Below are 120923 nucleotides of genomic sequence, written 5' to 3'. Positions count from 1 at the left end.
TCCTTTATACAGCGACTAGTAATTATTAGTACCAGTGTTTCTGGTGGCGCAATGAGCCACAAACTAATATAAGATAGTGAAAGGGATTGGAGTTGGTCACAGTTGCTAAACCAGCAGAGCCAGACAGAAGCCGTGTGCTTACAGGACCTGTGAGGTCATCAACGTGGCTCTGAGCTCCGCCCCTGATCACATGATGGTGAAGTCATCGCAGATCCTTAACAAGCAGAGCAGACACATGAAGGTGACGTCATCACAGGTGCTAAACCAGCAGCATATATTTATATTCCACACCACCTCTGCTGGAGCCAACCCAAACAACCAATCACTGTGAATCAGCCAACCCAAATAACCTATCACTGTGAATCAGCCAACCCAAACAACCAATTACTGTGAATCAGCTAACCCAAACAACCAATCACTGTCAATCAGTTAACCCAAACAACCAATCAGGTTGCGAATTGAGCAGAGGTGGTGTGGAATTTAATAATATGCAAACCAGCAGAGCCGGACAGCAGTCGTGTGGAGCCCTGGTGACTGATCACATGAAATACCTCATTTAGTGCACAGGGATGAAGGGATATAAATGCATCCTCTCACCATGCAGGTAACGGACTACCAAATGGACACAGGTGTAATTCGCTCCTCCATTTGGTAGTCAGCTACCTGCATGGTGAGAGGATGCATCTATATGCACTCCTCACTCAGTAAGTAATGGCCGTTTTCTGTGATTGTTTTTAATTTTTTTTTATATTTCCCCTTCTGTGATACATTTATATTAGTGTAGGGACCCATCACAACGCAAGGAACCGTGAAGTGGTAAGTGGGCTCATGTATCTTGGCCAAAATCCAACCAATGCCTTGCATTTATTATCTATCATTCACATGCAGCGTGGCATTAAGACTCCAGGGGGAGCCCAGGGTGGCAGTACCAATGTGGTTCACTGATGGATATGCAGGGCAACCCGCCGAATTATCATGGCGTCATTAATAGGTTGCTGGTCTGCATGGTGAACTACATATATCAGAATGGTCTGGCACTTTGTATCCACTATGTGTGGGAGTATATGCCAAGCAGCCACCCCCCTCTATATCAAGAGGCAGTGTGAGTGGCTGTCTCATCGGTGTCCTGCACAGGTGTAATTCGCTCCTCCATTGGGTAGTCAGCTACCTGCATGGTGGGAAGATGCATTTATATGCACTGCTCACTCAGTAAGTAATGGCCGTTTTCTGTGATTGCATATATCTATATTACACTCAAGTTCGGCACTATGGAGCAATTCCAGCAACCTCATTGGTTCTGGTTCACAATTCCAGCAACCTCATTGGTTGTTTGGCTTGTCTGATTCAACCTGATTGGTTGTTAGTGCCGAACTAAAAGTGTAATATAGATATATGCTAGCCGCACAGCAGCCGTGTGCTTACAGGACCTGTGATGTCAGTCATGTGATCAGAGGTGGAGCATGTAACTCACCTACTTGGGATGATGGACCTGTGATGACATTACAATCATGTAATCAGGGGCAGAGCATGTAACTCACTCACTCACTCACAGACAGGTGGTAGTTAGTATTTTTGATAAACCCTTTGCGCTGCAGGGCGTACATTTCCGCAGGGAGCCATGCGGGTTTAATGGCAGCCAGGGGCAGAGTCAATGAGAGAAAACAGAGTTCATGAACGCAAATGGACTTAATTGAAGCTTCAGGGTTAGACAATGAAGATATATATACTGACTACTATGATGAAGATAAATCGTCAGGTTCTAGCGATTCAGATGATGAAACTGACGTTGGCCTTGATTTCATTAACGACACACCTACAACTACCCTTGGTAACCACATTGTAGACGGCTGCCGTAGAACAGACCGTAATCAAATTTGTGAAAAAGAATAAACGATATAGAGATAATAAGGAAGATTGTACATGACGAAACATCAAATGAATTTTCTGGCCAGCACCTCTCATGGCTTTTTCAGCAGAACAGAAGTGGTCACTGCTGGTGGATTGGTTGGCTTGTTGTTTATCATCATTGTCAAGGTGACTTTGCCTATGACACAGTGAAAAAAAAATAAAAAATTCTAGCTGAGAATTAAGCGATTCACAGATTCACCTAACCAACTTTATACCCTATGAGAACACAATGGGGTATTTTTTTTGGATGGGTAGATCACAAAAAATGCAAATGCACGAGTGGTTCCAAGAAACTTCTACACCTGTCACTGTGGCATAGAGCATAAAAAACATCCTTTAGACTTCGATCATTCCAGTGCTTTCCCTTGTAAACAATTTTTTTTTCTTTTTAGAGAAATGATCCTTCCTCTTTAGGGTAAACTTTCGTGGAGTTGAGCAGCTTTTAGGAATTATGCATTTAGGGTTTTTTTTTCTTTTGCCATAGGGGAAAACGTGTTATCACACTCCCTTTTAAGATTAGAGAATGCATACTTTTCAGCCACCACTCGGCACAATAATTCTATTTAAGTACCTCACAGTAAATACTGGTTGCACACAGAGGGAGCCTCTGACACCTTCAACTCTCACGGTTTTGCTTTTTCCCTTAATTTTCTTAAAATGGTTAAAACTGTAACGACTGGTTAAGGCTTCTTTCACATGAGCGCATATCGGCCAGCCATTTCACGGCCGGCCGATATGTGCGGTGATCTGATGCATTGGATTCCAATGTATCAGATCACATGGGCGTATTTGCGAGATGTAAAAACGCCCAGCCTTTTTACGTTGAGCCCAAAGCATAGTTCTGGAACTATGTTTGGGCCGGAATACGTCGGGCCGCTGCGGAGCCCATGGCAGTGAAAATAGGTGGGAGGGAGTTTAGCAGTGTGGCTGCTAAACTACCTCCCTCTGTTCTCCTCTCCTCCCCGATCAGTCTCTGCAATGGGAGGGGGTGGGGCAGGGGTGGAGCTAAATGCAGATCCACCCCGCCTTCTCCCATTGATGGCTATGGACAAGAGGCGGGACATGGGCAGAGCTAAGCAGCCACCTTGTCCCTGCCCCTTGTTCATAGTCATCAATGGGAGAAGGCGGGGCCAAGTGGCACTTGGCTCCACCCCACCCTCTCCTATTGCACAGACGGAGTGGGGAGGAAGATAGGTAAGCCTGCGATGGGGAGGGAAGGCAAATGGCCGATGGCCTAGTGAGGTCGGCGCATTTGCGTCGGCCTCACCAGGCCATATGAATGGGCGCACAAACGTTTGATTTGTGCACCCGTTCACCAGTTTTTTCGCCCCCAATGTAGCTTAAAACGGCCAGCCGATATACGCTCGTGTGAAAGAAGCCTGAGTCTGAGGATAGATATAATTCTGCCAGGATTCACTTCCAGGTGAACTGTCTCACTGAACTTCAATATAGAAGAAAACTCTAAGGAACCAACTTTGTGACTTTGCACATCTGATATGATCTCTTCACTTTGTAACAATTATGTCATATGTTTCGAGTGATTAAACAAACATACACTAACATTCCGACAGATTCACCCTGTTCCTTGATTTTTTTTTCAATTTGTGAAATGAAAAATTGAATAAATGTTTAATAAAAGCAGAATATAAACACTTCAGATAACATCTAAATTGCAAATGAGTATATCAGAAAACATTTTCAACTCTATAGTCCATCAAACTCTGGCGTGTGATTTAGGTGTTCTCTTAATCTGTAACTAGGACGCCATTAGTGGACCTACCAATTCTTATGTTCTCTGGCAAATGGCAATCAAGCTATAAGATGATGGGCTGGGAGCACAGGTCCCTCTGCTGGACATTAAACCCTCATTATACTCTCATGGGGCCAGTTCCTGACATTTTGGTCCAAAACATGCAGACTCCTAGTCTGCTGAAGGTGCCCCTCACACAAATGGAGTAGATATCGGTCCTAATATTGGGTTTATCCCCTTCTACAGCTATCCCTGTTTAGGTGTCCTTGTACAATGGCCTTTGTCCTGGTCTCTGTTCCATGTTCTTGATACTGTTCTGTTGGGAGAGGGACCGCAAACCTTTGGATTTGTATGGATGTGCCATAGTGGGGAAGCAGGTCTACCTGTACAACCTGATTGTACACTAGCAATATACAAAACTAGAGAAGAATCAAATCAGCAAGAATAAAGAGAGATTTGTCTGTGGCCACCACCTACAAAACCCATTCCCTTACTAGGGATGTCTAGCAGTTTCCTCTGCAGTGCAAATGTATCTGCTTTCACTTTCATTTGCACCAAAAGCAGGTAAAATTGAGTCACACTTACACTTTCTAACTTGACAGATTAGTATAGAAAGATTATTTTTTAAGTCAAGCTTCTGACAAGAAGCACTCCTCCAACCACCTCCATCAGGGTGAACACCCACAGGCGACATGATATTCTTGCGATGCGAGTGTGAGTGAAAACGCATGATAATGAAACCAATGGTTTCATTCTCGTTAGCGATGTTTTCACTATAACCTCTCATCGCAAAGAAGAATCTGCGATATCACCCATGGTTTTTAATTGGGCCGGCAGCAGCAGCAGCGCTAGTCCCATTGAAAATGTAGGGAGTACATTGCGCTCTCCTGACACAGCTATGGCAAGGAATTCCTTCATGCCTGTGAGGACCGCAGGGATGAAGGAATGTTCTGTCACAGCTGTGGCAGAGGTCCACGATGCTATCCTATCGCTTTCAATGGAGCTGGCGCTGCTGCAGCCCCATTGAAAACAATGGAATGCAGGCTACCACCACGGCAATGATTTTTGAGGAAGGGCTTGAAATAGAAGCCCTTTCCTGAAAATCATGCCTAGCCCTCTCCAGCCCTGGCAGTAGTTTTCTGGGTTCTGGAGGTCGAGGATCTGATTGGCTCAGCACTGTGGCCAGAGGCACCGCTCAGCCGTCATTCAATGACGGCTTGGCACTGCCTCTGGCCACAGCGCTCAGCCATTCAGAGGTAGGGCTTTCTGGAGGCAGGGATTTGTCAATCCCTGGCCTCCAGAAGACGACTGCCGGGGCCGGAGAGAAGAGCCTTTTTTTTTTTTTTTACAACTAGCCATGAATTTCTGAAAAATTTTCTCCAAAAATCATTGCCATGGTGGTAGCCTTCATTCCATTGCTTTTAATGGGGCTGCAACAGCGCCGGCCCCATTGAAAGCAATGGAATAGCATTGTGGACCTCTATCACAGCTGTGACAGGGCATTCCTTTATCCCCGCAGGAATGACAGAATCCCCTGCCATAGCTGTGTCAGGAGAGCGCAATGTACTCCCTATGTTTTCAATGGGGGTAGCGCTGCTGCTGCTGGCCCCATTGAAAACACTTGCGATGCGAGGTTACAGTAAAAACATCGCTAAGGAGAATGAAACCATTGAAAATTATTGGTTTTATTATCATGCGTTTTCACTCACTCTCACATTACAAGGATATTGTATCGCTAGTGGGTGTTAACCCTTAGGCTTCTGTTACATGAGTGCTAGCGCTCATATCTTCCTAACAATTGCTGGGCTGAATACTTGCAAGAACAGATACATTTAGGCAATCAGTGCTATTACATGAGTGTTACATAGTAACATTGTCTTCATTTAGCCTAGCATACTATGTTCATCTAGTTCAGCCTGTTTCAACCCCCTTATTGATCCAGGAGGAAGGCAAAAACCCCAAAGGGGCAGAAGCCAATTAGCCCATTTAGGGGAAAATTCCTTCCCGACTCCATTATGGCAATCAGAAAAATCCCTGGATCAACCTTTGGTAGTTCCTACCTGAATATAAGATCCTGAACAACCACCCCGCTGGTCACCCAATGTCTATATCCTGTACTATCCTTCTGCTCAAGACAGACATCTAGTCCCCTCTTAAACTCCTCAATGGATTTTGCAATCACCATGTCCTCAGGCTGAGTTTCACAGTCTCACTGCTCCTATAGTAAAGAACCCCCTTCTGCATTGGTGATGAAACCCGCTTTCCTCTAGATGTAGAGGATGCTGTCTTGTTACCAATGCAGTCCTGGGTAAAAACAGATCATGGGAGAGATCCTTGTATTGCCACCTAATGTATTTATACAGTTATGTGATCGACCCTTAGCCGTCTTTTTTCCAGGGTGAATACTCCTAATTTTGATAGCCTTTCCAGGTATTCCCGTCCTCTCATTCAATTGATTAATTTAGTTGCCCTTCTTTGTACCCCCCCCCCCCCCCCCCCAAGAACTGCAACAGCCTTCCTGAGCACCGGTGTCCAGAACTGTACACAGTATTCCATGTGGTGCCTGACAGGTGCCTTATATAGTGGGAGAATAATTTTCCCTTGCCTCTACACCTCTTTTAATGCACCCCAAGACTCTATTGGCTTTTGCAGCAGCTGACTGGCATTGGTTGCGCCAGGTCAATCTACAATCCACTAGTCCCCCAGGTCTTTTTCCATATCACTTTTCCCTAGCTGTACCCCATTTAGTGTATATTGGTGACATCCGTTTCTCCTGCCCATGTGCATAACCTTACATTTATCTACACTGAACTTCATTTGCCATTTTTCTGACCAAGCCCCAGCCTATCTAGGTCCTTTTGTAGACGCACATTGTCCTCCATTGTTTTAATGGTCTTATATAATTTTGTATGATCTGCAAATAGTAAAACATCAATATGTAGTCCTATCAAGTCGTTGATAAATATATTGAACAGAATGGGGTCTAGTACTGAACCCTGTGGCCCTCCACTAGCGACGGTGGTCCAATCAGAGTACGAACCATTTATTACCACCCTCTGCTTTCTATCTGAGACAGTTTTTTACACAGATACACAGGTTTTCACCCAGTCCGAGCTGCCTCATTTTATATATCAGCCTATTATGCGGCACAGTGTCAAATGCTTTAGAGAAAACCAGATACACAAGATGAATAGACTCCTAGGTCCAGCCTAGAACTTACTTAATCGTAGAAGCTGATCAGATTGGTCTGACATGAGCGATCCCTCATGAACCCGTGCTGATGAGTTATACTGTTGTTTTCCTTGAGATGTTCTAGGATGGGATCTCTCAGAAACCCCTCGAATATTTTTCCAGGTATTGAAGTGAGACTTACCGGCCTGTAGTTACTAGGCTCTCTTTTGGACCCCTTTTTGTAAATTGGAACCACATTGGCAATGCGCCAATCCAGTGGTACAACTCCGGTCTTGATAGTATCCATAAATATAAGAAATAGTGGTCTAGCCATCACACCACTTAGTTCCCTTAGAACCCTCGGGTGTATTCCATCTGGACCTGGCGATTTATCGTTTTTAATCCTCTTTAACCGGCTCTGCACTTCCCGCTACATATTGCATACCTAACACAGGAGGGAGTTAGTTCTATTTCCGTGCATCTCGTGTGACATTTGAAAAGAAAGAAATCATTTAATAGATTTGCGTCCCCCCTTGCCTGCCGTAGTCTTCTACGATTCCTCCTGCATAGTTAGAGGGCCAGTGCTGTCAGTGCAAATCCATTTGCTGTTAGTATAGTTGAAGTATAGTTTAGGGTTGTTTTTGCTCTCGTTGGCAATCAGTCTTTCTGCCAACTCCTTAGCAATTTTGATCTTTTCTTTCCATATTTTGTTTTTTCCCCTTGTACGATTTTAGCGCTTCTTCATTGCTTTTTTGTTTTAGTAGTTTAAACCCTTTTTTTCCCCCCGTTTATTGCCCCCCTTACAGGCTTGTCGAGCCACATTGGTTTCCTTCTGCTTGTGGGGTTTTTTTTTTTTGGTTTTTTTTTTATCAAGGGTATGAACTGCTCACATGAGGTGATTAGGATGGTTTTAAACTTTTCCCATTTATGTGTACTGATATTTTTGAGGATGTTGTCCCAATTAATGTTGCCGATAGTAGTTCTGAGCTGATTAAACTTAAAGGGGTTGTCTCGCGGCAGCAAGTGGGGTTATACGCTTCTGTATGGCCATATTAATGCACTTTGTAATATACATCGTGCATTAAATATGAGCCATGCAGAAGTTATTCACTTACTTGCTCCGTTGCTAGCGTCCCCGTCTCCATGGATCCGTCTAATTCTGCTGTCTTCTGGCGTTTTTAGACGCGCTTGCGCAGAAGGGTCTTCTGGCTTCTCTTCGGTCCGGCACGAGCGGCGTTCTGGCTCCGCCCCTTCTACGCATCATCGCGTAGCTCTGCCCCCTCACATGTGCCGATTCCAGCCAATCAGGAGGCTGGAATCGGCAATGGAACGCACAGAGCCCATGGTGCACCATGGGAGAAGACCCGCGGTGCACCATGGGAGAAAACAGCAGTGCATCCCCGGGAAAGGACCGGCGGCCATCTTAGGCAGAAGATTTTTTAAAGTTCATATTTCGTCGGATCGGTGAGTAGCAAGCGGCTTAAAAACCGCTTTAAATTGCTATTTTATGCCAGGGGGGTGACAGGGGGAATGGGGTAATGTAAAATTTTGATGTTTGCCGCGAGACAACCCCTTTAAGTAAAGCAAAATTTGGTCTTGACGCTCCCTGGTCAGGTTTCTTATTGAACGACAGCTGGAAATTAATTATATTGTGGTCCCTATTTCCCAAGTGCCCCTCAACCTGCACCCCCATTATTCGGTCCAGTTTGTTAATTAGTACCAAGTCCAGAGTGGCCCACCCTCTAGTTAGTTTCTGCACAAGTTGGGTAAGCAGTCATGTATTAGCAGCCTTAAAGGGGTTCTATCATTTAAAAAATTTTTTATATAATTTATTTATGCTTACCCCAGGCAGTCTTATCGCATCTTCTCCAGTTCCCCAGGTCACGTCACCTCACCTCCAACCAATTTGATGAGGCTATAACTGCCTAGGAAGGAATGCTGATCTCACCGCAAGTTCATATACAATTGCAGAGACCGCATGCATTCGCAGTCTCAGCACTCCCTACTAGGCTATGAACGCTACGTCACTAATGATGTGGCGTATATTGAGCTGTAGGAAGGAGACTGCAGAGAATGGCCGCTTTGTCACAGGAAGGAGAAATCGGACGGCTTGTGGTGAGATGATTCGGGAAGACTAGAGGAAACAGGAGAAGGTAGTCGGGGAGACAGTGCCGTAAGATCACCGACAGGAAGGAATAGGCAAGTATAAAATTTTTATTTTCTGACAGAACCCCTTTAAGCATCACAGTATGACCCCAAGTCACTTAAACTCAAAGCATTTCCTTTATTTCCTTGAGCAGTGTATATGCACAGGATGCACCATTTTCATTAGCTATCCAGAAAAGGATATGTTTACTACCATTTTAGAATACATTAAAGGGGTATTTTCATTTTAGGCTTATCCATATGATACGCCATAAAAGTCCGAGCAGTGCATGTCCCACTTCTAAGGCACTCACCTACTGGGATAATGTGTAAGCAGTCAACTCTCCATTATAATGTGTATAGAAAATGGGGAGCCCTGGAATCAGCTGATGGGAATCACCACACCCAATAATTTCAATAAGTATCCCAAAGCCAGGACCTGCACCTATAAAGCATTTAAATCCTGTGTATACACCATAAATACTTAAAATGAAAATATCCTTTTAAAGATGGTATACCCTCCAGAAGAAGTACCACTTTACCCTATCCAGCTTCTCCAGTGAATCGCCACAGAGTACAGAAGAAACATTTTATGTAGCATTCTACAACATATGCTAAAATAGCACATTGGTTTAATTTTCCAGTAAAACAGACAATATAGAGATTTTATCCTGTAAGGAAACTAACAGCCAGCCAGCAATCTCACCTTCTGTTGCCAATTATATATGTAACAATAAGCAGGGACCCATATATTACTGGCACGAAACTGCTGAATTCAGTACTGTAGAAGGAATGAACTTGACCAGCACCCAACAAAGAACACGCAAACTTATTTGAATTTTAGGCTTTTATTTAAAAGAGCTTTAATCACAAAATCATTTTTACATGACTATGTACAAGATATATTTACATTTGAGGGCATGTTTTTTGTTTTTGTTTTTACAGTAGGGTACCATAAAGAGCAGCACTTTGTTCATTATGATATGCAGCATCCATTTCTTAGTTTTTTTTTCTTATTTATGAGCAAAAGCCATGGAATTAAACTACAAGTAGTTGAGATGCAGCGCAGTGTGGCATTGGAAAAATGAAGGAATTGTACAACTCAGTGGAACTGGAATGTTCAACTCTGAAGCAGTTTTCTGTCCTGGATGGAAATCACTCAGTACTTTATCACTCAGTTTCATTTAGAGAGAAAACAATGGCTAGAGGTCTTGATCCCTACAAGACCCAACCATGTGCCATGAATGGACGCATTAACTAACTACACCTTAAAAAGGCCCACACTCTTAATGACTTATGTAAAGTTAGCGTGTCAAACTGTAAACTACAAGCCAACTTCGGCAAGTCATTAATGCCATCCACGGTTACATATGTATAACATTGAGTTCATCAGAATATAAACAACTTTGGATTTGAGATAATGATAAAATGAGAGAATATATTTACTACTGCACAATTGATGGTAATCCTCAATGTATAAAGTGATTAGGTTGTTTTTTTAATGAGTTAAAACATTTTTTAGCAGGCAGTATAAAGTGGATATCTACTGCAAGAAACACACATATGTAAAACCGCTGATAAAGGGTAAATATCCACCCGAGATGACATCAAAGTGGTATATTCATGTAACTGCACCGTCCACAACATGTACAGATCGCAAGGAAAGCCTTCAGATCTGGTGACTATGAATAATGTGGTCACCTGATTATATCCCATGTGATTATATCATAGGCATTACCTTTAACTGTGGCTATAATAATTACATACAGATGTGAGCTTTCTACAGTGATTCCTTGACTACATACAAATGTAATGTACCTTAAATTTATGAGCACCTATTGTAGCCTAAATATATAAAGAATACATGAGGTCATAATCATTTAAAGAGAAACGGCTGTTCATTATGCAGGCATCATGTTCTAGAGCAGAAGCAACCGACAGTTTGTATATACCGTATTTTCCAGCGTATAAGACGACCCCCAACTTTTCCCCATTGAAATGCATTGAAACGCCATTAATGCACTCCAATGAATTTCAATGGGGAAACTAACTACCTGTAGTTTTATATGCCGAACTAACTGACCTGATGTCATTGAATGTCTGTCATTGGTTAACCCAGCGCCAGTTTTCATTGGCTAATGCTGCGTTGAGTTAGCCAATCAGAGAATTAGCTTTCTGGAGGCAGGGCATTCAAGCCCCGAATCCAGAAAGCAATGCTCTGTCTGCGTGGAGGAGGGAGCAACAGCGCTGCAGATCGCAGAACGCTGTGGGAGGGGAGCATTGATTTTTTTTTTTTTTCGCTACAGGTAGTTAATCCGGTGTATAACACAACCCACGACTTTTGAGAAGATTTTCCTGGGTTAAAAAGTCGTGTTATACACCGTAAAATATGGTAGTTTTATGGGAAGAGATTCAGAATAGGTTGTATTTTATACATTTAAATCCCTTCTCATTCTGAGCTCAGAAGTCCCGTAGATCAGGGTTCCCCAACTCCAGTCCTCAGGGACCGCCAACAGGTCATGTTTTCAGGATTTCCTCAGTATTGCACAGGTGATGTATTTATTGTCGGTGCCTCGGACATTACCACAGGTGTTCTTACCATAGGATATCCTGAAAACATGACCTGTTGGTGGTCCCTGAGGACTGGAGTTGGGGACCCCTGCCGTAGATGATCCCATCAGTGATTGACAACCATCTCATACCAAGATAACAGTCACCAGGCGTGCTTTAAAAAGAAGGACCAAGGCCTGGAGATGTAGTGGGAAAAATGTATTCAACTCATTTCAGTGTCAGAATAGCACTTTTCTCAGGCCTGTGATTACTCTTCTCTATTTTGATCCTTCTGCACTGTGCAGTACGGTTTCGGCTAATTTTTCAAGATAGCGATCAAGCACCAAAAAGACTGCCTAGTCGATCTCTAAAGCTCAGAATGAGCAGTGACTTAAAAGAATAGATAAAAGACTCAGAGTAACTTGTATTTTATTTATCTCAAAGCTATACATCACTCTGCTCAGCTCCTGCTCTATAACCTGTCGCCTACAGTTTGAGCACCTCCAAGCTTCCCTTTAAGCTATAAATATAAAACTATGTAAAAGGTGTTCAATTAAAAAGGGTCAGTAAAACCAATGCGCGTCATTTAGATTTGAGAAAAAACCAAGTAAATTGGCAAAAATGTTTTTTTTCCTACTTCAAGAACCCTAAACATCTTGGAGGGAGTCCTGTGTCTTGATTAATACACCCCAAGATGAAAACCTACTGAACTTATGTCATTTCAATTGTTGATTGCCACAGGCATCAGAAGTCATTAAGATTTGATGCATTAGTAAGGGTCCACTTTGGTCTGTGCTTTCACGAGCTGTTACACTTTATGCATCGCATCAACAGGGGTAAATGGGATCTGTGCTTAGATTTGTGTTTGCCACAGTGCAAGGGATCATAGCAAAGAGGATAAGACATAACCCTCTGTATGGAAAGGATACTGCATGACTTTTAGCCAATAAACACAAAAAAACATCATACACAAAACATTTTAAAGATTAGCACAGTGTCAAGCACATATGAGCAAAACAAATAAATAAAATAAATTATTGCAACAATTATCAAAACATACATAAGCACATACAAACAAAATGAAAGCTCAACGCCCCTCCCCCGGACGGATTGGTTAAGCATCACAAACATGAAATCTATAATCGTATAAGCAAAAAAAAAAAAAAAAAAGCCTGGTAAAAGTAGGTGAATTAGGTCCTTTATTTCAAGCATTAATTGCAGCATTGTTTCCTTGAAAGAAATATATTTCACAAATTACCTAAATCTAAAATTAGCAATTATTTCTGAATTAAAAGTAATGATATCAGAGCACCAAACAGAATACTTTGCCAAACATTTAATTTATATTGCTATCCTTGAGTTACTGTTGATTAGAAACCAATTCCAGACACACCACGGAAAATGAAAGTGACCTTGTCAACCCCACAGCAAGTAGTGATGGTCAAATAATGCCTAATCATTCTGCTAACATGCTTGTGAATGCTGACTTAGGCCAAAATTCATTGTTTCTACTACCTACAGGTGACCGCTCCATCCATGTCAGAGGAGTGCATCCTTCACGGTTTCAATTTGAACTATAAGCAACTCTAAGGGCATGTTCACACGAGGCGGATTTACTGCGGAATCTCTGCAGCAAACTCGCTGCTGAAAGTTTGCATTAAAAGCCGCACCATTTGGTGCAGAATTCACCCCCTCATTGAGAAGAGCTGCAAGAGTAAACTGCAATAAAATGGGCATGCTGCACCGCATATCAATTTCCAAATGGTTGGTGTGCAGATTTTTTCGCAGTGTGTGGACAATATTTTCAAAATCTCATCCACTTTTCTACTACTCTAAATTCGCTACATGTGAACATGGCTGTAGGGCTAACTTACATGGGCATAGGCGGGCATTGTAATATGCAATCCTAAATGCTCACCGATTTACATTGGGCCATTCAGACTTGAACGTGCAAATGAAAGGTGGAAAAAAAAAAAGTCAGCATGTCTTATTTTGGTGCATAATATGTCCATTATAAGCTATGGCGTTTACAATACGCATGCAAATTTAACTGTGTACTAGTCTCATGTAAATATGCGCGTAGTATGCAACCCCCATATGCCTCTGTGAGTGAGCCCTTAGTATTTTCTGTGATCACCAAGTAACCCTGTCACAGAACTGTTACTGTAGCTAAGATACTTGAAGAAAAATGGCTATGCAGTCAATCACTCATAAGTATTAACAGACAAGTTTTTTTTGGCTGCTGTACAAAAACTAAAATATAGCACAAATTTATTTTTTTTGCAAATTCGCATAGCACTCAGATGTAGTAATTATTCTTCGAACATTCAGTGGATCACAAAAGGTAGTTTGGCCTGACCAATATTTGTACTGGAACAGCTGCTTTCCGCAAATTGTGTACAAAGTGAATGAGCGGCTCTACTACTAATTACGGAGGCGTGCTACATTAGCGCTGCAGTGTGCCTCGCCAGTCGATTTAACAAGTTCTACATCTGTAAATCAAAGCAATAACCGTATAATGCTTAGGCTGGCCATACACATTAGATAAATGCTTGAGCACCCGAAGGCTCTCTCTAACCTGCCCACATGGCTCGGTTTGCACGTGTTCTGAATTGGGAGGGGGGGTGAGTGAGCCACTTCCCTGGCAGTGGCTCATCTTCCAGGGCAACAAAAGAATTGGGAAAGTTAAAATCCAACAGCCTGATCCTCATCTGCCATGAGGGGTTTGGATGGGGTTGGTGGAGTCGCTAGGCTAACGTACACATCAGATATAATCAGTCCACAGAAACCAGCAGGTTTGGTGGATCTACACGTGTATGGCCAGATTTATATTGGCGTTTTAGTTTGGCATTACAAACCTGGTATATTATTCCTTAGAAGGGTTTTTCCTACATAGTAAGGGGATAGATCACCTCTAGGAAAGACCCCAACGTACAGGAGTATGAACACTTAGGTTTAACAAAAAAAAAAAAAAAGTGTTCAAGCAAATGTATTTTTGACTGAAAAGCATTTTTTTAAAAGTAGGGCTTTATTACGAATTTTGCATAGTTTTGCTTCTGTAGCCTCTACACATCGCAGAAAGCTGTTTACAGTGAAGTCTGCCAATAAGCTCTTCTAATAGCTCAGTTTCCGGCCCCCATATCTCCTCTTCTGAAAGATCTTCCTAGCAGATTTATGACCAGATCAATGTTTAACTTGGTCATAAATCAGTATAGATCATTCAAGAGAGGTCATGGAGCGGCTGGATCCTTGAGCTGCCAGATCAGCTTTGTGATAGACCTTCGAGCGAACAGCATGCATTTTATAGACTGTGCTATATGGAGGAGGCAGAAGTCAAATGATGCAAAATTTATATAATAAAACCCCATTACAAAAATGCTTTTTCAGCCAAAAATACATGAATTTAAGAAAGAAAAAGCCCCCCAAAAGGTGTCCATATCATCAGGGTGCCCATAGAAATAAAATGTATATCTGCCCCCAAATGTAGATGGGAGTGCCCCGGCTCTAACCTGATGGCAGATAATGGGGAAAAGAATGATCAGACATGTTGAATTTTTACATGTCCCTTCCTTTTTTTGTGGGAGGCGAGCCACCTTTAGAAGTGCCTGGCAGCACTGTATTTCCCTCTCCCCATTGAAAACACATACATAGCCAAGTGTGCATATATATGCGGTAGTCGGTCGGAATAGATATTGGCAGACAGCTATCTCAGGTGTATGGGCAGCTTCACTGATCAGAGCGAGTCTGACTGCCAGAAGTCATGCCAATCTGAGCATCAAAGCATATCCTACCAATAGGCCATAATGGGAATACCTCATTAAATGATATAATGTCTGACTGCCTAGTAATAGTCATAGTACCTACAGCAATATTTATTTACAGATGTATAAGAATGAAATGCTTCCTCTAACTGACCAAGAATGAAGCACCAATGCAGTAACCATACAAATACAAAAGGGTACAATAACCAAGACATCCTGGAGCAGAGCATAGTGATAACAGAGCAAAAGCAAGCATTCTGCATGTGCAAGCTAAAAAAAAAACATTTTACTTCTGCAGTGCACTTTAGCAATTGCTAGAGTCAACAAAAGAAATTTAAATAAGAATGGAAATAAAAAACCCTGAGGGATGCTTATATTTCTTAGACAATACAAGAAAAATAATTTCAATATATTTCTATATATATAACACATTTTTGTTGCAAAAGCTAGATTTCTTTTTGTACATTTGTGCGCTCATGTTAACCAGCAAAATATACATACTTTGCTTAAGTGCACATCCTAGAAAAAGGGGGGGACATATGGTTTAGCTGGTTAGCTACTGTACTGTTTAACTTGGGGACTGCAATTTGCAGAATGACCACAGTTTTATCAGACAGAATCACTAGTCTATGAAATGGTCATGCAGAAACTGTACTGCTGTTGGTGAGCCTGCAACAACATGACATAGTTAAAAGGCCACTTTTTAAAGCCCTTGTAAAGAAAACGAGCTGCCTTTTTCTTAAGTTACCTTATTTTGTGGTGAAGCAGTCCAACAAAAACACTCACACTCAGCTATTACCAGTTAGAATTGAATTCTCCAGGCACATAAAGGGTTAAGGTTGGGGGCCACAAACCAGCAAATTACACACAGGAACCAGTTTTATTAGCCATTTGCATACCTTGTTTGAAAGGATAAGTTCCAAACAAAATGTAGTCACTGAATATATACGGTCTTAACTAGAGATGAGCGAGTATACTCGCTAAGGCACTACTCGTTTGAGTAATGTGCCTTAGCAGAGTATCTCCCTGCTCGTCCCTAAAGATTCGGGGGCCGCCGCAGCTGACAGGTGAGTTGCGGCGGGGAGCAGGGGAGAGCGGGCGGGAGAGAGAGAGAGAAAGATCTCCCCTCCGTTCCTCCCCGCTCTCCCCTGCAGCTCCCCGCTCCGCGGCGGCACCCGAATCTTTAAGGACGAGCAGGGAGATACTCGGCTAAGGCACATTACTCGAACGAGTAGTGCCTTAGCGAGTATACTCGCTCATCCCTAGTCTTAACCATTAAAACTTAATCATTGCAGCTTTTAAATTCATTATTATCCAACCACAGCTATTAGATTTCAATAAATATTCATAATATATAAAAAACAAAAATGTAAAAAAAAATCCTCGAACTTTAACCTGCATAATTTACCTTCCTTTCTGCCATATAGATCACTAGATAAGTGTACTGTACATACTAATATATACAACATTTCCTTTACATACATATGTATGTATATACAAGGTTTAGTTTTAATTAATATTTACTATACTTCATTGATAAATATATATATAAAAAAAGATACAGCTTTGAAGAGTGTGGAGGTTGCAGATTTTTGTGGCAAGTAACATGTATTCCTATGCAATAAGCAAACTCTTACAATTATCAAGATCCTTATTTGATAATTGTGTAGATTGAAATCATAAGGACAAAAGCATCAATCAAATTAATATGGCCTCTTTTTGAAGGAAACTATTTGCTACCTACTGCATGACTGCAGGGTATGCAATGGGTGCCTGATAATAAAGGGCCCTAAGAGATGGCCAACCTGCCACAGGAAAGGCAACTCCTGGCCACCACAGCCTACATAGAGTTCAATGGACATATCTATTGAGGCTTAATAGAGTTACATAAAACGTAGAGCAAGCGAACTATTGAGCTGTACGGCGAGTGTAAATCATAAAATGACACGTGCGTGTCCCAGCTCTGGGGCTCTTACTTATCAGGCATTAATGGCATATCCATCTGTGTCCTTGAAATGAGAATGCCCCTTTAATATTTTGCTCACCACCACCCTTCTGTCACGACTAAGCTAATACACTGTACACATGTACCAAATTGAATTCCCCTATTTCACAAATAGAAGTAACGTGGTGAATTTCCTTTTTCTATGGCTTTGATGCTTAACAATCCCGTTTTCAAAGTATAGTTAGGCTTCCTGCACACGTGTGTATTTGCATTGCGGAGTCCGGGCTCCGCAGCAAATACAGTCTATAGTATTCAATGGCAAAACAACATTTCATCTCCACAAGCCTAAATAGATTGTGATTTTTCTGCTTGCAGCATGCTGCGATTGTGTAGGTTATGCATGGCTGGCTTCCATTGCAGTCAATGGAAGCAGCCCGTCCCGCAGCACTTCCACAGTGAGCACTGCAGAAGTATTGCGGGATCCGCGTCAATACCCAGCACCGGCAGCTGCGGAGCATGCGTGAGGGAGTGCCGGCCGACACATTTGCAGCGTGTGCAGAAGCCATCGGACAGGTAAGCCCGGGTCACCGGCCGGGCACTAAGATGAAGTCCGCTGCAGGAATCCCGCATGTGGGGTCCAACCCGCCCGTGTGTAGGAAGCCTTACTTGGATTGTTAGACGTCAAACCCTCTTCTTACTACAACCCACTTTTTTATGTTGCCTGACTTTAAATTTGTAACACATGAAGCAGAGTAGTTATATCTTAAAAATTGGATGGCTGGAACTAGTAAAAGCATGGCGGGTGGCGGCAAAACGTTAGGCAATAAAGTACATTCTTGAATTATACCTGAAATAGGTCTTTAAGCTGCATGTAAATATTAGGTTTCTATGAAGTAGAAAACAATTTGATAGTGTCTGTCAACAGACCAGGCTTCACTGAATTGGAATACAGGTTCTGCCAAACCAAACATGCATGTTAATAGAAAAATTAAGATTGATAACCATTAAGTGTCCACATGCAGATCAAGCAGCAGCAGCAGTATATGGGCAGCAGGAAGAACCCAAAAAAAGTCTTCCTTGGGGACAGCGGTCCCCAAGATCAGAGATTATGAGAATGAGCTTCAAAATAAGTAAACAAGTAACCTAAAAGATACTGTATATACAGATGTAGCAGAGCTAAATTTGTCACTTAGCACAACTTATGCTTTCACAAGATCTAATCAAGTGGGTTTCACATAAAAGTGGAAGTTAACGTGATAAAAGAAAGAGGGGAGAAAAACTACCACTATGGGATAGCTGCGATCAGTACATGGTCCGACCGGCGGAGACCAGTGTTAGACAGTTGGGCTGTGCTTGTGATGGGAAAGGAGAGCATACTTTTTCTCCAAGAAACCCTTTACGGTTCACAAGTCTCTAGTTTGCAGCAGATTCTGTTGCCGATCTGCAGCAGACTTCACCCTTTCAAATTAAAGGGGGAAAAAAAAAAATCTACTGCAGATCTGCACCACAATGCGTAACTAAATCCGCCTCAAACCAGCGATATGTGAACGGACCGTTAAAGGATATCGCACCGCAAACATATTGACTGACCTGACAGCTCTGAGAGGAGGAGACACATCACAGTCTCAAACTATCAGATATATTTGCGGTCGATCATGCGCTCTGGGCTACTTCCATATCTCACACGGACCTGAGATGGATGTGGCTCCCGATGGTCACACCCTGAACAAGAGTTAAAGTATTGACTCAGTGATTCAGCTCTGCTATATCTACATTGAAGGCAGCTTGTAATCTGAAAAGGTTTTTTTTTAAATTAACACACATTTAGGTAAGATAATACTGTTATCTATAGCACATTGTATACTGTTTCTTAGACCACTGAGGAATATCGTTTTAAAGGGAACCTGTCAACTCGATCATGCTGTCCCAACTGCAGGCAGCATATTATAGGGCAGGGGGAGCTGAGCAGACTGATACATAGTTTTATGAGGAAACATTCAGTATAACTTGTATTTTATTCATTTCTATCTCTGCGCATTCTGAGCTGAACAGTCCAATGGGCGGAGCCATCAGTGATTGGCAGCTGTCTACGATAGTGCATATGGAAATAGCTTTCAATCACCCATTGGACCACCAACTGGACCTCTAAGCTCACAATAAGCAGGGATATAAATGAATAAAACACAAAAATTATACTGAATCACGTCCCACAAAACCATATATCAACGTACTCAACTCTTCCTGCTATACAATGTGCTACATGCAGAATAGACTGGATTTCAATGTGATGGTTTCCCTTTAAGGAAATTTTTGACCGCGAGCTGTTAAAAATTCAGCTGTACCCTGTGTCATTGCAAAAGGTACCTGGCTTACACCCATCTTTAACTCTTTAGTGCCTGGAGGATGAGCACACAGGAACAGATCCTTTTTCATGGACAGTATCAGAACTGAACACAGCACAATTCACAGCTCTAAGGTCTGAAATGCATAGATCTAGCTGAACAAAAAAATATAGATATTTCAGTTTAGTTTTACATGTACATTTATAAAACAATTGCTCGCTTTCAAAGAATGTATTTCAAAGAATTCAGAAATGTTTTCTAGTGCAAACACTTGAAGGATTTAGGGAGCAATAAATACAATAATTGTAAGTATTATACAAAGACCATCATTATCATCTAGTATCATCACATATATCTAGTATCACTGGATGCAACAGATCACTACAGAAAGAAGCAAATGTTGAAAAATTAGAGGTGCAATTGTTACAAAAAAATTGCAGATTGAGGTAAAAAGGAAAATGATTCTTTGGTAGTCAACTAGTTTTAAATTAACGCAACCACAAAAGACAGGCAGATGTGTGATTTCACCTAAGAAAGGCACAAAAATAAAATAGGCATTATAGGCAATTCTTAAAATTAAAAAGAAAAAAAAAATTGGGGTGCTGGTAGCTCAACAGGACACAAAGACTAACCGGGAAAAGCAGACTACATCGGTCGTCCAATTCATTTTTTTTTCTTCTTCACAAGCCTAAAGCTATGCAAATGACCTCAATGATTATGCAGGGTGATGCAAAATTACAATGGCTGAACCAATCTATTTGACAATGCGGACAAAGTACAATATCGGCATATCACCAGGACTACCTATTTTGTACTGTCCACTTTTGGGTACAACGTCACTGCAATCAAGTTGGTTTTGATCAAAGTTATAAAAACTAGAAGGAAAAAAAAAAATAGACCTTTCATTATTCCAATAATTAAATTAAAAATTGAATACACAAAATGTGATTGCTGCTCCCTTCACCATCATCACACTGAGTGCTGCAGTGAAATAAAAATTAAATTTCATTTCTGAAGTCTTTGCAAATACTTTCCCATTTTATAGTGTACAGACTTGTTTATGAATGGAGGCATTATGAAAGTTCTAGTAAAGGGCTCTGCAGTGAACTGCTCCACAATGCATTGCAGACATCCCATGCAGCGCATATGAATTATTTAAAAAAAAAGTATAAGCCAAGTAGAGTAGCTGCTACGTCATTGTGACAATTTGATAGCCGCCATTCTCTAGAGCAGGTGGTTTTGCTTCTGTAGTTGTTCTTGGCTTAGGTGGCCAGTCTGGATCGACCAACAGCTCCTGTGCTAAGTGCATGTATTTGGCTTTAGGAGTCTTCTTTTTGCAAAAACACAAGAAGGACAAGAATCGCGCGGCCCAAAGTTCATTTGCCTCCTACGAAATAGAAATAGTTATTAAATTACATCATTGAAGTACCTGACTTTCTAACGGTTGACGTCATAGAATACAAACTGGCATACAATATCAAGAATGGTCTTTTCTGTGTGCAGTAAAATATATAAAAATGTAAGAATAGCAGAACCAGGAATACATGGTTGTGTCACGTTTAATAATGTGCATTTGTTAGTCTAGTCCTGAGGAGAAACGTTACTGCAAGCAGTTACAATAGAGGCAATAGCTACACTTCCATGGATGCAATCCTTTCACAAAGCTACACACCATGCATGTCACACACATTCAACAGTCCAGCTAAACACAGATGGAGTGAAGAGATGAACAGCCACAGAGATAAAAAGGCACATGACGCTGCTTAGTTGCTAGTGCAATAGATAAGGGGACCGCAGAGTTGAAGCTGCCTAATACATATGAACAGTGAAGTTCCAACCTGTGGGGGGTGGGTGACCGTGTGGGACTCTCCCTGCTTGTCTCGGCTGAACACAAGTTTCCAGAGTATGATATCAAGGACGATATTCTGCGAGAAATTGTGGGTAGGTGGGTAGAATTAAAAGCACCAGTTCATTAGACACATGCAAATTATATTAAATATTTACAACAGGTCAGTAACTCATTAGGACACAATCACAGTGCTCAGTTAAGAGGTACACGGGAAACACAGTTACAATTAGAGATGAGCGAGTATACTCGCTAAGGCACATTACTCGAGCGAGTAGTGCCTTAGCCGAGTATCTCCCCGCTCGTCTCTAAAGATTCGGGGGCCGGCGCCGGTGACAGGTGAGTTGCGGCGGGGAGCGGGGAGAGGGAGAGAGAGATCTCCCCTCCGTTCCTTCCCGCTCTCCCCCGCCCGCCGCCGGCCCCCAAATCTTTAGAGATGAGCGGGGAGATACTCAGCTAAGGCACTACTCGCTCGAGTAATGTGCCTTAGCGAGTATACTAGCTGATCTCTAGTTACAATCAAAATTATTCAGCTCCATTGCAAATGAGGTTTACTTGACGAAATGTACAAACTTTCAGCTGTTTGCAAAAAATAAAGAACCATTTAAATAGCGCAACACAACATAAGTGTTTTCTCCAAATTCTACACAAAATGCCAATTTGACTGGCTATTGCAGTCTCAGAACCACTTTATGCCAAGCATCTTTAGTACTTAGTTGAGCACCCTTTTTCTGTTATGAGCTGCCGCAAACATGAGGCCTAGCCAGGCACCAGCTTTTGAGTGTTCCTGCGGAGTCTCATCGCATTCCTCATGGGTAATGGCTTACAGTTCACTAATATTCTTGGCTTTGCATGCTTTAACTACCGTCTTCAAATCCCAATGAAAATTTTCTATGGGGTTTAAGTCAGGAGAATGATGTGCACTCCAGAATCTTCCAGGACTTCTTCTGAAACCAAGCCTTCGCGGACTTTGAGGCATGCTTGGAATCACTGCCTTGCTGGAATGTCTAACAACGCCCAAGCAACAGCTGAGTAGTTGCAAATTAATTTATTTGCCAGATTTGCAATGAGGGTTGAACAATTTTGATTGCAATTATATTTGTACAGATAGAAATACATGATTTAAAAAGTGGTTCAGTGCATTTTAACATTGCAGATTGGTGAAATATTGATGCTTTTGGCAAGTGGTTTGTAATTAGAAAGACACTAAAATCTAAAACAAAGCTATGCCCACCTTCACAAGTGATACATATAAAATGAAAAATAACGTAACTCTGCAAATACTATAAAAAGTCTTGATTACAGGAATACATTGTTTTGGATGTACTGCTCCTACATGGACAACTACAATAAAAGACGTGTACCGTATATACCGGCGTATAAGACGACTTTTGAACCCCGAAAAATCTGCTCTGCAGTCGGGGGTCGTCTTATGCGCCAGTAATACAAAAAAAAAAAAAGTGTAAAAAAAAAAAAATTTCATTACTCACCTCCCCCGGTGTTCTGTCGCGCTCCGGCAGGATGTCGCTCGCTCCTCGTCCCCGGCGCAGCATTGCTTTCTGAATGCGGGGCTTGAAATCCCCGCTTCCAGAAAGCTAATACACACGCCGGCAGCCATCACAGCATTGAATGGCTGTGATTGGCTGAAGGCGCACGTGTTAGCAATCACACCCATTCAATGATGTCATTGAATAGTGTGATTGGCTGAAGCCACGTGCGTTTTAGCCAATCACAGCCATTCAATGATGTCATGGCTGCCAGCGTGTGTATTAGCTTTCTGGAAGCGGGGATTTCAAGCCCCGCATTCAGAAAGCAATGCTGCGCCGGGGACGAGGAGCGAGCGACATCCTGCCGGAGCGCGACAGAACGCCCGGGGAGGTGAGTAATGATTTTTTTTTTTTCTCCACTGTATACCGGCGTATAAGGTGACAGTTGGGGGGTCGTCTTATACGCCCCGTCGCCTTATACGCCGGTATATACGGTATGTAACCTCGCAGCCTACACTCAATGCCTACTAGCAAGAAGTGGAGTATGACTGCCGGGTCAGAAGACACAGAGCTTGTTTGTAACCTTGGGAGATACATAGGTCTGCGGAGCAGCTGTATGCACAAAATATAGAAGAAACATTAAAGACTTTGTAAAGTTGCTTCATTTTAATTTTAAATATATCGACAATAGGAAAAAATTTGATTGCAAAGGTTGGATTTTAACTTTTACGGGTTGCACCAAAATCTAAAAGGATAGGGGATAACTAAGATCCCAAGAATGTGGATCCTGACAACCCCTGTATAAACGGAACAGAGGACACGGTTGGACCCCCACGATCATAAATTCATCTTTTATCTCGTGGACAAGGTATAACGTTAGATTTTGGTAGAATCCTTTTAACACAAATCTAACTACAATGCCATACAGTATATGTGCCTGGTCACAAATCAACCTGACTGTAGATAACTCAATTCTTGTTAGTTCATTCAGTTTGTAAACACTTACGGCTGCCTGTCCACGAGCTTTCGGTATCCTGCGGCGGATCCCCGCCGCCCAGGTGCAGAAGCCGGCAGACAGATCTCCGCTGTCAGCCTGACAGATAGGCTGACCGCGGAGAATTGCAAAGATTCCCCGCTGGTGGACAGGGGCGGAAGCGCTCTCCATAGCGACGCTATGGAGAGCTTTCACTGCGTTCCCTGCGGCCGGGGAACGCAATTCAAACCCGTCCGTCGACAGGCACCCTTTGTTTTTTCACTCTAATTAACTTAATATAAAAATAAGAGTAACTTTCCTGTTACCTATTCATTAACATTATGTAATAGGTGAAGCTTTTGAATTACATGTATAAACGCACTAAGTAGTCTTTGTGAGAACATCAATCTTTCCGAGAGAAAAACACAAATGCTTGAAAACAGTTACAGCAGTTAGTTTAGAAAGGTATATGGCGACTGTACTGTTGTGTGTAAACCAGACATTACCGTGCTGCTACAATGAATAGTTATTAACCCCTTCCTGCTGAAGCCCTTAATTTCATTTTTCCATCTCCACATTAAAAAAAAAAAAATTTAAAAAAAATCATAATTTATTTTTCTGATGACATAGCTACATGAGTTTATTTTTTGTTGACAAGCTGTATCTTTCAATTATATTATGTAATGTGCCATATAATGTATGGTGCCAATTTTTATTTATTTTATTTTTTTTGAAAACAGCATATTTTTTTCTGGCAGGGTTCATGGGATTAATAATGCGATATTTTTTAAAAAGAACTGAACTTTTTGTTCTCAAAATTGGATTCCATTGCAATACTTTTTTTTCAGACTCCATACGATATTTAGGGGTCTGTTATGGAATAAGCAATCTGCTAATATTAAATTGGAGACCTTTCAAAGGGATACAAAATATGGAGGGTTGGCAATTTCAAATATTTGTATATATATTTTCTGGCATCTCAATTGCAGTAGTTGAAGGTGTGGGAAGAAAAGAAAATGGAGTGGAGTTTACTATTTAAAATGACAGGTTGTAGCCCCCTATAACTGTATATGAGAGAGATCAAAGGGGAAAAAAGGACTATATCTGATAATTACTTTAATACTATACACAAATTCCCTAGAGAAGTACTAAATTTCCAGAGTTTTTTAGGTTGAAGGGATTTTCACCATGGGAGAAGAGATGGGTAATCTTTTTGGAACAGGTACATTCTGGGGGTCTTTTTTGTAGTCTTGAACAATTTAGAGAGCTTTACGATCTTCCCCATAGTTATTTTTTCCTGTTCCTTCAGTTACGACATGCTTTTGCTGCTCAGGCCCAGATAGTGAAGGAATTCAAATATTTGGGAATTGTGGTATTTTCTAAGCCTCAAGACTATATTTCTGCCAATCTGCTTCCAATGGTACAAAAGTTTGAGGATAACATCAAGGTCTGGAATAGTCTCCCATGTCAATAATTGACAGGGAAATCTTTTCAAAATTGTTTTGATGGCACCACTCCTTTTTATATACCTTTTAAAGAATAAGGTTCTGTTCACACTACCGTTGTGGCTTCAACCATATTCGTGATTAGTCACACTGGTGCCACCAGTAAGATTTCCCCACTGTCCATTTTGAAGGCACGAATAGTGTTACATGCAGTACTATTCTTCCCATCAAATATGACAAAATCTCTAATGGAGGTGCTTCTTACATAAAAGGCGGTGTACTAGCCCAAGGCCCCTTAGTAATCACTGTAAAAAGGCATATTGATGATCCCGAAGAGGTTGAAAAGCAAACAAATGAAACCCATGATATAACCATCAACATTGGAAATGGGGGTTGGAGAAGGAACTTTTCTGTATGAATATTTTATCTAGGCACTGCTTACACTTTTTCCCCTTGTACAGTATTAAGCACCCTTCAGAAAAAGGGTCATGTCATTCAGCTATAGATGTGAAGAATTTCCCTTGATAAAGTGAGCATTATGATTAAACTACAACACCCTTTGGGAAATGAGCAAAAATAGAAATTTCACGAAATGTAAGGTTTATCGTAAAAAGACCACATAATTATGGCCATCTTAAATAAATTTACAGTAGCAACCAGCAGATTGCACCATAGGCCTCTGTAAGTAGGGGCACGATAAGCCTTCTCTCAAGTAACTAGCATAGCACAATTGGACCAGCTCTATTACTTACATGAGGTACCTTCTGTCTGTCCATTTGAAACAAGATATTTGCAGACTGAAGTCTGCACATGCTTATTAGAAATATATAAAGAGAGCACTCTTGACAATACATGACTGCAGTGCAATAAATCAAAGCAATGGGTGTCACAGAGCAAACACGCAACCTAACTTGCTTTGCGAAATGCAGCATGCCTTGCAGCAATGAATGTAGCAATAACAAGACTTTCATACTTACCGTAAAATATCTCTCATATCATTGGGGAATACAACTGAAGACCTTGGATATAACTACTGCCACTAGGAGGCGGACACTAAACAGAAAGTGTTAGCTCCTCCTACTGGCTATACTCCTCCTAAAGGCACCAAGCTAACCAGTTTATATGCAAGCAATAGGAGCAACCAAGTAGAATACAAAAAAATATATATATATATCTCAATAGAACATGAAAAATGTCTTAACACTGTAACTCAGCATAGCACCATGTAAAGAGAGCTCTCTAACAAGGAGGAATATATGTGAAAGTACTAAAAATAGATTGGGGGGGGACGACAGCACGCACCCAATGAATGAGACAAGAAAGAGATTTTACAGCAAGTACAAAAATCTTGTTTTCTTGTCTATAGCATTGGGGAGACACAGCTAAAGACCATGGAACATTCCAGAGCAGTCCCTCAAGGGTGGGGAAAATGTAGAAGGACACATGCGGCGAGTTTGTAGCTGTCTGTAAAACTATGAATGAGGGATGTGTCCGCAGATGCAAAAGTATGCACCCAGTAAAACTTTAAAAAGGTGTGCATTGTCCATGTAGAGGCCTTACACACCTGCATAGCGGAACCCCCATTGCATACCATTCGCGAGGCACCCACTGCAAGAGGAGCCTGTGCGTAACACAGAATGGATGCACTTTGCCCTTGACACGGTAGGCTTCTACTACCGCTGAATGGATCCACAAAAGAAAGCACGACTTTGGAGGCCGCAAGGCCACATCTTGAGCCATTAGAGATCACAAACAGAATCAAAGGGTCCAAAAGAGACTGTCAGAGACATAGGTCCATACAGCTCACACTAGATTCAGCATGTGAAGGGCACGTTCTCTTGGATGAAGGGTGTTGGGACAAAAAGAAGGCAGGACGATGTCCTCATTAAGGGATGCAAACACCATCTAGAAGGGAGGGAACAGGATGCAGGACCACCTTGTCCTGATGAAAAACTGAACAGAGGTTTGGCTCACAAGGCTGCGAGATCTGAAACCAGGTGGATTGAGGCAATCTCCACCAAAGGAGGCCGATTTCCAGGTTAAAAAGCGAACTGGAACCTCACTTAATGGCTCGAAAGGATAGAACTACAGCGCATCCAGTACTAGATTAAGATCCCAAGGTTGGACAGGAGAATAGTGAGTTAGTTGCCTCTTTTGGATTCATTTTAAAAATGCTGACTAGTATGATCAAGCCTGCCTAGAATCACAATGGATGCCCTAGCAAGGTCCAATATGACCTATGACAGGGAGCTTGCCCATTCTGATTCGACGGGCAGTGGGAGCTTGACGGGCGTTATGCCTGTAGTCTGTTCTAATGCTGCCAAACTATACAGTTATGTTAAAAAACAGCTTGAACAAACCAAATATAAATTTTGTGTTGCAGTGAGGGCACAGATAGTATGTGGCTCTGGCTGACCCCTGGCAGAATCTTTCACTCTGAAGTTAGACATGATGTTAACAGGCCACAAACAGTATTTTACAGGGGAAAAAAAACTGCTGTATAGGTGTACTGCAAGGTGGTACTGCAGGATGGGCAAAACAGCAGGGTGGCTAGTTGCCAGGCACAGTTTACCCCCTCTGGAGCTGGTCTGGAGAGCGATCGACAGAAGGATTACTGCAGGCCGACTCAAACTCAGTGTAAGGAGTAAATTTCCGCGGACTCTAAACACCTGAGAATGGCCTCACAAACCCCAGCCAGCCTTTGCGATAGGCTGAAGATGGGGAACATGGAGGAAGAGCATGTGAGGACAGGCTATGTAGAATAGAAGGCCGGACAACGAGAAAAGCCATTGGAAAAAGGCGCGCTAGGCAGAGAGAGAAGAGGAAGGAAACCTCCCTGAAAAAATGATTGACTAAGTAGCGTATACATGCTTGCTCATGGGCATGGTTCAACTAGGCCTGAAGCCTGGGTCTAAATTTGCTGTTATGGCCGGTGTTTCGTCGGTACAGAAGATTACTTGCACAGCAAATGAGCGGACAGAGATATATGCCGATGTATAACTGAATACACACTCGTGGTATGGGCAGACACCACAATAGAGCAAGCGAAGATGAGAAGAAAAACATCAGTTCAACGATCCGCAGAGTGTGACACTGTAAACCCCATTCTCCACTCCAGGGGGACGGGAGAGAAGCCCCCCACATGCGAGTCCCAAAAGAGGACTGTCTAAGGGGAGAACATGTAGGTAGATAAAAGGAGCCCTCCGTAACAGATAGCATGAGAGGGAGACAGGAGGTAAAAAGGGGAATTAAAAGAAGCATCCCAAGGCCTGGAGATGAAGAACCCCACTTAAGGATTTAGAGAACCATGCCCACCCCAAGTGCAGGACCGTAACCTTGCGCCTTCCTATGGGAAACAATGGGGGTTGTAGTGGGTAGTAAGCACAAGAAGAATACCTACCTTACTGAAGAGAAAAATACCCTTTAGATAAAGGATGGCTCCACAGTTTCAGCAGTGTCCCCCCCCCTTGCACTCACCTGCCTTTAAAGAGGAAATGAGTGCTTTGGTGAAAGGGGGTGGGGGATGTCAAGTTAGCGCTTACCTCCATTACTTTTGCCCTCCTTGATGGGTAAGGCTGCCTGTCCACGGGCATTGCGGTATCCCGCGGCAGATCGCCGCCGCTGGGAAGCAGGAGCCAGCTGACGGATCTCCGCGGTGGGCCTATCTGACAGATAGGCTCACCGTGGAAAATTGTGACAATTTGCGTTCCCCCGTGAGTGTATTATCGCCGCAAGGAACGCAGTGAAAATTCGCCTGTGGACAGGAGCCCTAACAGAGGGTTCTGCCTCCCTGTATTCCCCTTAATCCAAGAGTTTCTGAAGACCAGCGACAAACAGGTCTACCTCCTACAGATGTCAAGCTAAAACTGTTTAGCTTGGTGCCTGCAGGAAGGGCATAGTTAGTAGGAGGTGCTAACACTTTCTGCTTCGTGAACACCTCCAGGTAGCAGTAGCTATACCCACAGTCCTCAGCTGTATCCCCCAATGATACAGACGAGAAATATAGTTTTGTTCTGTAAAATAATTAAGTAACCAACCAGCAATATTTAGTTAATTAATAAATATGTATAACAAGCAATGTTGTTTTTCTTCTTCCTTTTGCTGGTATGACCAGAAATAGTTTTGAAAAATTTTTATTATAGCTTAAACATCACTAAAGAATTTTACAAAAATGTAAAGACTCGTAACCCCCACCCCCTGCATTTTAGGTTTCTTTAACCACTTAATAACCAGCCATTTTTAAATTCTAATTTTCTACCCTGCATTCCAAGAGCTATTACACTTTTATTTTTCCATCTACAAAGTCATGGGACTTCTTGATTTTTGCAGGACATAGTTATATTTTTTTAATTATATTGTTTATTGTGCCATAAAACTGTACTGAAAAACAGATTTTAAGTGGGCCGGAATGGAAAACAATGCAATTACACTTTTTTTATTGGGGGTGGTGTTAGATTACATTTTATAGCATCTAGTTCTAGGGGGTTTTAAATGTACCGGTAGCTCAGGGGCTGCAAACACAACATGACGTCTATAAATTATTACAGTAAAATCTGCATTCCAAAAGCCAAATAACGCTCTTCTGAGCCCTCCTGTGTGCCTAAAGAGCCGTTTACATCCACATAAATTTTAGTTTTGTTTCTCTAAGGCCTCATGTCCACTGGCAAAATCGAATTGCGGAATCCGCATTCGGTTTTGCCCATGGCCGTCCATTAGCCATCCGCGGGCAATTAAATTGTAATTTGCAGCCGTGGATGGTTTTTTTAATGGATTTCTCACGTGCGGGAGAAAACGCAGCAAGCTCCATTTTCTGTGAGTCTCCGGCGCGGACAGCTCCCGCAGGCTTCCATAGCAGCCTATGGAAGCCATCTGGTCCCGCGGTACACCCGCAGCTGAATTTCTGCTCTTCGGCGCAGGAGAGCAGGAGTTCAGAGAGGGGAGAAGGGAAAAAAAAAAAAAAGTGCACGGCGCATGCGCACGCCACGCTACTGATGTGCCGAGCGCATCCGCCAGGCACAGAGAAAGAAGATCCAGCCGCGACGGACAGTAACCCGCAGCGTTCGGACAGCTAAGAAAAGTCTATTTTCAGGCCTCATGTCCCCGGGAAAGGAGGGTCCCGCTGTGGGATTCTGCATGGAGAATCCGCGCGGGCCCGAATTTCCTAGTGGACATGAGGCCTAACTCCTACGGTGTTGAAAAATGGTTTGACATTGAAAATCTGCAAAAAAAAAAAAAGAATGGAGCCGTTTTAATTCCTGATGCACTTTGAATTCTTGTAAAACATCTGAATGGTTAATTTCTTAAATGCCATTTTGAATACTTTGAGGAGTGCAGTTTTTTAAAAGGCGGTGATTCAGAGATTTTCTTATCCATATAGGCTCTTGAAATTCATGTCAGAACTGTATTGATCCTTGACAATATCAGCTTTTGAAATTCACTAGTAAATTACTGCTAAAAACTCACATACTTTGTGGAGTCCTAATAAAATAACTTGTAAAAAAACCAAATTATTAACCCTTTCCTATCCAGTGTTGGACCTCGTCCGACAGACAGATTTCGCTGCATAGCTCCCATGTCAGGTGAGGTCCGACACATATTTCTAACACGATGCAGATGAGAGGTCCATCATCTGAGTTCTCTTCTGCGTATGTATAATACACTATGCAGGACAGAAAGACTGACAGCAAGCAACCCCATAAGGCTCAGTTCACATCTCTGCCAGAAGCCCTCTTCAGAGCCACTGGCATAGATCGGTCCTAAAATTCTACAACCAACGCAGCATGCCAAAGATATTTAGTCCGGCAAAATACTGGAGGGCATACTGGAAACCAAACAAATCCCATTATAAATCAATGTCCAATACAATTCTGGCACAATAAGTCAGATCAGTCTGTGCAGCGATTCAATTTTCCTGCTCCCATAATAGAGCATGAAATTAGAAACCTGAGTTGAGCCTAAATATTGGTGTCAACCCAGCCTAGTCTTTTAATATGTTACATGAGTATATGAGAAGGATAATATATTGCCTAAACTATTCCTAGGACTTACCTCAACAAGAACTGAAGTAAGGGCGTTTCCAATTATAATGAAGAGCATTACAAGGCGCCATTGAAACGGAACACAGACTAACTACAAGAATAAAACAGAATTGTTGTAAGCTGTATGTCCATTGAGCATGATAGTACATACTGTACTTAGTACATGCTGCAGTATTACATAAATATGAGTATATCTTACCTCAAAGAAGTCCTCAATAGATTCAATTGGATACAGCATGAAGAATAATATTAAGGCATAGAGAGCCAAAACAGAGATTACAAAAAGATCTAGAAGAAAAAAAAACAAGAGCAGAGACTTAAGTATTCTACGTTAGAACGGATGATTATAGAAAACTAGCTCTGTACTGAGAGTTGCATCAGAAACTGCACAGCTTCACTGGCACATGGCAACAAACATCCACTCCAATGTAAGGCTAGGTCCACACAGCAAGCCATCTGTATGCAGCAAAGCAGCTATGACCACTTTCTTGCACCATAACATTCAAGTTACAACAATATTGTCAAGGTCTAGTGAAGCATTAGTAATGAAGAAAACTATTTGATCTCCCAGTAAAAAGTAGGGTAGGGCGTGAAATATACAGAATTTCACATACAATTTTTGTAGCTTGGCTGGCGAAAAGGTTTTCCTTTTGAGAACACAACTGCCACAATGAGGTACTGGAAGCTGGACACATAGAAGAGAGTAGTGTTCTCATAGTTTTTGATGTTGTGCTCATCGTGTTCAGTGCCATTTTCATGGTGACCATCCATGGAGATATTACATGCACTGAAATAAGGAAAAAGAGAACAGAACTAAGTATAAATGATAAAACTATGAGCTACTCCTAAATTTACTCAATTTCAGGCATCACTTACTTGCTGCTGGGACTCCAGATTTCATACCAGGGCTCCTGTTTTACTAACATGAAAGCCATGGTCTGGAATGACAAGCAGATAAGGATTTGAGAGAGGACGGAAAAGAGAAGGGCTCCGGAGATGAGACCAGATGGAGGCCTTTGTGCAACCAACTCTTTCCAGGCTGGGTTTAAACTCACTGGGGGAAAAAAAAGAAAGGGGATCACTGTCAAATACTTTTCATTACTACTATTAGAGTGAGTTATTTCTTAATTCTATAAATACTTGTATTCTGTAACTGTATGTCATTCTAATCCATACTGCATTCTTGAAAATAATTCTATTTTTAAGACTATTGGTGAAGAATTCTTATGAGTGACTTTAGAAAGTTTCCATAAGTTGCTAATGAGCTCTTGCTCAGATGCTTTATTGGGCTGACGTGATCTACTGCTATTTAAAAATATAAAAGGTACAACTCCTCATACAAGGTTAACAAAAGCTGTCAAAAGACCCTGAAATATGCCTGAAAATATAGATAGTGTAGCTCTTAAAAATTCCTGTGTATTAATTCTGATTTGTAAAGGCCCATTTACACGGAGCGACGATTGCTCAAAACTTGCTCTAAAGCCATTGTTTGTGTGATAATCGTTACATCTAAACACGTGGCCATCGTGCACTTTTCGTGCACTGCTCCTTAATCGTTGAATTCAAGCTAAACTAAAAATCATTGTGTGGTCTTTCAGGACCACACGCTGAGTTCTCCGCAGGTAGTGCCGATAGCATTGTTTCAGCTATTTAACCCGCGGGAGAACAAAGGAGCTGAATGCAGATAAGAGCCCTCAGGCTATTAGCTGCATTCAGCTAAAGGCTTCATTTGCACGCTAATAAGCTATTAGGTAGCTGAGTAGCTACTTAATAGTTTATGCAAAATGATCGCTCAAAACTGTCACTCTCACTGTCGTTTGAGCGATTATCGCTCCGTGTAAATGGGCCTTAAGACGGTTGTCTCAGCAATTATTCATATACTATTTGTAGTTTGTCACATACAGGCATACACATATGAACATAGACTGTTGCACCTCCACCCCATCAGCATCACATAGCAATCCCTTTCTAATACAAAACAAGCTGTGACTTCATGTAATCAAGGTTACTAATTAATTAAATAGCTGTAGCAGTTAATTTGATCCGTTTGTACCATAAAGCTTGATTTTAGTGGGATAACATCTTCATATGCATGCAAGTAAAGAAAAAAAAAAGGGATCCCAACCAGCACAACATCACAAACGGGACAGCAGAGTTCCGCACACACTGATCACCCCCCTGGTCATGTGACCGTGGACTCCTCCCACACAGCTGACTGATCACATGATGGTGACATCACCTCAGGTCCTGTAAGCACACGGCTGCGGTCCGGCTCTGCAGATTTGTAATATATTTCAGAGCCCCAGTGACGGATCCCATGACGGTGGCATCTTCACATGACATGGTCACTCACTTACAGACAGGTGGTCGTTAGTATTTCAAGCACTGGCTATAATGTTGAAAAGCTAGTCATCATTTAAGCTAAAAAAAAATAGCAATACTTACTTGTAAACACCACCACCAAGATTATTGCCAGGTCTATAAAGAGAAATTGGAAGTCTCCTAAATTGCTGAGAATCTAGCAAGAAAGAGAGATAGGGAACAAACAATCATGCTCATTTTACTATAAACAGTGTTGGCACCATTTAATGTATCGTAATGTACTGCATGTCTTTTGTTCCAATTGTACTTTACTTATATTGCAATTGCAGTGTTAGGCAAAATATTTTATAAATCTACATATTATTACAAAGAGAATGACACCTTGCATATCTTCCTATACCCAAGTTTCTGAGATATGAATGATCAAAAATGATGGTTCTCTGTGACCTTCAAAAAACTGACCCACCTGGGTTTTTTTTTGACCCTATGGGTTTGAAAAATTGAAATTTTCATAAAAATCTGAGATGGTCGGGTGTTACCCCTTGGGTGATTTGTCCAGGAACAACCCGGTTTTTCTTGATTTTTTGATCACTTTTTATTCCATTTTGGGGTGGTAAAGTGACCAAAAAAATTCAACCCAAATCAAAGAAAAAAATTGCTATGCTGCGCTACAGCAGGAAACCCCTTAAGTCAGCTTCCACAAAAAAGGTTATTTTCCAAATAGTATATTTATTGGTTAAAAACCAACTTCATAAAAGAGACTTAGTAATGATCCAACTAGCCACAATAAAACCAATAACCAAAATGCAATGCGTTTCGGCGGTAAAAGGACCACCTTTCTCAAGCCGGTCCTTCTACTGCCGAAACGCGTGGCATTTTGGTTATTGGTCACTTAAATGTTGGTGAAAGGATATATCATAAACTAACACTAATAAAGCCACACAATAGTTAAAAATGTAGATTTAAGAGAATCCGTCACTATTATGACAAGTCCATCTGTATGATATCCCAATAAAAACTAATCCTAGTGGGCAGCAGCAGTGAATTGTAGGCGTTTATAGTAAAATACAGGCAATACTCACAGAATACAGTAGAGTGACTGTGAAGTATTGGATAATACTGTACAGAGCCATGAATTTAAACACACAGAAGGATGTAATTAATGCTGCACGTCCTTCCCTGCAACAAGAGAATTTGATGAGACATACAATTCAGTTGTATGGAAAAGTTTACACTGACCAGTGATTAAAATTTATAATTGCCATATAGACATTTGCACTAACAAGATCTTTGTTTGCAGTTCTCATTTGCATTTAAAACTTTTTTTTTTTCAGTTGTCTTCTAATTGCATAAAATGAAGGGGAAAGGAGAACAATGTAATAATGCTCGTAGCCATTATAAATTTAAAGAGCCCTAAAGCTAGAGGCCCATTTAGACGATCGCTCCAAATACAGTTTGAGTGATTGTTTTGAGCGATCATTTTGCATAGCTAAATGATCGCTTAATTAGCTGCCAATGTCCATTAGCAGCAAATTAACATCATTTGCATTTTAGTGAGCTGCCAGGAGATGTATTTACAGAAGAGCAGGTGGTCTGTTCTGTAAATGCATGTCCATTGTTCTCCCATGGGCTTACTGCTAACAATGCTCATCAGCGCTGCCTGCAGGGAACTCAGCAAACGGTCTCTATCAGCTCGCCGGCCGAACGATTATTTTCACTTCTGCATAAAAACCATCGTTCAGCCAAAAAGCTAACGATGGTAGCATTTACACTGCATGATTATCGCTCAAAAGACATTGTTTGAATGAATTTTAAGCGATAATTGGCGCGTGTAAATCCACCTTAGGTCTATACAGCAAAGGCAGCTTCATTTAAATGCAAATGAAGCTAATAAGCTAATAGGCATTAATGTCCATTAGTAGCTATGCAAAATGATCGCTCAAAACGGTCACTCAAACTGTCTTTTGAGAGAATTCTGAGTGATCATCTTTGCGTGTAAATGGGGCATTAGAAACGTTAAAATTGAACAGACCAACATAGTTAGTAAAAAGACCAAGAAAGGAAGAAAAAGAAGAGAAAAAGAAGGAAAGGGATTATAGGATGATGGTTAACAGCTATCCATATGAAAAAACAATGCAGGTGATCTGTGTTTAAACCTTTTTATAGGACTGGGAAACTGCTGTAAATATACACAGAATAAGGACAACATGAATCTAAGTAGACCATTTGTGTCAGTTAATGAAACCTTAATGTTCAATTATACCGTATCAGATTTGGCACACAAGCAATGCTAGGAGTCCTGGAGGTGAACGGTGATGCCACAGATGCCTCCAATTCAGACAATGATATCCCTCCATGAGCCCTCTTCAGTGCCTGTAAACATATGCAATATTCTTAACAAGAGCACTGCTATTTAATTAATAACATTCATTTAATATAATACCGTTTCAGAGATAGCTACCTGATCTAGAGGAATTTGTGAAGATGTGCAGACACGTTTATACAATAAATCTATAAAACATCACTTACCCCACAATCATTTGCTCCATCTCCACACATGCCAACATAGTAACTGTAAAATAAAAGCAGAAAGTGGTTGGTACATTGAGCACAGCAATACAGTAGACCAGGATTAGGGTGTTACAGGTTCTCCATGAAGAGACTCAGTGGCTGCACGCAATTTTAAGACAAATATCAATGATTAACCCCTTCAGTGGCGGGTTTCTTACCACCCTGTCAGACCCACCAGGGCAGGTTTTTTAAATGGGCCAATGATTTAATTTCAACTAATTTTGCAGTAGCGTTCCAAGAGCCATAACTTTTTCATTTTTCCTTTGACACAGCCATATTAAGGCTTGTTTTTTGCGGGACAAGTTGTACTTTTTGATGGCATCATTTTTGGGTATATATAATGTATTGCATAACTTTGGTGAAAAAAAAATTGGAGGGAGATTGGGGGGAAAAAAGAAATCCTGCCATTTGTTTTTTGGATTTCATTTTTACGGCGTACGGCGTGCAGAATAAATAATGTGATAACATTATTCTGTAAGTCAGCACGATTCCGGCGATACCAAGTTTATGCAGGTTTTTATGTTTTGCTATTTGTGTACATTTAAAACCTTTTTTTTCTTAAAGGTCTGCTTTTGTGTCGCCACATTCCAAAGCCGTATTAATTTTTTTTTACCATTGCCAGAGCTCTAGAAGGCCGTGGTTTATGTGGGATGACCTCTAGTCTTCATTTATCTAATTGTTTGGAACATGTAAAATTTTGATCACTTTTTATTCCATTTTTTTCCAGTGACAAGATTAACAAAATCTGTAATTCTGGCATATTTTTTATTTTTCACTGCATTCTCTTAGTATAAATAATGTAATTCTACAGGCCGGTACGATTATGCCAATACCAAATTATAATAGTTTTTCTTCTTTTTCATGACTTTTTCACACTTAAAAAAAAAGTAATAAGTTTAAATCACCCTCCTTTTGCCATATCTATAATAAAAAAAATCTAAATCATAAAAGAAAAATACATATTTGGTATCGCCGTGTCCGTAAATGTCTGATCTATCAAAGTAGTGCATTATTTACCCCGCACGGTGAACATAGTCCGAAAAAAAAAATTAAGAACGCCACAAATGCACTTTCAGTCACCCTGTCTCCCAGAAAAAAATGCAATAAAAAGCAAACAAAATAAAAAATCGAATGTATTACAAAATGGTACCAACGTTAACTACACGAAGTCCCACAAAAAATAAGCCCTTGCTCAAGTACGTCGATGGAAAAATAAAAAAGGTATTGCGCGCAGAAGATGCAGCAGAAAATAATTTTAAAAAATTAAATGTCTTTGAAAAAAATACAAGTGCTACAGTAAAAAAAAAGTATACACATTTGGTACCGTAGTAATCGTACCGACCCATAGAATAAAGTTATCAGGTCATTTTTGTTGCAGTTTGTGTGCCGTAGAAACAAAACGCACTGAAGGATGGTGGAATGTCATTTTTCTTTCATTTTACTCCACTTAGATTTTTGTAAAAGTTTTTCAGTACATTATATGGTTCTTTAAATTGCACCATTAAAAACTACAACTCATTCCGCAAAAAAGAAGCCCTCATGCAGCGACGTCGATGGATAAATAAAGGAGTTATGATTTTTTTAAACAGGGGGAGGAAAAAAGAAATGGGGAAAGAAGAAAAAGGGGAAGAAAAAAGGGACCGTGTCATTAGGGGTTAAATAATGTACTAACTTCCTTCTCTGGGTCATTACGACGCAGGGTTACCACATGTGTGATTTTATTTTTAATTTTTCACAAAGTAAAAGGGAGACAAGTGTTTTTTAATTTTATTTATTTTTTTTAAATAATTTTTTACTTTTTTTTTAACTTTTCTTTTTTTTTGTCCCTTTACGGGACTTCCCCAGAGACCCATCAGGACTCCCTGATCACATTCTGGGGGGGGTCCCATGGTGACAGCCCTTTACATGCTGCAGGGTTAACACAGCAGAGATCAGAGGTTTTCTCTGATCCCTGCTGTAAGAGCTGGTGCCTGCTTGTCTTCGGACAGCCAAGCACCAGCTCTCCCTGCAACAGGGACCATCGGCTTGCTGCTGATAAGCCAATGGTCTCTATAGCAACCTGTAAACAAAGCAGGATATTAGAAGCAGGAGATTGCCGGCATATCAGCAATATCTTCCTGCTTCTCAATGTCCTGCTTTGTTCTCTGTGGGACAGTGCAGGCAGAGCACAATGCCACAGCTTGTGGCATTGTGCTCTGCAGCTTACATAGTGATACATAGCCCGGAAATCTTCCGGGCTATATCGCTATGAGCAGTGGAGCTCGTCCCAGAAAATTTCCGGGCGTTCCACTCAAGGGGTTAAAGAAAAAAAGTATGCAAATTAGCTCATCAGGTTGACAGATTACTGGGAGGGGCTAGTGAGGACACATTGGTTATGGTGCAGAATAGCACCAACGAGAAAGCTAGAGGTTCGTGGAAGGTCCTTAACACCTTAAAGACCAGGCTGCTTGGTACCTAAAAGGAGCAGACACTTTTTAGAGATTTTTACGCATATAGTGGTTTAACTGCACTATTTTTTTCTTAAGTTACCAAAATTATCATTGCAGTGGGGGGTTTTTTGCCGAAAAGATGACTTATCAAATACCGTAACTTTTTTTTCCATTTTTTTTTTATTTTATTGTGGGTAAGAAGCCAAAAAAAAAAAAATGAACATTTATAGTAGTTTTTTTAAAATTTGTATATTTATGCTAAAATAAAGTAGCGATTCCTCAGCAAATAGATTACTCAGTTTGTTTTGGACGTTTTGATGTAACATGCATGGTTTCAAATTACAGGGCACATACAGTGACTGTTTTAGTTGGCGTTGGCTCTGGGTCATTTTCTTTTTTAATGTATATATTTTTATTTTATTCTGTCTTTTTTTTAAAACTTCTTTTGGGAAACAATTTTTTTTTACCATCTGTGACGTCCTATAAGACCTCTGAGGAACATTCACATGCTTTTGGGGTTTTTTTTCATTACACACTTTTCCCCTGTAGCTGGGGCATCCATAGGAGCCCTACTTACAGGGGAAACATTACCCTGTAGTGACAATAGCAGAGCTGATCAGGATCCTGCAGCAGGTGGCTCCCGGTAGTCACGTGATCGCTGGGTCACCTAGTGGAAGAAACACTTCCACTTATCTTTTCCTGGGTACATAGCGCTCAATGAGTGCCATGTACTAAGAAGTGAAAGGCAGAAGCTGTGACTAATGGCTGAGAACGCGATCTGCTCCTACTTGATTTCAGGAGCAGAGGCTTTAATCCCACGCCGTATTATAGCTATTGGCTGGGATTATAGCCCAGGCCAAGCGCCATATATTTACCCCGTAAGGACACAGCCCCTTTTTCCCCCCCAACACCATTTTTGTTCTTTCCTTCCCCCTTTTAAAAAAAATCCTAAATTTTATTTATTCATCGAGGTTAGATGTCTGAGGGCTTGATTTTTGCGGGACGAGTTGTATTTTTCAATGGTACTATTTAACGTACCATATAATGTATTGAAAGTTTTAAAAAAATTCCAAGTTGAGTTAAATGGGAAAAAAAGCAAAATTCCGCCATCTTTGGGTGCGTCTTGCTTCTACAGCATACATACTGCAATAAAGATGACATGATAAACTTTATTCCATGGGTCAGTATGAGGATTACTACGATGCCAAGTGCATACAGTTTTTTTTTTGGCTGTACTACTTTTATTTAAAATTTTTAAATTATTTTCTGCCACAATCTTCTGATAGCCATAACTTTATTTTTACACCAACATGTCGACATAGTTGTGCAAGGGCTCATTTTTTGCAAGACGCCCTGTAATTTATGTGGGTACCACCTTGGAATACATGCTACTTTTTGATCGCTTTTTTACATTTTTTTTCTTGGAGAGGGGTTGACCAAAAAAGTGCAAGTGTGGCGTTATTTTATTTTCTGACAACGTTCACTGTGTGGGGTAAATAATGCATTACTTTTACGGACGCACTACCAAATATGTATTTTGTTTTATTATTTAAATTCTTTCATTGTAAATATGGCAAAAGGGTTTTCTTTTTAACTTTTATTACTTTTTTTTTTTTTTTTTTTACAAATTATGAAAAAAAAAAAATAATGTTCAAACTTATTTTTACTTTTTTTTAGTTCCCATGAAGGACATGAACTTGTGATGCTTTGATCGCTCCTGCAGTATAATGTAATGTCATAGCATTACATCATACTGTGATCAGGCAGGCAGTCTATCAATCCATGTAGCAAACTGGATAATAAAAATCATTACTTACTCTACATTCTGTAACTCTTCCACAAGCTGTGTCTTTTGATCAGGTGCCATTCGTGCAAAAACTGTACCATGCAATACTAACTACAAAAAAACCAAAACAAAGCAATAATGCATTGGTAAGAAACCTTAGAGTAGAGCTGGTTAAAAACAGATATTTTATTATCTACCGAACCTTTGGAAGCAGGTCCTGAAAGTGTTCCAAGATGACTGCAAAAGACTTTCCATTCATAGCAAAATGGTAATCAATTGCCTGATTCTCTTCAAGACTGTCATTTAATGATTTCATTGGAATAACCTGAAGATCAAAAGGACATTACATCAATATCTCTAAACCTAAAACTTCAAATCGCAAATCATTCACAACTCCTGTTTTCCTTTTGAATGCAGACATTTAAGTCATTCTATTTCTAATACAGAATATGTACCTTGCCTAATACAAATGCAATTTGTCAATTTCAAAACTCAAAAGAGGAAGGGGGGGAAAGCATTGTGAATTGTCAAATATCAATTCTGAGATGAATATGCATATTGTGAATTGACACCTTCCACAGTAAAGAATAGTACATTTTTTTTTTTTTTACTTATTCATCAAGCTGCAATACTTATAAAAGGGTAGTCTGAATTAAGGAAACCCCTGCCAACAGGCTTCAAATGCATTAAAGTCAGTAGTTATTCCCCTGTTCGTCCCCTGCTAACGGCCATTCTAACTAGTCTGTATGAAAGCAGGAGCAGCCAGTGGGATACACAATTAACAGTCCTTCTGACAACATGACAGTTACATTACTAAAAAACGAACCGGCTGTAGCTGCTGCAAAGAGAACTCTCCAACAAGGAGGAATAGATGTGAAAGTAGTAATAACAGACTGGATGGGTGAGATGTCCCTTAATGAACAAGACTAGAAAGATTTTACAGTAAGTTCAAAAATCTTGTTTTCTCATCATTGGGGGACACAGCCGAAGACTCGGGACGTTCCACAGCAGTCCCTTGGGGTGAGGAAAATTATAAAAGGACGCATGCAGTCAGTTTACAGCCTTTTGTAAAACTTTGACCAGAGCGTCTGCAAGAGGACGTATGAAAAAGGTATATCCCCGCAGGCTCGCATTAGATCCAGTTCAGGAAAAGCGTATTTTCTAAAATGACTGCGGATCAGATAGACAAAATGAGGGCAGAACAAGGTCTTCATTGATGTGGAATGCCAACAGCACCTTAGGTAAGAAGGAAGGCACAGGACATAGTACTACTTTTTCCTGATGAAAGACTGAACGGAGGCTTGGCCGACATAGCTCCGAAGTAGGAGACTCGTCGGATCGATATGACCGCTACCAAAAAAGCCGCCTTCCAAGTCAACAAAATGAGCTGGAACTGCTCTTAATGGTTTAAATAAAGGAGACTGCAGTGCATCAAGTACGAGATTAAGGTGCCAAGGAGGGATGTGTGAACGGTATGGAAGATAAGCATGAGCGGCCACCTATAGAAAAGTACGAATAGACGACAGTGGACACTGAAATAATGGATAATGCGGTTATCTAGCCCCTTAACACCATAGGACGCAAGTTTACATCCTGGCTGCAGGGTACACACTTATGTCATGTGGATGGCGCAGGATCAGAAGCTGAGCCTGCACAATCCCGCCAGTTCCAGCCTTTTTAAAATAGCAGTAGAGGCCCTGGTAAGGTCAGCGACTACCTGCGACAGGGAGCGTGCCCATTCTGCTTCAGCAATTTGTATAGACTGGACAGAAGTGGTGCCAGTAGTTGGTTCTATGGCCGCCTACTGCAATGGGAGTGTCCTATCTAGGTCTGGCCGTGAAATGATCGCAATGGAAGAAGGGTCTTCTAAAAATTGCACCCATGATCGAAAGACTTGCTGACCACAAGAATCCACCCACTGCACACCAAGCTAGCACATCAGGTGTGATAAACCGATTCATACATCAGATTCTGACTCCCTGAGCTGATCCAAGGGAAATGCCGTAGTGGGCCAGCTAAGAGAACATCGCAACAGCCTGGAAAAATGCTCTTTAGAAGTTAGTTAACCATAAAGGTAGCAGCCTGCTGGAAGTTGTAGTAGTTAGGAAAGTAAGGGAAAGGGGAAAAAATACTCACCTCTATACTGGATAGATACTTACCCCTAGGAGGGGGAAGGATACAGATTCTTTAGTTCCAGCAGTGTGCGTCCATGCCTCATCTGCCTTTAAGTAGGAAGGGATTGCTACAGTAAAAAGGGGGGCACTATAGCTGCGAGGTCACATTTGCATTAGGCTGGGTTCATACAGGGCGGATTTGCCGCGGTTTTGCCACAGCAGATCCGCCCGCGGCCGCTAATCTCGGGATTAGCCAGCCATGTGGATGAGATTTCTCAGAAATCTCGTCCACACGGGACGGCTAATCCGCTGCGGTAAATCCGGTTGAAACGGTTTCCAAAGATGCAGCATGTCTATTTACTTTTTTTTTTTGTTTATTTTCGTCGCGGCCGCGCTCTCCTCTATGGGAGCGCCGGCCGCAACGGAAAAGCAAGCGGCCGGGCCGCTTCAAAGCCACCGCGGCGGTTCTCCCGGCGGAAATCTCGCGGTTTTTGCTCCGGCCAAACCGCGAGATTTCCGACGGGAATCCGCCCTGTGTGAACCCAGCCTTAAGGCTTGGACGTACCTCCTTTTCTTTTAAAGTTAGGACAGACAACAGCACAGTTAACTCTGATGTGTTGGTCTTCCTCAATAGGATAACAGGGAGAATGTGCTTCCTTGTATACCGCAAATCCAAACGGATGTTGAAAACAGTTGAGAACCAGGTCTGCCTCCTACAGACACCAAGTTAATACTAGATAGAAATGTGCCTGCTGGAAGGTTATCTAGTAGGAAGAGCTAAAACTTTTTCTGCTTAGTGTCCACCTCCTAGTGGCAGTGGCTATACCCAAGGTCTTCAGCTGTGTCCCCAAATGATAGACAGGAAAAGAGTGTTCTTAAAGAATACATCAGGCCAGTATAACTCATTACACTTTTTCGTTTGTGACATGGAAAAGTGTAGTAGATAATGCTTTTCCATATAATCTGATGCATAAGAAAAAAGGTTTACCTTACGGTATACTCTTATTTTTACAATATGAGAGCGTATTAGCAATATATCTTAATATGCCTATACAGTGGGATATGTTGCAGCCTTCCATCAAAAGATCCTCCTGACATATAGATAGATGTAAACAGAGCCTTACAGGGATAGCCATAATTTATTTAGAGGAAGATATACAACGTAACCACAGTTTTCAGCAAGGGAATAAAATTTAGTTTTGAAATCTTGTTTCTAAAATTCCCCACCTAATAAAAACGAGCAAGAGATTCTTTTAAAAATTCATCTGGGGCATTTTTCCCAAAAAGTTGATTCAGGTGCAGGACCAACACAAAAGATATACTCAGCTTCCCTACTACTCTTGTTCTGTCCACGCTTGGTTTCTGATTCTCTTCACTTCCATATGTAGAGCGATGTCGTCTCAGCACCAGGTCATGTGATCGCTTTGATGGTTACACAGCCCTGGTGTCTGTGACAGCATCACTGTCTTCCTGCACATGGAAGTGAAGACCAGCGAGGATGGGCGCTGGCAAAATGGTAGCAGTCCGGAAGCAGGTGAATGAAGTATTCTTATTTTAGGTTGGTCCAGAATCCTGAACAGCTCTTGGAGAAAGAAAATATCACTAAATAAGCTAATATTTGATAAAAGGGTTAAGATGTGGAAAGATAAGCTATTACTTCTCTTGATTGAAATACTAACCTCTTGGTTTATTGCATTCAAATTGCTCCTTGGCATGGTGTCTGCATAGTGCCAGTTTATCTTGGCAGCTTGGCCGTCTTTAGGAGGTAGTGCTTCAGCTACAATAACCTTATCATGAGGTAGAATCATTCCGCAGTCTCTGGCAACAGAAATTGCAGTTAACATGTTGTCTCCTAGAAGCAAAAAAATTGGATTAGTGCAAAAATAGAATCTAAAACCTGAAGGGAAAAAAAAACAAAAAAAAACTACTTTGTCCACTTGCTTTGTCTCACCTGTGACCATGACCATACGGATATTGGCAATGCGAAGGTCTTCAAGAACAGCTGGAGTTTCTGGTTTCAGTTTGTTTTGCATAATGATCAGACCCAAGAATGTCATGTTGTTTTCAATAGCATCTCTGCAATAAAGTTACATAACTGACTCAAATCAAGAAGCAAAAGTTTATTTATGTGCTGCATAGGGATAACTTTAAAGTTTTCCTATTCCAAGACTACTCTAACTGATTTTACAATTTAGTCCCCGAACCGTGAATATTCTGGTGTGGCAAGGAGGAGTCTGATGTTTATAGCACTAAATGCAAACGCCTAGCTCATGTGCGCATGATATCTAGGTTCCTAAAAGGGGGTCCCAACCACTACAGACCCAGAAGGGACAAAGCACAGACTGCATTACAAAACTGAAACGCTGCATGCACGTGGCTAGACTGGAATATCTGCTTGGCTAGGTTCGGAGCCTCTGGCACAGATCCAATATACACTCCTGATCAAAATGGCACAGCATGATGTGCCATCGTGACTGGGAAAGTGCTGGAAGGCAGGATGAAAGCTGAACAGCCCCTCACCATAGTTAATAGGGTAAGTTCAGCTCCGCTGGAAGGACCCATTATTCCATTCTCCTGCTCCCAGGATGGAATACGTAACAGTGATGTGAACCTAACAATCACTGAAACTTTGTGTCCGTTATAGATAATTTGTTATTAAATTGTAACCACCATTAATGTAAAGTTTTTAAAATCTAAACAAAGACACCATGATACAATACTGGTACACTGCTGCAATGCAATAAAGACACAGAAAGGCTTCATACCTACTAATATTTTGTACTTTATGCCATGATATTTTGGACTCTAATTTTCTGTGTGCAAGTGCAATAACTCGGTATCCCTGCTTTGTGTAATCTTCTAAAACAACTGCAAAGTCAGAAGGAACTGCGAGAAAAAAAGTGACAACTATTAATCAGGGTTTTGTCATTCATGAAAAAAAACACTAAATAAAAAGAACTGCTGCTAATTTTAAAGTAAAACAACAACTCAAATAGTTTCCCATGGTGTTCCAATTAAAGAAGCAAATTTCATTTGCAATTATAATGCAGCATAGGCTATTGCTAATCCCTTAGTGACAGGGCTTCCCCCCCCCCCCCAAAATCATAACTCCTTCATTTATCCATCGACGTCGCTGTATAAGGACTTGTTTTTTGCGGGACGAGTTGTATTTTTCAATGGTGCTATTTATTGTAGCATATAATGTACTGAAAAACGTAAAAAGATTCTAAGTTGAGAGAATTGGAAATAAAAACAACATTCCACCATCTTTCAGTGCGCCCTGTTTCTACGGCGCACAAACTAACAAAAATGACCTGATAACTTTATTCTATGGGTCAGTATGATTACTACCATACCAAACAGATAGAGATTTTTTTTGCTGTACTACTTGTATTTTTTTTAGGATATTTAATTTTTTAAAATTTTCTGTCTCTATTTTCTGCTCATGATAACTTTATTTTTCTGTCAACATAGTTGTGTGAGGGCTCCATTTGTGCTCTGATCGCTCCTGCAGTACGATGTAATGCCATAGCATCCCCACGGGAATGGCTTGATGGTCTGTCTGCCAACACAGCCATGGGGCCTTTCAGAAGGGCCCCGGCTGCCATGACACCTGCACGGCTCCCCTAATCTCATCGCGGGTGGGTGGGTGTGGGGGCTGTACGGACCCCTGATCGGTTGGGGGATTTAAATGCTGCTGTCAGAATTGACGGTGGCATTTGAAGGGTTAATAGCCGCAATTGGACACGCGGCCGATTGCAGCTTTTGCCCGCGGGTGCCAGCTGTAATAAACAGCTGACGCCCACGCTGTATGGAGGGAGATAGCAGCACCATCTCCCTTCATACACATCCTGCAGCAGCAGGACGTAAAGAGAGTATGGGGCCATCATGAAGGGGTTAAAGAACAATGCAGAGGGCTCCTGTGGATGCCTTGCGTATGCTGGTTTTAGCTGATGTACCATTTATCGCCTGCAATTTTGGCTCCTTCTCCTGTAATATAGTACCCCTAAACTTAGCACTGTATGTCTGGGTAGGTCTGTGTCTCAGTCTCTCTCTCCAGCCGCTTCCTTCTCCCCCTTCTCTTTTTTCATAGGCTTCCATAAGCAGCATGTAAGCTGATCCCTCAGTGAAATAATCCATCTTGGGATGGATTTTGTGAGTGCAGTCAGAGTGAATAATAATCAGTGCAGGATTCAGGGGAAGAAGTAGCATCTCATAAGTGGAGAGAGACACATTTCTCTGTAATAAGATAAAGTTTCTTATATTCACCTGTACTATTGATTTACGCAATGTTTGTTGAAATGACAGCATCTAGTTTACAAAATCTGAGCAGTGCCTTAGAAACATGTGCACCCTGTGGAGCTCCATTTGTCTAGAAATTAGTGTAGATCCAAGAATATTGACTTCACCTACTCAATCTCCTCACAAATATACAGTATATTACAGAGATACATCCATTGCAGATCATTTTGAGTAAATTGCTTCTCTAATATGGCTCCGCACTGGAGCGAGACTTTAAAAAGCTTGCTTATGAAAGAAATTGGTCTTCACCTGTTTCTGATCTGCAAAGGCTAGCTACCACTTCTGGGGCCCCCTTTACAAAGGCATCCATGCGTTTTTCTCCTAGTATTTTGGCAACGACGGCCATTCGCTGCAGAGCTGAAGAGAAGGGAAATTGTCGTACAATTCCAATTTCATATGAGGTCTGCAAATGAAACAGAAGAAAACAAGATCACACACCCAGAACATTGATATTTTAAAAGGTTGTTACCCTAATCCTTAGCAAAGCCTCAATGCACATATCTGGAAATGCTGTCATTTTTAAGGCAACTTCCCTTACATCTTGGTACACAGACCAGGCAAAGTAAAAGTTAAAGGAGTTATCCAGTTGTAAACTGATGGCCCATCTTCAGGATAGGTCATGATCAGTAGATCCCAAGGACCTGCAGTGCCCCAAGCTTGGTACTGCATGCCAAGTCCCATTTATTTCAATGTGAGCTTTCTCTGCAATACCAAGCCAGGGTACTGCAATGGGAATTTAGCTGTCCGCTTCCTGTAGAAATCAGCTGAGTGCAAGAGCCCACTAGCCAGCAAACAGTTAATCAGCGGGGGTGCTTGGCAACAGATCCCCACTTATCTAATATTGATGACCTATACTGAGGGTAGGCCATCAATAGTTTACAGCTGTACAGCCCCTTTAATAGACTGTATGTTGCAGAACATGAAAGATACAGTACTGCAGGATCAACTAAATAGTATCATTTACAATTATTACAGGCAAACCGGCCCAGAACTAGTGCTTTATTCTTAGAACAGTGACATCCAGCACAAGCTACGTAAATGAATGAAATGATGTGGAAACATCTCTACTGAACTAAAGTAGGAATTGGTCCAGACTTTTTATTTGTTCACCATTTTCTAATATGTCTTAAACTAAACCTTTTATTAGCTTCCTCCTCTAGCCCATAAATTGTGTGGTAACCATGTGGCCATTCAAGGATCATTATTTATGTGGAGATCTGTCCTGCTGGATGTTTTTACCATGAGCTCACCAGTCTCCCACTCATGCCTGTGGTTTCTTCCATGTGTCCATTACAATGATGCTTTTAAGAGCTCATAAACTTCACAAAAACAGAAATAAAAGGGAAATGAGGGTGTAAACAGGACAATGCTCAGCATTAAACAAATGCTGAAAGGTAAAGGAAAATGTACACTTGGGTTGTAGATGAGCTTCTGGGTAGCCGGTGTGATTATTACAGAATAGTCTATGATGGTTTATCTGCACTTGGGAGAGAATGACAGAATTGCATCAAACACGCCTTAAGGTCCATTTACATGGGAGGAATGTCAGGCAAACGATGTCCGACAGTCGTTCCCCGTGTTTCCTCGCTCCTGTGCTCTTGCACGGGAGCTAGCAGAGCTGGCTGGCTCACGGAGTGGGGCAGTGCAGGAGATTTCTCTCCTCTTGCTACCCCGCCCCTCTCCATTGAGATAACCCAGTAGCCGTTCACTACTGAACGGCCGCTGTTTAAACTGAGCGATGAGCTCATCGATTATGCAGCATAAATGATCAGCGATGAAGCTCGCCGCTCGTTGTTCAGTTAAAACAACGTTTGTTCAGTAGTGAACGGCCGCTGTGTTATCTCAATTGAGAGGGGTGGGGGAGCGAGAGGAGAGAAATCTCCTGCACTGCCCCACCCCCCCTGCTGGCCGCTCCATGAGCGAGACAGCTCTGCTAGCTCCTGTGCAGGAGCACAAAAGCGCGGATACACAGGGATGAGTGTTGGGCATCGTTTGCCCGACAGTCGTCCCGTGTAAATGGGCCTTAAGTCTTTCTCAGACATAACAAATAAATAGAAAAAAGGATAGGTCATCAATTGTTGATGGGCAAGGGTCCAGCACTTAGGATCCCCACCAATCAGGTGATCCTCCAGCCTACTGTCAGTGCAGAGGGGCTGAACAGTCATCAGTGGTCAGAGCCGGAAGTATAATGAAGGCTTTGCTCCCACTTACAGCAATAGGAGCGATGACTATTACACTACTGGCTCATTGCAAGCCTTTACTGCACGTCCAGCCCCACCGCACTCACAGCAGGCCGGAGGAATAACTGATCGGCAGAGATCCCAAGTGGCAGACTCCCAACCATCAACTATTGAGGACCTATCTTGAGGGTAGATTAGTAGTAAAAGCCTAGAAGTCTCCTTTAATATTGCAAACTGAAGATTAATATGGAATGAAAAGACTCATTTCTTAGTAAACAGCTAATGAGCTGCCACACAACATGACAAAGGGTCAATAATAATTCTAACATCCCCAGTACTAGATCTACTCTAGTCTAAAGATGCATACATTCTTCTGTATCTGACATTCTGTCCTTAATAGCACTAAGTTCATCACAGAAATTACAGTAAGGGAAGATAATTGACAATATTCATCAGGTCTCTGGCATTAAGACTATTAAATCACAACAAATGTCATTTACAATTACTGGCCAGGGGCATTTTTTCCCCCTTTTTTATTGAAAAGTTGTATAACTATACACCTAATCTATCAAACATTAAAATAGACACGTGAAATAGTAGTAACCATGGGAACAATTTTCCACCAGCAAAACCAATGCCATTGTTTTATATAGTTCAATGTATTCCTTTGAAAATCTACAAAGTTAAAAAAAAATTATTAAAATTTCATATAGGATTAGGCTCATCACCAAGTCTGTTTACGTCTTTTAGTAAATGGAGGTAAACAAAAAAAACACTGCCATCTATTGGTGAAAGTTGGCGTAAGTTTATTATAGGTTTGTCCACTTTAATTGCAATGAATCTTTGCTATTAGAGACTAGGAGAATTAATGAGACAGATGTTAAGGGTTATTTGAAGCCGATCCAACAATACAGTTTCTCTCTGTATACTATTATATTGATAACCAATATATTAACTCATCAACTGCCATTTAGGCTGAAGAATCCAAAAAGAAGGGAGATCATAATTTTAAATGCACATTGTTGTGTTAACTGCAATAGGCAGTATGTAAAAAAAAATAAAAAAAATAAAAAATAAAAAAATTTTTTGTTTATTGCACCCTGGTGGCCAATCTAGTAAATTACACCAACTGTAATGGGTCATTTAATCTAGAGCAAAATCGATCATCATACATGTGCCCACTTGTATAGGATGCACACAGCCGTGATTTATCTGCGGGTCTCGCAGAGGCCCACACAGAAATGTCACTGTGATGGGCAGGCTCTGCTCTGCACAGGCGCTGGCTGGTCGGCAGCTGGCGCATCACAGAGCAGAAGAGAAGCCAGGAGTGGGTGAGCCATAGGGCTGTGCAGGGACACGGGTCCGCATCCCGCTGCGAGAATGCTCACAGCGGGATCCGTCCCGGACGTCTGCTGGCAGCCATAGAAAAGCAGTCAAGATGCTGGGGGCTAAATGGGAATGTTTTTTGTGAAGTTTGATAGATTTGACATACAACCTGTTGCAGTTACCACAGCAGTATATTTTGATTAATGATTATATGTAAATATCCACCTCCAATCAACTATAAAATGTCCAATCAGCATTACAAAATTTCAAGGAATCTGAAACCTATTAAAATGAATTTAGAAAGTTTATTTTAACAGTAAGCCATCCTTTAACCCCTTAAAGGGGTTGTCTCGCGGCAAACATCAAAATTTTACCTTACCCCATTCCCCCTGTCACCCCCCTGGCATAAAATAGCAATTTAAAGCGGTTTTTAGGCCCCATGCTACTCACCGATGTGCTGAAATGTGAAGTTTTAAAAATCTTCTGCCTAAGATGGCCGCCGGTCCTTTCCCAGGGATGCACTGCGGTTTTCTCCCATGGTGCACCGCGGGTCTTCTCCCATGGTGCACCATGGGCTCAGTGCATTCCATTGCCGATTCCAGCCTCCTGATTGGCTGGAATCGGCACACGTGACGGGGCAGAGCTACGATGACGCCGCGGTGACCAGCTCTCCGGCATGAGCGGCCCCATTCACCAGGCAGAAGACCGCACAGCGCAAGCGCGTCTAAAAACGCAAGAAGCCAGAGAAATTAGACAGAGCCATGGCGACGGGGACGCTAGCAACGGAGCAGGTAAGTGAATAACTTCTGTATGGCTCATATTTAATGCACGATGTATATTACAAAGTGCATTAATATGGCCATACAGAAGTGTATAACCCCACTTGCTGCCGCGAGACAACCCCTTTAAGGACACGGCTTATTTTGGACATTAGGACGATTTTTTTCATCCCCACTTTTCAAAAGCCATAATTTTTTTTTCCCCGTCGACATGGCTGTACGAGGGCTTGTTTTGAGTCCTGTACTGTAGTTTGTATTAGAGCCATTTTTGGGTAAATAGACTATATTGCAAATGTTTGCAGGGAGAAAACACATCATTTCTGCCATTGTTTTTTTTCCTCTTTTTTTGACAATACATTTTTTCTGCGGGTCAGTGTGATTACAATGATAGCCCCCCCAAATTTTTTTTTAGGTTTTTATTTTTACGCCATAAACCCCCCCCCCCCCCCCCCCTTTTTTTTTTAATTATTTTTTTTCTAAATCACTGCATTCAGAGTTCTATAACTTTCATTTTTCCATGTGAGAGCTTGTTTTTTGCGTGACTAGATGAAGTTTTTATGGGCACAACTTTAGGGTGCATACAGCTTTTTTGATCACCTTTACTTCATTTTTTGGGAGGCAAAAAGAAAAAATTATATATATATATATATATATACATATACATATATATACATATATATATATATATATATATATATATATACACACACATATACACATATATATACACACACATACACACATTTTGCCTCAGCTATTTAGCGTCTGTTTTTCCTTTTTTTTTTTTTTTTTTACACCATCATCTTTTTTTCTTCTCTTTACACTTTTTATAGCCTCGCAGAGGTCCGATGACATCACAGAGGAAGCGCTTCCTCTGTAAAGCCCTTTACATACCGTGATCTACATAGATTACAGCATGTAAAGGGTTAACAGAGGGGGTCGCTGCCCCCAATGCACCCCCGATGTTGCAGTGGGGGGCCGGCTATCAGTATCAGCCGACTCCTGCAGCTAGATAGCGCAGGATCACTACTGATCTTGTGCTATCCACAGGGCACAAGTGTATGTCTTGTTGCGTTAAGTACCCCCTCTGCCAGGACGAACACTTGCACCCTGTGGCGGGAAGGGGTTAAAGTTAATTTCAAATCACTTAGCCTGATGTAAGACACGAAAACTGGGCCAAAGAAAAGTAAAGCTCTGTTCATTGTATTAGTTTATTTCTAGCAACTTTGCTTTTATAGACAGATAACAGATTAGATCATACCAGAAGTCATGATGCCAATATGCAGAGTCTAATGTAGAAAACAGTAGTAAATATCAAAGTACGAGAAGAATATTTACCTGCAGTTCAAACAGTTCCTGTAAAACAAAAATAAGTAAAATACCGTGAGATAAAAAAGAAAGCAGATGATAAAAAGTGTCTCTGTAAGCAGATTTCATTCATCGTATCAAGTAGTATGTCTGCAGCTAAATTCACATGGATCATGCAGACTTTGGCCCATGAAAGGATTATCGCTGCAAAATGTGCAGTCAGATGCACGCCGCGAATTCTGCAGCAATGTCTGTCCATAGGACAATCCATGTTAAAGGATTCTTCCCTGCCCACGAGCGGAAATCAACTGCGATTTTCTGCTCGTGGGGAAGAATCGCAGCATGTTCTATTCTGCGCGGACAATCCCACGGACGGCTTCCATTGCAGTCGATGATAGCCGTCCGTCCTGCGGCAAGTCGCCGCAGATCCGCATCATCGCCGGCAGCGTCATGCCCTGCACTGGGCGCCGACACGCCGGCTGAGACTCTGGCCACGGATCCGGACAGGTGAGTATAGAGTCTCTGGGGGAGCACAGGGTCTGATTCTGCAGAGAGCTCCAGAACATTTGCAGCATGCAAACCTACAGTAATTCTGCCATGCGAGATCACAGGGCAGAAATGATCAGAATGCCTCAGGAGCAGCAGAAATACTATGCATACCATTTCTTCACTGTCGGCGGGCTTGTGCTCAGTAGCAGGTTGTTTGGGAGGTTTAACAACTGTTGGCATTATGTTGTTGTGAAGTGCAGTCTCTTCTTCTGTGGCTTCTTCCAGAATCTAAGCACAAGACACTGGTCAGTGATATGCTGCACTCAGGGATAAGATTTTCAGGAATGTAACACTTTTTATAGCACTTCAAGGCATTATTTACGCACCTCCTTACTGCATATAAAAAAAATAAAGACCAATTCTATATCTACTGATATTCTCTTATTTTCAGATTGGCAAAAACCTTTCTAAAAGTTTTTCTCAAACAGTGAGAAAGTTAAATTATTACTTACCCAGCCTATAGCTTCAAACATTTTTAAGTCGAGGGGCTCGCCTGAAATCATTCCATCAATTTTTGTGAGAGAGTGACAAGATGCCATACAGGCAACAAACTGAGACTTAACTAAACTCTCGCTGCAAGCTTTTTCCTCTGCCAAAAGAAACCTGAAATTGTACAAAAAAAAACAAAAAAAACGGGGAAAATATTTAAATGGTAAAAAAAGCATTCACTTGCCAAATATTCTGAGAACTGTTGAAAGAGCTTTCAAACTATAAACTTTGCAAAACTTTTTTAAAGAACTGAACAGTCTTCAAAAAGGATAGATTACATGATTATGATTTACAGAAAAGTCATTAAAACAAAACAAAAAAACTATATGTAGTCCAATAAACAGCATGAAGTCTAAACTGTTTATAGAACTACAACTATTATCAGGCGCCACAAGTCAGCTGATGAAAACACTATTGCACGTAGTTTTATCTGCTCTACGGCCCCCTGTCCACGGGCGTTGCGGTATCCCACGGTGGATCTTCGCCATGGGAGCCGCTGCCCGGGAGCAGGAGCCAGCAGACGAATCTCCGCTGTCAGCTTATCTGACAGATAGGTTGACCGCTGCGAATTGCTGGCCGCGAGAGGAGAATCGCAATGATTCTCTGCTCATGGACACGGGGCCGCCGCTTTCCATAGCAACGCTATGGAAAGCTTCAGACGGCGTGATTTGTCGGCAATTTACCGCAGGCGAAATCACGCCTATGGGCAGGGGGCCTACCTTGAGTGTGAAAGTCTACACCGTCAGGTAAATATATAATCTGAGCAGCGTTAACAGTTAATGTTTATTTACACTGAAATATCCTGAAATAACACCGGTAAAAAAAAAGCACAAAGTCATCAATGTCTCTTACTGTGCATTCTCCACTCTTTGGATTCCCCAGAGGTCCAAACCGTCTTCAGTAAGCGTGCCAGTCTAAAAGACAAGAAGCTGATTAAATGCTGGGCTCTAGTTGTTTGGCTATGAAAGAGAAGGAAAGTTTTGACAGTTTTAAAAATCAACTATCAACATATTTCCCATGACACACAATGGGCCTCTTATCAAAATGGTCTGGTTTTCATTAAAAGTTTAGATCATGTGTCTTCAACAGTTGCTCAATTATGTTTAGTGTCCATTCAGACGGGCTGACAGGTTAGTTTCCAGCCCATCCCTCTGCTCCCACAAAGCTTATATGAGCAGACATCTTTATATGGAAATAAAATAAAACTTTATGAATGTACTGAATGGAGTCCATTGTATTGGGTTGTAAAATATGCAACTTGTGGAAGACAAACTGTCCAAAAGCTTTATTGAGGGAAAAAAAAGCCTGACAAAGGTGTTCATAGCCAGAAAATGGGGCTGCAACTTTGCTAATATATTCCAATGAATCTTAATAAGAATTATGTGCCACTTATTAAATAGATCCCTTTATCAACTTATGCTCCATTTTCTAGATAAATCAAGTCACAACACCCCCTGCTTGCCCAGCCTCCCCTCCTGTCCAGATGGCACTCCCATCTATAACACGGCTGCAGAATACAGGTATGACGAGACATATCACTCAGCCTCCTCTACTGTACCTGAACTAGTTTTTTGTACATAGTATTACTATGGAAAAAGCTGAGTGATGTATGTGTTCATGTGCCCTTCCATCAGCACAGACAGGAGTGCTGTCCAGGTAGGGTGGGTGTGTGACTTCACTAAACCAGAAGTTGTAATAAGGATTTAATAGCAAGTGAAATTTTATCATTAACCCGTTTAGGACCAGGCACTGTAAATATACTGGGCCTGGTCCTGGGCTTAAAGCCCAGCCGTAAGTAGAATTATGGCGGGGATTTAAGCCTCTGCCTTCTCCTTCCCAGAGTACACAGCGCACAATGAGCTATAGCAGAGCTGTAGGGTCAGACTAGACCCTGGCCAGCTCTGCCAGTGACTAATGTCACTATAGGGAATGTTTTTTCCTGTAACTGGGGCTCCTATGGATGCCCCAGCTACAGTGGAAAAATGTTAAATATAAAAAAAAAAAAAAAAGAAACACAACATGTGAATGTCCCCCAGACGTCTTATGAAGTCATGGGGGACATAATTACATACATCAGTAAATAAAAATTACAGAATAAAATATATACATAAGAAAGAAAATAACCCAAAGCCGACGTCAACCAAAACAGTTGCTATAAGCGCCCTGTAATCCAAAACATACATATTACATATCAAGACATCCGAAACAAAATGAGGAACCCGTTCCCATACTTTATTTTAGCATAAATATACTAATTAGGAAAAAAACAACTTTAAAATGTTAAAAGAAAATAATAATTTTAGCTTTTTACCCCCAATAAAACTAAAAAAAGGGGAAAAAAAGGTCAATGAAAAAGATATTCAAAAAATAGCCCTATATGTCGGGAAAAATGCAGCAAAAATAATTTTGGTAGCTGAAGGGGGAAAAAAAAGGGGACAGTAAAACTACCACATGGGTAAGATCCCTAAAAAGGGTCTGGTCTTTAGGGTACAAAATAGCCTGGTCCTTTGGGGGTTAAGAGTCACTGGCATACAGTAGCAATAAAGTGGCCAATCCCTTTAGGCTAATGTTCTGCTGTACTATGCAAAGGAAAATAAAGCCAGGAAAATGCATATAACCTTATCAAAGCATATGAGGTTTAACTGTCCACAGATGTTTATCCTCTGAGGACTGATACAGAAGATGCCAAGTTTCTTCAGACGCCTTTGTGCATACACAATCCCAGCAGTCAAGGCAGCAGGAAGAGCAGGAGGTACTGTGATGGTTATGATGTCAAGTGATTCGATGATAATAATGCTGACTGGAACCTAGAAAAAAACGTAAATACACACAAACTATAGATTAGTTACATTAAATCAGCAAACAGTTTAAAGGCCCATTTAGACAACGATTCTCGCTCCAAGCCTTCTTTTGTCTAACGTTTGGCCATCGTGAAGTTTTTGTTAACGATGTGTCTTATCGGCACCGCACGCTGAGTTCTCAGCTTGATACTGCTGATACTATTGTTTCAGCTGGTATCCCACTCGGAGAACACAACAGGAGTATGCAGAAGACAGCGCTCCAGCTGCCTTCTGTATATCCCACTCAGAGCGCTCAGCTGGTATACAGCTGAGTGCTCCGAGAACACAGCAAAAGTATGCAGAAGACTTCTGTACACCCCCCTTGCAGCGCTCAGCTGTATAGCAGCTGAGCGCTCCGAGAAGTCAACAGCTGTATGCAGAAGATACTGGTCCCGCTTGTTTTCTGCATACAGCGTGAGCCTTCATTTACACACTTATGCAAAAAGAACGCTCAAAATTGTCAATCAAACTGCCGTTTGGGCGAATTTTGAGCAATCATCTTGCCGTGTAAATGCACATAACGATTATTGCTCAAAGGATGTCTTTTGAGCGAATTTTGAGCTATATTCGTTGTGTCCAAATGGGCCTTAAGGGTAAAGGGACAAAACAAAAGATCCACACCTTATGTGAAATACTATTTACAACAGTGTACAGGAACCCAATTCCAGCAACCCCTACAAGACACAGCAGGAACAGATAGGCATCTCTGTAAAGCTTGAAGTCTGTTGGCTTTGGATAGAGTATGGAACGAATAAGCTGTCCTTTTGATGTGCTAAATCCTGAGAAGACAAGAGACTTAACATCAAGATTTTATTCCAACAGCTGGCAATTTGAGATGAGAATACAGAATTAAAAGGATAAAAACTGTATAAGCAGTAGACGGTTACCACCTGCTCTGTGTGTAAAGCCCCATTTACACACAAAGATAATCCCTCAAAATTCATTCAAAAGATAAGGAGAATGAGAGTTTTGAGCGATCATTTTGCATAAAGTACTAATAGGCCATTAGTAGTTTATCAGCTTCATTTGCGTGCAAGTGAGCCTCTGGAGCTGTTGCAGAACTCAGGAGGAGGTCTGAGCTCTGTAATTAGCTTCATTGTTCAGCTATGGGCTGCTAAGAGAAAACAATGTAGTCTTTAGCTCCCATGGAGATAACAGCCAGTGGGCTGTTTTCTCTCAAGGGCTGCACAGAGAATACAATGTTATCTCCTGCCCCCAGCGTGCTGTCTGAAGGAGGATTTTTATGCTGAACTATAAATCATTGTTCAAACAAAAAGTGCACGATGGTAGCATTTACAGACAATGATCATCACTAAAAAGCCATCCTTTTAACGAATTTTGAGCGATAATCGTTGCGTGTAAATGGGGCTTAAGAGTACAAATTACAGTTTGAACTCAGCATCTATTATACCATTCACTCATAACTTTAGTTGACGTCTGAAGTGATAGATTCCCTTTACCTACATACCTGTCCGGACAATTATGGCTTTGACAGGTTCTCCAGCATAAAATCTGGTTTGGATAACATTGGTCCCACAAAATAATGTGTGACGTTTATGGACTTCTGCATTATAGATTTCATCTTCAGCTCCTCTGGAATTTGTAGATAGGTCTGGCATGTTAGTCTTTGTCACTGGTACACTTTCACCTGAAAAAAACAGCAGAATGTATGAATTTTCATAGTTTCACACTAGTTGCTATTGAGGTGCTTTCAATCCCACAATATTACCTGTTAACATGCTCTCATTCACAATGCAGGTTCCACTAATCAGGACGGCATCACATGGCATAATGGTCCCATTTGGTGGGATTAGCATAACGTCCCCAGGTACAAGGTCAGTAGACAGGATTTCTTCAACCTCTGAATGAGAGATGCTATATTACTGATGTATGTAAACTCACCAATATATAAACATTAAAATGGCTATACTGCAACTGGCAATGTACAAAATACTTCATAATGAGACTGTCCTAGGTTCCCTTTAACAAAACCAAAATACTATTGTATAGCTTCCCAGATTTAAAGAGCACCCATCAGCTCTGATATTGTGCAAGTAAATACTTGTATTCCACACAAAATAACCATTTTGGAGAGAGCATGGTTTCCCTGAGGAGTGGCATTTTGCCATTCCTCGGGGAAACAGATGAATAAATTGAGAACTTGGTGCTGCATACAGCATATCTTTAACTACTTTAACTTGGTCAGCACTGATTGGGATGCCAGACTGCTAGACTAGAACACCAGAAAGGTTTACCAGATAGTATACAGTGTGCCACATATCTAAGCACCTCTTTTGGATTCTCCAAAGGCTGGAGCTTTACACTCAGACTCCCGACACACTGCAGTTCTTAAAGGGGCTGGCTCATGATCATAAAATAGTAGAATTGGAAGAGACCTCCAGGGTGATCGTTGGGTTTCTGACCACTGGGACCCTACCAGTTCAAAAATTAAAGTCTGAAGACCCCAGTTACAATGCTGTGATGTTCATTCATGTGCACTATGACTCTATTCACAGTTTAGGGGACTGATGAAAACAGCAGAGTACTGAAATATCCAAATGAGAGGAGAAGATCACACAGGGACTGTGCGAGAAGAAGAAAATCAGCAGAGGAATGAAGCTGTGCCGTGACATGAGAGCTAGTGAAGAGGCAACAGCATCCTGTATACACTCATCTCAAATGTAGGATGCTATCTTGGGGGATACACATCGATATGAGAAGTCAAACTAGGTGCAGGTTAGAAACTACGATTCAGAAAGTTATGGAAATGACTGAAGATGACATTTATTTACTCAAGGTATCCACTAGTATGCAGAAAAATCATATTTATTTAACTCCTAAACAAGAATCAAGGTCACAATAACACAACTAATAAAAGCAACATCGTTCATAGGATGTAAGCAGAGAAGTTAGGTTCAAAATTGTGAGCGTAGCATTGTGTTTTGTTTTTAAAAGGGAATTACATGGCTTAGGTACATTGAGAAAGATGTAGCTACCTAATGTAGGTCGCCTGCATACGGGCGGATTTGCATTGCAGAATCCGAAGCGGGCGTCCGCCTCCAGACTGAGCCAGGATTTGGAAAGTCACTAATGCTATTAAATGATGCGGGTTCAATTCCACACCTGTAACACATTTTTCTATCACTTTTCAAAAGCACCTCGTGTGGCGGAGTGTTAGGGCAGCAGAAATGCAGTCCTAATCCTAATCCGCTCGCTCACAATCTAAAGGTTACGGGTTCAATCCCTGCATGGTCTGGCTCAAGGTTGACTCATGCTACCAACCTCAGAACGATGGAAAGCTGAGTACTAGAGATGAGCGAGTATACTCGCTAAGGCACATTACTCGAGCGTTCCTCCCCCGCCCCCGAATCTTTAGAGACGAGCGGGGAGTTACTCGGCTAAGGCACTGCTTGCTCGAGTAATGTGCCTTAGCGAGTATACTCGCTCATCTCTACTGAGTACCTAGCTTGCTGGGGGGTAAAAAGTGACTGGGGAAGGCAATGGCAAACTACCCTGCCAAGAAAACGTAACGTCACCCTAGGAGTCAGTCATGATTCGGTGCTTGCACCTTTCAAAATATCAATCTTCTTATCTTTTAGAGTCAGTATTAGGCCATATTGCCATGCATCTAATCTCATCTGAGAATCAGAGAACAGGCCAAACTCAAAACTTTCAGTGAAAAAGTGCTTGTATGATAGAATTTTTCCATGCAAATTCTGTCCATCTGGAATACATTCCTAGACAATAAAGAAAAGGTTGTAATTACTTACCTTTGTTTGCACGGCACACAGTAACTCTGACAATACTATGAGCTGCAACCATATCATGTAACATTATATATTGCTGTAAAAAGAAAATTAAAAAAAAAGTGAACAAATTAGAAGAAAAAAACAAAAAAAACACTTATGCTTAAGTACTAGCAATTTCTTCATGAATGCAACTGGTTAGGCCGGGTTCACAAACTTTTGTAACACAATGTTTTGGTGCATTTTATTTATTTGCTTTTATAGTCATACATTTTCTGCATCTACTATATATTTTTCAACAATTCCTGGTTTTGGCTCCAAAAACTGCATTAAAATGAGAAGTGTGAGCTGGTGCTCACGACAAGTGCTAACTTTTGGGGGATCATGTATATACTGGAGTAAACCTACAGGTAACAAGTTAAACCATACGAACAATTAGAACAGAAAACTAATTGCATTGAATGGGTTTGCACTATAATTAGGTGTGGGACAGACTGGCCATGAAAGTAGGAGAAAGACCATCTCCATTCAGTGGACTCAAAGGGTAGAAAGAACAAGAGATTCCATAGAACGTATACTACACAGAGGTTCCTAATGAAATAATAAAATGGCTCACCTTTTTAATGGTGTACAGAGAACTGATAATGGATATTACAGACATTAACACAATGGCACATGCATAGTAGTAATATTCATCTGTGGTCCACAAAATAACACTGAACAGTTGAAAAATGTAAAAAGGATTGAGAACCTGAGAAAATATGAAAAACAAATGCAAGATATTTTAGCATCAAACAAGCAAATAACCTAAATATTGTAATACATCACATTATTGTGTATGAAAGAAAACAGCAAGACATGGCGAGTGGTACGTGCAATTCCAGCATACGGGCTCATGAAGAAGGGAGTTTGTGATTTCTATCACATGGATCCTGAATACAGTGTTATCTAACCAATACCACCTGGCATTCTCACAAAACTGTGCAGCATGCTGCGCCAGCTTGTTCATGCCTACACGCTTTTTCTTGCGCCACACTTTGACCCCTTTATGTGACCTTTGGTGGATGATTTTGGTGTCATTAGATTTGTGACATCCTTAACACCGCTGTAAAATCATAAAATTGGAGTTTGATACATTGAGTGACCCGTCAGGTAAAGTTCCTATGTTAAGTCTATCAGCGCGGTTGCGCTTCAGCCAAAAGCACCGCTAGAGAGTCATTGCTCCTTCACACTGGCTGCAGTGTGCTCCTTACCAAGGGCTGTGCGCAGAGTCTGGGGGAGACAGTCCGGGATGGGGCACTTCTGTCTCCATTCGGTCTCTGGTGGCTCCTGGGACAAAAGGATGGAAGGGAGCGTGGTGGCTCCGCCCATCATCAGCTGACACCCCGCTTCTGGGCCAGAACCTAGAGAGTTAAACTCCTCCCTGTAATTTAGACCCCCGTCACCAATGTGGCACTGCACCCTATAATAAGCCCTCCCTGACACCTGCCCCCACTTCCCCTACTAAGCCAGCTTGCCACTGACTGCCCCTAAAGCCACTGGCAATGTGGTGGGGATGACATTCCTGCCTGTCTACAATATAAAGCAGTAACTACGGCTCCTGAGAGCGGAGGCCGCAGCTCAGCCAGTACCTAAATCCTGCCTCCATGATGCAATGGCTGTGATTGGTTCTTCCTCAAGCAATTAATGCAGCGCTCAAAGAACCAAACACAGCTATCGCTTTGTGGAGATGGAATTCATCAATCCCATAACCAGGAAGTGATCTTCCAAACAAAAGCCTTCCTATAGCTATGAGAGAGGAAAAATAAAAAAAATTGGAATTTTTAAAATTTGGGAGGAGAAAACAAACATGAAAAAAAAAATTTAAATGCTTGCATAGCGAACATCGGGTCAATCATATGTATGAATGTGTGTGTTTGTAAAAAATATATAACTTATATAAATAATTACACAGGCAAACTTTTGTAAAGGCCAAAGTGAAAAGGAAAAAAAATGTGTTATATGCTGCCCTCTGGTGGGAAGATGCAGAATTTATTCATTTTTTTTAATATTATGACAGCTAAAAGAAAAGATAGAAAACAGACAAAACAAAAACACCTGGTCCATCTAGTCTGCTCTTATTTTTTTTTCTTAGGATAGCTATATGCTTATCTCAATCTTACATTCATTTACTGTGGATTTTCCAACCATCTGCTGTTCCAAGCATTCACTGCTCTGACAAGTATATACGAGTATATGCTCTGGCATGGATCCCGATTTCCCCCCGGGTACATAATTTTGATACACTCAATTAGGCTCGGCAACTATGATCGATAGAAGCAGTTCTTGCCAACAAAGAATGTGTATGAACAACATGTTGTCAATATACAGATTTATCACTAGATCTGCAATGTACAGCTGATCTCTACAAAAGCAGCGGGTGTCCAGTGAACTCTGGTTTATTATAAGAGATCTGCAATGTACAGCTGATCTCTACAGAAGCAGCGGGTGTCCAGTGAACTCTGGTTTATTATAAGAGATCTGCAATGTACAGCTGATCTCTACAGAAGCAGCGGGTGTCCAGTGAACTCTGGTTTATTATAAGACATACAGCCGGCACGGCTGATGGACACTTGCGAGGTTTGCTTCATCTGCGTATGTCAGAAGATTTTACAATATTTTATCTGCTTCGTAATTTGCGGCATTGATACGGGTTCTATAATTTGCCCCCTGATTTGCTTTTAGTATGGCAAGAAAAAAAGGATTCTAAGATTATGCGGCTGTAACAACTACAGTATATGAGCTAAAGAACATAGTACAAAGTTGTCTTTTCACTTGATTACTAAATATTACACACATTCTACTAGGGAAGCACATCTCATATTCGTCATCAACAGTAGTGACAAACCCCTGAACCACTGTCAACGGACCAAGGATTCCACTTACCTCCTTTATTAGAAGCTTAAAAACAGAAGGCACTTTAACAGTAATTTCATTTATTCCATAAAATAATTTTCTGAAAGAGAAAAAAAACAAAAAAGAAAAGTTACCTTACATAAAAATCAAGCAAACTACTTAACCCTTTGGCTGCTGCAAGTTTGTTTTTCTTGGACATTATACACCATTTATATAGTGAGGACAATTACATATATAAAATAGTAAAAGGGGCTGCCCCCAGGGGCAGATAATTTATTTAAACATGGATGCAACAATTAAAGCAGTCGTACTCACCCATTTGTTCCTCCCCACTCAGATGCTGGGACTTATGATGCCAGGAGAACGACTGATTATCTGCAGCGGTCAGATTGTAACTCTTCATTAACAAATACTGGGAGGACCACAAAGCTGCAGCACTAGATCATCAGGGGGACCGGATAGGAGAGTACGGGGCTGCTTTTATTATTTTAACACAGTTGCACCCGTTTAGAAAAATCGTCCGCACCTGCGTGGGCTATTTAAAGGCTATGGACATGTTCTTACACGTTTTTATATGTAAATGAATGTATTTTTGCATTTTTTTTAAATAAATTGTACACTAGAAGCTATTGGACTGAATTTCTTGCAAACTCTGTCAATTAGACTGACTGATGGGTTCTGCAGTGGGACTACAGGTGGGCTCAGTGGGGAGAAAAAAAGAAAAAAGTTCAAAAATGTTCCTGGATGCAACCTGGCTCACATCCCTGGCAGAATCTGGGCCCCACCTGCTAGTAGCACTGGCCAACAGAACATCTTAGCCAGATTGCACAATAAATGTTATAGAATGTACCTTAAATACAACTGTTCCCACAAAAAACAAGCCCTGATACACCTACATCAATAAAAAAAAATAAAACACAAATACTATGGCTCTTGAAGTGTGACAATGAAAGAATCAACCCTTACCAATCCACTGTTGGGCCTCGTCCACCATTAAGATTTCCCAGTATAGCTCAGATGTGGGACGAGGGACAAAACTTTTTTTTTTATGGTATGCAGGACAGCGCTCCGATGTCTGAGGCAGCAATGCATATGAAGGCTACTGTTTGCATTCTGTTCAAAACATGTGTCGCCCCCTCGTTCGACATCGGAGCTATGCAGGGAAATCATAATGTTGGGCAGACACTGGATCAGAAATTGTTAATTTTCAAAAAATTGCTAATAAAATCATCATGACCGCTCATTTTTATGCCTTTCTGTAGAGTTGTCCACAAGGCGCTTTCCCACCCAAAATACATAAGAGCTGGGAAGTGTGCAGGTGGCAGCGAAATTAGGTTAGAAAGGGTATAGAGGGGGGAAAAAAACGCGTGTGTGAAGACATAAAATATGCCTGCCACAGAGGGGTTAAAACAGCATTTCTGCACTAGAAAATACCACACATCTCTGGAAAATCAACTAAATACAAGACTAACAAGTCTATGATAAGTTTGCTGTTAATCGTAAAATGACAGTATAATAGAAATATTGGCATGAACAACTTGTGTATTGATTCTATTTGCTGGAAAACTTAATTAAAATGCACAGATTGCCTTTAGATTTTTTTTTTTTAACCCTGGTTCGACTCTCTATGAGCTCTGTTCAGACAGATAATCTGAAGTGGGAGTAAAAAAAGCATCATCTCATTGTTTGTTTTGTGAAGCTTGCACTCTCCGTAGGAGCCAATGTAAAAAGCAAGCCTATCCCACCAGTGACGGACTGAGAAGTCATTTAGAAAAAAAAGGTTAAGCAGCACAGAATAATCATTTACTGAACACAAATGAAGGCACATACCTATAATCGTGAAGTTCTTTGCTTAATCCTTTGCTGTGCTCAGTGTGTATGGCAACACATGAAACCCTATCGTCTAGACCCCTAGAGAGAAACAGCATGCACTGATGTCAAAACAAAGAATATGCATTCTATGACCTAATATAACACATAATACGGGGGGCGTTTCTTAAAGATTTCCCCCGACCCACTTCTATTTATCGCAGGATGCTGAAGCAGCACGTGTGATGTTATAAGTCTCTATAGGTTACATGCTAATGTGCAACTGAGAAATCTTTTTTACACGTGCTGAAGTGGTGCGAGATCTGATAATGGACCCAGTGGAACACAGAGCAGTCATCAAGTTCCTATACTTGAAAGGCCGCACAGCAAGGGAGACGTTCCATGGGAAGGATTCCCCATCATATGATGTAGTCAAGAACTGGCATCAATTCAAATGTGGTTAGAATTCGGTGAAAACGGCTCCAATTCCAGGGCGACCGCACTCAGCTATCCATGAACACCCCATCCGGCAAGTAGGCTGCCATTGTGGAAAATCGACATGCAACCATTTGCGACCTAGCCCAAAACGTCAAGATTAGGGGGTGGTCTATGGAAAAAAAAAAAAAAAAATCATCTTCCCCGGCTGCTTACACCTTTCCAGAAGCAGGAATGAGTCAAATGCTCCCAGGCTCTTTTGCTGATGTGCCATGGAAACCAGGAGGACTCTTTCAACAGACTGATCACACAGGATGAAAGCCAGGTCCATCACTATGATCCAGAGACTAAAGTCCAGTCGATGTAATGGAAGCATCAGGACTCACTGCCTCCAAAGAAGGCATGTGCCCAACCCTCGGCAGGCAAGGTCATGCTCACAGGCTTTTGGGACCAACACAGAGTAGTCTTAATGGATTTCCTAGTAATGGGTACCATCGGACTTCCACCTCTTTCCAACAACGAAGTTAATTTTTAAAGACAAGCATTTTCCTGATGAAACTCCCATCTCCGAAGTCACAACGTGGCTTTTGGAGCAACCTGTCAACTTCTACAAGCAAGGTGTTTACAGTTGCATAAAGAGATAGGAGAAGTGTGTCCCCGCGGGTGGCACCGCTGTAGAGAAGGACTAATAACGGTGCCAAGTTTTGTTGCTCTCAGTCCACAGGAAGTGGGTCAGGGGAAATCTAATAAATGCCCCTCATAAATAGACATAGTGTACATGTAAAATCATACTAAAAGTTAAAGATTTACTCAAAAAATTATATTAAAAAAAATTTACAGTACTGATAACTACACACATGGCAAAGTATAGCAGGTCCTGCCAGCTCCCAACTAGAAAGTTGTGATTGTAAACCTGAACCATCACAGAATAAAGTTTGGGAAAGTTATTAACATCCAGCAGCTGAGCAAAGTGACATAGTATTGTATATATTCAGTACTAGTAGAAAGCCCATCCCAAGACAGCGACTAAATTTATTCGTTGCTCAGCAGCTGCATTTTCAATTCACAACGTTTTGCCTGAGCTACTTGCTGCAGCTCGCTGTTCTTCACTGTTGGCTCCTCGTTGATTCTCGCTTCTTACACAGTTCTGCGCTCCTCTTAAGTTTGGAATTTATTAAAGTTAAAATGTTAGCATTTTGTGAAACAGTTGCCATGAAGCCTCAGCAGATGATGGATTTTAAAAGTGTTTATTTCACTATATGGGCTTGTGTGTTTGATTGAGAGAGGTAGCTTTGCCCCGCTTGTGGGGATGTAGATGATGTGAGGCAGGAGGTTTCCTGTAGATGCTATGGTGATGACGAGTGAATGAGGCACAGAGTGCAGTTGCATATAATGAACGAGGACAGATTTGTTTTGATAAACTCCACTACATCAGCCTAAAATTATATATGTGCATGTAATACATACACATAATATATTTACACAAACATTGAGTTTAATAGTCCAGTAGGCAGCGCTATCGGCGATTGCCAGGTATCTGACTGACTGCGCATACAGAAATATCTGGTGGGACCACCCAGAGGACCTCTAAGCCCAGAATGACTGATGTAAATGCACGGCATAACACACAAGCTATACTGAATCATGCCCCACAAAATTATATATCAGTCTGCTCAGCTCCTCCTTTCCTGTAACATGCTGCCCGCAGAACGGACTTTTTCAATTACAGACCCAATTCCTCCACCTAGAAAATAAGAACAGAACTGTATAAAAGGGTGAAATGCTGCTGAAAAATGGAAGCGATCCCACTGAAGAAATAAACTGCAGTATGAACTACACAGTGATGGGGTCATTAAGGGTAAAATAAATACGTTCGAAAGGCCACAAATGGAAACAGTACAGATGGCAGGCGTCTAATAAAGTAGTTTATTGTAGTACTACATATAACGAAAATCCAGGCGTTACTTCAGTACTTACGTTAAGTAGTTGAAGGTTTGGTGTAAATGATTCCAGTAGTAAGTCACACTGTGATGCACAAAATAATGAACCTGACAAAGATAAGCAAAAAAAATAAATAAATCAAAAAAAAGTTTAAAAAAAATAAAAATCAAAGAATTAGACATACACAAAAAAAAAACCAAAAAACAGCTAGCTAATCGGAGCAGTCAGAAGCCACATTCTGTATGACCTCCTCCACCAGCATATAGGATGTAACACTATCACTTGGTTTATAGTGCAAGTAATGCTTGAAATGTCTCTAGTAAATGATGGAATGCTTCCACTATAGCGCTCCCCTGAAAATGTTTGTAAGCATGAAAATGTGCCTGAGGGTAGTTTCACACGGGCAATTGCGCTATCGCTGTAAGAAAATCGCAGCAAAAACAAGTCTTTGTTTACTCAGTTTTTGAGCATCAGCGCCTTTTTTTTTCTCTTGCAAAAACATCACTTCTACTTGCGATTTTCTCATGCTTTAACGCAATTTTCTCACGGGAGACACAATGGGACTTTCTAATGTTAAAAACACATCAAACAAAAATCACAAGTTCATGTGTCGCGATGCGATAAAATGAAGGCTCCATGGGCAACCATGGGACAATAAAAAAAAGAGCAAAAAACTCAGTAAGATAGGACATGCCGCGATTTGTTTTCCATGCAACATTGCATAAGTGAAAACATTGCAAATGTGAAGGAAACCATTAAAAAGCATGGGTTTCATAATTCTGCGTTTTCACGCGCTATGGCATGGCACGATTTTATTACCCATGTGAAACCGGCCCTAAATTTCTAATTTAAATGGTAGTTGCACCTAAGCCCTCAGTACAAACATTGGATTATGCATTGAGCTTCTGTTTCTGCGCAAAACAAAGTTTATTGCCAAAATTAATGACTTAAAAGCCATTTAGGGGAATGGTAGTCGCTAACATTTCAGTAACAAATCTGCGGCACATGCGCATATCCACAGGCTTCCTGCATCTTCACCAGATTTTGGTTTGCTTATGCCTCTGATCTTTGTTGTGGTCCATGGTGACATTTGTACTAACCAAGTGCCGACCAAACAGTGTGTGAAAAAGTATGGCAAACTTTCTGGCTCCGTACTTCTAGAATGATGTGTGAATCTTTAATCCTACCAGCATCAAAGAGCTGATGACAATATACACTTCCTCCACTATGCCTGACAGTAGGCCCCAAGCACTCTTCCAGCATCCATCCGACATTCTCCTCCATTGAGAATACGGTTTCTACTACAGCACAATGGTCATCACCTGCAGCACTACAGTCCGGGTGCAAAATGTATCTTCTAACAATGCTGACATGTTTCCAAGGATTACCTAGGCATTTTTTAAAATGCACCCCATCACTGCAATGGGCTAGAGATATTTATGAATATATGAAATAAAAAAATGTATTTCATTGATATATATATATCTCAATCAACGAAGGCATTTTACAGTGATTAGCGTGGCGTTTGAAACGCCCTGGTAAACGCTGTAAGAAAGGTGTGTGAGAACAGCCTTAGGCCGCCTGCAGATGGCCAGGTCGGATCCGGCTGCGAGACCCGACCCGAGCGCTTGCAGAGAGCAGCGCGGAACGCTCCCGCAGCTCCGGCTCTTTCATGTGCCTGCTGCCGGCGCATGGGCAGAGCGGAGCCACCACACAGAATCAGAGCATGCCGTGGTTTGCTTGCTGCGCGGGATTTCGCACAGACAAACCGCGGCCGTCTGCATAGGATTGCGTGTTGGAATGCAATCCTATGCAGGCGTCCAGGGGCGGAAATTCTGCGGGGAATCCCGCCGCGGAATTTCCGCCCGTCTGCAGGCGGCCTTAGTAGTAAAGTATATACTATTATGCAAGACTTTTTACGGAATGTGTAACATGCCTAATTTGCCATGGATCGTATGCACTGCAAATGCTGAAATCCACTCTGAAAATCTGCAATAAAGTTAATATGCTGCAGATTAGAAAATCTGTAACATGTCCAACACACGGTTCACTGGACCAGTGCGCTCATGCATGGAGCAGAATTCTGCAGCATGCTGCACTAGTTTATCTGGAGTAATGAACAGAAGCTGGACAGATCCCATTATAATCAGTGGCTCCTATGATGGTGCCAAAACAATAGAAAATTAAAGTGCAGGAGTGAAAGTGGCCTAAGAGTACCAATTTTAGTCTGTACACATTACTCACTACTCCTAGAAATAAAACTGTTCAATGATCTTCCACATTTTAGAATAATAAAGTCATCACATTTTGTAATAACAAAAAAAAAACAAAAAAAAAAAAACCTAAAGCAGAAATCTATAGTATACATGTAGAAAGCATATACGTCTGTAAGGTTGCTATTCCCCCTACACAAGATAGATTGTTCACCTCGTTTAGTGGGACTGCTGAACTGTTCATTGGATGATCTTCACTGTGCTCTGTGGGACTCTCAGGAAGGTGGCCGGTGTGACCATTTATTACTTTACCCACCATGGACTCGGACTTTTGAAATGGGTCTGTTCCAGGACACAAACGTATTCTCACTTTTGCACAAAACCATCTTCTGAATTCATCCTAGTAACAAAAGAAAGAGTAAAAAAGTTTGTTCTTAAGTGGGACTGTACTGGCTTCTGAGTGGGCACAACTGTGCAGGCTTCAGCACTTATCACAAGTCACGTCCTCCTCAGCTTTTACAACCAAAGTTACACTTGAAACCTGCAGAGGGCAGTAATGCGCCACGGTATGATCTGAAGTACTGCTTGTACAGATTTGAAACTTGAGATTTAATGCATGATAACTTTCGGTGAGACAGCTCACCTTAACAGTTTTACAATGGTCTTTGTTGTGTTTGAACAGAATCTCTCTAGAAAGGAGTTTCTGAGATTGTTGGCAGTGTGGGAGATGAGGTCTGTTTAAAAAAAATAAAATAAAAAAAACACACCGCCACACACTAAGCTTCCACTACTGGCCATCGATTTGGGCTTTGTTTACATCAGCTGCAGCGAAGATGTGTGTTTACCCACATGAGCGCTTCAGCCAATGGGAGAAATGTTCTAGGAGACATTCCGTAAACCTCCCTTAGAACTTAATAGCCCATGTGACAGGTTTACAAGAGATCACCAGGTCTTCTGACCACATGAGGTCACCTTTCAGATACCACAGTGCCGGACTGCTGAAACAGCGGTCCAGCACTGTGGCGAGTAGATTTCTTTAGCCCTAAAACTATATTAAAAAATGAAATTGAAAAACCCTTTTAGGGTATGTTTACACATAGCAGAAATGCTGCGGATCATGAATCGAAATCAGCTGCACTCATGCAGCCAATTTCAGATGATACCACAATCACCTCCAAAGTCTTTGCGCTCTGGAGCTTCCTTCAGCGGGCACCCCGCAGCCTCTAGTGAGCACAGCGCCGCTGGTCAGGTAATGCAAAAGAAAGACCAAAAAAAAAAAAAAACCACACACCCCGAACATCTTCCAACCATGCAAATTCATTGAATAAGTGGATAGATTTAGGTTTTGGAGATCTTGAGCTGTTAGAGCAATAAAAGCCGTATGAGCGCATGAAAAAACCTCTCCTAAACTACATGCTAGTAGTAGCTCCCAACTGCTACTTCAATTGAGATTAGTAAGCACTACAATGCCATGCCTCAGCTATTCCTCAATGAGCAAGTGCTTCCTCATTCTGCATGGCCTTCTTAAAACTTTTACAGTACTTCTCGGAATATTCGATAAATGACCCGTGGGTGTGTATTTCACCTCTACACTTGACTCTTCCTATTGCTATATGCTGATTAAATTCTGCGGAGATGTGGCAGCTATGAAACGGCATCACCAGATGCTCCATTTCCCGTGACTATGCCACAAGTTGAAGATGGAAGGCCAGTTGGCTCATGAAGTCAGCCGATTTGTGCATGAAGCAGACAGCGCTATAACAATGATTTACAGAACTAGTGTGAGATATGAAGTACATAGCTGTCTTGACAGCCCTCAGATGTCCATTTCAGGCCGACTGCTACAATATATACAGTTAGGCCGCCTGCAGGCGGGCGGAAAATCCACGGCGGGATTCCCCGCAGAATTTCCACCCACACACGCCTGCATAGGTTTGCATTACAATACGCAATTCTATGCAGATGGACATGGTTTGTCTGCGCAAAATCCTGCACAGCAAACAAACCGGCCGCCGACTCCACTCTGCGCATGCGCCGACTGCCTGGCTGACAGCACATGAAAGAGCCGGAGCTGCAGGAGCGGGCGACTTCCGTGCTGCTCTGTAGGGGCTCGGGTCGGGTCCGGCTGTGAGAATTCTCGCAGCCGGATCCGACCCAGCCATCTGCAGGCGGCCTTATGTGAAAAAAAATTGCATCACAGGCTCCACGCCGGGTTTGGTACTGAAAACAGTCATTAAAATAGGCTTCATATCTGGGGAGTCCACTTTCCTGCTCCATTTGGGGAAAAGGAAAGGGGATCTGAGGCCAAACCGCTCCATCTCTGGACAGAACTGAACAGCGCCAGGCAGACCCTATTGACTATAATGGGATACGCCCAGGTTTCCGGCTTTAGCACTTTTTCTTTTATTTTCAGACAGGTCTGTGACAGAACCTCCAGCTGGAGACTCCAACACAGATGTGAAACCGGCCTAAGCCGCAAAACACCTCTGAACTGTAGTAAATAGAAGGAAAAAGATTTCAAAAATTTAGTTTAAAAAATTAAACAGTTTGCAGAGGTTTTGGCCGCCTGCAGACGGGCGGGTCGGATCCGGCGGCAAGAATTCTCGCCGCGGGACCTGACCCGAGCGCCTGCAGGGAGGAGCGCGTACTCACCCGCGCCCGGCGGCCCCGGCTCTTTCATGTGCCAGCTGACGGGCAGCTGGGTGAGTGACATTTCTGTGCGAGGCTCTGCGAGTCCCGCACAGGAATAGGACATGCCGCGGTTTGTTTGCCACGCGACATTTTCCGCGGCCGTCTGCATAGGAGTGTGTATTGTAATGCTTTCAGTGGCGGAAATCCCGCCGCGGGATTTCCGCCCGTGTGCAGGCGGCCTTTATGCCGCTTACTTACTGTTTTCAGTAGCAAACACACAATGAAGCACGCAATGCAAATTGTTTTGCACACATCTGTATATTAAATAATTTAATATAAATATTAAAATATAAACAAACGGCCTTTTGTTTTCAGTCACTAAAGCAGTTTACGTTCTCTATAAATTTTGGAAATAAACAAAACCAGACCGCAACAGTGTGATCTTCCAGTGTGCATCTATTACATGCCCAGTTATTACTGGCAGATTTCTTCTGAAGGTTAAGGTCCATTTATATGAAAAGATGAGTTTTGAGCGATCATTTTGCATTAGGTACTAATGGGCTAATCAGCCCATTAGTGGCCAATTAGCTTCATTGGCACTTTTTTAGAGAACAGCGGGTGGTCTGTTCTCTAAACACATCACTATTGTTCTCTGTAGAGAACTCAGTGCGCGGTCTGTCTTATCAGGGACAATGGATTTTATGCTGAGCTGAACTCAGCGATGGACGAAGAGTGCACGGTAAGTGGGCACACATTTACACACTACGGCTATTGCTAAAAAGCAGTCGCTTGGACTAATTTAAAGCGATAATCGTTGCGTGTAAATCAGCCTTTAGAAGTCTGTGTATTTATCAATTCAGCTAAAGAGTGCTAAGAGAACAGGTAAACTCATCTGTCGAGAAGTTGTAATTTATGTACGTTGACTTATTAGGGTGTCTTATTTTATGAGTGCGAGACACAGACTAGTAAGTCACGCCATTATTGGGAACACTCCGTTCTGAATGGTCTAGCCTGTGTGTCGCTATTCATAGAGTTATATACAACACTAGATTAATAGCTGAAAATAAATGTTTGGATTCACTGAACTGTGCAGCCTTCATGTCCAGGAGCTGCTAGGGAAAGTGGTGTTTTACAGCGGAGAAAAAGATAATTTGCAGGGAGCGGATGAGTTCATGGCATCAGGCACAAGACAACCGTTTATTATCTGTTAGTTCCTGTATGCACTCACAATTTATAGTATACATTACACGAGGGGCAGAGGGAAGTGATTTGGGTGTAAGGAAATTTAACCCATTTAGGACCAAGCACTGTAAATTTACGGCACTTGATCCTGGGCTTTAAACCCAGCAGATTGCAGAAGCAGGGGCTTTAAATCCCCACTGTATTTTTACAATCAAGCAGGAGCATGTCAGCTTTTCAGCTGTTAGTCACAGCTGATAACCCAGAGGAGAAGGCAGAAGGGGTTTTTAACCCTTTCTGCCTTCTTTCCCCTGAGTACACAGCCCCCAATGAGCGCTAAGTACTAAAAAGTGAAAACGGGAATTTTTCTTACAGATAATTCCCTTTCTTGAAGGCATCATGACAGCATACACCTGGAGGTTGCTCACCTGCTGACCTGATGGGACAGGAAAATGCAGAGCATAAAAGAAACCTCCCCTCCACCAAACATCAGTGCGTTCCAAATAACCACAGTGACAATACTTAACCAGAAGGTGTGTTTTTATTGTCATCACACACCTCAGACAAAGAAACATAAGCATACACATTACCTCATGTGTTAGACAAAACAAGGGTAACCATGTCGGTAGGGGCGGGGGGGGGGGGGGGGAAGCCCGTATGCTGTCATGAGGCCTTCAAGAAAGGGAATTATCGGTAAGAAAAATTCCCGTTTTCCCTCCGACATCATGACAGCATACATCTGGAGGATCTGGAGGATGGCATGGGCTTTTGTAGGGAGGGATTACCGCTTGGAGCACCTTCCTACCGAAGGTTGCGTCCTGACTACATTTAAAGTCCAGCCTGTAGTGTTTAATAAAAGTATGGCCAGAAGTCCACGTGGCTGCATTACAAATCTGCTCGATTGACGCATGCGCTTTTTCTGCCCAAGAAGATGCCACCGCTCTCGTCGAGTGGGCCTTCAATCCTTCTGGAGGAGGGATGCCCTTGGCCTTGTAAGCCTCCTGGACAGCTCTCCTGAGCCACCGGGCGATCGCATCTTTAGAAGCGGGTTTCCTTTGGCCTGCCCCTGAAATTGAACGAAAAGTTTATCAGTCTTTCTGAAACTTTCCGTTGCCTCAAGGTACGCTAGTACAGCTCTTTTGACATCTAGATTATGAAGCTTCTGCTCCTTTTCGTTTTTGAAATCTTGGCAGAAGGCTGGAATAACTATTGGCTGGCCTCTGTGGAAATCTGACAAGACTTTAGGCTGAAAGGACGGGTCTAAAGAAAATACTATTTTGTCTGGGTGAATAGTCATATATGGGGCCCTTGGTGAGAGGGCCTGGATTTCACCCACGCGTCTAGCCGACGTGACTGCCACAAGGAGGGCTACCTTATACGTAAGCAAGGCGAAGGATAGATCTCTAATAGGTTCAAATGGGGGATCGCAGAAAGCCTGAAAGACTATGGTCAGATCCCAGGGGGGTGCCGTAAGCTTTGTAAATGGATGCAATCTACTTGCCCCTCTAAGAAATCTCCTAATACACCTGTGCTCCGCAAGCGCGAGATCAAAGAATGCCCCCAAAGCCGCAACTTGGACTTTGAGGGTATTCGGACTCAACCCTTTATCCAGGCCCGCCTGGAGAAAGTCTAGGATTTTACGAATGTCTGGCTGATCTAACTGCTGGATGTCCTGGCCCATCCACTCCAAGAATTTTTTCCAGACTTTGGAATAGATCTTTTTTTGTCGAGGGTTTAAGGCGCTAATAGTGGAAATTACGTTAGGAGAAAGACAATGTTTTGGTGTAGGAGTCGTCGAGTTTGGCCAAGCACACTGGACACTTTTTACTCCTCCTCCTAGCCTCTTTAGGTTTTTGAGTATCCCTGTCCTGAAATGACAAGGGAGAACTCTGTTAGTAAGGAAGTGTATGTAGTGCAGGTGTCTGTAGGTTGGCCCACTGGACCACTTAGTTTGGAGATTCTCTGGGTCCTCTGGCCGACATCCTGCGCTTGTGGGATCAACTCCTGTATTTAGGATTGATTCCCCGGCGTGAAGAACCACCAGCCAACTTCCCTGGTGTAGAGGAGCTTTAAAAATTGAATCCGGCGCCAGCCACGCTAGGCCACGCCCTTTTCCCGCTAGGCCACGCCTTTGCGGAGCGTCTGCCGTCACCGCGTTACTCCCTGTGCTCCGCTGAGGCCACGCCCCCTTGAGAAATGCTGCTGCTCAGTCCTGGACCCAGAGATGGTGGCCGCCGCCTAAATGACGGCCGGGGTGGTGCCGGAAAGCCCGTACTTGGACCCAGGCCCACGCAGTCCCCGGTTAGCTCCCAGATGAGGTACTTCCCACTGGGGCAACCGGGGCTGCCAGGAGAGATGCCGCTGCTCACCGGTAAGCCCTGGATCCTCCGGCATGGGACAGCATCGCTGGAGCTCTGCCGCTGCTGTCATGAAGGGACAGGAAAAGCACTGGTGTTTGGTGGAGGGGAGGTTTCTTTTATGCTCTGCCTTTTCCTGTCCCATCCGGTCAGCAGGTGAGCAACCTCCAGATGTATGCTGTCATGATGTCGGAGGGAAAGTGGAAGTATAACTTTCACTACACAAGCCGGCAGTCATGTGACCGCTGGGATTTCCTGCTACAGCAGAGCTGCTAGGGCTCCTATTGATGCCCCAGCTAAAGTGGAAAAGTGTATGTAAATAACGAGTGCCAGCCAATCACAGCCATTCACTGAATGGCTGTGAATGATCGAGCGCCGGCTGTGATTGGCTGGCCCTCAATCCAATCACAGCACTTACACAGTGCTGATGGTGGGGGAATTCAAAGCAGAGCAAGGCGATGACAGCAGGGAGAATTCTCAAGCAGCTTGCCGCACCGCCGGGGAGACCATCACGCCGGGGACACAGACGCTGGCTGGGAGAGGAGTATTGCGGGTTTTTTTTTTTACCTCAGTCGAGTATAAGCTGAGGGGGGCTTTTTCACCATAAAAATGTGTGCTGAAAAACTCGGCTTATACTCGAGTATATATAGTAAGCAGAGTTTTATAATCAGTACATCACTTTTTCCATTTCCCTTGCTGTAGACAAATGCAAGAAATTAAGAAGGGTGGAATAACACGGCATGGGGATTTTAATATCAGTCAATGAAGAAAACACATCACACGCACATTGCAATTTTAAGCATGGTTGGTTAGATTCAAGGCCAGCTTCATTCAACAGAAAAGAGAAAAAAAACTTTAAAGTATTTTAGTTGGCTTTATGAGTGTTATATGCCCAAAAGTAACATATAAAGCCATTTCATTGAGCTGTAAATACTTTATTACTGATAAAACGGCAAGCAAAATAAGTATACCTTGCTGAAGTCAACCAGTGTAGTGGTATTTTTCATTTTCAGAACATTGGCTATTGAATTGAGGCACAGAAAAATAAAATAAGTGTATCCCCTTAAGAACCTCCCACCGTAAAACGTACCCACCTAAATATATGGCGGGCGGTCAGAGGTGATGCATGGGGGCTCAATCGGCTGGATATACGCGACAGCTCATTGCAGCGGATAATCATAGAGATGCCACTGTCTAAGTTGACAGCGCTTTTAAGTGGCCAGCCGGAGAGAAGACCCTCTGGTACTCCAACATTCCCCCCCACATACACAGCTACACAACACAATCAGGGGATCCCTATGTAGTGCAGTCTATTAGACTAATAATGAAATGCACAATATACAGCTGTACAGAAGTCCCCTAAACAAAACTGTTAAGAAGTTTATCATTTTAAAAAATAAATACAAATATTAAAATTAAAAACGCCTTTCACATTTCATATATTCTAAAAATAATTAGTCTCACCGAGCTATAAGAGTCCCAACTATTAAAATGTATTGTTATTTCATATGGTAAATTTCCTAAGAAAAAAAAAATTTAACAATGCAAGAACTGCTGTTTTTCTGGACACCCCATATTCTTAAAAAACATGATCAACATGCTATATGTACCCCAAAATAGTACCAACAGAAACTAAAGTAACCTTGCAAATAAACAAGGCCTCATGCAGTCCGATCGACAGAAATATGAAAAAGTTACAAGCTTCACAATATGGCAACAGAAATAGCCACTTCCTGTAGATCATTCAGCTTGGTCTGCCTACTTCTCAGGCTGTTTAGTCCATTCAAGCTACACCAGCAACTTAGTGACTTACGGTTGTTCTCAGCAGTACAACGTCACAGTCTTTCAATGTGGTCCGAGTGCAGGTTGCCTTCACGCGCCATCTGGGCATCCAATAGAGAAGGAGGAGGAGAAATCCTCCGGTACATAGCACACCCACCGCTACCAAAGCCAACTTCCACCGACAAAGATTGTATCCATAGATCTCCTGTATAGTAAAATAAATCAAAGTGGTTAGACTAAAGGCCCTTTTACACACAACGATTATCGCTTAAACTTCGCTCTGTTACCGTGCACTTTCCGTCCATTGTAGAGTTCAGCTCAGCTTATAATCCGTTGTCCCTGATAGGACGGACCATACGCCTAGTTCTCCGTGGACAGCGCTAATAACTTTTTCAGCCACTGTCCCACTGGAGAACAATGCAATGTATTTAGAGAACAGACCACCCCCTGTTCTCTAAATACATGCAAATAAAGCTAGTTAGCTACTAATGGGCTGATTAACCCATTAGTACCTAATGCAAAATAATCGCTCAAAACTGTCAGTTTCTGACAAATTTTGAACGATCATCTGTGTGTGAGAATGGGGCTTAACAAAGTGACATTTCCACTGAGTGACCTTGTAGGTGATGGACAATTGTCCAGGTTATTAATACTTAAATGAGCACTTTATATGTTTACTGGTTTTTATGATAAAATGTACCCCAAAGAGCGTTATACACAAACCTTTTAAATAGATGTCACATATGAAAACAGTGTAGTCTATATATTAGAGGCTTCGGAGATGGATCAGATATCTCGGCTATAAAAGATAGTCTGTATCCATTATAAAACCGTGAGCATGGCTACAAAGAACAGCTGAGTAAATACAAAGAGCTGGTTAGCCCATTCGATTAGAGTACTATTTCAAAGAGGGTTATTTGTAATACTATAGGGGATCCCCCTTAAGGCATAGAAGACATTGAATTCTCGTTATCCATTACATTTCCATCAAATTTACTATACAGTAATGCCACAATAAAATGGAGAAGAAAAAAAAAAAACACATGCAGGAAAAGTGAGCCCAGAATTCTTTGGTCTATTTGCTGGATATCCTCAAATATTAGCTTTGTATGTAAAAGGCCCATTAGGACGGGATGAATGTCGGGCAAATGATGCCTGACACTCGTCTTCGCAAGTACTCACTCATGTGCTTTTGCACAAGAGCAAATATCGTTGCTTCACAGCAGGGCGGCTGCAGGCGATTTTTCTCCTCTAGCTTCCCCACCCCTCTCCATTGACATAACACAGCGGCTGCTATTTACACTGAGCGATCAGCTCATCGCCCATCGTTTATACTGCGTAAAATTCTGAACGATGAGCTGATCGCTCAGCGTAAATAGCTGCTATTTGGTACTGAACAGCCGCTATGTTAAGTGAATGAAGAGGGGCGGGGGAGCGTGAGGAGAGAAATCTCCTGCAGCTGCCCAGCTGTGAAGCAACGATACCTGCTCCTGTGCAAAAACACGTGAGCGGGTACGAGTGTCGGGCATAGTTTGCCCAACATTCGTCCTGTCTAAATGGGCCTTAACACTGGGGCAAACTTAACGTCAACAATCTGTGAAAATCATTAGGCACCAATCAAGTGGCACCAATCTTGGCAAGAGCTAATTAACAACTACTATAAACTGCTACATGTATGAACTGCTACAGATTGAGATCTCTCAAGGAATAATTGAATTTTCAGTGCATCCTTATGATGAAGCAGCCTTTGCGGTCTCTCTAAAATACTTGGGCAAAATCACAAAAATCAGAGGAAATAAAAATAAAAGCAGCACATTACAAAGGGCATCCTGGGCAATACCACCGGGTTGAAAAATTTGCAAGTATACTACTCCTTAGGAGTATTTTTTAACCCCTTAAGGACCAGGGTGTTTTGGTCCTAAAGTAGCAGACACTTTAGGGATTTTACTCATGTGGTGGTTTTACTACCCAGTTTTCTTCTTCAGCTACCAGAATTATTTTTGCTACGATTTTTTTTCCTGTGACATATAGGACTATTTTTCTTTCAGATCTTTTTTTACTGCCTTCTTATTCCCGTATTTTAATTTGTGATAAAAAGTAAGAAAAAAAAGTTAATTCATAGCTGCTTATTTAAAAAAAAAAATAGTATATTTACACTAAAATAAACTATGGAAATGTGTTGCTCGTTTTATTTGACACTTTAATATATAAATAGTACAGTCTCATCACAGGACAAATATCGGTTTATTATATTCTGTTATTGATTAATTTTTTAATTTTAACTATTTTTTTCTACTATCTATGTTCCCCATAACATCACAGAAAACCCCTGAGGGACATTCACAGTGATTTTATTCAAATTTTATTTTTTTTTTTTATTTTTTTTTTTTAAAACATCACACTTTTCCACTGTAGCTTGGACATCCATAGGAGCCCTAGAAACAGGAAAAAACATCCCCTTCTAGTGACAGTAGTCACCAACAGCTGATCTGGGTCTTCTAGGGCCCTGCAGCTCTGCTGTGGCAGGAGGCATCCAGCAGTCACGTCATCATTAAAGGGGTTGTCCCGCGAAAGCAAGTGGGTCTATACACTTCTGTATGGCCATATTAATGCACTTTGTAATGTACATTGTGCATTAATTATGAGCCATACAGAAGTTATCAGAAGTTATTCACTTACCTGTTCCGTTGCTGGCGTCCTCGTCTCCATGGTGCCGTCTAATTTTCAGCGTCTAATCGCCGGATTAGACGCGCTTGCGCAGTCCTGTCTTCTTTTCTGAATGGGGCCGCTCATGCCGGAGAACGGCTCCTTGTAGCTCCGCCCCGTCACATGCCGATTCCAGCCAATCAGGAGGCTGGAATCGGCAATGGACCGCACAGAAGACCTGCGGTCCACCGAGGGAGAAGATCCCGGCGGCCATCTTCACCAGGTAAGTAAGAAGTCACCGGAGCGCGGGGATTCAGGTAAGCACTATCCCGTTTTCTTTTTTAACCCCTGCATCGGGTTTGTCTCGCGCCGAACGGGGGGGCTATTGAAAAAAAAAAAAAAAAACGTTTCGGCGCGGGACAACCCCTTTAAGCGCTATGTAGCCTATAAAAGGACAAGACAGAAGCGGTTAAAAACAGCTTCTGCCTTCTCCTCTGGGTCCTCAGCAGTGACTTGTAGCAAAGGACCTGACCTGCTCCTGCTACATTTGCAGGAGCTTTAATTTTGTGCTGTATTTATTACTATTGGCTTAGATGAAAGCCCAATCTAAGGTTTAATCCAAGGCCGTGCATTTACTGTGCTTTGTCTTTAAGGGGGTTAAAGCAAACGTCAATGTTAAAAATAGGAATACCCAACGAGAAACTATTGAAAATTTAATTTACTCACCATTTCATCTTCCTGCCCCTTGTTGATCTTCTCCTCATTCTCCATTTTGACAGAGTTCAGAAAGAGGCCCTCCAAACTTCAAGATACCGGCCTTTTACGCTGAAAGAATGACAAAGACAACTTTAAGTAAAGACACAATCCATAAACAGCCGGCACTACAGTGTAGACCCACATGATCCAAAAGATGGAGAACAGTGCAGTTCCATTATAATATAAGCTTCATTCTGATGCATAAACAGATTTTCTCCATTATATTATGTGATAAAAGCTCGTTACTCTAATGGCTCATGCACACACCACACAGATCATTACAGCAGGACTATTCTAGCGTGTAACTTGTTTCTTCCCCAACTCTGTGATATCCATATTGCACATTTTGATCCACGAGTCTTGCGATATCAGTCTGACTACCAGTCCAGAGCTAGCTCTCCAATGTAGGCAGGACATCAGTCTTCCCTGTGTGGAGGACTTCCATCACCTGGCCGCTCTCAGAAGTCTCCCCACTCCACCCTCCTGTGTCCCCCATGCAGAGAGTGCTGCTGAAGAGCTCCTCCCCCCTGACTCTCACCGTCTGTACCTCCTAGGAGTTGCAGCTTCACACTGCTCTTCCTGCCTCCTGCTTGTAAGAGTTCGCAGGGAGAAACCCCATCACAAGCCGGAGGCAGGGGAGACCGGCTGAAGCTCATACAGGATGGGAAATGCCATCCTCTAAATCACCCTGCATAGTCTATGTGACTGATCCATTACTATTCCCCCTGGATAGGATCCAGGCAGGGCAAGTGCAGTGTGATGGGACTTCGCACCCTCTCTGTCCGTAAGCCGAAGGAAGATGTAGGCTGCATTAGAGGAACCATATCTGGGTAGAAGGAGGAATCAAGATGGCAGACAATTCATAAATGGGACATCAACTAAAACTATTCTTTAATAGCCTATGAGCCTTGTGTGGAGCAGAGTAAGCTCTCGCCTTCGATCCCTGCATGATTCAGGTAGCCGGCTCAAGGTGGACTCAGCCTTCTATCCTTCCAAGGTCGGTAAAATGAGAACCCAGCTTGGTGGGGGGGTAATAAGTAATAATTACCTGAAAGCGCTGCGGAATAAGTTGGCACGATAGAAAATACCAAGATTTATATATGCTGCACTTAAATAGGTAAACACAGAGGTCTTTACTGGGCTGTACTGGGTTTCCAATTTTACAAGGAGACACATGGAGGTTATTTCCAAATGAATTCCCACCCAAAAAATACAGCAGTATGTCCCTATCCAATGGAAGAAGCCTAACTTCCATCTCTAACTCCTGTATAACAATTAAGACATTCACTGTAGTAAAATGGTATCATCAGACTCCGGTCGGCTTTACACGACCAGATTCCTATTGCGGAACCCACGATCAGCATCAGTGCGGATGACCCGCAGCAAATGGCATGCATTGAAAGGCATGTGCTTTCGGTTTTTCGCTCACACTCGAGGATACAAACTGCATATTCACGAGCGGATGAAGAAAAAATTAATAAAAAAAAAAAAATCTAAGCATGCTCTATTTTGCTGCAGACACCGCGTGGACAGCCCCCATTAAAGTCCAGGAAGGCCCCCCGACCTGCAGCCCATACGCAAGTGACATTACGTATGGGCCGTGGGTACCCCCGTCAGCGTCTAGCAATGGCACGGGAAATACAAATATTGAATTAAAAAAAACAACGTGTGCTGTACACGACCGATAGCAATCTACCACAGACATACACAATGCAGAAACCATAGGTACGGGGGGGGGGGGGGGGGGGGGGGGTCACCGGCCGGCTGCACAGCCGGAATCCAATGTAGAATCTGACCCGTCCGCGTGAAGCCGGCATTAATATATGCATATTTTTATTTTGAAGCCGGGCTGACCTACAGACTCCACAACCCAGCAGGGCCATATGGAGATCCCACAGAGAACTCCCCTCCAATAAGTGAAGCATGCCCCGCAGCTAACATGTAAGCCCAGCTAACCACTGTGGACCACAAGTTTGGATTGGACATAACTCATGAATATAAGTGGTTTGCGACATGTCAGGAGTTTACAGCAATTCTAGTTACACTTATAATGTAAATCCTGTGTGTTGTGGATCATGTGCCTGGTTTGCTAGATTATTGTAAATACAACTTTCGCATTAGTTAACTTTTTGGCCGGACTCACATGGCCGTATGTGTAAATCTCTGCGAGAGTCACGCAGGGTGTTACAGTTGTGGGGCCAGCGGTGAGCCGGCCTACCGCAGTGTATGCCAGTAATACTGTACTGTGCACAACAGTGTGCATGGGTCTTCCTAATTTTTTTATTTTGTTGCCTGCGCGGACGCTTCTCAGTGGTGCGTATTTACGCCACCCATACACAATGTAATAGCGTATGAGCTGCATTTATTACGTGGCTATAAAGAACAATGGCAATACACAGCAAAATAGAAGCAGCTGCCTTTTTTGCGCTTGTGTGTTACGCAATTCTTACACACATATGTGAGCAAAATAGTATAAGGCAATGTATTTGATTGCCTGCAAATTACCGTGTATCACACACGTGGAAATCACACGCATAATAAGTGGTAATCGTGAGCCCGGCCTTAAGAGTATGCTTCCATGATCGATTCTATCTCTAAAACCATAGCAGAAAATCAACCGCTAAGCCACGTAATTTTGTCACAGATTTGTCACTCTTGCAATGGATCTGCAGGAGGCCTCAGTGTGAAATCGAAGTTTTTTTTGTTTGTTTGTTTTTTTAAAGGAGAAGGGCATGTCGCTTTTTTCTGCGCAGGGAGAAAAATCTGCACCTTACAGAGTACGGATTCCTATTCAGATGGTGCTGATTCTGAATCAAATCCATGGCAATCCATGTGAACATACCCTTACCTGATCGGTACACACAAGGGTGGCCTATCCGCCATATGCGGGCAATTACTGCAGGCTGCGGTTTGGCAATAAAAGACAAGGATGGCGTCGTATACAGCGGTTTTTAGAAGAACACTACCGCCGTTGTCGTAATGTTCTGAGCCAAAGCCAGAAGTGGATCCAGAAGTACAAGTCCTTCCTTTACTAGTTCCCATAACGTCTGAATCTACTTCTGGCTTTGGTGCTTTTTGGAAAATAAAGCATGTGTGTTAAAGCACACTAATGGTGGGATTACAGCCGTCAGGGGTTGGCAGCCGCGGGGTTAAGTGGTTGAAGCTTAATGGAAGAAGTTGTGGTGCGGGAGTCATTCATAAAGAATGCAAGACAATATTCCTGGTAAAAATAACACACTGAATTCATCATCCTCCTCCTGCCCAAACTTGGAGAAATAAGGGAGCATCACAGCCTGGAACACCCGCCTGACTCACACATGAAGCCTTCACAGCCGGCCGACAATGCAGAGCTCTACGGAGGGGGGACTGCAAGTCTGCAGCCGTACCGGGCACATCACTACATGCACTTGTTACATGAAAGAGCTTATCTCTGAACCCGATTACAGATCAGGTGTTGTTGACACCAATACACAGCTCCAGGGCCTTATTTGCTGCAGTAGACAAGCACCCATCAACATGATTGGCGCTGGTCTACCAGGCCTTTATATGGGCTAATTCATGCTAATACATGAGCGCTAGCGGCTCGCGTTTTCCCGACAACTGTAGGGCTGATCATTTGAAGTGCAGCCCGACAATCAGCACAAAGGGCTCCTTCACACTGGCAATCACAATTTTGCTCCGAGAAAATTGCAGCAAGAATCACGTTTTTCCCACAAAAAAATTTGCAAGTTTGTGCATAGCGATAAAAAGGAGGCTCCATAGGGAAACATGGGAGATTTAAAAGTTTTTTTTAAAAATCAGGACGTCCCATTTTTTATGCCACATTGCATAACTGAAAACATCGCAAATGGGAATAAGACCATTGAAAATCATTGGTTGCATAATTCTGCGTTTTCACTCACTCACATAGTGCAATTTTATCGCAAGTGTGAAAGGGCCCTAAAGATGAGTGATGACGCACGTTCATTGCCAACTCTTGGCTGCACACCATTTTTATGCTCACATGAACGAGCCATTCAGCCAATGACTTGGTGTCTGCTATAAGGCCTCGCTCACATCAGCGTCAGAGGTCCCGTACGGAACTTCTGTTTCTGAATTCCGTTACAAAACAGGACCAAATAGCACCAGAAGCCAGTCCGGAAACCAAAAGGGACCCAATTGTAGTCCATGGCATCTGTTCAGCATCATTCAGTTCTGTCATAGGACTAAATGGAGCAGAAAAACTTAACGCAGAAGCACTGATGTGACCAAGCCCTACATGTGAACACTGCTAGAGAATGGGGACCGCAAAATACGTTTTTCAGAATTCTTAAAAGCCGATAATTTAGCCTACCGAAAACATCAATCCAGGCGAAGAGATGACAAGTAGGAGATCTCCAGCATGAAACCATCACTGGGTGAAGCCACAAGCACAATTTAGAAATTCATCCACCCACATGAGGAATCACATATTTCCAAGGGCTGCCCTGGCCGTGTGAGCAAAAAGCAACACAAGTACGTCATTCTGGGAAGACAGAGTCACCTCTGTATAATGGGATCCCACTGCAAACACTAACACATGCTGGCATTTCCCACAGCTGGGCACAAATTAAGCCAACTGGCACATTACAAGGAACTCGTTTTTGTAAATAGTCTCCAAAAAGGGGGGGGGAAGTTACTTCCAGATTCACAGTTGGAAAACTGCTCCTACCTGCCGACTCCAGAAGAAGTTTAAAAAAAACAAAAAAACACATCTTTTGCTGTAGTGGGTATATAAAATGCTCATTTCCTTACCAGGCTGGCACTGAAGAACATAATAGTGGCACTGTACAACAGAGAGGTCTGCCATCTACCTGGAAACTGGAAACATCTGCAGATTCTTCACGTTTACAGGAGAAACAAGCACCCGTGTGAATACTGTGTGTACTTACCTCTTCCAGCTCACCAACAGCCCAGTGCAATTCCTCCCGTTATCAGTAGGCAAGTGAAGCAGTCCTGAACGGCTCCCAGCATATCAGCAAGGGAAGTCCTGCCACTCAACTATTCTGTCTAAAATCTAAAAAAAGGTCTCAAAGGACCTTTCAGACTTCTTTATCAAAAGATTACAATATCAAAGAAATTTGGCACTGTTTGTTTATTTGGAACAATTGCAACTTCTAATCGGGTCCTCGTAGAGGATATGCCTTCAGCGCCCAGACAAGTGCCGCGGCTCGCTCTATTCAACCCTAACAGACAGCTTGCGGAGTCCTCAGACAAAGTTCCATGTGCATGCATGAGCCCTGATGTTATCTACCAGGGTAAAGCACTATAGGATATTATGCTGCTGACCAAACCCTTCCTTCCATTTACAATCACCACATCTATGCTGGGTACTTCTAAACCATGGGGAAGAAAGAACAAGAACTGAGACAAAGGGGACCGTAACAGCATACTGCATCCAGGGTGGGCCTGGAATGTCACCGGCATGGACAAACCGCTGGTCGCTTCTGTACTAATGAAGACACGGGATAATGGAATCACACAAGCTTCTCTCTTTAAAAAGGGACTACATCACCAAAAGCGGTTTATTACGTAAAACCAGATAAAGCAGCATTCAATTTTTCTAATCTGATTTTATTTTCAGATTGTAGAAATTGTTATTCTGCTGTCTATACATGACTATGGGGGCGGCCATCTTTCCTGAGCTGCACAACAAATGTTTTACAGCAGCTTCATGGACCATTCACACAGCGGACAGGAGGGAACCCATTGACTTGTATAGGAGACTGTTCTAGACATGCTCTGTGGCCTGTGCAGATGTCATTTTACAGAGAGGGGGGAGTAGAAAGTCACAGCTGATCACCTATTGTGAATGGTGGATACTGTTATTTATACATAGGTGTTATCCCTCAGCGTAAAGGCGATTTGAGATGGAAAAATTATTGTCCAAAAGAAAAAGATAGTTTAAACAATAATAGTTCAGTTTAAACGCGAGCCAACAATTGAACGAGAATCGTTCGCTTTTCGCTATGGTATGCAGGCATAACAATCATTGTTGTCTCGTTCATTTAGCGCTCAGTTTAAACAGCGTTTGCTCTGTTTTTCACATTATACAGCGATGTGAATGATGCTCGTTCGAACGAGCCAACAACATGTCCACTTGTCTAAACAGGCTGCATGACAGCCAACGAGCCAACGGCGGCGCCACTCACAGTTCAAACAAGAACTGGCTCGTCTAAAAGCAGCCCAAGGCCTCTTTCACACAGGCAATGCTTTTCACACGGGCCACATCTTGGCCGAAGAATGTGTGAAAATGAAAAAGCCACTATCGAGTCGCGGCCAAAAGTTGTGTTTCCTTGACTTTCCACGGCAGCTGCGGCGTATTAGCAAAAATATACGCCACAGCCCGGAAATCCCTCGGTCGGAATAAATTCTCGGAGCGGCTTATAAGGGTTAACTAGAGCCAGCCATGTTTTTGTAGCGTTGGGTGCTGCTAAAATCCCTCCTCCTCCCCTTTTCTGCAGTTCCCATAGGATAGGGGTCTATGTTTTAACTCAAGCCATTTTGGGTTCCATATCCATTTGGAATCACTTTTTATGATATTTCTTTTGAGAGTTGGATGAACAGAAGACCACCAACTCTGGCATCAGTTTTACTTTATTTTGTGTGGTACCCTTAGTACAGGAGAGCGTTCATGATCTAACAGTAGGGCCATAACTAATGGGTGCAAGCCTGCAAACAGCACTCTATGGATGTATGAACGCGTAAAAAAGAAAAAAAAATTTTTTATATATATAACACACACACACACACACACACACACACACACACACACACACACACACACACACACACACACACACACACACACACACACACACACACACACACACACACACACACACACACACACACACACACACACACACACACACACACACACACACACACACACACACACACACACACACACACCTTGATAGCATCAGCACTTCTAGGAAAACAGTACCCAAGAAGGGACAGTCCTAATGGAACAGTCAGATGACGGAACCCAGCAGCACCAAACTGGCCCTATTGGCTATTATGGGGTCTTTTTAGGCTTTCGGCATTTTACAGGACCAACCTGGGCAGCATGCTGCACTATTTAAGCTGTTTAACAGAATTCAGCAATAGAGGTTATAAGTGGAACCTCGGACACTGTGAGCAAGCCTTAACACATGTACTCTATAGCGCTCTCTCCACTTATACACACTATATAAAGAGTCAGACGGAAGGAATAGTGTCAAGTTCTGTAGGTTGGGAACAGATAAAGATTGTATGTTGATTGATACAAGTAACCATGAAGAAAAATGGACTCTTTACAAGCATACAGGAAGTTGTGCGCGTTCCTGTGACATCCAGGAAAGCGGTGGAGAAATACACGAATTGGCAGAGTAAAGGAAGTAGCAAGACAAGCCTTGTAGAGGCCTGGGAAGGATGATGTGAGGTATGGGGTGGGAGTGTGGGACAGCTAGGTGGTGTGCTGGATACTGGGGAGAGAGGTCTCCAAAGCAGTGACATGTCCCAAGCCAGGACGTCTACAAGCTGGAGACACAGGTAATGGAAAGAAAGAACAAAACACACAGGAAAGTTATCTACTCACGTTACAAACATCCCCAGTGTTCCTCCACATTTTTATACTACCTGAAATATACTCTCAGAGGATGCAGAAGACAAGTGGGGCTGCTTGTCTTCTGCATCCAGCTGTTCTTTCCTCGGAGCGCTCGGCTGTATAACCCCGAGCGGGGTATGAAGAACACAGCTGGACAGCTCTGTTCTTTATACCCAGCCTGTCTTTAGGGAGCAGGATACAGTTGAAACAATAGTATCAGCTGTATCCCACTGTGAATTCCAGATAAGGCTCATTGTTGTCTTTCAGCATGCTGAAAGATCAGCAATCACCGACGGCTTAACGAAAACCACACAATGTCAGTGCCCTTAGACAACGATTATCGCTCAAAAGAGAGATTTTTGAGCAAAAATCTTTGTGTCTAAATCAGCCTTAACTTTACTTTTCCCACCATAAACCAGACATTAAACGGGTTGTCTCGCTTGAAAGCAAGTGGGGTTATACACTTCTGTATGGCCATATTAATGCACTTTGTAATATACATCGTGCATTAAATATGAGCCATACAGAAGTTATTCACTTACCTGCCCTGCGCTGGCGTCCCCGTCTCTATGGCTCCGTCTAATTCCAGCGTCTAATCGCCCGAGACCTTCTATGTTATAGGCAACTTCCAAATTTGAGGAACCTTATAATCAGGAGTGCATTGCCCTCTGACATACAAAAAGGAACGTATCCCTGTCATGTAAGGAGCTGCAAGACGTGCTCACATATACTGACTACGGACAGGATACAAATCCTCAACCCACAGTAAGACTAAGATCCCGGGGACATTCACATGTTCCACATCCAATGTTGTGTACCTGATTCAATGCAGTAAGGCCTCCTGTTCATGGGCGATATGTCACTGTATTATCCGCGGCCATAATCCGGCTGCGGGTAACGCAGTGAATGCTTTTCATAGGCTAACTATGGAAAGCGCAGCCCGACGTCGACGAGCGGAGAATCACATTGATTCTCTGCTTGCGGAATTAAAATCGCAACATGCTATGATTCTCCGCGGTGACCCTATCAGGTAGGCTCATCGCAGAGACATGTCAGTTCTCCCCCTGCTCCTCCGCGGCGGAATATCGCTAGCGATATTTCATCACAACTTTGGACAGGCAGCCTAAATGTACTGTTGGGGGCCTTGATGTTAAAGAAACAGGACAAAAACTTGAAGCCTGGATGAGGTCTCATCGCCACACAATTAAACAGGGAAAGTCAGAATTATTTGTGGCCGAGCACCTTTCGAGTCACTGACACAACATAGAACACATGAAAGTTATTATACTCAGCCAATTTCAAATCACGAAGCCACAGAAGAATTTGGGAGTACAAATTTATAACAACCCTTGACACTTACATGACTGGAAAGTATGAGAAATCTACAGCACAGATAACACTACTGGCCTGGTGACCCCCTAACACTAATTCAGGGACCATAACACCTTCACTCCCTTATCAGTGAACTATTTATGTTTTTAGCTCTACTCATCCTGTTGCAGTATCCTTTCAAGTGCAAATTAATCACATTCATGTCTGTACCTTGTAATAAGTGAATGAATATATATATATATATATATATATATATATATATATATATATATATATATATATATATATATATACACACATACATACACACACATACACACACACACAAACCTCTTTAGATCCATTTCATTATGCCTAAGGAAAACTCCTGAGTGGTTGGAAAGCTTGCTCTAACATGTGTTTTTTTAGCCTTAAAAGCTAGCTTATCTACAAGATTACTTGGTTTCTCTTGCTGGGAACAATCACATTTTATTTTACCATCAATGGAGCTGTGCAAGGGCTCGTTTCTTTTAGAGCACGCTATAAATTTCTATTGGTACCATTTTGGGGTACCACTTGAGCAAGCAGTGGATCATGAGATATATGAAGTGAGCAAGCTGACAGCACAGCACACTATTTTCAAGTGTCATTTTGGGGTACATAAGACTTTTGGATTGCTTTATGTTCATTTTTTTCTGGGAGGCAGGGTGATCGAAAAAGCACAAATTTTTATTATTTTTTTCCCTCCTCGACAGTTCACCGTGCAAGACAATTAATGTAACAGTTTAATGCATCAGGCTTTAATTTACATGGCAATACAAAATTATATTACATTTATTTTTGAAGTGATGACTGGGAAAAGGGGTTCCTAAAAATGTAATTTCTCTAAATGTAATTAAAAAACGTTTTATTATAAAATTAGTTTTCTTTTTTTTTTTCCAACTCCTATCAGATTTGAACTAGTATTGGTCTGTTCACATAACAATATACTTCTATAGGTCACTGGCAGCATCTTAAATTGACTTAAGTAAATAGCAGAAGCTTTTTACTAGGCCGCCCCTTGCCACAGCAACCACTGACACCCACAATCACATTGCAGGAAAGTTGATGGACTAACAAAAGAAGCACCCTCCCTCTGTCAACTGCTTAGATGCAGCAGTCAGCCTTCACTGTGGTGTCTAAGGGGTTAACCTGCAGGGACTGGAGCTAGCAGGAGAATGGCAATTCATGTCAGGCGCTAACCACACTGTCTTTAGCTCCGTCCGTTTCACGTACAGACTTCCAAAGTGAATGCCGGACTGACCACAGGTCTCAAGGCCCAAACTCAAGAGCGTCATACACGACTTCTCTTCCAACTATGGAGCAGATTTATGCAACTATCTAAAAGAAAAACTGTATAAAAGCCCTTTTACACCCAGTAATAAACTTTCAAAGGACTGAAAGATTTAGCGGTCTATTTGCACAAAGTTTTAATGGCCATTAACACTTTATCCTCTTCATTTGCATGTAAAAGGACCTACAGGAGATGTTTGCAGAGCCCAGCTGTGTAAACAGCTGCTGACACATTCCACTGTTCTCCTCGCAGCAAGTGTAAACATGCCACAGGGAGAACATACTGCAGTCTTTTGAAAGAGTACCGAAATACATTCAAATGGAATGTATTTGCTCAGTCTTTCTGCGGCTGAACAATGGATTTTGTGTGACGTAAAATCCATCGTTCAAGCAAAAAGTGCACAATGCCAGAGTTTACATGTAACGATTATCGCTCATTTTCAGCGATAATTGTTACATGTAAAACGGCCTTTAGTTGCCCATAGCAACCAATTAGAGTGCAGCTTTCATTTCACCAAATCTGAATACAAAATGAAAACTGCAATGTGATTGGTTGCTATGGGCAACTTAAACGGTTTTCTTTTAGACAGTTTTATAAATGTCCCCCTCTAAAATGCTGTCTGAGGGTCCCAGTGACTTTCCTGTTGCCTGTGTATACATCTCCTGAAAGTTTCCCTTTGACTGAAACAATAGAAGAGTTAGGCCGCCTGCAGACGAGCGGGTCGGATCCGGCAGCGAGAAATCTCGCCGCGCGATCCGACCCCAGAGCCTGCAGGGGCGAGCGCGTACTCACCCGCGCCTGGCGGCCCCAGCTCTTTGATGTGCCGGCTGCCGCGCAGTCGGCGCATGCGCAGACCGGAGCCGGCGGCCAGGTGAGTGCGTGCTCCGCACAAAATTAGAACATGCCGCGGTTTGTTTGCCGCGCAAGATTTCGCGCGGCCAAACCGCGGCCGTCTGCATAGGAGTGCGTATTGTAATGCACTCCTATGCAGACTTTCAGCGGCGGAAATCCCGCGGGAAATCCCGCGGCGGGATTTCCGCTCGTCTGCAGGCGGCCTTAAAGATATTACATTAGGCATTTGGAGATTTTTTTTTTCTAGATTTTCTGATTACCTTTTAGCTGGAAAACCTATTTAAAACACAAAGAGAAATGATTTTCACATGACCAATTACAAGAATTTTTTATTTATTTATTTTTTTAACATAAAAACTCTTGGACCATTAAGAGAACATATAGGACAGACTCTTACTGAGCCGAGTGTCCATGTGTATAGGGTTGCTGGGAGACATAGCCATCGGCAGGCCGCTATTTAATGTGTATGGGCAGCCATAGATATAAAACTTATCACTGTGAAATGCGATTGTGAACAGGAACCAAATGCGGTAGGGACAGATCTTACTGACCAAGTCTCAAAATGAATGGATTAGCTAACAATAGAAATGACATAATAAAGAGCATGAATACATGGAAAATGCTCACAAAGCCCCATACTTCGTGCTCACTTTATCACTTCCCATCTGGGGGCTCGTATTTAGAGGCTAGCTTTTGTTTAGTGTTTAGACTTTAGGAAGACCATTGTGTGTCAGGAGACCCTGCTACAAAACAGATTTACATTTCAGCAGTGCTGAAAATTACCTTTAAGACAGATATTGTGTCAAGAATGGAGGAGTACATAAAATGTGCCAAACTTATTATGGTTTTAGAAAATTTTATACACCTGCCTCAGCAGTTCTTCACTGCGGAAAATCCACAGCGTGTTAAGGCTGTTTTAGACGCGACGGGCAAGCGATGCCTGACACTCGTCTCCGCATATACTAGCTCCCGTGCACCTGTACGGGACTGAGTATCATTAGGTCTCAGCGGGGAGATAGCGGGAGATTTCTCTCCTCTCGCTCCCCCGCCCCTCTCTATTGGCATAACACAGCTGCCGTTCAGTACCATTAACACTGAACGAGGAGCGATCAGCGATCCATATACCTTTTTATGGCAATCACTAATGGGCTTTATTCTGATGCAGCAATGTAAAAAGACGCCACATTACAAAAATGTTATGACTCTCCCGTGCCGATAGAAACAGGGGCTAGGCTGCCTAGTAACAACTCAGCACCTGCTCTAACAGTCAATGCGACCACTACATGTGATAGGCTGACAGAGGGAGGGGGCTTCCTCTGTCACCCATCGGACCCACATGAGGAGATCACGGGGTTCTGATGGATTGCCATTGTACCCAGTGCCGTGTATGGTGGCGTATGAGGCTCAGCCTCTGACTGAGCTTCACAACAAATATACTCTGCTATACTGAAGTATAGGGTACTGGTGCATCTTGTCTCCACCAGAATGGGTGGATACATGGTTTGGCAGCAGCGAGTATGATGAAACACCCCCAGAGGCTATTTGGCTGCCGTACCCTCCTGAGCTCGGCTTCCGGCTTCATCCTCCCAATGCCCAGAAACACATGCTGCCGGAAAGGGAGCTGGCACTCTGCGGCCACTACTGCTGCTGGCCGCCAACCTTCTCAAACAACCCGGTCCAGACCAGCAAATGCTACTTGAACTAGCACCGTCACTGAGGCAGTGGCCGCTACTGCTGCTTCTTGCCACTCATCTCCTCCAGCATCCCCCCAACTTCCCGCCCCTCACCCAACACATGCTACTGTAACCGCCGCCGACACCGAGATAGCGGCCTCAACATACTTGAATCTCAGGCAGCTACCACAGCTGCTAGCCACAGAGCAGCTGTCAGTCCTCGCCACAGCTGCGCAACACAGAGCAAGATGGGGTGCCGACTCACACCTCCATTCTCCAAGGGGTCTGTACCGCCGTCTTCTGCACTGTGTGGCGGGTTGTCAGCCGCCGCTGTTGTCTTGGAGATGGGGATGGAACAGCACTAACCACCAGCAGCCAATCGGAAGCTAGGGGCGTGACTAGGGTGTACCCCCCAGCTAAGCCTGGTCAACCCCTAACTTCTGGTGGAGACTAGATGCACCAGTACGGAAGGATAGTAGGGCCAGAATAAAGTGTAAAAACTAAATAAAAATAAAAACAAGAAAACTCCACCTCCCCCCCTTTACCATGTAAAAACAAACAAACAAAAAAAAAAAACTAGTATCATGTTCATAATGGCCCACAAAAAAAGTTAGTACATTTAACCCGCATGGTGCATGACTTGCAAAACAAAAAAGCAAATAGAAATCAAAAAGTCATATAGATCACCAATAGAGTAGAATTCATCCCAAAAATTTTTACACATTTATACCACACGGTGAACACCATAAACGGAAAAGAAGCCAAAATGCAAAATCTTACCATTGAAAAAAAAAAAAATTATCAAAATGTTATATGTTCCCAAAAATGGGATAAATGAATACTAGAGCTCATCCCACAAAAGACAAGTCCCATGGAGCGCCAATAGAAAAATGAAAACATTAGGGCTCTTAGAAAACGGCGGTACAAAAACAAATCTTAAAAATAAATAACTCAATCTACACGGAAAAAGTGGTTGGTCATTCGGGCAATAAACTTTTTGGGGGATTTTTCCAACTTGTTGGGCCGGCTGCACATGGCTGGATTTGCATTGTGGAATCCAGAGCAGACGTCTACCTCTGTATTCCGCAGCAAATACCGCCCATAACATGCTACTAAAAACTGTACGCAAGTGGAAACTAATTGCAAGTTTCCGCTCGCGATGGGAAAAAAAACGAAATAAATTAAAATCGCAGCATGTTCTATTTTTGCACGGAATCCGATCTGCTGTCCATCCACATCATCAACTAGCAGGGGCTTTAAAAAAAAAAATAAAAAATTCTGTACTGCACGTCTTACAGCTCGCCGTGCAGACCATCCGCAATACAAAAAAAAGACAGGTATCCCGGCTGGGCACAGGGTCGGATTGCGCTGCGGACTCCCGCATGTGGAGTCCAACCAAGTCGTGTGCAGCCGGCCTAATATCTAGAAACCAGTGCCATGTTCTTAAAGGCAGCAGTACAGAAGAGTCATTGTGACAAGTACACGTCTCTATCTTGTAGCAGTAACTTGGCTTGGAAGTGACAGCAGAGAAAGCACCTTGTAAGACAGATGGCCAGCATGAGGTACAGAGCTGAAGAGCTGAAGCCCGGCCAACAATAGTCTTGTACATTTTGGCAGCAGTCACACATCAATACCACATTACAAAACAAACAGATGCCGGACAACTTGCCTCTGCCAATTTCCAACCAGATCCATCAGAGAGATAAATCACAGCAGATAACTCAGAACTGTACAAGGAACAGGGCTGTTTATATGGAAACTAATCAAGACATCACAATTACTTGGCTGCTCATTAGCATAAAACTTGGGTGCAAATAAAAAAAACCTACGAAAATTAGCCAGTGGTCTGCAGGTAATGTCACCGGGCAGCTGCAGGGATCTTTGTACCACCAATGTCTGCTAATAATGAAACCTCAGCACCATAAGTGTTGGACATTTGTGCTACATTCTAGCACATCATTTAGCACAAATTGTTACATTTTGGACCAGATTTAACTATTTTCATTGCAAAATGTCAAATCCACAACAAAATCAGTAACCTAGTAGGCAGTGAGATGGATCTCCGCCAGTCAGCCTATCTGACAGATAGGCGGACCGCGGAGAATCGCAATGATTCTCCACTCATGGACAGGGGTGGGGAAGCGCTCTTCATAGCAACGCAGCCGGATTATCGCTGCGGTAAACGCAATGAAAACCCGCCCGTGGACAGGCAGCCTTAACCCCTTCCCAACAGCCAGATGCTAAGAAATAGCAAAAAGGAGTGGTGCCATCATAGTGGAAGTTAGGTGTAATAGAATAAAGCCAGTCTCATATGGATTTGGATTGCAGAATCCACGATAGTTACCCCAGCGGACGATCCGCGGTATTCCGCATCCACTGGCAGGCATAGAGCATTGGCATGTCCACTTATATGAGCGGACAGCGATTCAGATTTGTGGAATTAAATCGCAGTATGCTCTATTCTTATGCGGATTCCGCACAGACGGTTTCCATTGAAGTCAACGGAAGCCTTCCGACCTGCAAGCTGCCTAGCGACGGCACAGGGGCAAAGATCTGTACTGCACATGACTGACTGAGCCTTCCGGACCATCCGCAATACTGATTTAAACATTTCCACGCGCCCATGGACTGCGGTCGGAGCCAGATTCCACTACAGACTTCCGCATGTGAAATCCGACCAATCCGTATGAGACTGGCCTAAATGTCATTGTCCAAGTCATCAGTGGAATAGCAGAACTAGAAGAAGCATAAAGTGGCGGGTGCAGGAAACGTTCAACCTGTGGGTGGAGGTGTATATCAAGGAATGGAATGGACCAAAAGACTGTGAATAACGCATGACCCTTCAATTAATATGCACATTTGAGATTGATTACCGCCCCCCCCCTTTCCTTTTTAAATACCAACTTAAAAATGCTTTTCGAAGTAGCACAATACTGTTTCTTCAGTAAAGCTGGGGGCATGCTACGCAAGTATACCTAACACAGAAATTGCAGTAATAGAGAAAAACCTGAATTGCGGTACAGTAAGAAAGTAAGAGTGGGTAAAACTGTAAAAAATACTTTAGTGGATAATAATGTAAACAAAGTGCAAGGCATAGAGAATATAGACTATTGAGAAACAACCCATTTCATAAAGTATTAACGAACAAATATTAATATGGTGTAATAGTGCCCAATAATATAATAAAATCAATAGGGTACAGTAAAGCCGTCTGCACACAGCATAGCCGGATTCCGCAGCAGAATCCGACCTGACAACAGCCAGCGTCCACGTGTACCGACCTCTTTTCCTCTTCATCTGTACTGTGGATTATCGTAGCGCGCTGCCATCAAACATGCACAGTACAGATTTTTCTTCAAAGTTTATTTTTTCCCCCGCAAGCGCTAGGCGATGATGTGCAATCAGAGACCTGTCCGCAAGGTTAACACACACAAAAATGAAGTGTGCTGTGATTTTTTTCTCCGCTCGCAGAAACAGCAATTGGTTTCCGTGAGTGTGCAGGAAGAATAGATTTCCCATAGCATGCTATGGGCGGTACTTGGTGCGGACGGCCGCCACGGATTCCGCTGCAAAAATCTGTTCGTGTGTGGCTGGTCTAATAGTGAAAAGTATAGTATGTGCACAGGCTAAAAAGTTATTAAATGTAAAACAGATATGTTATAGTATAAGATGCATATGAATTCTGACATCAATATATAGAGCATCAGACAACAGTTAAAAAATAGAAGGATATTTATGGATATTTAAACATGCCCGATAGCATTAAAAAAAAAAAAAAAACAATAGTAAATTATAAGGCCCCCTTTCCACAGGTGTGGTTCCGCAGGCGGCAAATCACCGGCGAATCACGCTGTCTGAAGTGTTGCTATGGAAAGCGCCGGCCCACTGTCCAAGAGCGGAGAATCATTGCAATTCTCAGCTTGCTCCGAATTGCCATGATTCTCCGTGGTCAGCCTATCTGTCAGATAGGCTGACAGCGGAGATTCGTCTGCAGGCTCCTGCTCCCGGGCGGCAGAGATCCGCCGCGTGATACCGCAACGTATAAGCAGACATCTGTGCCAAAACTTTCAATCCTGCAGCACTTTTTCTTCCAAAAGCGGACAGCTGGGTGGAAGGCGGGCAGACTCCATTATAGTCAATTTGGTTCTATCCAGGGACGGTTGCAAATAAAACAAAAGTTTCTTTGAGATTTTGATGAAACTGAATTTTGGGGATTTCCTACAATGAGATGTTTCTGGACACTCTCCATATTCCAACAGTAGTCGCCATCATATACATATCCCATCGTCCGCGGTTCTGTACTGCCATGGTCCTTACTTCCTGGGGAAATCAGCCAGACTGTTCATCACTTACATCACCAAGACAATCCGGAAATTAATCCGAAATGACTGCAGGTCCTGCAATCTGATGTTCATGTTACAATCAAGTGTTCAGAAGCAGAAGTGAGCATCTTCTCCACAAGTTCACTGTAGTTTACGGCCTTATAGCTCCCAAGGGAATGCTTCACATGCAAACAGCCACGCATGAGCCTCAAAGATGTTCACTGAATCTTGGAAACGCTGGTGTTTTATGAGCTCCTGGATTTGTAGTCCATCGAATTTACCGGCTTTTAGCTTCTCCATGCTCATCGCAGGAAATGGTCTACATTGGTGGACAAAACACGTTCCATTTCTCATCAATGTCTTTACACATGGTTTCATCAACCCAAGTGTGATGTGCAGTGGTGGCGATATCTATCATATGTACTAATAGTAAGCAGACACTGGCGGGAAAGTAAATATAACGGTGAAACTGGTGAACTCTGTTTAATATTTAAGCAGCATTTTTAGTTCTTGTTGCATTTAAATCAGCCTTCTATATTAAAGGGGTTGTCCCGCACCGAAACGGTTTTTTTTTTTCAATAGCCCCCCCGTTCGGCGCGAGACAAACCCGATGCATGTGTTGAAAAAAAAAAACGGATAGTACTTACCCGAATCCCCGCGCTCCGGTGACTTCTTACTTACCTTGCGAAGATGGCCGCCGGGATCTTCACCCTCGGTGGACCGCAGGTCTTCTGTGCGGTCCATTGCCGATTCCAGCCTCCTGATTGGCTGGAATCGGCACATGTGACGGGGCGGAGCTACGAGGAGCAGCTCTCCAGCACGAGCGCCCCATTCAACACGGAGAAGACCGGACTGCGCAAGCGTGTCTAATTGGGCGATTAGACACTGAAAATTAGACGGCACCATGGAGACGAGGACGCCAGCAACGGAACAGGTAAGTGAATAACTTCTGTATGGCTCATAATTAATGCACAATGTACATTACAAAGTGCATTAATATGGCCATACAGAAGTGTATACCCCAACTTTGTTTCGCGGGACAACCCCTTTAAGAAAGAAGTGATGAGGAAGGCTTGGTTTCTTCAAGTTTTCTTTAACTGGGTGGCAAGGTGTTTTTCAATGAACAAGCTCTTCTAAAAGTAATCCAAGGTTGTGAGGAGATAATCCGTGTAAGGTATGGATGCTGTAAGCATTGTGCTGCTTCCAAACGGGTTTTTGAGCTGGTATTATCAATAAAAACTAAGAAATTAATCTGACAAGATCTGTGTATTAACGAATTAATCACAGGGTCGCACCTTAGTCCCAATTTTTTTGGTCCATACCATTTCTTCCCAACACCCATCATATGTATAGCGGAGGTCAGAAGGGAGTCCATGGAGCGGACTCAGAAGCTGAACCCACTCAATACGAAGAGGTGCTAACTGTGCTATACAGCCGATACCTACCTGCAAAGCCCAGAATTGGAGCCAACTCCAATCGCGGACTTGTAACCCTCTTAAATGTCATGGTCAAAATCAACCATTGCATCTAAGCAAATAGACAGAGGGGAGATCGCCAGTCAGTGCAAATGGAGGGTGCTACATGGTTGTCTTGCAGCTGGGAGCCTATAAATGGCCCCCAAAGTGCCCATGTAATGATGCTTCTACATGGGACAACCTGTCAGGGCTCCCATGCCCCTGCAAGCCCACTGCACCCAACCACAGTGACATCAGATTGAATGGAGAGGCAGTCGCACATACATAGTGTTGCTTAAGTACAATAGAGCTGATGAAAATAGCCTAGTGCTTGTATTCCGCTATCTCCATTGAAAATTAATGAATTGGCACCACGGATGCACGACCATAGCTCAATTCAATCTTCTCCTCATTGAGAGGGGTGTAAGCCCACGGAGGAGGGGGTAGACACAGGACCCCCAACCAATCAGACTTATCCCTTTTTCTATGGATAGATGATAAAGGGGTTGCACAAAAAACACTAAGAGCAAGACCTACCAGGAAGAACAATAGAGAAGAAAATGGTGAAGACAAGAGGTAGGATTCATTCCTATGATGCCAGGTACCAGAAGATAGCACATAAGGCAACGTCACTGCTAAACATAACCGCCAGCTACTTTCCAGATTTCACTGCTACACAAAAGACAAGGAAGGGGAGAAAGCACAGCAGTCAGTACCTGAGACAATCCATATAGACACACTATAGAATACATGCATACCCCCCCCCCCCCCCCTTTCTACATGCCTGTTAGGACCACCTTCCTTGGCAAGTCAGAGCAACTAATTAACAGTTCTGCTCTGGCAACTACAGTCCTTTCTTGAATTACATTAATGGCCATTCATTCATGTATGACATTTCCCCTACAGCAGGGGAATTTTATGACTGGCCGCAACTTCCTCAGGCCAGGCCTGGAAAATCTTAGCTAGATCTAGAAGCTAGCAACTGCATATAAAATAATCACTAGATTCACTTCACTTTTTCTACTGCTAAGACCAATATAGAAGAAGCAAGTTTGTAAACTTCTACCAGGAGCAGCAAGAATGGATTTGCGGAAGTTTTGAGTTTATGAAAAAAAATGTTGCGCAGACACGACTAACACGGTTCAAAACAGAGCAGAACTAAAATTGTCACCGTAGAGTCAACAAACATTGGGCATCTCATTACTATGGGCGAATTTAACAAACAGGAATTTCTCATCCGAGAAAAAGGCTTCCTTCTCTACTTATCAGGCTCACTTCCTTCCCCCTCCCAAAAACTATTCACTCAGTTTAAACAGTGCTACAATCAATCCTGATAGTATTATCAGCTCACTGAGGGATTACATTACATGCAGCCCACGGAAGGCTTTGGAGGGTGCAAAAGGGAGGAATAGCTAAGTGAAAAAAGCAGAGACACAATCAGAAATGCTGCTACACCCAATAGCGTTTTAATGTCTCACAGGTACACTGTTCAGTACTTCTCAGTACGGAAGAGCACAGAAAAAAAAGGCAGTGACACTTCGTTTTGGGATGGCATATAAAATATTATAGCATAGCTAGCATACCAATAAAAAAAAAATAAAAAAAAAACCCAAAACACTCAGTAGAATGACATGAAAAAAGATGCATTGTATGTAAAACTTTTTCAGACAGAGAAGGCAGATGTTAGACCTAGAGGCTAAAGGACTGTGGAGGTTAAGAGCAGAAGGGGTCCTTGACAAAAGCATTAAAACCAGAGAGGGAGAGATGTCCAAATCTTATAGAATGTGTCAGGTGCATCACAATGCATGTACATACATGGAGAGGTCTGGGACAAATCCCGACAGCAGCACTGAACAGGAGGGCACCAGATATGTTATACACTCTGCATATATAGCGAAAGCTTTTCTGTGAACCAGAGGAAAACAAAATAATCCGGTCCCAAAGCCATTAATTGCAGTCAAAGCTGATTTTTCTTTCTCTGCTGTCAGCAGACTATACAAACCCCACATGAACTGCACTAACGGTCCTATCTTCAGGGCACAGTACTGTACAGACATTAAAATATATATATATATATCACTATTTACAATTGTTGCCATGTGGAAGTGACTGACAAACACCCAACAGTTGTCCACTAAGTGCTATCAGCACACAGCTGTTAAGATATCTATAGACTTAAGGTGCCAAATTCTCCTATATAGGAGGTGACAGGTCAAGAGATTTTGGAGTCAGGGGTGTCCTCACATATAGAAGGTAAGGGGATCAAAAGTCCAACGTGCAGGTTCTGTTTAGGTGAGATCTGCTGCACACATTTCAATTTCTGGCAGTTCTTTCTTGTGCTCATTTTTAGTCCATTGCCAAAGAGAATTCAAGAAGTCTTCAGCTGCTCCTGCACTCGGCGCTTTAGGATAGTATGGGGAGATGCCACTTGCTTACAGTAGGGGCGTTAAGACCCAATGGTGTCACCTACTGGCTAGAGAGTCGGTTTACTAAGCAATAACCCAAAAATCAGCAAAGTCGTATTAACTCAATTACTAGACCAGCAAACAGGATGGATCGCAATCCAAATAGACAGTGAAAAATGTAAGAATTGCTCCATGACAAGGCTCCATCCTGCAGAGAAAGCTGGAACCAGCCTGATGTGGAATCATTTCCCTCATTAGTGAAGTTCATATTTCAAAGATTTCAGGCTGCTATAAAGGCCAGAGGGGTGCCACAGAGTACAGATGGCGATTTTTTACAGATGATTCTATAAATGTTTTCCTTTACTTGATCCAGAGAAACACAAATGAAAATCCATTTCAATAAATGACATGTTTCATGGGCTACAATGTTCAGCTATTAAACATGCTCTCAAATGAGATTTGTGTATTTGCGCCAATGTAGAAGAAAAAAAACTTTGGGAAACATCCAAGTGTGGCTGTGCAAGTCATTGTAACATAATACTGCAAGTAGGATGGAGTGTCATCTGGTGAGGGACCCAATAGAAATGACCGAGAATGGCTGTTTGTAGAATTTGCATTAAAGGGGTTGTCTCGCGAAAGCAAGTGGGGTTCAGCACTTCTGTATGGCCATATTAATGCACTTTGTAATATACATCGTGCATTAAATATGAGCCATACAGAAGTTATTCACTTACCTTCCCTGCGCTGGCGTCCCCGTCTCCATGGCTCCGTCTAACTTCAGCATCTAATCGCCCGATTAGACGCGCTTGCGCAGAAGGGTCTTCTGCCTTCGGCTCGGTCTGGCACGAGCGGCGTTCTGGCTCCGCCCCTTCTATGCGTCATCGCGTAGCTCCGCCCCGTCCTGTGTGCTGATTCCAGCCTCCTGATTGGCTGGAATCGGCACACATGATGGGGCGGAGCTACGCGATGATGCGTAGAAGGGGTGGAGCCAAAACGCCGCTGCTAATCGGGCGATTAGACGCTGAAGTTAGACGGAGCCATGGAGACGGGGACGCCAGTGCAGGGAAGGTAAGTGACCATACAGAAGTGTATAACCCCACTTGCTGCCGCGGGACAACCCCTTTAAAGGTTATCCATCTAATGCATTTCAAACCCATACCGAATTGTACCTGAAGAAAAATTCAGTACGGAAATAAAAAGCATAGTGGAATTTGTTTGATCAGTATTTAATCTGTCACTCATATCTGTCCAAAGAGTTGTTCTTGGCAATTTCTACTGGGACCCCTGCCACAATATGGGCCATCCTATTTGCAGAACTGAGCACAATCCCTTCAGGTGAATCCTAGAGGTCTGGCATCAGTGGACTTAGTAGTAGTCCGAGGACTTTGTTTTGTGTGCCTACACTGCTGGAAGGGAGGGGGGAAGCTCCAAGTGTGCCTACACTGCAGGGTGGGAGCTCTACATGTGCCTACACTGCGGCGGGGGGCGAGTGCCAAATGTGCCTACACTGCAGGGGGGGGGGGGCTCCGCCTGTGCCTACACTGCAGGGGTAAGAAAGGAGAAGCTCTAGATGTCATTATATTGCAGGAAAGGGGTTGTACTTGTATACCCGATTATACTGAGAGGAAGAAGGGTGAGCTTCAGATCCATTTATACGGCAGTGGGAAGGAACAATTATATTATGATATATTATATAGAGAAATTTGGCAACTAAAGATTTTATTTTGCCCCTAAAGTTTCAATTCAGGAGCCAATGGCCACCATGAACGGAGCCTTATAGCTCAAGTAATAAACCTCCAGGGTTGTGGTATCCTTAGAACAAAAACAAAGACATCAGGAGAATTACTTATTTTGAAGACACACCTACAGTAGGTCACTTTACCTCATTAACAAGGAATGTCTTTTTTCCTTTTCCAGCTGTAATAAATCCTCCCACTCCCTCTAGTGGTTAACGAAGTTACATCAGAGAGATTATAGGTAATCTGAAATCCAATTTCAAGGCTGGTAAATTTGCTCATTTCACATAGTCAAGTAACCAGATCACACAAAGTGATCCCTAATAAGTTGTCAGGGGCTTTCCAAGTGTGTGTGTGTGTGTGGGGGGGGGGGGGGGGGGGGGGGGGGGGGGAGATCGCCCATCTGCCCATGCATCCCAATGGTTAATTTTTTCTTTTAAATTTATTTATTTTTTTTAAAGGCCGCTCTCACACACGCTTTTTACTGTGATTACTGCGGCATTTTGAACAGTGCTGTGATCACAATATAACGCTCCCATTTATTTCAATGGGGCTTCGCTGACAGGCGCTAAATCGCGTCGTTTTCTAATACTACGATTTGCGAGCGCGGTCTGCTCTATTTTACTGTGTTTAGCGCACCTCATCAGCCATCAAAATGATGGGGTGCACTAAAACCCTCTGTCGGACGAAAACTAAAGTGAAATTGCGACATTTTGCCGACCGCATGTGTGAGAGTGGCCCTAATGAAAACAAGAAACTTTACTTTTCACCCATTTCCTCAGCAATTCATCCTATTCAGAGAGCATTGTTACATCTGGCCATTTTATTGATGATTACTACATGTAAATATACCTTACATAAAAAACTTATTTCACATATGCATGACAGTGCCATCACACTGCACTGCCATTTTCAAATTAAAAAATAAATTCATGTTTTTCCCCCATCATTCTGCACTCAGTACCCCAGATTAAAAGAAAGTGAAAACAGAAAGTTAGAAATCTTTGTAAAGTTTTCTAATAAATATATGTTCTATTCATCTGAGTCCCTATTTATCAAAAACATTGATTACTAGAAGGTGGAATCGGCAATAGAAAATCATTTATTGCCTTTCCTCTCCATTAGGCTACTTACTGTTCCGCTCCATTTAGCCACGCTGCTAAACTCCCTCCCACAAGAGCCCATGGCAGCGGCCGACATTCCGACCCAAAAGATAGTTCCAGGACTATCTTTTGGGCTCAACATAAAATGCCAGGTGCTATATTGGCCGGCCGCTTTTACGTCACGGGAATACGGCCATGTGATCTGATGCATTGGAATCCAATGCATCAGATCACAGCATATATCGGCCGACCGTGAAAACAGCGGGCCGATATACGCTCGTGGGAGAGAAGCCTTAGACGAAGTATCCTTATGCTGCTTCTTCAAGGCTTTCGGTTGAGATGAATCTGTGCTGCACTATCTGCACATGCTCAGTATGAAGCTCCTCTGCAGAAAAAAATCCTGAGAATGTCTAACATAAAAACCTGATTTATATAGTAGGTCATTTTCTGGTGACACATTCCTTTCAACAGGTTTTAAGTTAGATTACCACCCAGATCAAACCATTGCTCTAAGGATCAGACTGGAACTAAATCAACCCCAAAAGTCTTGGGGTTCATGGCCAAGTCCAAGAGTCACAGACCTCTAAAGTTAAGGCTGTGGCAGCTCTGTAAGCTTTTCATTTAACACAGATGTTTTTTTCCAGTTGGATTCTAAATTAATCGAAATAATTGTGGCTTTCTCCATATCCTAAATCTGACATGTAACACCACGAGGGGGCACACATGCCCACAGCTAGGTAGTACAGGATGGCAGCGACTGCAGGGCTCTCTATAGCCTGCTGCTTGTAGCTCTGTGTGTGCATAAAGCCCCATTTACACGCAACGATTGTCGTTTGAACGACTTTTTTGCTTTCAAATGCTGAGCGTTTACACGTAAAGATAATCATTTGAGATCCTTGCCATTTCCCTCATTAGGTATCTAAACACTGTATATGTTTGTCAGGTGGCTGGGTGTTTATGTGAAGAATCTCTATTGGGAGGTTTTTAATTAGTGTGAAGAAAAAGCCATTGTCTGCTGCCACGAGTCATTGTGTTCAGCTGGGCAGACAATCACTCCTCCCCTCAAGTCCTCAAGTCGTTCAAAAGACTGAAGGAATGCTGTTTAAACCTAATGACAAGTGAACGAACAACTATTTTTTGCAGGCCAAAACTCCGAGATAAACGACAAGTGAACAAATAATGCATGATGGCCCCGTGTTTACACATAGCGATTACCAATCACCTTCGCTCGTTAGAACGCATTTTGAGTGATAATCGTTGCATGAAAATGGGCGTTAATGCTTTAAACAGACAACAGATCTGATATAGTTCTACATAAACAGGCAATTCCGTGTGATTGCGTAGATTACATGATGTACCATGTGCAAGCACACACCCAACCACAACCTCCTGCCGCATATCACACCTAGCTTCTCCTCTTGCAGCAGTTGAACAAACACCCATTAGTAAAGCATGTGAAAAGATGTCCCATCCACTAACATACTGGGATGGTGGACTGCCGCTTAGGCCCGTGCACAGGACAGCTCCGTCATAATACGGCCTTCTAGACGTCTGCTCGACAGGTAGTGCAAGTGATGTTGCCTACAAAGTTTTACATGGCGTCAAGTCAGCAGTTGTTACAGGTGGAGAAAACAGAAGGCTACACAACATTCACTCCATACCAAACTGGCCCCTGACAAACCTACTTATTTCAACGATGAAGGGGTAAATAGCATAGATGGATTAACACCTAGTAGATAAAGGTTAGCGGTGAATGGAGGCGATGCTACGTGTTCAGATAGAGCTGTTTAATGAGGACGGCCCTGCATGACAGACTAGAGGGCCGCTACATACTGACCTCTAATCCTGCACTGGGTTCTCTCTTGTATTTTTTATTTTCCAGCTCTAGTGTGTAAGTAGATTATAGTCTGTGGCTTGGACTTGCATTGTGATAAGCTTCTACATGCATAGCACCATATAAACCCAAACGATACTCAGGGGGTTATATCTTACCTGATTTTACATACCATCCACCATTTCTGGAAGTGACTACAACAGACTATTTCCGGGCTCATGCACACAGCTGTCATGCTCTGCTATCAAGCCTCTACGTCTGGTTTCATACTACTATTTTTTACCAATTGGACAGAAGATAGATTGTGGCTTTCTCCAGAAGAAACCCACCTCTCCAATCACATAGTCTGATAAAGCATGCAGCAGCCTTTCAGTCAGGGGCGTAGCTAAAGGCTTGTAGGCCAGAGTGTAAAAGTTCAGCCCGCCCCCTTTTTCCTGCTCACTGGCATCAGGGGCAAGGGGAGGAGCCAGGCTCTGCCAAGTAGGAAGGCACATGGCCTGACAGGCAGCCGGCAGCTCCGTAGAATTAGAGAAGAACTGATGCCGAATTCTGCTGAACGGATTTGCTGGGTGCCAGGGGGTGAGGGTTGCTGGTGGGGCAGTATGTTTAGGTACCTTCTAAAGAGCCAGTGCGCTTGGGGCACGGCAGAGATGTGGCGAGGGAGCGCCTCTGTGCCCCCTATAGCTATGCCACTGCTCTCAGTTCCCGACACCAATATAAACCAGATTGAAAACTCTAGTTTTCATATGCAGATGTATCAGAGTTAGGCCTTCTGTAGACGGGCGGAAAATCCGTCTTTTGAGCGATAATCGCTGTGTGTAAACGCACTTATATCATGGAGTTTTCGTTAAGCCATCGCTGAAAGACAACAATGAGCCTTCTCAGGGATTCACAGTGGGATACAGCTGTATCCTGCTCCATGATGACAGGAGGGGGATGAAGAACAGAGCGGTCCAGCTGTGTTCTCCACACCCCACTCGGAGGGCTTGGCTGTATAACAGCCGAGCGCTCCATGCAGAGAATAGCTGGATGCAGAAGACAAGCGGGACACCCTGCTTGTCTTCTGAATCCTCCGCTTGAAACGCTTGGCTATATGACAGCCGGGCGCTCCCAGCGGGGAACAGCTGGATGCAGAGAACAAGCGGCCCCCGCTTGTCTTCTGCATCCTCCGGAGTGGAAGGTGATCGCTCAACGTTTGAGCGATCATCTCGCGATGTAAATGACACAATTATCGCTCAAAAGACATATCGAGCGATAATCGTTGTGTCTAAATGGGCCTTAACTTTCTGTGCCACAGTTTATTTACACTTTTAATAGCTTCTTAATGACTTTGTAATAACTTGTAGCTGAAAGTTATCTAATCAAGTTGAACTCTGCAGAATCTGTACCTCCCATAACAACCTATGGGACGCTCCTACAGTCTGAGTGATTACCAAAGCCTTAAAGGGGTTGTCCCGCGGCAGCAAGTGGGGTTATGCGCTTCTGTATGGCCATATTAATGCACTTTGTAATATACATTGTGCATTAAATATGAGCCATACAGAAGTTATTCACTTACCTGCTCCGTTGCTGGCGTCCCCGTCGCCATGGTGCCGTCTAACTTCAGCGTCTAATCGCCCGATTAGACGCGCTTGCGCAGATGGGTCTTTCCCCTTCGGCTCGGTCCGGCAGCAGCAGCGTTCTGGCTCCGCCCCCCTTGTACGCGTCATCGCGTAGCTCCGCCCCATCACATGTGCCGATTCCAGCCAATCAGGAGGCTGGAATCAGCTAATTTAAAGCTATTTAAACCGGGATGTAGTTGTGTCCCTTAAACAAAGGTCGTGCCCCTTTGGCGCAAACAATACAGTGAAATATGCTGATATACCTGTAAAAAGCCTAGTTCATAGCCCAAGTACGTTGCGCTGAATTGCATGCAATAACACATACAACCATGTAAAGGAGCCCTTAGGGCTCATGCCCAAGGACAGATTAAAACGCTGTGGGGATTTTGCAAAACAGCGGGTCTGCCAGAACAAACTGCATATGGCTGCGAGTGAACTACACATGCACGCATATCACACGGACTCGACACGCGCAGCGTGACTTTTCTCGCTCTGTTCCAGAACGCGGACAAGTATGAAAACACCGCCCGTACACAATGTACTTTGTATGGACAGTTTCATACGCTGCCTATACCAGTGTATAGGGCTCACGCTGCGAGGTATGCAAAAAAATAGAACATGATGCAATTTATTTCTTGCGAGTATCTACACGCCCATGTGCATGGCTCAGTGAAAGTCCACTGACTCCATCCAATAGGTATCACATGCAGTGAAAACACAGTTGTGGACTTGAGCCCTTAAAGGTGTCCTGTCATTAAAATAAATGTAATCAATACTCACTTATTCCTCCCCTGTCAGTCTTCTTACCTCATCTTCTCTGGGCTCCTACAGTTCCTGGGTCACCTCAGCGCAAGCCGGCCGGATCCTCTTCCTGTGACAAGGAGTACATTGCCGGCATTCTCCTTCCTGCAGGCTAATGTACGCTACATCACTAGTGACGTAACACTCACTGCCTAGCAGGGAATGCTGACTCCTAAGCGGCACTGCGGCTGCGCAGGCATGCTGTATCGCGATAATAGTATATGAACACTCATGGCGAGACAGCACGCAGGCTGGGCAATATCCCGGCATAGGATGTGGCATTCTCTGCTAGGCAGTGACGTAACCTACACTGACCTGCTGGAAGAAGCATGTGGAGAATGCAGGTATCATAAGAAAAAGATCCGGCCGGCTGGATGTGACACGACCCAGGGGACTGGGGGAGCCAGAAGATTGGTGAGGAGATGATACTGGTAAGACGACTGCCTGGGGAGGAATAGGCAAGTATAGATTTTTTTTCTTCTAATGACAGAACCCCTTTAAGCCCATCAATTCAAGCAACAGGGATAGCCATGTGGAGCTGCGTCCCATAGAGCCCCACTAGAAAGAGGTCATCGTGAAGTGGTTAGAGGGCTTATACAATTTCATCTCACTGTAACAAAAAAAAAATTGTTTATAGCTATTGCTGAGATGCACTAGAAAAATGCAGAAAGTGTGGATTTCTACAGCGTTCCTAAAAAGAAAAATTAAAAAAATTAAACAATTCAAGCAACAGGACCAAGGACCCTTTATCACCTGTGTGAAAGCATCCTAAGGGGCTTGCACTGACCAGCAGACAGGTGACAACCCAATACCGGTGGCATTTACGTGTCCGTAATACGAATGAGTGTTCGGCTTGACCACGGGTATTCCGACCTGAATTCCCAGCATTATCGGAATCTACGAATTTTGGAGATCGGGTCAGGATACCCGCAGTTAGGCCATCAGCACACAAACAGATTTTCGCTGCAAAATCCGCAGTGGGCGCCCACACCGCAGATGCGCAGCAAATATCATTTATAGCATGCTATGGGAAAGCGTCTCTTCCTGTACATGAATAGCGGTTTCCGCGAGCAGAGGAAAAATAAATAAATCGCAGCATGCTCTATTTTTGTGTGGTGTCCACATGGATGGCTTCCATTGAAGTCAATGGAAGCTGTCCAACCCACGGCCCTTCTGCAATTGACATTGTCGAAAGGTCACGGTACCAGCGTCATAGCCTAGCGACTGCACGGGAAAAATAAACATTAAAAAGAATCTGCACTGCACATGGCTGTGGCGAGCTGCTGTCGGACATCTGCAGTACAGAGAAAAAAGGAGAGAAGTGACAGGTACGCAGAGTTGCCAGCCAGGCCCGGCGTGGGGAATCCGACCCATTCGTGTGCAGGCAGCCTTAGGCTGGGACACTCCTTTGTGATATGGACGCATAAGTTCAGCTAGAAGACACTCGTATGTCACCGATGTAAACTGGATGTTGCAGCTTTTGAACTTTTTGACCCACGTAAACTTAACCATTCACTTATGCCTGAGTGCAACAGTTAGGTGACTGTCCCACGTCACACCAGGCCAGCACAAGTTCTGCGTGACCCAGTACTTGGGTTTCTCTCGGACGCAGCATAGCTCCTACTGTGCATGGTGCCCGTCATACAGCCGTGTGCACTAGTGCCAACTACTGCAAGAAGAAGAGTTCCACTTCTTACACATTGAATGGGTTGTCCCAAAAAGACAACCCCTGTTGACATGCCCTCTTCCCCTCACTGGGAACCCCCTCTGTGAGCCTGGTAGCCGTTCTGTAAGAGTGCCCGCTTCTGGCAGACTTTCAGCCATCCTTGTATAACACTTTCCCCAGCTGGGGTGCATGGAACAAGATCCGGGGTGATCGCCTGCTCCCCCACATTCTGGAAGGGGTTGTGTCTGATGAGACAAGTCCTTTAACAAAGTACAACTTACTAAAAAGTGAGAATACAAGCAACTACCTTATGTGCCATAGAGATGGCCTGTGATATGAAGCAGCAATGCTACGTGGGAAGGAGAAATGCAGATAAGAAGCAATTCCAGAGATTATTTCACTCATTAACATTTTACTGCATCTCCAATTGTTCCCAAGCAATAAAGCACATGGGATTTGTGGTCAAAGGAGAGATCCATAGTGACAGTGAATCTCCACCTTCATCCAGTCATCTGAGCACAAACATGTTTCATAATAGCAGCTTATTACAGACATGCACACATTAGGCCTCCTGCACGCGGGCGGATCTGCACTGAAATCCAGAGCGGGACTCCACAGCAAATCCTGCCCATAGCATGCTATGAGAACATGTGATTTCCTGCCCACAAGCAGAAATCCATGGCCATTTTTCTGCTTGTGGGGGAGAAATCGCAGCATGCTGCGATTTTGTGCAGGCTACGCACAGCTGGCTTCGATTGAAGTCCATGAAAGCCGTCCATCCCGCGGCCTTTCTGCCATCATTGCAAAAGGATGCGGCCCCGGCTGCCACATTCGCAACCGAGGAGGCTTCGTCATTGCCAATGCGACGGCGTGGCGTGCTCTGCACTTTACATGTGCGGGCCGGAGCGACGGCCAGCACATTCGCAGTAGAATAGAAGGCCCCAGACTGGTAAGCTGGAGTCACCGGCTGGGCACCGGGTTGAGCTCTGCTGCGGGAATCCCACATGCAGGATCCGACCCGCCCGTGTGCAGGAGGCCTTACATGGGCTGAATTATAGACCACCAATTTTCACCCAAGCAATCACTTCCCTGACAATCAGCCCATCTGAATGCGCAAAGGATCAGCCGACAAACAGCGCTGCTGAGGCATTGTAACCTCTCCCATCATCAGCAGGACCCCCCAATGACTTACCTTATTTTAGCTTCAAAGGGGTATTGCAACACAAAAAAGTTATTTTCTATCCATGGGATAAAGGACATCTAGCTGATCAGTGGGGGTCCAACCAGTGAAACCCCCTCCAATCCCGAGAATAGGGCTATGGTCGCCTCTAAATTAAGGGAGTGGAGGCCCTGTATGCACGAGCTCTGCTCCATTGGTTTAGGTATCAACCGGACCCGTTCCCAGGATTAGTGGGTTTTGCAGTAGTCAGACCCGCACTGATCCTGTGGATAAGGGACCGTTTTATTTTACTGGATTACCCCTTTAAGAATCAGTGAATTGTTTACCCTTTGTGTGCCAGCAATCATAACATTTTATTTTTTTCCACAATGCAAGCCGTATGACACCTTTACGTTTTGCAGGGCGGGTTCCAGCTTTTATAGGAACCTATTTTAGGTCCATATAATGTATTGAATAACTTATTTTTTTGCAGGGGCAAAGGATTTTTGGGACTTGTTTTTTTACAGTGTTAATGCGCCCGCTCAGCTGATTGGCCAGGGTCCCGAGCAACGGACCCCCGCCGATCAACTATTGATGACTTATCCTGATAGGTCATCAATAGTACTTCCCTGGAAAACCCCTATAACTTATTCTATGGGTCATAACAAAAAGTTATTTTGTGTGTCCCCACATTCCAAGACCATACCATCTCTATGTTTTTTAGGGGTTTTGGAGACAACTTGTAGTTTTTTCTGGTACATTTGAGATATGTACAACATTTTGATCACTTTTTCTTCCTGTTTTGGAGAAGTGAAATGGGCAGAAAATGGCGCTTTTGGAATCGTTTTATATATTTTTTTGTTTAAACAGAAGTTAGGATGGTTTCACACCAGCGTCCAAGGTCCAGTTTCCTGCTCCATTCCACAGGAAAGGGGAATCCCTGCAGCCAAGCGGCTCAGTCTGAGGACAGAACCAAACAGCACTAACGCACGCCATTGTTTATAATGCGGTCCATTTGGTTTCTGCCCAGCTGAAGGTTACTATGGGTAACATATGCAACGCTGTCCATAATCAATACATTGGGCGACAATATATACACAACCTCGCTATTAGACAGAGCTGGCAGTTAAAAATAAAAAAATTAAAAAGTCACATTGCGCATGACCGCATGTGTGCGATACGCTATCATACGCAGTGCGCCCTCTGCCATCTCACACAGACCAGTGTGACCCACACAGCGGTTTACGCCTAGTCGTGTGAATGAGCCCTATTGTGCTGCATGAAGAGCAGAATGTTTTCAGCACCAGCTGTTACCGATGTAATACCAATGTGTAATTTACAGAATTGTGTAAGAGAAAAAAACAAAAAACGCTTTTCCGTAAAACCAATTAGATGCCGCGGCCAACAACACCTGCAGCATCTGGGGGGTTATCAGGTGGGCAGGCGCACATCTTATTCCTTTCCTGAGATCAAAATCCAATAGTTGCTCTCTGATTGATAAAGGGGTCATATTACCCCTCTGCTGGGCACAACCCATATCAGAGCAGCTGATCACCTGCTCTCACACCCTGCAAACAGCGGACTTTCCTGGGACAAGCTGTAGTCAGCGAGGCACTTCTGCTACGGAGCAAAGGTAGTATTACACAACCGGCACAAAGTCTGCCAGGGTGGGAGGCAGCGCTGCTCCAGGTCACAGAGGGTCTCGCACTCGGGATTCCCCTAGGTAGTGGTCCTGCTACTACCTTTAAAAGGGGTAGTAGCAGGACCACAAGTTATCCCCTATCTCACCAATGGGGCCCCCCAACCAATCCCAAGAATCAGGGTTTTCCTCTTTGCAAGGTTACTGCCTGCACTCCCTGCAGCGAGGAGGAGGAGACTGAACGGAGTGACAGTCGTGCTGCTGCTGCAGTCACTTTCGACGGGGCGGCCAGAGATAGCCAAGCGGCAAGTGCGCAGGTTTTCTGTCAGCAAATGAATGGTGCGATGACAGCGCTCTACTGCGAGGAGAAGCGACCCGCTGTGACAGGGGGACACAAGACCCCTGTCTTGGGGATCACTTGTGACCCTGGCACAACCATTAAGCACCTTTTATGCAAGGTGATGATTGCCTAGTGAGATCCCACCAGCGCTCAAACGGCAAACCGCTCGTAGTCTTCTGATCGCACCTGTTATGTGGAGTTAGTGTTAGTCAGCATTAGAGGGTGTAAGGAGCGGATTCAGGGCCGATAGTAAGTGTGAGCGGCCAGAGGAACCATGGAGCAAATGCACTGAAACACCGGCAGCCCGGGGCAACGCACACAGTCCAGCGGGACACACACACAGTACCGGCAGCCCGGCGCAAAACGCACGCGCGCACACACAGTACCGGCAGCCCGGCGCAAAACGCACGCGCGCACAGTACCGGCAGCCCGACGCAAAACGCACGCGCGCGCACACACAGTACCGGCAGCCCGGCGCAAAACGCACGCGCGCGCACACACAGTACCGGCAGCCCGGCGCAAAACGCACGCGCGCGCACACACAGTACCGGCAGCCCGGCGCAAAACGCACGCGCGCGCACACACAGTACCGGCAGCCCGGCGCAAAACGCACGCGCGCGCACACACAGTACCGGCAGCCCGGCGCAAAACGCACGCGCGCGCACACACAGTACCGGCAGCCCGGCGCAAAACGCACGCGCGCACACACAGTACCGGCAGCCCGGCGCAAAACGCACGCGCACAGTACCGGCAGCCCGGCGCAAAACGCACGCGCACAGTACCGGCAGCCCGGCGCAAAACGCACGCACACAGTACCGGCAGCCCGGCGCAAAACGCACGCACACAGTACCGGCAGCCCGGCGCAAAACGCACGCACACACACAGTACCGGCAGCCCGGCGCAAAACGCACGCACACACACAGTACCGGCAGCCCGGCGCAAAACGCACGCACACACACAGTACCGGCAGCCCGGCGCAAAACGCACGCACACACACACAGTACCGGCAGCCCGGCGCAAAACGCACGCACACAGTACCGGCAGCCCGGCGCAAAACGCACGCACACACACAGTACCGGCAGCCCGGCGCAAAACGCACGCACACACACAGTACCGGCAGCCCGGCGCAAAACGCACGCACACACACAGTACCGGCAGCCCGGCGCAAAACGCACGCACACACACAGTACCGGCAGCCCGGCGCAAAACGCACGCACACACACAGTACCGGCAGCCCGGCGCAAAACGCACGCACACACACAGTACCGGCAGCCCGGCGCAAAACGCACGCACACACACAGTACCGGCAGCCCGGCGCAAAACGCACGCACACACACAGTACCGGCAGCCCGGCGCAAAATGCACACACACAGTACCGGCAGCCCGGCGCAAAACGCACGCACACACACACACAGTACCGGCAGCCCGGCGCAAAACGCACACACACAGTACCGGCAGCCCGGCGCAAAACGCACGCACACAGTACCGGCAGCCCGGCGCAAAACGCACGCACACACACAGTACCGGCAGCCCGGCGCAAAACGCACGCACACAGTACCGGCAGCCCAGCGCAAAACGCACGCACACACACAGTACCGGCAGCCCGGCGCAAAACGCACGCACACACACAGTACCGGCAGCCCGGCGCAAAACGCACGCACACAGTACCGGCAGCCCGGCGCAAAACGCACGCACACACACAGTACCGGCAGCCCGGCGCAGCAGCAGCCGCCAGAAGGGAGGCGCACGTGGAGGCGGCAGGACAGACATGACAGCCGGAAGAGCCTGTCCGCACATGACGAGGCCGCCGCCACACGTCCCCCGGAATACCCCGCACACACCCGCCGCTCCCCACACAGGACGGGCACACCCGAGACTCACCCGGCGGTCAGGCCCCCGGTGCGGGCGGTCAGGCCCGGGAATCCGAGCTCTCCGGTAGCTCTGCTCCCCGCCCGCTGAATCCGGCGGCCGTCTCGGTGTATCACCTGAGGCCCATGGTGGGTGCGAGGGCCGGAGCCTGCGGGCGGCAGCTAGTGACAGGAGGTGCGGACACCGAGGCAGGCGGGAGAGCGGCAGCGAAGACTGAAGGAGGAGACACCATAGAGAGGACGCGGAGGGAGGAGCGCCGAGCACACGGGGGAGGAGGAGGGGGGCACGACGAGGTGATGACTGAGGTAACCGGAGGGATGGAGCGGCCGGCAGATGGCACTGGGCGGCGCCGCCCTCACGGCCCCATAGCAACCAATCACATCCCTGCTGTCATGGTGACCGTGCGGGTTGGAAGATGAAAGCGGAAAGCTGATTGGTTGTTGAGGCCAACAGCTGGGCTATAAAAATAAATGGCTGTAACCTCACACTGCAGCTAAACGCAATGGAGGCGAAGGGCGAACTGCAGGTTGTCGCAATGTCAACAAATCCAATTAGTGATGTCATGGCAACCGGCGACTCGCAGCTCCATTGCGTGTAATGTCGCCCTATTATACAACGATTTATTGATTGCGTTGCCAAAATTGCCCTATAGCCCTAGCCGAAAATAGAGGAGCCCTTCGTGCGACTGCAGCCATTCCTACAGTACAGGATGATGGATCTTCTACACTGACATGTCAGAAGTCATGGGATAGCAATATGGGAGTTAGACTATGAAGCGGGCAGTGTGCCCGGGGTGAGGCCACGTGAATTAGCGGAGCTTGAACTGGACATGATGGTAGTGGATGTCAGATAATACAGACATTTAACATCCTCGATCCCCAGTGGACAGTGAAAGTGCCTCCGACAGCAGGCGCAGCGCCTCACATAGGCCGTTAGCTCTTTAACGGACGCCCATAAGTCTTTTGACGGCGGCCGTTAAGGCACCTTGTTCTGCAGCGCCGCCTTTTGATGGCGTCTGCATGGTAAGCCTGGCGTGAATCTCCCGTGTCCGGAAGAACAGGTACTCTGCTGTCGGATGACAGCCAGGGCCCGCTCTAACAGTTTGGACTTAAGAAACAAACTTTCGATTGCCAATGTTTAACCATTAACAAGCCACGGGCAGTGCGACCGCAGCATATAAAATACTGACAGAGGGAGGAGGCTCCATCTCTCACGTATCGGACCCCCGCAATGTGATTGTGGGCTTCCAATTTGTTACTATGACACCCGGTAGCTTGATTATAACCCCTGGGTTTGCCAACTATGGTGGCCTATGAGGCTCAGTCTTAGGCTTTCTAATACACTACTATGCTGATGTATAGTAGTGTATTAGAAGAATGATAAAATATGCTAATTATCAAGTCCCCTAGTGAGACAAAAATGAAAAGTTAAAAAATAATAAAAATGCCCAAACCCCAGCTTTCCCCCTTCACTATGTAAAAAAAAAAATCACATATGTGATATCGCCACCTTCGTAATAACCCAGAGAAAAACATTATTTTACCCACACAGTGCATGTCATAAAAAAATGTAAAAACACAGTAAAAATAGTTTTGCCTATAGCGCAATACAAAAAAACAGAATAGAAAGTGATCAACAAATAGTACTGTCAAAAACTACAACTCATCCCACAAAGAAAAAACCCTTTCACAGCACCGTTGACAAAAAAAGAAAAATGTTAGGGGTCTTTGAATACAGTGATAAACATAATATATATATATAAAATAAAAATAAAAAAATAAAGTGTGAAAAGTTGCAGAAATAAAAACCTGTATAAATTTGGTATTAACATAATCATACTGGTCTGCAGAATTAATTTAACATATTATTTATACTGCATGGTAAACACTGTTAAAAATAAAAAAAAACATGCCAGCTTACTTTAATGAATTCAAGTCTCAAGGTCCAGATGAATTACATCCTAGGATACTAAAGAAAGCAGCAGAGGTAATTGCTGAACCACTGGAAAATTCTGGGAGAACAGTAGAAGTCCCAGAAGATTGGAAAAGGGCAAATGTTCTTATCTTCAAAAAAGGGAAGAAGGTGGATCCAGGAAACTACAGACCTGTAAGCCTGACCTCTATACCGGGAAAGATCTTTGAACAAATTATTAAACAGCATGTATGCAAGTACTTGGATAAAAATGGAGTAATTAACTAGAGCCAGCATGGGTTTGTAACCAACAAGTCATGCCAGACAAATCTAATTCCCTTTTATGACAGAATCAGCGACTGGGTTGATCAGGGAAATGCGGTGGATATAGTATATCTTGACTTTAGTAAAGCATTTGACAAAGTATCTCATACCATACTCATTGAAAAAATGACCAACTATGGGATTGACAAAGCAACTGTTAGGTGGATTCACAACTGGCTGAGTGATGGTACCTAAAGAGTAGTCATATATCACATCCAATTGCAAGAATGTATCATGTGGGTACCACAAGGTTCTGTCCTAGGCCCAGTGTTGTTCAACATTTTTATAACTGATCTGGAGAAGGGAGTTGATGGGAAACTGATCAAATTTACTGACGACACAAAACTAGGAGGGATAGCTAACACCAGGGAAGAGAGAGAGAGTATTCAAAAAGATCTAGAGAAGCTTGCACAGTGGGCAGCGACTAACAGAATGGTATTTAACAAGGAGAAAAGTCCTACAAAGTGTATGCAAATATATCAAAACATAAAAACTGTATAAACGTGGTATCGCCTGAATCGTGTTGACCCAGAGAATAATGTTACCGCATTATGTATTTTGCACACTGAATGCCGTAAAAATTAAATCCAAAAAACAAATGGCAGAATTTCTCTTTTTTTCCCAATTCCCCTAAAAAATTAATACATATTATACAATACATTATATATACCCAAAAATGATACCATTAAAAATACAACTTGTCCCACAAAACACAAGCTCTTATATGGCTGTGTCAATGGAAAAATTAAAAAGTTCTGTGTTTTGGAATGCAACAATTAAAAAAACCTGAAAAATTAGTTGGTCATTAAGGCGCAAACAGGCTTGATCACTAAGGGGTTAAGGTTGATAACTGGACCATAAAGGATTGTCAATAGGTGGCATGATCCAATAAGTCCCAGTACCAAGTGTTTTAGGCCTCTTTCACACGGGTGACAGCAATATTGCTGCAAAATCACTGCTATGTACACACGATTTTATAGCATGTAAAGCCCATGGTTTCCTATGAGTTCTTTCACATGAGAGATGTTTTGTAGCCTGGAAGAACCCACTGGAAGTCATGAGCTTCACATACATGCATTTTGTAGCAATGTCGATGTGCTTTTGTAGCCCGTGTGAAACAGGCCTAAAGCTGATGGTAGGGTTTGTTTGTGAGTGAACTCCAAAAACCCTGGACCCTAGTTATTAACAAGGCGCTGTGCAGGCTTGTGGTGGTTCCATACTGGTGTGGGGTATGCTCTCCTATCACTGGTGTAACTATAGGGGATGCAGGGGATGTGGTTGCACCCAGGCCCAGGAGCCTTAGGGGGCGCATAAGGCCCAGTACAATGAATAAAGCTTTATAGTTGGGGGCCCTGTTACAGGTTTTGCATAGGGGCCCAGAAGCTTTAAGTTCCGTCTCTGCATTAAGGGGTTAAGAGAAGTTTGGGGTTCCCAAGATAAACTTTTGCACCCGGGACCATGAGCCTTTAGCTACGCTCCTGTCTCCTACCATGGGTTTGGTCCACTGGTTCGCCTAAACATGTCATTGACTGGTGTCCACCGTGTTTCATTAAGGCCCCTCTAGACACAACGATTATCATTGAAAAGCTGAGCGATAATCGTTGTGTCTAACTGCACTTACATTGTGCAGTTTTCGTTATGCCGTCACTCATCGTTGTCTTTCAGCGTGCTGAAAGACAACGATGAGCCTTATCAGGGATTCACAGCGGGATACAGCTGATACTATTGTTTCAGCTGTATCCTGCTCCCTGATGACAGGCGGGGTATGAAGAAGCTGCATAACAGCTGGGCGCTCAGTGCTGAAAACAGCTGGATGCAGAAGACAACCAGGGACACCCCGCTTGTCTTCTGCATCCTACACTCAGAGCGCTTGGCTGTAACAGTCGGGCACTCGGAGCGGGGAACAGCTGGATGCAGAGACAAGTGGGGACACCCTGCTTGTCTTCTGCATCCTACACTCAGAACGCTTGGCTGTAACAGCCGGGAGCTCAGAGCGGGGAACAGCTGGATGCAGAGCCAAGCGGGGACACCCTGCTTGTCTTCTGCATCCTCCGCTCGCAGCGCAAGGTGATTGCTGATCTTGAGCGATCATCTAGTGCTGTAAATGACACAACGATTATCGCTCAAAAGTCGCTCAAAAGACATCTTCTGAGTGATAACCATTGTGTCTAAATGGGCCTTTACTTAGTGACTATTTGCAGCCCTTCATGGACTTCATTTACCCCTATGATAATAGGAGATTATCATAACAGCCTGCACCGCTGATAAGAGTTCATCGCTCAATTCAAGAAAACTAGAATTGAGCGAGGAATGACTCGTGCACGAAAACTGCACAATATCTGTGCATTTAGACCCAACGATTCTCGCTCTAAAGACTGCTTTGAGCGAATTTTGAGCGAGAATCGTTGTGTCTAAATGGGCTTTTATACTGTTGGCAGTCATTGTATTAGCACAATATTAGAACGGATCTTGGAGGAAGAGATTTTATTTAAACCTCAGATATTTAGTTTGGTTTTGTCTTTCTGGTATCACCACCCCTAGATCAAAAGAGCTTTCAGAGGCCTTCAGAAAGAAGGATGTAGATGTCTAGACAAGGGTTTAAAAAAAGATACCCAAACAATTGGACTTTATCTTCCAGACAGAGGGATAATTAATGGGACCAACTCATTAACATTGTCTAACAGTTAAAGTACCTTCACAAAACAAAGTAGTTGTTTCAAGTGATAATCACCCTGTACATTTAAACAGGGCAAACTTAAAGGGGTTTTCCAGGCAGAATACTATTGATGATCTATCCGCAGGAGAAGATTTCCCCCCTTTCTTTACCGCAATTTTTGCACGTCAGTGCTGCTTTTTTTCACAAAAAGATCGCTGCCACTTGCAATTTTATTACGACTTTTGAGCGCGAAAGTTAATAGGACTTTCTAATGTTAAAAACGCATCGCATGAAAATTGAGAGATTATGTGGTGCAATGCAATAAAAAGGAGGCTCCATAAGGAAACAGGGGGAATAAAAAGCCCCTTTTTATTCGATTTTTTTTTTTTCTTTGACAACATCGCATGAGTAAAAACATCACAAATGTGAAGGAAACCATTGAAAATCATTGGTTTCATAATTCTGTGTTTTCACTGTATCGTTCAAAAAACGTGCTATTTTCGCGCAAGTGTTAGGGCACACTTAGGCCCCCTGCACACGGGCGGAAATTCCACGATGGAATTTCCCACAGAATTTCGC

The 120923-nt window shown here is 43.2% G+C and overlaps 1 protein-coding gene across 1 annotated transcript; it reads right to left on the bottom strand.

The window, feature by feature from the left end:
* Positions 1–16532: 16532 nt before the first annotated feature.
* Positions 16533–115780, bottom strand: ATP13A3 (ATPase 13A3). The gene is made up of 33 exons (XM_066601726.1): positions 115466–115780; positions 80717–80815; positions 77376–77549; positions 69610–69795; positions 67219–67289; positions 64828–64908; positions 63028–63097; positions 60719–60853; positions 60127–60199; positions 58086–58217; positions 57825–58004; positions 56978–57135; positions 56135–56323; positions 54369–54430; positions 53480–53630; positions 53139–53255; positions 52509–52526; positions 47135–47288; positions 45349–45469; positions 44535–44659; positions 44263–44435; positions 40672–40794; positions 40501–40580; positions 36213–36255; positions 35947–36056; positions 34766–34862; positions 33807–33879; positions 32238–32415; positions 31976–32148; positions 31561–31649; positions 31372–31452; positions 21411–21497; positions 16533–20959 (listed from the first exon to the last, which is right to left on the bottom strand). The coding sequence occupies exons 2-33, from the start codon at positions 80759–80761 to the stop codon at positions 20762–20764; spliced, it is 3747 nt and encodes a 1248-aa protein (XP_066457823.1). The 5' UTR covers positions 80762–80815; positions 115466–115780; the 3' UTR covers positions 16533–20761.
* Positions 115781–120923: the final 5143 nt, after the last annotated feature.

Source organism: Eleutherodactylus coqui, chromosome 1 (assembly GCF_035609145.1).
Source record: "Eleutherodactylus coqui strain aEleCoq1 chromosome 1, aEleCoq1.hap1, whole genome shotgun sequence".
Lineage (NCBI taxonomy): Eukaryota > Metazoa > Chordata > Amphibia > Anura > Eleutherodactylidae > Eleutherodactylus > Eleutherodactylus coqui.
The sequence above is the reverse complement of the archived record's forward strand: the minus strand, read 5'-3'. Positions and strand labels throughout refer to the sequence as shown.

What these genes read in the sequence shown, in the direction of transcription:
- ATP13A3 (XM_066601726.1), bottom strand. Translation starts at nt 80,761, where the DNA reads ATGGAGAATGAGGAGAAGATCAACAAGGGGCAGGAAGATGAAATG. An exon ending in CAGCAGTCCCACTAAACGAG is followed by an intron (nt 67,290 to 69,609) that starts GTGAACAATCTA and finishes TATCTTTGTCAG; the next exon opens with GTTCATTATTTTGTGCATCA. An exon ending in CAAAGAGTGGAGAATGCACA is followed by an intron (nt 53,631 to 54,368) that starts GTAAGAGACATT and finishes GTACAATTTCAG; the next exon opens with GTTTCTTTTGGCAGAGGAAA.